This window comes from Pantherophis guttatus, chromosome 4 (genome assembly GCF_059756535.1).
Source record: "Pantherophis guttatus breed Tessera chromosome 4, ASM5975653v1, whole genome shotgun sequence".
NCBI classification, from domain to species: domain Eukaryota; kingdom Metazoa; phylum Chordata; class Lepidosauria; order Squamata; family Colubridae; genus Pantherophis; species Pantherophis guttatus.
Window position 1 is genome coordinate 31,052,638 of NC_142066.1, and position 114,973 is coordinate 31,167,610.

The 114,973-nt window shown below is 41.5% G+C and overlaps 3 protein-coding genes, 1 long non-coding RNA gene and 3 other non-coding genes across 7 annotated transcripts; 2 read left to right on the top strand and 5 right to left on the bottom strand.

Moving 5' to 3' along the window:
- Window positions 1–5,867: 5,867 nt before the first annotated feature.
- Window positions 5,868–21,195, top strand: DHDH (dihydrodiol dehydrogenase). Its single transcript, XM_034423257.3, has 7 exons — window positions 5,868–6,088; window positions 8,963–9,074; window positions 10,520–10,683; window positions 16,452–16,704; window positions 17,158–17,282; window positions 18,997–19,147; window positions 21,044–21,195. Exons 1-7 carry the CDS (start codon window positions 6,002–6,004, stop codon window positions 21,154–21,156), a joined length of 1,005 nt encoding a protein of 334 aa, XP_034279148.1. The 5' UTR covers window positions 5,868–6,001; the 3' UTR covers window positions 21,157–21,195.
- A 2,045-nt stretch (window positions 21,196–23,240) lies between these two features.
- RPL13A (ribosomal protein L13a) lies at window positions 23,241–30,127 on the bottom strand. The gene is made up of 8 exons (XM_034423270.2): window positions 29,998–30,127; window positions 28,730–28,802; window positions 27,804–27,869; window positions 25,947–26,048; window positions 25,384–25,469; window positions 25,123–25,182; window positions 24,049–24,171; window positions 23,241–23,373 (listed from the first exon to the last, which is right to left on the bottom strand). The coding sequence occupies exons 1-8, from the start codon at window positions 30,010–30,012 to the stop codon at window positions 23,287–23,289; spliced, it is 612 nt and encodes a 203-aa protein (XP_034279161.1). The 5' UTR covers window positions 30,013–30,127; the 3' UTR covers window positions 23,241–23,286.
- On the bottom strand, window positions 24,421–24,503 carry LOC117669186 (small nucleolar RNA Z195/SNORD33/SNORD32 family). Its single transcript, XR_004592388.1, has one exon. It is a non-coding gene; the product is annotated as a small nucleolar RNA Z195/SNORD33/SNORD32 family (small nucleolar RNA).
- LOC117669187 (small nucleolar RNA SNORD34) lies at window positions 25,255–25,334 on the bottom strand. The gene has a single exon (XR_004592389.1). It is a non-coding gene; the product is annotated as a small nucleolar RNA SNORD34 (small nucleolar RNA).
- LOC117669185 (small nucleolar RNA Z195/SNORD33/SNORD32 family) lies at window positions 26,892–26,975 on the bottom strand. The gene has a single exon (XR_004592387.1). It is a non-coding gene; the product is annotated as a small nucleolar RNA Z195/SNORD33/SNORD32 family (small nucleolar RNA).
- Window positions 30,122–38,102, top strand: LOC117669113 (uncharacterized). The gene is made up of 3 exons (XR_009622838.2): window positions 30,122–30,521; window positions 33,389–33,498; window positions 34,498–38,102. It is a non-coding gene; the product is annotated as an uncharacterized LOC117669113 (long non-coding RNA).
- Window positions 38,103–40,840: 2,738 nt separating this feature from the next.
- Window positions 40,841–100,914, bottom strand: SLC17A7 (solute carrier family 17 member 7). Its single transcript, XM_034423262.3, has 12 exons — window positions 100,751–100,914; window positions 62,302–62,554; window positions 61,520–61,638; window positions 60,202–60,316; window positions 58,330–58,417; window positions 55,946–56,032; window positions 54,208–54,350; window positions 53,822–53,971; window positions 52,226–52,358; window positions 50,690–50,800; window positions 44,471–44,598; window positions 40,841–42,123 (listed from the first exon to the last, which is right to left on the bottom strand). The coding sequence occupies exons 1-12, from the start codon at window positions 100,810–100,812 to the stop codon at window positions 41,776–41,778; spliced, it is 1,737 nt and encodes a 578-aa protein (XP_034279153.1). The 5' UTR covers window positions 100,813–100,914; the 3' UTR covers window positions 40,841–41,775.
- Window positions 100,915–114,973: the final 14,059 nt, after the last annotated feature.

Below are 114,973 nucleotides of genomic sequence, written 5' to 3' on the forward strand. Positions count from 1 at the left end.
GGAGCTCACCCCATTACGCGGCACTAGGGATTCGAATAGCTGAACTGGCAACCTTTCGATCGACAAGCTCAGCATTTTAGCCACTGAGCCACTGCATCCCGATTTTAATTTAGCATGTATTAAACCAGACATTGCGGAGTTATTGTTTCATTTTATGACTTAGCAAATATAATTGTTTTTTATAGAAATTATTGTTAAAATTATACCTGAAAACAATTTTGTTAATTGTAACCTAAGTAAGCTTTACTAACTTAACTGTGTTGCCTTTGAAAATAGGAAATGTTACTGAATAAACTTGCTTATGTCCCTAGAAATACATGTACAATTCCAGACAGAAACATTTATAAAATATTTAACAAAATTGTTATATTTTTTTTCCTCAGGCTTGTTGTGTTTATAAAAAAACAAAACAGTGATACAGTGGTTTTAGAGCAAAAACTCTTGCCAGAAAAATAAATGGCATTCCACTTTTTTTAAAATGAGAACGTAGCGAAAGTAAGGAAGGGGAAAGCAATAATTATCACTGAACTAACTTGCCCTAGCATGTATTTATTTCATTTGGATGCACCCTTCTTCAATCGTATGATGGATGGGAAAGGACAAAGAAACATATGCCCACACACCAAAGACAAAATTACTGCTTTTCAGTAAGGCATTTATGTTCCCAGCCAGATTAATCCTTTAAAAGAGAGTAACAACAATTGCAATCATCCATCCTTCTAAATCATGGCTGTTTGCTGTAGTCATGGCTTTAATTAACAATCACTAATAAATCAGGTTTATAGCAATCAAATCATTCTGTAATTTAGAATCAGGTTCTAGAACATTTTGGGCTGGTAGGAACATTTAGAGCTGCCTGATCTAGGCTGCATAAACCAAATAACTAGATGACCACTAGATGGAAGCAAAGAGTTAGGAGTTCCTATATCTCTTTGCTACCATCTAGTGGTCATCTGGAATTTCTCAGCCCAGATATGGTAACATGACTTAGTTTTTTTTAATCAGGTGGGGTAGGGGTGAGGTGAGTTGCAAGAAAAGTGCACACAGATACATGGGTGCCAATGGCAAGAGGCCACAGGTTTTACCGGGTATATCAATTTGGTTATCAAGTGAAATCCTTGGTCCTATAGAAGAAGTGGGAAAGCCAAAAAAAAAAAAATCCAAAGAAGCACATTGCTTTTGGTCAAGTGATATGCTAGAATCAAGTTTTTACCCAGTTATATATTTTCTGCAATATTACTCACTAAAAGGAGAGAAAAGAATCCATCACATCTGGGAGACATTTAGTTGAAGAAAGGTAAAAGAAACCAGAACCTTGGAGGCGTAGTGGCTAAAGTGCCTGGAGGCTGTGCGGATCTGGATGGGGAGAAACCGGCTCAAATTCAACCCTTCCAAGACTGAGTGGCTGTGGTTCCCGGCATCCCGATATAGTCAGATGACTCCATCTCTGACTATTGGGGGCGAGTCTTTGGCCCCCTCGGAGAGGGCTCGGAACCTAGGAGTCCTTCTGGATACACAGCTATCCTTGGAGGAATATCTGACGGCTGTGGCCAGGGGGACTTTTTGTCAGGTTCGCCTGATACGCCAGTTGCGGCCCTTTCTTGATCGGGATTCCCTGTGCACAGTCACTCATGCCCTCGTCACCTCTCGCCTGGACTACTGCAACGCTCTCTACATGGGGCTCCCCTTGAAGGGCATCCGGAGGCTCCAACTGGTCCAGAATGCGGCCGCACGGGTAGTTACGGGAGCTGCATGGCACTCCCATACAACACCTCTCCTGCGTGAGCTGCACTGGCTCCCAGTGGTCTTCCGGGTGCGCTTCAAGGTGTTGGTTATCACCTTTAAAGCGCTCCATGGCATAGGACCTAGATATCTTCGAGACCGCCTGCTGCTACCGACGGCCTCCCATCGACCTGTGCGCTCCCACAGAGAGGGCCTCCTCGGGGTGCCATCAGCCAAACAATGTAGGCTGGTGACCCCCAGGGGGAGGGCTTTCTCTGTGGGGGCACCCACCCTCTGAACCAACTGCCCCCAGAGGTAAGGAGAATCCAAGACCTCGGTGCCTTCTGCCGTGCCCTTAAAACCTTCTTTTTTCAGCAAGCCGGGCTGGCCTAACACTTTTAAGTGTTTTTAATTGGTTTGTCATTGTTTTTTAATCATGGGGCCAAATTTATATATATATCTTTTTAATAGTATTTTAATGTTTGTAGTTTATATTTTTATCTGGCTGTACACCGCCCTGAGTCCTCAGGGAGAAGGGCGGTATATAAATTTGATATAAAATAAAAAATAAAGTGCAGCATTGTGAGCAAACTCTGACCACAGCCTGTGTCGACTCTAACAGTGCTCAAAGTTGACTCAATCTTCCATCCTTCTGAGGTCAGGAAAACTAGGACCAAGATGGTTGGAGGTAATATGCAAATAATGCTTCTACATTTTAAACAGCCAAGAATGCAATAAAGTACTATAGGTTTGGGTTTTTTTAAAATTTGATTTATATGCCGCCCTTCTCCGGAGATTCAGGGTGGCTTACAATGCGGTATGATATATAAGCATAAATGTTATTCTTGCTATTTGCACTTTTTAGCTTGGAAGGTGAAAATAATATCTAAAAAGAGGTTTATGATACATCCAATGTTATATAGGAGAAGTGGTTGGATAGTGTTTCTCTGCAGGACTTCTCAACCTTGGCAACTTCTACCACAGTGTTCTACCACAGTACTTCTTTACTTCTACTGCTGTGTTGCTCATAGTAGTGATTTCTACTGCAGTAATTCTACTGTAGTTTTTCTCAACTTCTCAGTCTCGGCAACTTTAAGATGTTTGGACTTTAACTGTGATGATGCAGTTTCAACTGCAGTGTCTCTCAAGAAGAGTGGACTTCTATTGCAGTGTTTGTCAATCTTGGCAACTTCAAGATGTGTGGACTTCAACTCTCAGAATGCATTCTGGCTGGGGAATTCTGGGAGTTGACATCCACATCTTCAAACACTGTTCTTCTGTATTGCTTACCAGAGCTCATGGGTTTCCAGCAAAACTGAGTGGCATTTAACTCATGAAAACATTTTTTAAAAGATTTCTTTCTGGATGTAATATATGGATACAATATACAGCGGGGTTTGCATCTATTAAATGCACAAATCCTACATGAAAGTACAAGTAGTGCTCGACTTATGTCCACCATTGAGCCCAAAATTTCTGTGGTTAAGTGAGACGTTTGTTAAGCGAATTTTGCCTAATTTGATGACCTAAGTGAATCATTGCAGTTGGTAAGTTAGTAACTTGATTGTTAATGAATCTGGCTTCCCCATTGACTTTGGTTGTCGGAAAGTCACAAAAGGGGGTCACATGATCCCAGGATACTGCAACTGTCATAAAAATGAGTCAATTGCCAATCTGTAATAAAAGCCTGAAGACCTGGCTCTGCCGGTTGGCCTGGGGACCCAGGGGTTAGGGGTTAATACCACACTGGAGATGGCTACTAGATTGACAGCAAACCCCAACTTCCCCCTCACTCTCTGCTTCCCCACCTACCTATATTTTATTTTCATATTGCTTTATTCTCTTTATTTTCTTTTTTGTTATTTATCCTATTTCGTTATTTATCCTATTGTTCCATTACTTTGTTACTTTGTTACTACTGTTATATTTCTACTTCTTTTCATTTATCCATTTTTATTGTTGTAAGCTGCCTAGAATAACCTCACTGTGAATAGGTGACAAATTTAACAAACAAACAAGTAGCAATAAAAACAACTGAGTGTAGGAGTTCTCATTCCATTCCACTTTAATTCTCCCTCCACCCTCTTCTCAGGCTTCTTAAATCAATCCTAGAATATTTTATGGATTACAGAAATCAGCACTGGCACCTGTGATGTAATCAGAAGAGTTTATGCCTCAGGGCATATTCAGAGTGCCAAAGCCTACCCACATCAGCAGACTAAAGCACTGTTAAGTAACACCAACTGCCTGCAATTACTGCAAGTTCAAATCTCACCAGGCTCAAGGTTGACTCAGCCTTCCATCCTTTCGAGGTAGGTAAAATGAAGACCCGGTTTGTGGGGGCAATAAGCTGACTTTGTATAAAAAAGAACACCGCTTGGGGGGGGGCGAAAGCCCTACTAAGCAGGTATATACAAAAGTATGAAGGCTATTGCTTAACGCATTGTAAGCTGCCCTGGGTCTCTGGAAAAGGGTGGCATATAAATTGAACCAATAAATAAATAAATAAATAAATACATACATACATACATACATACATACATACATACATACATACATACTCCAAATTGTCCTCCCCATCCTTGAATCTCAGAATACTAGCTTCCAGGAAGGAAGTGGTTTGTTAGACAAACCACTTGCTTTCTTTTAACATTTATATTAGCTTCATTGATTCTAGTTCCGCGCACAGGCTGCTTTAAAACATAATCCAGAAACATTTACATCTTTGCACTACTGCATAACATGATGAAACTTGATTCATGTAGTCCTCGATTTATGACCATAACTGAGCTCAAATTTCAGTTGCTAAGCAAGATAGTTGTTAAGTGAATTTTGACCCATTTTATTATCTTTCTTGCCACAGTTTTTGTGAATCGCTGCAGTTGTTAAATTGTTAAGTGAATCTGGCTTCCCCATTGACTTTGCTCCTCTGAAGGTCGCAAGAAGTGATCACATGACCCCAGGACACTGCAACAGTCATAAATACATGCCAGTTTCCAAGCACCTGGATTTTGATCATGTGACCATCGGGGTGCTGCAATAGTTGTGTGAAAAACAATCACAAGTCACTTTTTTCAGTGCCATTATAACTTCGAACGGTCACTAAATTAATGGTTGTAAGTCAAGGACTATTTGTACAGAGAAAGGAAAAGGTGGGTGGAACTTACTGCTGCTACTCTCTTTAATGAGGTTGAATGGAATGAAATCTGGTGGACTATTTTGGAAGAATCCTTCTTCTTACAAGAACGTCTTCAACTATATCAAGTCTTACCCTTGTACTATTTTCAGAAGAAAACTTTGCTCTCTGTGTCATAGCTTGCAGAATGCTGGTGGGTAGTGAACAGTGATCTTTTTAACCTCTCGTCTGTGATATTAGAGTTTTCAGAAGTTCAGATGACCAGTATGTGGCAGCAAAAAGATACTCCACACACACAAAATCTCTGCTGACATCTAGTGGTGGGTTTGATGTTTGCAGCCCAGATAGTCTTGTATGCCTGGTGATTTTTTTAAAAATTCCCAATCCAAATCAGAGAGAGAGAGAGGAGAAAAAGAAAAGAACAGATACATAATATATTGTATACAGGAAGTAATTTATCCTGATGTTTAAATTTTGGCCACATAACGTAATATTGACCAATGTTTCCATTACATCAACACCAAATGCTGCCCCCTATTTCCATCTTTACTTGATGCCCCTCCAAATATATTTCCGTCTCAGCATCTTCCCAACATACCTTGCAGTCTTTTAACGTAGGGAATACAAGAGCGCTAGGCTGAAATGGGAGCCCAGCCCTAAAACCAGGGCCCAATGTGGGGTCAAAGGACCACTTCATCACATTCTAATTGTGTTCATAACATTTAGCTGTGATGACAACCCAGCTGCCAAGAAGAGAGGATGCTTAGTTAAAAATAGACCCCAGGAGGATTAGAGGTAGCTCCAGAGGTCTCACCTTCCAGGACTCTGAAGGTCAGGGCAGGAGGCAGGCAGGTAGGCAGCTCTTAGCCAAATGGTCCATGAGTTTAATTCACACAAGTAGGGGTTCCTATCTTTGCCATGTACACATTCTCCATGCAAATTCAGGCTTGGTACTCCACCCCAAACACAGAGAGGAGCAGCCACGCAGGGCGTCTCCCAGCCCCAGAGCTACTCTGCCCCTTTTATAAGCCACAGGTTCCTAAATGTAGGCAGCTGCTGATCCAGATTCTTCATACAAGGGGGGGGAAAGGCAGAATAGAAACATCTCACTTTTCTCAGCCATCAAGACACCCAAAATCTTCCATGCCTCTCTGCTGGGGAATCTGCTCTGCTGGGAAGATTTCCCACGACTTCATTGTGGCCTTGAAAACTCTGCCAGCAGATCACAAGGTTGTATCACATGCTGAGAATGTGTGAGAGTGTGAGAGTGCGCTGGTATGGGGAGATAGTTGGTTTTCTTCTGAAAAAGCTGATGCATCTTAAAAAGATGTTCGAAATGTAACCAGAAAAGCTTTTTTTTTTTTTTTTTTGACATTATAACTTGGATCTGGAGGGGATTTTTTTAAAAAAAATATCTGTAGCTCTGCCAAGGAGAATCTGGTTGTTGTTGTTGTTTTTATAAACAAGGACTTGGGCTTAATTGCTGGTAACAAGAAATAAAGAAGACCTTTCTTGAAGAATAGAGAGACTCTTCCAGTTAAAGTAGACTGCTGCAAACTAGATGAATAGCTGAATTTAGTATAAAGACTTTGCTGAGTTGTACTTGTGTAGCAGGACATACTTTCCATTTAAAAAGTTCCAAATTCAGTCTCTGGGTTCTTAAAGCAAGCATGAGAAGAGCCTTGCCAGAAACCTGGGATTGCAGTGTCGAACCAGGGGTGATGGAGTAGCATAAATAAGATTGGTGTGCTGGTTTTATATAAGGCGGTCTCTCACATTTTCATTTTTCAATGCTGTATTCCTGCTTCCCAAACAGAATCAATAACCAAGAATCAACCACCATTGGACTCCCTCCTGACTGCTTTTAAGGGCTATCACTGGCCTCTTATTTTGTAAGATACTGTACACACATATGAGTCTCTTAAGGAGATGCAGAAAACTACCAATATATTTTGTATATTGGTAGTTTTCTGCATCTCCTTAAGAGACTCATATATGTGTGTACAGTATCATACACCTAGAATAGGCTGAAGTGTTGTCCTGATTGAATATGCCAAAAGAATAGTTGGGTTTCCCCAGCCCTGAAACTCAACTATTCAATGGTCCGGCTAGGAGTAAAGCTGCTACAGTTGACATCGCCCAAATAGCAATAGCACTTAGACTTATATACTGCTTCACGGTGCTTTACAGCCCGCTCTAAGCGGTTTACAGAGTCAGCATATTGCCCCTAAGAATTTGGGTTCTCATTTTACCAATCTCAGAAGGATGGAAAGCTGAGTCAAGCTTGAGCCGGTAAGACTCAGACTGCCAAACTGCTGTCAGCCGGCAAACAGCAGAATTAGCCTACATTACTGCATTCTAACCACCACGGCTCCATCCAGAAATCCTCTTGAGGTTTGCAGAAATCCAGAAATCATTGAGAAAACAAATTTTAAAAACTTGTATGGTTGGGGTGCCACTCCCTTCCTCCAAAACCAAACCTATCCAAGTCTAATATTCTTGGGGATTATAGACTGATGGGAAACAATTTACTTAAATGGGATGGAACAGTCAATGGCCTTCATATCTCTAGTACATGATGGCTAACCTTTTCCAAACCGAGTGTTCAAAGCGTGCGTGTGCGGGAACCCTCAAAATGCATGCCCCGTGCATGCGCCCTGCCCCCATGCATGTGCATGCGATCCCCACACATGCACCCCACCCCCCCATGCATGTGCGTGCACCCCATGCATGCAACCCATCCCCACATATGCGCAGCAGAGACCAGATGACCAGCTGGCCAGCAGGAGGCACGCGCACATGTGTGGTGGAGCTGAACTGGGGCGACGGTTCGTGTGCCCACAGAGAGGGCACTGCGTGCCACCTGTGGCACATATGGCATATGTTCACCACCACGGCTCTAGTACAACACCATGTTGCCTCCTGGCCTTTCATTACTTTGAATTAAAACAAATCAGTACATAATTGTGTCAAAACTCCCTTCAGCAATCAATTAAGACAATATTACAAGATTGCACTCTGGGCTATGCTAACATCAGCTAAAATTTCTCATCCTATTATAGTCATTCAGTCTTTCTGAGAAACTACTCCAATGCTTCTCTTTCCTCTAGAGAGCTAGCAAGAGATAATCTTATCATTTTCAAGATCAGTTAGGAATCTCATTAAAATAAAAATTTTAAAAAAGCTGAGACAGTGCTAATTATCAAGCTATTGTCCCACTCCTATCTCAGGTAGTCTACTAAGAAAAACAAAAACAAATCGATTCACCACTCAGATTCTTTTCCTTGCACTTCAGAGTAAAAAATGAGTTAACTAATTCGGTTGCAGTAAAACCATCTGTTGTACACCACTTCTGATTAATTCCAGCGGGAAGAGCAAATTGGTGGTATACTTAGAATTGCTTAAACAAACTGTTTAAGGGGAGGACTACCTGTACTTGAATACGTTCGAAGTTTACTACAGCACTGAAAAAAGTGATGACCATTTTTCACATTTATGATTGTTGTAGCAACCTCACAGTCACATGATCAAAATTCAGATGCTTGGCAACTGACCTGACTCATATTTATGAGTCATATGACATTCATAGTGTCCCAGAGTCATGTGGCCATTTTTTTTTTGACCTCACAACAAGCAAAATCAATGGGGAAGCCAGATTCACTTAACCATGTTACTAACTGAAGTGATTCACTTAACAACTGTGGCAAGAAAAGTCATAAAATGGGGCAAAACTCACTTAACAAATGTCTCACTTTGCACCAGAATTTTGGGCTCAGTTGTGATTGTTACTCAAGGATTACCTGTACTGCAATCAAAGACGAATAGTGAAATGAAAAATAAAATAAAATGAGCTATATCTATCATTTGATACACTTCTATGCTTCCAAACTTTTGTGCTTCTCAATGGCTCTCCCCTACCTTTCTACCAATATGCAACTACACAATTCCTATGATGCATATTCCCTTTTGATCATGTGCAAGGATGAATTGAAAATTCAACATCCGTAGTCCCTTCCTCTGAGTACCAGGAGGGCTAACTTTGTTAAAAAAATAAATAAATACAATGTCCAACTTCATTTAATTTGGCTGCTTCTTTTTTTCCAGATAGTTGCTATTGCTTCTAGCAAACTTGAGCGTGCCCAGGAATATGCCAGACAGCATGACATTTGCAGAGCCTATGGCTCTTATGAGGAACTTGCACAGGATCCTGAAGTGGGTGAGCTGAAATGGACCTTGGGGACAGAAAATCAGTTCCAAAACAGGCACGGCAGGGTTGTGGAAGAAAGCAACTCTCTCCTGAGGGAAATTTAGACTTGAAGTTAGGAGGAATCAGTTTAGGAAGACATATGCCAGATGTTTAAACAGCATGGTAGCCTAATGGTGAAGACAATCACCTTCCATTCAGAAGGTTGAGAGTTCAATGCTAGGTAGCAGCAGATGTCTCACTCTTAGGGTGCAAAGAAAAAAAAATCTGCTGTGGAACTCCCACATGGTGTTAGGGAGGGCATCTGACCAGTAAATACTCAGCTCCATCCAGTCACCCAACTCTATTCTGAATTAAGGGAATACAGAGTTATGTCAGATGTCTAACTCAATGTTTGTCAACCATGGCAACTTGAAGATATGTGGACTTCAACTTCCAGCATGCTGGCTGGGGAATTCTGGAAGTTAAAGTCCATACATCTTCAAGTTGCTATGATTGAAAAACTTTGATCTAATCTCCCAGTTATACAAGGGATAAAATATGAATGAAAGCATGAAGGATTATTGCTTCAAGCTCCTCAGAGAAAGCCTGAATTAGCTCTGATTTTGATCACTTCCTAGAGGGGCCTAGCCAGTTTTCTTGATGGAAAAGCTGAAGAGGTTTGCTGCTGATTTCTGTTTTGATTTCCTGGTCTAACTTTAAGCTGTAGGAAGTCCTGATAGTCTTCCACTGAAATGACCCAGACATGGTCAGCTAGGTTCTGCTAAATAATGAGGCATATTCGGAGATAAGATTTAACACAAATGTATACAAGGAAGGAAAGAAGGAAGGGAGAGAGGGAGGGAGGGAGAGAAGAGGGCTCCTGGAAATTCGAGCTGGAGGCTTAAATTCCATGGCCACCATCTTTGACTACATGTATTCCTCAATTTACAACTGTTCATGTAATAACTGTTCAAAGTTACAACATCTCTGAAAAAAATGACTTATGACCGTTTCTCACAATTACAACCTTTGTAGCATCCGCACGATCATGTGATCAAAATTCAGATGGTTAGCAACTGACTCATACTTATGACCGTTGCTGTGTCTCAAGGTCATGTGAACATCTTTTGCAACCTTCTGACAAGCAAAGTCAATGGGGAAGCCAGATTCACTTAACAACCAGGTTACTAAATTATCAACTGCAGTGAATCAGTTAACTATGGCAAGAAAGGTTGTAAAATGGGGCAAAACTCAGTTACCAAATGTCTCATAAATTTTGGGCTCAATTGTGGCCATATGTCGAGAACTACCTGGATTTGGACTCTCTCTGTGGAGGCTGAAGGGAGGGAGAGGGGGAGGGAAAGAAAGGAAGGCACATAAGAAGACTTCCAAGCTCCAATGAAATCCTGGTCTCCCCCTCTACTTCTCTTCCACTTTCTGCTATTTGCTGAGATGTCTTCTGCTCCCCCCTCCAGATGTGATCTACGTGGGTTCTCTCAACACTCAGCATCTTGGTCAAACCACCCTTTTCCTCCGGGCTAAGAAGAACGTTCTCTGTGAAAAGCCCATGGGCATGAATGCCCGTGAAGTACGGGAGATGATACGAACAGCTCGGGAGAATGACGTCTTCCTCATGGAGGTAGGGAATGTAACCTTTTAGGAATCAAGCTCTGGTTGGGTTCACACCGGAGGTGAAATGCTCCCGGTTCGAACCGGTTCGCCCGATCCGGTAGTGATGGCGGGTGGTGGTTCGGAGAACTGATAGCAAAAATCCCTGCTTCCACCATGCCCAGCTGAGCCACACAACTGTCAGAGGCTTTTTTTTTAATTTTTAAAAGCACTTTTTCTACAACCTCTTCGGCTGAAAAAATGCTTTTAAAAGTAAAAAAAAAAAAAAGCCTCTGATGATCACGTGCCTCAGCTGGGATCGTCAGAGGCTTTTAAAAGCACTTTTTTTACAACCTCTTCAGCCGAAGAGATTGTAGAAAAAATGGTTTTAAAAGTAAAAAAAAAAAGTTTGCCATGCCCACCTAATCACATTACCCCACCACCACCAAGCCACGCCCACAGAACCGGTAATAACAAATTTTGCATTTCACCACTGGTTCACACATTGTGCTACACTCATATCGGGTTTCTTTGAATTTCATTTTTAGCATGTGGTAGAAGCCATCAGAGGTGGACCAAAAGTCTAGACTTTTTTGAGGAATGTACTCAAGTACTTTTTTGCCACTTTATTATTGAAGAGAAACTAAACTTTAAAAAAACAACAACACTGGTTATAAATTGGAAATCATACTCTATTATATTTAGATAGAGAGCAATTGGGGAGGGATTTATTATTCTTTATTCTTTATTATTATCAATCACCCAACTTCCTGCCCTGCCCCAATTTTGAAAGGCTTGTTTTGTTGCTGCACAAATAACTAAAAACAGTTGTGAGAACAGGAGAAATTTTACTGTATGTCTTTGGGTTCACACCAAGAAATTATTCAGCTTATTTTATAAACCTATACATGTATTATATTAAATTTTGAAAGCGCATATGTAAAATACAGGTAGTCCTTGACTTACAATTCATTTAGTGACTGAAGTTTCAATAGCACTGAAAAAAGTTACTTACTTTGCTTGTCATCAAGTTGCAAATGCACATGATCCCAGGACACTGCAATCATCATAAATATGTCAGTTTCCAACTGTCTGAATTTTGATCACATGACCATGGGGATGCTGCAACTGTCGTAAGTGTGAAAAATGGTCGTAAGTCATTTTTCAGCCATGTAACTTTGAACGGTCACTAAATGAACTGTTGTAAGTCAAGGACTACCTTTGCCATCATAGGTAGTTATTTTGTTTGTTTTCTTTTGTTAATAAGCTTAGCGCTCCAGGAAAGTTTCCTTCAACACGTTTTAATTTAAGGATGGGCTATCATGTATACAACCCGTGGGCCACATCAAATTAAAAAAGTAGAGAAAGATAATTAATTCAGTGATGAAAATAGAAGATTAAAATGTGGATGCATCTCAAGATAGTCAGAAAGGGAGGACAGAATCAGAAGAAATTTGCCTGCATCTCCCTGCTCCTGCTCCTAAATCTTAAGCACTATCCCACACAATCCGGTTTTCTCCAATTAAGGGGAGTTTACAAAGGAAGCTTTCTTAATTGACATAAAAACTGCATCGGCATCTCACTTCTTCTTCTACTTTGGTCCCATGATCAGCAATAAGGGCGTCTTAGATCTTTTTCTCTCTTTCTGACTCAGGAGAAAATCTTTAATACTTTGATCATTCCCAGCGTTGTACACAGACCCAAAAATCCTAACCAAGCTGACAGGAAATTGGCAAACTTCTGAGAGAAACAAGTCAATGCTTGAGGTTTTCCAAGAATGGCATGTACGATGTGCAATCCAACAGGTTTTATAAACGACTTTCAGGGCAGCAATCATGCAACTTGTCTGGGCTGCAATTCTCCAATCTCATGCGGCTAAACCCCCCTCTTTTTGTAGGGTTGGTGGAGGCGTCTTATCTTAAGATGATCCAGTCTTTGCATTCCCTAATCAGTTTCTGTTCTTATTCCCTCTCTCATTCCTCCTCCCCACACAAATGCCACTTGAATTCCAGCCTTAGATTCCCACTTCCTGAGATTAAAAACCCACATTCCTACTTTTAAATGACTGAAAATCTAAAGCAATTCTTCCTCAACCCTAGCAATTTTAAGATGTGTAGACTTCAACTCCCATGTTGGCAGGGCTGAGGGCTGGGAGAGGAAATCCCCACCTCTTCAAGTTGCCAAGGTTGAGAAACAATGATCTAAATCTCCTGCAAGCTGATTAAATAATGCAAATGAACATAAATCACACTTGTAATGCGGTTGATTCATTTGGTTTGAATTAGGTGGTGGTTTCCCCCTTCTCCCCCTCTATGTTCCCTGGAGATCATGAAGGGAGACTGAGGGAATTTAGCCTTCCAAAAAGACACATGAGGAACAAATATTAACAGCACTTAAATTCTGACGAAGATGGAGATCTTCTCTATCAGCCAGAGAATGGGATACAAAATAATAGTCTTAAATTACAGAAGGGGTGTCAAACTCGATTTCATTGAGAGCTGCATCAGGGTTGTGTTGACCTTGGGGGGGTGGGGGGTGGCCAGATGGGCATGGCCAGGGTGGGGGTGGCCAGCTCAACATCACTCGTGTCGGGGGGGGGCATCTGTGGTGGCCCAGGAGGGGCTGTGGGGGAGGGGATCCAATTTTGCTAGTAGTTTGTTTTGCTAGCACTCTGTCAGTGAAAACAGACCTGGGGGGGGGGCTGCGAGCAGACCCCTGGGTTCCATTTTCGACTGTGATGGACTCCTGCAGCCCTCTGCCAGTGAAATAGAGCTTGGGGGGGGGCACATGCAACCCTCCCAAGCTCCGTTATTGCTGGTAGAAGCACTGCAGGCTGGTCCTTCACTGTTTCTAGGGCGGCCCCATGGGACAGATCTAAGCATCCTGCATGACACCCCTGAGTTACAGGAAGGCAGGTTCTATCTGTACGTTAGGAAACCTTCTTGATATTATATAGACTAGAGCATCTAAGAGTATGTTTCCACTGGAAGCGGTGTAGGAAATTCTACGACAAACCCGCATCTTCTTTTATCCTTTTAACAACCCTGCAGGGTAATTAGGCTGAGAAATGTATAAAGATCAAGTACAGGTAGTCCTCAACTCACAACAATTCATTTAGTGATCGTTCAAAGTTACAACAGCCACTGGAGAAAGTGACTTATGACCATTTTTCACACTAATGACCTTTGCAGCAGCCTCACGGTTACATAATCAAAATTCAGCCACTTGGCAACTGACTCATATTTATGACGGTTGCTACGTCCCGGGGTCATGTGATCATCTTTTGTGACCTTCTGACAAGCAAAGTCAATGGGGAAGCCAGATTCACTTATTTATTTTATTTATTTATTTTATTTTATGTGATTTGTATGCCGCCCTACCTCCGTAGACTCAGGGCGGCTCACAACAATAAAAAGAAACCCAATGAAACATAACATACATACAAAATACATAAATGTATAAATATAAATTTAAAACATATATTAAAACCCATTAAAATAATCAACCCCCCTCAGTCCAGGTTGGGCAATGTAAACAACCATGTTTTTAATTCGCGGCGGAAGGTGCAAAGGTCAGGAGCTAACTGAAACCCCAGGGGGAGTTGATTCCAAAGAGTGGGTGCACCCATAGAGAAAGCTCTGCCCCTGGGAGTCGCCAGCCGACATTGTCTAGCCAACAGCACCCGGAGAAGGCCCTCCCTGTGAGAATGCACCGGGCGATGGGATGTTGTTGCTGGCGGCAGATGGTCCGACAAATATCCTGGGCCTAAGCCATATAGGGCTTTATAGGTCATCACCAGCACCTTGAATCTCACCCGGAGGGCAATTGATAACCAATGCAAGTCGTGCAGGAGGGGTGTAACATGGGAGTATCGGGACCCTCCCATCACAACCCGTGCGGCCGCATTCTGCACCAGCTGAAGCCTCCGAGTGGTCCTCAAGGGTAGCCCCAGGTAGAGAGCATTACAGTAGTCAAGACGGGAGATGACTAGCGCATGAGTAACTGTGCGTAGAGCATCTCAGTCCAAATAGGGATGCAACTGATGCACCAGACGAATCTGGGCATACGCCCCCCTGGTCACAGCTGTTATGTGATCATCTAAATTCAACCGTGAATCCAGGAGGACACCCAAGTTGCGTGCTCTTTCTACGGGGGGTAAAACTTCGCCCCCTACAGCCAGCGATATAACCTCTCCATCGGATCGAGATGCCGGTACCCACAGCCACTCAGTCTTGGCAGGGTTGAGCCAAAGCCTGCTCCTCCCCATCCAGACCTGTACCGCTTCCAGGCACTGGGACATCACATCGAAGGCATCACTGGGCTGGATCGGGGTGGATATAAAAAGCTGGGTATCATCAGCGTACTGATACCTCACCCTGAAGCCACGGATGATCTTCCCCAGTGGTTTCATATAAATGTTGAACAGAAGGGGCGAGAGAACCGACCCCTGCGGCACCCCACAAGTGATGGGCCTCATGGTCGATCTCTGCCCTCCTGCTTGCGTCCAACCTGAGAGGTAAGAGAACCACCGTAAAACGGTGCCTCCCACTCCCAACCCCTCGAGGCGCCGCAGCAAGATACTATGGTCGATGGTATCAAAAGCCGCCGAAAGATCTAATAGGACCAGAACAGAGGAATAACCTCTGTCCCGAGCCCTCCAGAGATCATCCACCAGCGCGACCAATGCCGTCTCCGTGCTGTATCCGGGCCTGAAACCCGATTGGTATGGATCGAGGTACTCCGTTTCATCCAGGGCCATCGGGAGCTGACATGCCACCATGTTCTCAACAACCTTCGCAAGAAAGCGAAGGTTGGAGACTGGATGGTAATTACTCAAAACAGCCGGATCCAAGGCAGGTTTCTTGAGGAGGGGTCACATCACCGCTTCCTTCAAGGCTGCAGAAAAAGGTTCCCTCCTCCAAGGAGGCAGTTATCACCGCCTGGATCCAGCCTTGTGTCCCCTCCTGCGCTGAGTAAATCAGCCAGGAGGGACACGGGTCCAATACACATGTGGCCACTTAACAACCAGGTTACTAACTTAACAACTGCAATGATTCACTTAACAACTATGTCAAAAGAGGTTGTAAAATGGGGACAAAACTCACTTATCATCTGTCTCATTTAACAAGAGAAATTTTGGCCTCAATTGCAATCATAAGTCAAGGACTACCAGTAACAAGAATCTTAGTCCTGTGGTAGCATACCCTGACTTTTTAATTTAGGGTTTCTTAGCTTGTAACCTACTGGTTGGTGTCTTTCGTTCACTTTTAAGAAATATTAAATAGAAGTCATTCCCCCTCTACAAAACAGAGAAGAGTTTTACATAGCGCACTCAAGTTACAACCACAATTGGGACCAGAATTTCTGTTGCTAAGTAAGGTAGTTCATAAATGAGTGGTACCCAATTTTATGACCTTTTTTGCCATTGTTAAGTGAATCACACAGTCACTAAGTGAATCCAGCTTTTCTGTGAAGGTTACAAATGGTAGTCACATGAGTCCAGGATGCTGCAACCATTGTTAATATAGGCTGGTTGCCAAGAGCCTAAATTTTGGTCATGTGAATGCTAGAGATGCTGAGATAGTTGTAAGTGTGAGGACTGGCCATAGTAACTTTTTTTAGCGCTGTTGTTACTTTGAATGGTCACTAAAGAAATGGTTGTAAGTCAAGGACCACCCAACAGATCACTAGAATTTTGCTTCTGATGGGATCAAAGTTTTGCTTGGCCTTAGCACTCCCCAAGGACTAGAAACTTAATACATCCTCACCCCCACACACTGGTGTGTGTATCTCTTTAAGGGCTTCTGGACCAGATTCTTCCCTGTATCTGAACAAATCCGTAGCACAGTGTGTCAGAAATCTCTTGGGAATTTAAAACTGCTCCGAGCTCAACTGGCTATTCGGATGGACAACATTCCAAGGCTGTTGGATAAGAAACTTGGCGGAGGTGTCATTCTGGATTTGGGCTGCTACTGCGTTGAGTTTGCCTCTATGGTTTTTGGGCCTGAAATGCCCCAATCGATTGTGGCCTCAGGATTGCTGTATAAAACAGGTAAACATTTGAGGTGCTCCTGCAGCAAAGAAGTTAAATTAAATGTGACTTGATGGGCTCTTAAGGTTATCAGAATAAGAGTTGGAAGGGACCTTAGTCTAGTGGTGGGTTGCTACTGGTTTTCCCCGGTTCGGGAGAGCCGGTAGTGGAAATCTTGATAGGAGAGTGAACCGGTTCGCTCTGAACATCAGTTGGGCCCTCCCCCTCGCCCCCGTGCTATACCTACCTTTATTTGTTTTTAGCTCAGCTGTAAGGTGCGGCAGAGCAGATTGCCATGCCTCAGCTGTTTTTTTATTCAATGTGCTTGAGCGAAGCGCACATTTGGTGGCAATCGCACACAAAGTGCGTGTGCGATGCAAACCGGTGGTAAAACTGGTTAGAACCCACCACTGCCTTAGTCCAATGGGCTTGAGGGAGCTGGCTTAGGCAGGTAACCTTTTCCATGCCTTTCAGGAGTGGACGAAACCGTTTGCATCATCCTCAACTATTCAGACAACCGTCAGGCTGTTCTTAACGTCACCATGATGGTCGATCTACCAGGAGAGGCAACTATTGGAGGAACTGAAGGCACCATCAAGGTATTTGTTAAGGGACGGACACTGTGAAAGTCAAAGACGTCCTTCACCAGAGTCAGATTCCAAGTGCTCCTGTGGAGATGGGACCAAGTACAACTGAGAACTGAGTGCAGGCAGATGAGTGACTTAAAAAGAGTGGGTAATTGGTGGTCTGTCGGTCTCTCTCTCTCTTTCGCACTCCCACTCCCTCTCTGTCAATCATATGGCACATTCACATCATATTTCAGTAGAAAGGAATATGGGTAAAATACAAACCATAGAATATAGAATCTGAAATCTTAACAGGAAGATTACAAACATATATCCAAGTTACAAGTATAATTTTTTACTTCATTTGTTCAGACAAGAAAACAGCAAAATCTCCATTATAGCTTCTATTTTGACACTGTCGTTGTGTGTTGGGAGGGTTTATTTTTTGGCCTCACAGTCACAATTTGGGGATAGTATTTTGCCTCACTTACAAAGAGCGTCTGCGCATCTACCACGACCCATACAAATTTGGGTTCAGTGTTGTCCATATCAGACAAGGCTGGTCAAATCCAGGTGGTTTTCCCAAGATGCAGGGAAAGCTTCGGCATTGATGTTACCTAATTTGGGTAATGAAACATCTGCAAGGAAACAACCAAGCTCAGACAGCACCAAGGACACCTCAATTTTTGAGAGAGCAGAAGAACCTGCAAGATGTTAGGTGTGAGCAATAAATAGGAACTTGGGCACTGAGTTTGATGTATAAGCCAGGAAATCTCGTTAGTCGTCTCACTTTGCAATGAACAAGGACATACATTCAATATCACAGCTACTAAAATTGTTGGCCATGCGGGTAACAAAGATAGCCAGGGAAACAATTGAAGCCTGGGTAATGGACCCCTTGTCAGTCAACAGGAGTGCTGATTTATCACCGCTTATAAGGTGCTTAGGAGCTCTTGGCAGCACAAGGAAAGAACACCATTAACACACTATCAACCAATAGGAAGGCACCACATAACTATGACGCATAGAATATCCCAAAGCACACACTCCAGTAGAGAACTTTCCTGAGGTTGGGCAGAAGACAGACTAAACCTTATATTTGCCTTCATTCATGAGAAAATCTTTAGCCCATGCAGAGCAATGTTATTGTGATGACCTTCACAATCTATCCATTTTCAACTAGCCAGGTTCACACATTTTATCATAATGTGCTTTTTGCTTAGCTTAATTTATTGAATTTGGGGAACATAACCAATTTTAGCTTGCCAGACAATTATGACTTTATATGGATCAACTGTTTTAATTCTATGGTGTAAATTAAAATACAGTAAAAGAAAAATTACTGCCTCAAGATTCAGATTCTTTTGAGTATCTAAAACATCAGTTACATCCTGAATCTCAGCAGCCCAGTAAAGAACAACCAGGGTATCTACTTCTCACGCTAACTGTCATGTTAACAAGTGGATAAATTGAGCACATCAATTCTTAGTAGGGCTGTATGATTTTTGTGTTATAGCTTAATAAATTAATTAAGACTATGTTGGATGTGCATGATTATGGATTTAATATTTTTTACTCTTTGTGTGTTTCAAATTGCAATACAAACACAATGGATATTAATTGAATAACCTCTGGTTGGTGCAGGCTGGATTGTAAATGTTACTGTCTATCATATGCAGATTTTCAGAGCAGAGATGATATGATTTCAATTCTGCCATTGGAAAGACCATTCTGATTTTCTTCCTAGATCCCGGACAACATGAACAGCCCTACAGTCATGTTTCTGAAAGGGAACCGCTGGGAATGGCCGTTGCCACCTTCTCTTGAGCACCTCTACTTTAAGCACAGTATTGGGTTTCGGTATCAGATTGAACACGTCCGAGAGTGTCTGGAAAATGGTAATTAGTGGTCCTGATTTCTCCTGGATGAGACTGAAGGTCTATTTAACCCTGAAGATCTCCTTTGATTGATCTACATCCATTCCTCTTTTTTAAAAACACTGTATCTCTAGCATCTGGCTTATTTCACTCTCAGCTCTGCTGTCACTTATAACAACTGTGACATCTCTGGTGAAATTGTAGGTGTCAACAAATACCTCAGTAAAGACAGTATATACATATAGAAGTATATAAAATATATCTTCTTACAAATTGGGTGCATACTATGTATGTACAGTTGCTTATGGGCTCCAAGTAAATTCTTTAGTCTCTCTCAGTCAATATTTTGCAACATCTCCTTTGGCACAAGTACCATATTTTTCGGAGTATAAGATGCTCCGGACTATAAAACGCACGTACTTTTGAGGAGGAAAACAAGAAAAAAAATCTGTCTCTGCCTCCCAGCAATTTGCCTCCTTGCAGCAAACAGCCTGCTTTAGTTTCATTTTCATCACTGTATGATTAGCACAAGAAAAAAAAAAATCTGCCTCCCAGCAGCAAACAGCGGAGGCCCGCAAGGCAATAGGCAATGGCAATCCCTGCAGCCTGAAACAGCTGACGGTCAGGAGGCCGATCCAACTGACAATCAGCTGCTTGTGCTAATCAGGATGTTCTAAAACTGAAACGGGCTGTTTGCTGCAGAGAGATAAATTGCTGGGAGGCAGAGGCCAAAGGGTGGGGGCCGGCAGGTGGGCAGAGCTACATTTGGTGTATAAGACGCACCCAAATTTTCACCCTCTTTTGGGTGGGTGGAAGTGCATCTTATACTCTGAAAAATATGGTAACTGCTTCAAAGAATTTCTGATAACCAGCTAATCTATTTTTGTTAATTTTTCCTACTCTTATTTTGCATAATTTTAACTTGAAACGTTCCTTGCATTCTAGAAATTTACAATATTAAAAGTCTGGAGACTATGAAGAACAATTCAACACCTTTAGTGTTCTTTAAGTACAGGCAGTCCTTGACTTATGACAATTGAGCCCAACATTTCTGTTAAGTGAGACATTTGTTAAGTGGGTTTTGCCCCACTTTATGACCTTTCTTGCCACAGTTGTTAAGTGAATTGCTGCAGTTGTTAAGTTAGTAACACGGTTGTTAAGTGAATCTGACTTCCCCATTGACTTTGCTTGTCAGGTTGCAAAGAGCAATCACATGACCCCACGACATTGCAACCGTCATGAGTCACTTGCCAAATGTCTGAATTTGATCATGCAACCATGGGGATTCCTCAACCGTTGTTAAATGTGAAAAACAGTCACAAGTCAGTGCCGTTCTTTTGAAGTCATTAAGCAAGCTATTGTAATTGAGGACTACCTGTAATTGCTACCTAGAGTAGCCCCCCAGTGAGATCGGTAGCAAATAAACTCAACAAACTTCATGACTGACAGCTGACTTGGCAAAATATTTATCCCCTTTTCTGCTTCAATTTTGCCAAATATATACCACGAGGAGGTTTATCTGCATTTAAAACCTAAATCTAAAATCTAAAACCTACAACCTGAGCAGGGGCATCTCAACTTTTCTTTCTTTCTTTCTCTATTTGGAGTACGGTATTTTCTTTTCTGTCTTGACTATATCTTTGCGTTGAATTATTAGGTCTTATTTCTCAGTTTAACATCGAGATCTAACGATCATGTGGCTAATAAGTAAGCTATTACGATGTTCCCATTTGAAGCAAAGGATAAAGCTTTTATTCTTCACAAGAAGATTGAACTCTAGGAAAGGGACAGAGAACATATAGCTTCCATTCAAAACTGAGGCTGAGGAGTTAGAAATCCAGCAATACAGCCGTAGATTTCTCCTTTGTGCAGGGTACAATTTATTTATTGCTGATTCAGCTTGTATCTTGCATGCAGGTTTGAAGGAAAGCCCTATCATGCCATTAGACGAGAGTGAAACAATTGCCTGTATCATGGAGGAAGCACGAAAACAGGTGGGAGTAATCTATGAACAGGACCGTGATGTGTAATGTTGAAACCGCCTAATAAAATGTTCAATTCTACCAAAAGTTGTGTCTATGCAATGGTTGTGTTAATTAATTTAAAACTGTCTGGTTCAGAATAGACAACATTGGTTTTGGCCTTGAAAAGCATAAACTCCATGAAAATGTTGGCAGAATGTGTACTTCCAGCTTAGACCTTTAAATGACCTGCTTTTAAAGAGAGCCATCATGGTATAATGGTAAAGAAGCAGACTGGTAGGAGGGAAACCAGGTTCTAGGTCTTCCTTAGACATGGAAGCAAGCTGAACAAGTAATGCAAGCCCTACACAGGGAAATAAAAAATATACAATATCTACCAACTTGCATTGGGCCTGTATAGTAATGATGGGTTCACAATTGTTATACAAGAAGGCCTTCATCTTGCAATGGCTTGATTTGGGGATGCTTAAATCTTGTATCATCAAGATAAGCAAAGTTGGCAATATTTTTACATTAACTCTTGAAAGATTTATGTTAAGAATGTAAACTTATTGCTTCATATAAGATTTCAGCACTCTTCCATAATGAAAGACCTTGCAAGATGAGATTACTGACACCCTGATAGTTTCTGGCTATTTTTTCACATAAATATTTTGAGATGCTGGGGATTGGAAAAGTCAAGCTTAAAGATGCAGGAGTACAATCTTTGATTCAAAGCATATATACTTTAAAATTGCTCCACTTGCTAATCACCGCATCAGCAAAATGTGAATAGGTTAGGTAGATAGCATAAGATGGTATAATACAGGGGTATCAAACTCAAGGCCCACAGGATCTAGCCTATAGGGTGCTTAGATCTGGCTCATGGGGCTGGTCTGGAAATAGCAATGGCCCGGAGTGCTGCAGGAGGCCTTCCAGGCCCAAAACGGGGCCTCCAGAGTGCTCCAGGAGGCCGTCCTTGACTCAGGTTATAAAAGGGAGGAAAAGTAAAATATTTTACCTTTCAGGCTTGCAGGATTCTGCTACTATAGCCTATGTCAATAATTTATAGTTCTACCTTCCTATGGAGTCAGTTTCTTGATCTGATCTCTCTCATAAGATGATCAAATATTAAAAAAACAAAATCACAGAAATGTATGCCTTCCTATTTTTATAAATTTATAAAACCATGTCAGTGGAGGTGCGGTCCTGTGTCACGCCCATGGCCATGGCCACTCCCCACAAGGTCCTCCGAGGTCAAACCCAATCCTGATGTGGCCCTAAATGAAATTGAGTTTGACACCCCTGGTATAGTACCTCCATGCATTTGGTGAAAAGGAAAACCAGGTGGAAGCTTTTATCGAGCTACTTAAATCGATAACTAAGAAATAATACATAATACTGCTGGCGGCAGCAGTTTGAATGATAGCTAACTTCATGGGGTTATTCATCTATAAAAATTTATTTGGAGCCTGGCTTCTGTGGTTCGGATATGCAGCTCCTATACCCACAAAATGAAAGCATTATCAGCATTTAATGTACTTTGCAAAAGAATTTTAATTTTACTCTTGAGTTGCTGAGGACCCACACTTTGAAAATCACTAGTTTAGAGAATAGACACCCATACCATCTGCTTCCTTGAAAATAAATCTAAAAAATCTAGCTCTCAGAAAATCAAATACAGGTAGTCCTCGGCTTACAAGACCATTCAAAGTTATAACAGCACTAAAAAAAAGTCCCTTATGACCATTTCCCACACTTATGATCATTGCAGTATCCCCATGGTCATGTGATCAAAATTCAGACACTTGGCAATTGACTCTTAGACAGTTGCAGCGTCCCATGGTCATGTAATCCCCTTTTGAGACCTTCTGACAAGCGAAGTCTATGGGGAAGCCAGATTTACTTAACACCTGTGTTACTAATTTAACACCTGCAATGATTCACGTAACAACTATGGCAAGAAAAGTCGTAAAATGGAGCAAAACTCATTTAGAAAATGTTTCACTTAGCCACTGAAACTTTGGGCTCCATTGTGGTCAGAGGTCAAGACTACCTATATTCATTCCCATCAACTGAAGCCATTGCTAAGAGAAAAAGTACTTGAAATACTCCTTTGAAGAATAATAAAACTTAAAACATAACACCACAAGTCTGTAAATTGTATTATTTATTGTGAACTGAACCATAGACCCTCATTTAAATCAAGATACCATAATGTTTCAGGACATCTGTGTATTTAGAAATCTTGTTCTCCACATTTTTCTCTGCTTGCTTTCGGAGTTTCTAAAAAGGAGAAAGAAAAAGAGGGATTCAGTATAGCAACGAGATATTAGCAGGCAGGCAAGCGCTAAATGGTAGAAATCCAATGTCAATTACACAACTTACTTAGGCAAACTGTCAGGGAAATCAGTCACAGAATAGTTCAGATTCCCTTTATCATTTCCTTCTTTACCACCCACTGGATAATTAATAGTTTCCCTTGGTAAAAAATCTAAAGCTCTTCCCCTTCATTTTTAATTTACATGTCCTGGGACTTCCAAGCATGAGCATTTCTCCCCTCAGCCTTTGATATACAAGATTTGGAGCGGGGAAAAGAGAAAGCCATCTCTCTGCTAAGGCTACTCTAGATCAGCAGCCCACAACCTTTGGGGCACCAGGGACCGGTTCTGTCAAGAGATTTTGCTGTAATCAGGAGGGGCGTGGTTTCGTGTGCTGCCTACATCCTGCAAATGTGGCTTCACTTGTTTGTGTGGCCTGGTTTCTGGCATGCCGTGGATCAGGGTTGGTCTAGAACAGGGATGTCAAACTTGCATCATTACAGCGGTGTCACGTGACGTATCGGGACCTTTTCCCCCCTTCACTAAACCGGGTGGGAGTGAAGCCAGCATGTGACACATCTGGCCTGCAGGCCGCGAGTTTGATACCCCTGACTACAATTATAAGCTAAGGTTAACTCACCATAAGCTGTTTCTTCTTGGTATAATGAACCTTGGCCTTCTCTTTGCGCTTCTCTTCCAGAGTGGCTGTGATGGCTTGGTACTTCCACCCAACCTCATGGGCAAGGCGGCCCAAATAAGCAAACTGCGTGGAAGAAAAAAGCAGCATTTTATAACCAGTCCCAGTATCAAATTTTACACCTTCTATTTTGGCTAAATTTCATTTTCCCAGATATTCCCATTAATGCTAATGGGATAATGCTAATCTCAATTGATTGGACCTCCAACTAGCATGGCTACCTCAGCAGAATCAGAATTCTTGTTCTCCATAAGGCAGACTTGCTAACCCAGAAAGCCAACGCCCTCAAAATCTCATAGAATGTATTACTAAAGGCAGGTCTCAGATGGTAGTGCATGAAACGTTGTCTCATGGTCTTGAAACTCGAACTATGGTGGAATGTCATCATCACAGACCTACTTAAATCAGTATCCTTAACAAATGTAGTAGATTATCCCTCAGCTAGCTAGTAAGGCCAAGATTCCCAATCGGCACCAATCTAACAGTGATGCTGTGGGAGAAAATACCATAAGAGCCCCTACTATTATAAGAGCCGTGGTGGTGCAGTGATCAGAATGAACTATTGCAGGCTGACTCTGCCCACAGCCAGGAGTTCGATCCTGACCGGCTCAAGTTTGATTTAGCCTTCCCTCCTTCCCAGGTCGGTAAAATGAGGACCCAGGTTGTTGGGGGCAATATGCTGACTCTGTAAACTGCTTAGAGAGGGCTGTAAAGCACTGTGAAGTGGTATGTAAGTGCTATTGCTACGTTTTCTGGCCGAAAACTGATCTGAATGGACATCCAAGTAATGTCAACTTTCTTGCCTGATACCATCAATGGGTTTCCAATCCCTCAGATCACCTTTTCTTATCTCAATTCTTTTAGCCAGAGAAAAGGAGCTTCTGAAAACATATTTGCAAACTTAACATAGGAAGCTAGAGGTCTTCCTTAATTTAGAATTTAATGGCAATGGATTGTTAATCAAAGAAATAATGTCCTAAATCCCTATTGTTAATTCTTAAAAATAACAAACATTACCTTGCGTGTGGGTTTGAGGCGGACCACTTTCAGAGCAGCTGGGACAACCATTCTCTTGCGCTGCAAGAGAAAATATGCCATTAACAATACTTGCACAACGAAAGCAGCTCTGAGCAACACTGGGGTGCTCTGATCTGCCTCAGTCCTAGGGTTCTTTTCTCACATCTCAAGTCAAACAATGTAGGTAAAAAAGAATAACATCACTGACAGAATAGGAAGCCAAGGAGTAAAGATAATTTATCTTCCACATCAGGAAGTTACCTTATCATAAGGTGGAGGGATGCCATCAAAAACCTTCAGCCTCTCTAAGGCAGCCTGACCACGTTTGGTTTTGTGAGGGAGCATTCCTAGTGGAGCAAGGGGGAAAAATTGGAAAAGTGTACAGGGTTAGCAGAGACCCTCTAATCTCTTACAATATATAAGCAAATGTAAACAGCTCCCTCTTAATTAATCAAATAATATCTGCAATGCTGAGCAGAATGAAGCAGGACTAAATGCGATTACTGAGCAAACATAAGCGAAAGTAACCTGGATTAGAACTACTTTACCCCACCCCAAATTTAACAGTCTTTGCTAGTCTGGACCCTTCAAGTGCTTTGAATTACAACTGTTGTAACTGCCAGACCACAGGGGCATTGATCATAATCTGGAAAGAACGGGCTAAGGAATGCTAACCTTGTTCAAAACACACTCACAAAAATGCATATGTGGACTCCCACTAAGTACCGAATCACATATTCCTCAAACATATGCAAGTATTTTGAAAAACTAATTTAATCTTTTTAGGGGATCACTTCTGTTTTCGAGGTGAAAATAACACTCACCTCGAACTGTTCTCCAGAAGATTCGACTGGGAGCACGGAAGTGATATGGGCCACGGGATGGGTTGGTGTTCATACGCTTGCGGAGGAAAGCAAGGTATTTCACTGGAAGAATAGAAAAACAGAGACAGGGCTTACACCAGATCAGAAAGATTAGTGTGAGCTGAACCTCATAGATGACACAGCTCATTGACGTACTTAGTTCCTAAATGGAGAAATCAAATTTCCATACTGACAAACAAAATCATCTACTACAGTTATGAAGAGTTACCTTCAGAATACAGGAACTTCCCAATTTCCCAAGAAAACTGTCAGGTTCGTGTGTAAATGTCAGATGTATGGATTTGGAATCCCCGCTTTATTCTTAAGACTCTTTATTATTAAACATATTAATATGGCAATGGGTGCATCGATAACTCCTTTACAAGCTGCACTGATTGCTAATTGGTCTCCAGGTAGAATTCATTGGTCAGCGATGAAAAAGCCTTCCCTGGCACAGTTATCTGTGGGACAGTCCTCTCTCCAGTTATATCTGTTCATCTTCTTAGCTCTGGTACAATGGGAATGCTCCCAGTCCCCTTGTTAAAATTACATCATTTTGTGGGGCCTCAGAAATATATTAGTCCTGTTGCTGCACCTGGACTGTAGTGTTCAAACCCCTTTTCCCCTAAAATCTACATGGATCAAGCCTGTTGCCATCTAGGAAAGACTTTTTAAAACATGACTCTTTCACTAGGCCCTGGCCGAGATTGTCTATATGGAATAAAGGAATTGTTTATGAATACATTTTCCCTACACCGTACTCCTCATCCCAAGCAACTGGGTGCCACAATGCCTTAAATTCAACATGGAAAAAAGGAAGTGGTGCTGGCAGTTCTCCTACTCCTTCAGGGTCTATGCATATTGTATGGATGGTTACAGAGCAAAGAAGGCTGTAAGAACAGGCTGGTGGTCTCAGATGGTAGTGCATGTAGAGTTGTCTCATGGCCATGACACTCGAATTAAAGGTGGTAAGGCATCATCACAGACCACTTCTCATAGACACCATTCTTGATATTTATTGCATCGCATTCTTACTTTGTGCCATCCGTTCTTATCTTCTTTTGTGCACAATGGGGAAATTATTATTTCAAAGCATCCAAATCTTGATGCAATGTATCTATACCAAACTGACATGTCAGTCAAAGCTCCCAAAGAGAGTTTGGAAGGGCAGCCTCCAGTATTAAGATTGTTTTCCTACCTACCCCTACATTTTCCTCAAGCTTCTCTGCAGTGAAAAGACATTAATAAAGCACCAATCTATACAGCTTATACAGTTCAACAATGCAAAATGATTAGAATTCTGCCACGAAGATTTTAAGATGAGTTACTGGCACTTCTACATGTTGCTCCCTAGCTGTGTTGCCAAGTATTAATTAAAATGCAAGGAAGGAAGGAAAGGAGGGAGGCAGTTTCCATATGCAAAGCTTGCCAATATGATTATACTGCATTTTCTGGAAGAACAAATGACCAATAACAATCTGTCCTTTCCCAGAAGCTTATTCATTCTTTTTGCTGATGCTTTTTTTCCCTTGGAGCCTCAGGGACTTTAAATATTTACTCCAAAGCCTTTGAAACTGCTACTGCTAGGTCTCAAGATTGTAGAGTCTTGCCACTTTTATGTCAAAGCAAAACTAACTTTAAGGAAAACATGATTATTCTAGATCCTGGGTCACTGATTTAAAGAAACACATGCTTTAACATTACAACTGGCCCTAATTGCCAAAGCTAAGTAATTTGCTTTCCTAGCTTTTGGGTAACTTGGAAAAATTGTCTTCCCCAAATTATTTTGATAGGTTTGGAAGCCTCAGTTTTACTTACATTTGTTGCGGTAGAAGTTGCCCGATATGTTAATCCCTTCACATCGCACAACCACAACTTTACGCCCTGAAGGAAAAGGAAAGTAAACTTAGAGTATGTCCTCTGACATGGAATATAGATTGGACATAAACGTTTCAAAGTGATGTCTAGTATGTTACAAATTGTAAGCTAGTATCATCAGAAGTCTACCATATCACGTTTTTGTTGCTCTTTTCAATCTACAGATGAATAAATTATGGTAGTTCATGTAAGAATGGTTGGTAAAACCTAGCTAAACTTGAGCGAATTTAAACACAGAATTGGGTTGAACAGGCTAGTACTTTGCATAACAGACACCACCATAAAATCCCAATTCTGAAGGGCAAATTGGAAAACTGAAAGGGCACCCTGGAAGAAAATAAGGACAAATTTCTTCCATATAGCTTCAAGAAAATGTATGGACAACTCCACAGTTTCCAGGAACTGACCTTGACTTTAAGGATACTTTTTAACTTCCAGTAAAACTACCTGGTAGTATAGAAAACTGCACACATAATGATTAGCCAGGGACATATCAGACTAAAAATCTAAATCAATACAAAAATTATAATATGCTTCAAAATGCACCCTATTTTAAGGCCAAGGACTTTAAGGAAGTAGAATCCTATATACCTGGAGTAGGCAAAAGAGTATGAACTTTTCTAGATGGAGACTTCTATCAAAATACCAAAATTATGTTTAAAAAATATTTTCCTTTAGTTATTCTCAGAAAAAAATACAAATAATCTCTGAATTTGCTTCAATATTTGCAAGATGCAAATATCAAGAAGCATCTCCATATATTGTTAGTAAAGTCGTTGCCTTGCCTCATCCTCGTCAAGATATAATATGCCCTCCATACATTGGGATGAGCGACACAATTTTCCCCTACACAAATCAAACCTTACCCAGCAACACTTGCTTAGCCACAATGGCTGCAAGGCGACCCAGCAAATGGCCACGTCCATCAATCACCAATACCTGGAAAAGAGAAGCTTTTAAATGATGCTTATTGACATATATAAAGGAATATTTCTAGGATCTAAACAAATGCTCTAATCAAACCACAGTGATTTCACAGCATGGGAATTTGGCTCCATTTTTCCAAAAGTATACAGCATCTTTCACAGCCTTAACACTTTCCTACAAAACTAAGCCTCTTTTTTTCGGCAGTTTTCTCTCTATTCTGCATTCACTTTTCTTTCTCATTCTACCTTTCTACCTAGCTATCACAACTGAGCAATTCTGTAATAGAGTCAGGTATGTACAATCATCAACTTAGTAGAAAATAAAGCTTATAGCTATGCATAAAAAACCCAGTTTACTGGTATTCAGCAAGTGGGGCACATTCAGCGGGCATACAACTTTAAGCCTCAATTGAAACTGAAAAAAACAGGGAGGGGAGGAATAATAGTGTTGGGAGTTAAAAAAGCCTGATCTCTCCCCCCCCCTTTTTTAGCAGCCTTCTGATCTGCCGATCAGCATACAATGAGGTCAGAGCCTTTTGTTCTGGAGAATAAAATCTCCTTCTCACAGCACGTCTGGATTTCATCGATTTGTTCTTGCTTCACACCCCAGCTCGTGGAAACCACAAATTATTCTACTGATACTAGAAAAGAAGCTTTCCCGTTTCTAATCTTTCCCGATGCACTCAATTAAAAAGCATCATATTCTCTCCCCCCCCCCCACCCCCCAGCTTCGGCTATGCTGCTGGATGGCGACGCCAGCAACTTAAGTCTAAGGTGTGGAGAAATCTTGGCCGCCTGGCTGATGCCTCTAAGTGCACCATTAACCCAAGTTTCTCTTGTCGCCTTCAGGAGGAAACGACACGTGCCTATGCCGGTCAAGCGGGTAACATTTAGCCTTCTTTAAATACCAAATCAGGCCAAACCGTGGAGGGGATTTACAGTTTGCCATGAAGGAAAGAAACGTAAAAGTAAATGCTGCAGGGCGGGAGTCTAATTCATCCCCAGCCACGTTCTCTCCCATCCGTTCCCTCGCCCCCTCCCCCTCCAGGCCCAGATCACCTCCACGTGATCCCTCTCCCTTCTATCCCGACAATCGCCGGGAAACCCGGCAGGGGATTAAAACGGACGCCGTTCAAGCCTTGCCGCCCGCCCATCTGCCCCGCTCCAACCGGGAATAAAACAAAAAAAGGAGCTCAACAGCCCCGCACCTTCGGCTCCGTCATGGCGATTCCTCAGCGGCCGCAGGGGAAAAGACTCCACCCCCTCACATCCACGGGGTTGCCTTTTCCGGCCGGTTTAAGAAATGTTAAGAACCACAGGGGCGGATATGACGTGGACGCCTAAAATGGAAAGACCACAGAGGTGCGAAGCCGGTACTACCAGTAAAGACAGCAGTCTACTTCCGTCAAGGGTCTGGAAATGGCGCCGCTCTATAATTTTTTTCTTCTCTATGGTGAACGTCGTCTTTCCTAGGCAGTTGAAAGTTCCGTTGGAAGACTAAAAATTCAAAACTTGACAGGAAATAGTACAAGAATAAGTTAGGCTCTTTGGGCGGTAAAGGACTCACCGGAAGAGAGCTTGAACTCAGGGCAGAAATAGTACGTGGAGCTGCCACGTTGAGAAAGGTCTTTCAATTATTTGTTATATTTATATTCCGCTTCTCCTTTGGAAGTTCAACCCGACCTACGTAGTTTCGGACCTAACACAAATGTTTCACAAACACAACACAAAGGTGAGCAGCAGTTAAAGCGTGTGGGAATCAGGTGGCCATAATACATGTATAGACCAGTTTAATTGGTTGGACACGTGTATGGAATTTAGCACCGAAATAATCTGACTATGAAAAGCGGGTTCAGCTACATGACCATTGGAGGGGCCCTATTTAGATTGGAGGCTGTGTTTGCCTGCATAGCAGAGATATCTCCTTGTAGAACATTCCTGACAACTGAGGTAGATCTCTGGTAACAGGGCCTCTCGGCCTAGCAGAGGAATATGCTGGGAACAAAGCCAAATATGATAACATAGCTAGAGTTAAGTTTTGTTTTACCTTAAGTATCGCTTTCCTAGAATTCACGTGATTTACTGTAATTGGTAGAATGTGAAACCTATATGGAGAATATATGGATGCTTTTCTTCTTCATGCATGTAATATGAGATGTGTAGCCATAATAACGCCTTCTGATGACACTGTATTTTGATAACTAATAAAAGAGATGGCAGGCTTTTGTTCGCTGCTCTCTCATCACGAGAAACACCTGTCCTTGTGCTTTCTCTAATCTGGACTACTCATGAGAAGCCCACCAGGATGAATGCAACAAAGCGTTGGATCCACGATTAGATCATAGTCTCAAAAGATGCTTTTTCAGGAGGCAACTGGACTTTCTTGGTTTTTCTTTGAAGACATTTTGCTTCTCATCCAAGGAGCTTCAGCTCTGACTGGATGGTGGGGAATGGAAGGATTTATATTCCTTGCAGACAGCTGGTCATTTGCATCCTTTTAGAGGGTCATTGAGGCCACTTGGAGGTTTATCTGTGACCTCACGGTCACCTGAGGTTGAGAAAGCAAAACCAAGAAAGTCCAGTTGCCTCTTGAAAAAACACCATTGAGACTATGATCCCATCATGGATCCAACACTTTAACTGCTGCTCACCTTTTCCATAATTTTTTTGTTTTGCTCACTTGTATTATTTTTGTCTGTCCGTGTAACTTCTTGTAACTCATATCACTGGAAGCCCTTTTTTTCCTTAGAAGGAAGTCAATTAAGAGACTAAGGTAACTTTCTTGGGTGAATCCTTATTGGAGGAAGAAGAAAATGGGCTATGTGAGGATCCCTTGCTCCCTATTTAAGTCTCTCTTGGTTGGGAGTTTGAGCAGAAGCCATCAGCTGAGACCTTGTCCTTTCAGAACTTTTTTGATTCCCTAGTAAGTGACACAATAAAATACAGAATGCTAGAAGTTATAGGTAATCAAGAATCACTTGTGAGTAAATAATGTTCTGCGAAATTAGATTCCTGGATCTCCATTTCTCTTTGACTTACTTGTCATGCCTGATTCCTTGCCTCCCTGGACCAGCCAATTTAGTCCTTGGTTCTGACAACTCTTGGTCCCTTCTTTCCACTGCTTAAGGTAAAGGTAAAGGTTCCCCTCACACATAGTCGTTACCAACTCTAGGGGGCGGTGCTCATCTCCGTTTCAAAGCTGAAGAGCCAGTGCTATCCGAAGATATCTCCGTGATTATGTGGCCAGCATGATTAAATGCCAAAGGCGCATGGAACGCTGTTACCTTCCCACCAAAAGTAGCCCCTATTTTTCTACTTGCATTTTTATGTGTTTTTGAACTGCTAGGTTGGCAGAAGCTGGAACAAGTAACGGGAGCTCACCCCGTTACGCAGCACTAGGGCTTTGAACCGCTGAATTGCCGACCTTTCAATCGATAAGCTCAGTGTCTTAGCCACTGAGCTACCATTTCCCTTTCCACTGCTTAGTGTCCCCTTTAAATCTGATTTCCCTTTTGCACTTGATCTTGGCTTACAAAGGCTAAGGTAAACTCTCTGTTGATACCGCTTGAAGAGGATAGAATTGAATACAATAGATTCTTTATTGGCCAAGTGTGATTGGACACACAAGGAATTTGTCTTGGTGCATACGTTCTCGATATACATAAAAGAAAAGATGCATTCGTCAAGAATACAATAGAATTCTTTATTGGCCAAGTGCGATTGGACACACAAGGAATTTGTCTTGGTGCATATGTTCTCGATATACATAAAAGAAAAGATGCATTCGTCAAGAATCATAAGATACAACACTTACAACACTTAATGATAGTCATAGGGAACAAATAAGCAATCAAATCACATTAGGAAACAATCAATATAAATCGCAAGGATATCAGCAATAAGGTTACAGTCATACAGTCATAAGTGGGAGGAGATGGGTGATAGGAACGATGAGAAGATTAATAGCAATGCAGACTTAGTAACTACTTTGATAGTGTTGAGGGAATTATTTGTTTAGCAGAGTGATAGCGTTCAGGAAAAAACTGTTCTTGTGTCTAGTTGTTCTGGTGTGCAGTGCTCTATAGCATCGTTTTGAGGGTAGGAGTTGAAACAGTTTATATCCAGGATGCGAGGGGTCTGTAAATATTTTCACAGCCCTCTTTTTGACTCGTGCAGTATACAGGTCCTCAATGGAAGGCAGGTTGTAGTAATTGTTTTTTCTGTAGTTCTAATTATCCTCTGAAATCTGTGTCTGTCTTGTTGGATTGAAGAACCAAACTAGACAGTTATAGAGGTGCAGATGACAGACTCAATAATTCCTCTGTAGAGACCTAGAGCCAGGGCCGGATTTTCCTATAGGCTAACTAGGCTTCAGCCTAGGGCCTCAAGATCAAGAGGGGCCTACATTCAAATTGTTAGCAAAATTAAAATTACACTTTCACTATAGGTGAAAGGGCCTCATAAGTGGAATAGCCTAGGGCCTCTTTTCATCTAAATCCGGCCCTGCCTAGAGCCTAATTTATAATATAATGAGAATGTTCTGAGATTTTCAATTTTATTCCAGGTATCATTATGCTGTCCTTGGTTTTTCTTTTTCAGACTGATGTCTCCAGCATTAATTGCTATTTTGTGTACTGCCAGTCATGACGGATAAAGTGTGTAGCTGCTCCCATCTTATTTGGGGAGGTGTTATTGGAATCGGTAGGCAGGTAAGATTTTGAAGCTACTAGCCAGTGGTGGGATTCAAATAATTTAACAACTGGTTCTTTGCCCTAATGACCAGCTGGGTAGGCATGGCTCAGTGGTCATGTGACTGTGTGGGCATGGCCAACTCAATGTCACTCATGTTGATGGGAACTTCACCTTAGCTGTTACAATGTAATAAGAGTTAACCAGAGAGGCAGTTTCTGTAAGCAGGGCAATAAAGATTAGGCTAGAAACACCACCAGAATGTTTCCTTCCTGCCTTCCTTACAGGATTAGCCCCATAAAGTGGAAAAAACAAAATAAGATTTCTTCCAACAACCGGTTCTCCCGAATAGGTGTGAATTGGCTGAATACCACCACTGCTACCAGCCACAAAGCATGGGGGAACCTAGGGATTGTTAGGCTAGGAGTTCTTAATGTGGAATCAGCAACATATAGATCCTGCTAGGCTCCTGGGATATGATGGGATCCATTCTGGGATGTGAAATCTCCTTTGCAGATTACAACCATTCTCTTTAGTTTGCTGTTTCCTGAGGTTCCTTGCAGCATACAGGTTACAGTCTTGCTGGCGCAAATACAGATAGTCTTCAATTTAAGACCATTAATTTAGTAATTGAAATTACAACTGAAAAAAGTGACTTACAACCAGTTCTGGCACTTATGACCATCACAGTGTCCACGCAGTCATGTGATCATGATTCAGGTGCTTGGTGCATGTTTATACGATGGTTGAAATGTCCCAGGGTCTCATGATCACCATTTGTGACCTTCCCAGGAGGTTCCAACAAGCAAAGTCAATAAGCAAATCCAGATTCGCTTAACACCCACAGCAAAAAGGGTCATGAAATCAGATGTTGTCATATGATGACTCACTTAACCACATTACATAGCGATGGAAATTCTAGTCCCAACTGTGGCTGTAGGTTGAGGATTATTTGTACCAGCCTAAGTACAAGCACACATGTACATTCTCTCATTCTTTCTCTCTTCTGTCTTTTTAAGAGGAGCTGAAAATGAAGATGTTTACTGGGCCATGGTCCATTGGGAACCGGGGCACACAGTCAACAGGCAAACCTCTGAGCATGCAAAGCTGCATTTGTGCAAATGGCACACATATGCGTGAAACCATCCCTTCTCCACCCGCTGCCACCAGACTGCAGAGCCGGAAAGGTTGAGGACTGCTGCTATAGACTACAGGTAGTTCTCAATTTACAACCAATCATTTAGGGACTGCTTGAATTTACAACAGCACTGAAAAAAGGGACTTATGATTTTTACACAACCATTGCAATATCCCTATGGTCACACGAATTTGGACACTTGGCAACTGACTCATATTTATGACAGTTGCAGTGTCTCAAAGTCATGTAATCACTTTTTGAGACCTCTCACAAGCAAAGTCAATGGCGAAGCCGAATTCACTTAACAATCATTGTAACGCAATACATTAACGCATTGTAAGCCGCCCTGAGTCTCTGGAGAAGGGCGGCATATAAATCAAATTAAAAAAAAAAAAAATCATGTTACTAGCTTAACAACTGATCGACTTAACAACTGTGGCAAGAAAAGTTGTAAAACGGGGCAAAACTCATTTAACAACTGTCTTGCTTAACAACATAAATTGTGGGCTCAATTATGGTCGTAAATCAAGGACTATCTGTAGTTTATTTTCAACATTTCCTTTCTCTTCTGTAATGCTGTCCTGAGTCTTACCTTCTGTTCCCCACCCATCCCTTCTAATCCTTCGGCCAACTGTCTATTCCTGGATTAATCGTACTGCAGCTGGCCACCCACGTGTAAACTCTGTGCCCTTTCCTATGTCACACCAGCCTGCATATGTTGCCAACACTAGAGATGGGGGAGCAGTAGAGGAAACAACCTGGCTTATATCTTTCCCTTTAAAATAATATTTGACCACAAGGAATCAGCAAGTTTTGAGTAGGAGCATCTGGAAATGAACTTGTCTGTCCCTCACCCACCTGTCTTAAAGCAAGCTGCTCCTCTAGGAGTGATTGATTCGAAATTCAGTCCTCTTACATGTAGGTACCTCAGCAGAAACCCCTTTGATTCATTTTAAGTTTTGAATCTTACTACCGGTAGTGTTAGAAGTGACATCAGGGCAAGATTTGGTGGCAGAGATTCAGGCTTCTTGTTAGCAAAGAAGAGTTCCCTAATCCAGCCAGACTGGCTGGCCATATTTAAGGGAAATGCATTAATACAAAAATAATTATGACTAGGCAAGTGAGTATAAGACTCTACTGATGGGAAACAACAAAACCTAGAAGAGGTCATCGATTCTGGCAGTGATATAAAAATATTGTGAATAAATAAATACAACTACCACTTGTTGAGTTCCCATTGCAATCATGTTGCATTCATCTTCCACCAGAAGTCCTTTTCTGTTTGCATTGCAACTATTTTTGGAATCTAGGAAGGTGGAATAGATACATCTTAATAAGAGAAGATATATTAGAGGAAGTTTGGATTGGTGAATTAAGTCAGGCTGGCTATGTGGGAATTCCCACAATGTAGGAAACAACTCTATGGTTGAAAAGAGAGAATAAAAGACATATTCCAGCACCCAAGTCAACACATTCTTTTCCAAACCATTTTCAGTTTCATAAATAATATTTATATATTTACACAAGAACAAGATATTTCTTTCCAACTTGAGGGAGGGGGATTATCCAATGAGGGAAGCTACATGTATAGAGCAAACACCAGATAGACCAACCAACCAACCCACAGAGAAACTACTGGAGAGCAGCAGGAGGGAGAATTGAGAGTTTAAAAGAGAGGAGAGGAGGAGGGCTTGATGAACACCGTCCATCTTTTTGTTATAGTTGGAATAGCTTTTGTGAAATTGCAAAAAAACAGTATGTGTGGTATGAAGTTGCCTGAAAACTTTCCAAACAAACGTAATGCTTTATTGTAAAACGATTTCTGATGAAAAGCTGGTATGTTTATGTGTAGGATTACATCTGGGCTGCAAAATTACTCAGAGTCACTAGGTGGCAGCAAAGGAGAAAACCCCAAATGGTTTTCTAGCCATTACCAAAGTTTTTCACCTAGTGGTTATGATCACCTAGTGGTTTTCAAAATTTTTGCAACCTAGTTCTGGTAATCTAATTTATGTATATTTTGCATTATGTGTATGTGTGTTATGGGATGGAGTACTATCTCCTCTTCTGTCCTCAATGTGATAATCATAGTAATCCTTTGCATAAGAGTGCAGAGTGCTTTACAATCCTTTTTCATTCACAAGAACCTTGTGAGGTAGGCCACAATAAAATTATTCTTATTTTTAAATCAATCCTGAAGACTATTATATACAGAAGCATTCTCAAAATAATCCAGGTTTTTCATACCCCAAAGCAACATTTAGGATAATTCTGATTAATTGTGCTACAAAAATTAAATATATATATATTTGTATATTTCCCTAATGGGATAGGAAAGCAATGTGACAATTCCTTGTGCTTTACTAGAGGCCATGATGGCAGAAGGAAAGTGGTATAACCTCCCAAATTCATTTGATCACCATCCTCTGTTGCACCTCCAAAGAGTTAGTTAAGAGTTTGCAATGTCAATTAATATAAGCTCTTACTGCATCAGTGCTACATCTGCAGACTGACCAAAGATTTCAAATAGGGATCATGTTTTTTAAGAACTGGTATAGTGTGATGTACAATGTGTTTAACTGAGTTTGGCTAATTAGACCTCATTCAAATCCCCAGTTACACCCCACTTTTCCTCAGGAAACTGAAAGTAACGTACAATGGCCAAGGGTACTCCTGTTTTTATCCCTGCCACAATTGTTTGAGGGAGGTTCAGCTGGAAACGGCTGATCCAGATTCACCCAGTGAGTTTCCATACTTGAATGGAGACTTGAAGCTAGTTCTCCATGATTGTATTTCTCACTCTAAATTCATCATATAAGATTGTTGTAAGGAGAGGTTTTTACATGCATGGAGAAGGAAACAGCTCAAGTATAATAGGTTTGTTTAAGAGAAGCCCATAGGATTGAAAGCAACAGTCTAATCTAAATGATATAACATGATTGGGAATATTTAATACCTATTCACAAGTGAATTGGAAGCTTTTTAATATTTGCTGTTAAAGTATAGTGTAAATATGTGGCTGGTTAAAATAAGAATCTGGGAGAAACAATATGCTCAAATTATCTGAAGGGACTATGCTAGTTTCATGAAAGAGAACAAGTAGTTATAAAAACTATAATCTATCTGATGGAATGACAGTGATAAATAAACGCTTAAGGGATAACACTGGGTTAGCCTTTAAAGTGCCTATTTTTTGAAAGCACCAGAAAGCATAAACAATGGATGAAAACTAATCAAGGAGAGAAGCAATCTAGAACTACAGAGAAATTTTCTAATGAAAACAATTAAGCAGTGGAATGGCTTGCCTTCAGAAGTTGTGGATGCTCCATCACTGGGGGGTTTAAGAAGAGACTTGTCTGAAATAATATTAGGGTCTCCTGCTTGAGCAGTAGGTGGGACTAGAAAACCTCCAAAATCCCTTCCAACTCTATTATTCTGTTCTGTTCTGCTCTGAAATGCTTTAGGGTTTTAGAATATAATGTTGCCTTCTGGGGAAGAAATGGCAAAAGAATTGACAACTACAGTACAATGAAGAGCCAGTGAGTAAACCAGCTCTTTGTAATTTTTCTCTGGACGAAGAAATGACAGCCTATAAATGCTCCAGTCCAGGCAATTGCTTTCTTGTGAGGAGACTGCAATATAGAGGGCTCCAGTGGGTTTAGAGACAAGGGAATACCTTCCTTGTTCAACCCATTTGTCAATGCCTTTAAGGAAACAGGGTTTGAGTACTTCCTTTTCTAATTACTTTTGGAAATTGCTTGTTAACTAGTTTCCATCTATTAGGAACCTGGATTAACAGGTTTTACAATAACTGATGAGTTTCCTTCAATTCATAGTGAAAGAAGTTTTAAATACAAGTTCTATAACAAACTTGTAATACAAAACAAGGACTATTTTTCTAAAATAAATAGCAAAATTATGATTAAAATTTTGATTTTTAGAAAATTACAAATGGACTAGGGATCCAGATGGATTCGAAATAAGATTTTGGACTTAATTATAAGAATCCTTCATGTAGGAAAATACTTTTGGTTTTGAATTATAAAAAAAAAAGACTGAAGTTTACACTAGAGGGCAACAGAAGGAACTAAATGTTACAATTAAATAAGATCATTTAAATTTCATTTACATAATGAAGCAAAATTTTTAATATTTTACTTATTGAAGGATATTTTTGAACAATGGATCCCGAAGTTAATATTAAGAGTTTCTGCCTCTGTAGGCAGATAGTTTAAAATATGTTATGGTAGAGGAACTAGTTTTATCAGACTGAGACTGATCTGAAAGTGAATTTAAAAGCTTCAAAAATTATATAGAAAATGACGCTATGCTGAACATACAAAAGAAGCCGATAATAATTAGAGGGGATATATAAATAACAAAGCAAGAGAGTGACTGGGATAATCTTCCCATATTAGATTTATAAAAGAATCTTCTTAAAGCTTTGAGGACTTTTTTGAGAAGAGATGGAAGAAAAAGAAAAAAATTTGGAGGGACAACATTATTTGAAGGGATAAAAGATTAAGATTATTTAGAATTCAAGGAAGGAATATAAAGTTGGCTTATTTGATCAAGGCTAAAAAAATAAATATGTTGTTAACTCTGGTTATTCTTAATGGATTTTTTTCTGATTGAGACTGAAATAATGAGATTCTAAAAATATTGTTTATACATAAGAGATGGGATATGGGAAGAAGAGATCATTTGTTGTATTTTAAGAGAAGGTGCTAAGTTTTTCTTTATATATTTCTTTTCTTTTTCTTTACTATATTCTTTCTTTTCCTATTTTTCCTATTTTTCTTTTTTAGTTGGTATTTGTTTTTATTGATGAAGTTGCAATTTTTAATACAATTATTCTTTAAAATAGACTATAATATTGCCATCTGAAGTTTTGGGTGTTGAAGAAAGCTTAGATTTTTATCGTTTGAATGTAAAGTGCATTAAATAAGTCTGAAATGCTATACATTATTAAAAAAAAACTGCAACAAAACAATATGAGGAAATTCCAAGAGGTGGATTGGGCAGGGAGAGAATATAGCCAACAAGTACTGGATATTTTTAAAGCTACCAAGAATTGGGTGGGGGGGACGGGGACAGGGAGAAAGAGAGAGAGAGAGAGAGAGAGAGAGAGAGAGAGAGAGAGAGAGAGAGAGAGAGAGAGAGAGAGAGAGAGATACCGTATTTTTCGGAGTATAAGACACACTTTTTTTCCTCCTAAAAGAGGCTGAAAATTTGGGTGTGTCTTATACTCTGAATGTAACCCCCGCACGGTGCCCAAAATGGCTACCCAGAACAACTGCTGCCTTCTCTTACCCCTTCCGTGCTTTGCCTGCTTTAGTCACTGGAGCTCCTTCTGAGGATTAGCTGTGCTTTTGAAGCTGTTTTACAGCCCCAACAAGAGGGAAGTGATCTGCAATGCTTTGCCTGCTTTTCTAATTGTTGCTCCCTCCGATGATCAGCTGTGCTTTAGAAGCTGTTTTTTAGCCCCAACTAGCCCCAACCTCAAAATCAGCAAGCGAACTAATGTGCTGAAGCTGACGCCCCAACCTCAAAACCAGCGAGAAAACTAATGTGCTGAAGTTGACCAGGCTAAGGACTAGCCAGATGAATACCTGGTAGGCAGAATTTTTTTCCCCTATTTTCCTCCCCAAAAACTAAGTTGTGTCTTATGCTCCGAAAAATACGGTAGTTTGATATTGTTACACAGAAAGTGATTTACAGTACACAGTAAGAAAATATCAACCCATTAAGCATAAAAATCATTTACAGCTCAGGAAAAAAAAAATGCTGAAATGCATAATACAATATTTGGGAATGCCTGGGTGCATTTTGAAGGCCTATAGCTGTGATGGCGAACTTTTTCGGCACTGAGTGCCCAAACCGGAAGGTGGGTGCATGTGCGCACGGGGCAGAGTGCCAGCTGGTCTTTGGATTTCCAGTGTGCATGCACGCTGGCCAGCTGGTCTTTATGCACACCAGAGCACTGGAAACCCAAAGACCAGCTGGCTGGTGCACTCATGTCTGTTTTTTGGCCGTTTTTGGGGCTGTTTTCAGGCCATTTTTCAGTTTTTTTCAGGCTCTTTTTTGGGCATTTTCAGGCTGTTTTTTGGGCCAAAAACAGCCTGAAAACGGGCCATTTTTTGAGCTATTTTCTGGCCATTTTCTGGCACTCCAGCGCCTGCGAAGACCAGCTAGCCGGTCTGCGAGAACCAGCTGGTGTACCAGAAAGCAGATGAGCAGCTGGCGATGGCACACGTGCCCACAAAGAGGGCTCTCCATGCCACCTCTGGCCCAAGTGCCATATGTTTGCCATCATGGGCCTATAGATTACAGCAGAAAAATGGGCTATTTTTTAAAATATGGGAGCAAGCATTTATCCTAAGGGCCACTGTAATGGCTTCCCCCATCTTCAGTTCAGGATGATGGTTGGTGCATAGGTACTAAAGGCATAAGATGTTGAGGGAAACAGGTCTAATTTATTTCTAAGAATCAGAAGGGTCTAAGGCAAAAGATTAGATGCAGAACAAGGCTACCCAAGTAAGAGACTAAAAAGCTGGAGTTGGTGCCAAGCCACTTCCTAATTATGAGAAGTCCTGAAGGGAAACCAAAATATCAACTTTTTTCCTATGGTCCACTTGGCTTCGGGATTGAACCTGGGATCTTATGAATATGAAGGGTGTGATCTATTCATAAGCTATGTTTTCATTTCATACTCGATAGAGGATGTTGCAGTGTTTTTGCTGTGATCCCAAAGCTTTTCAGTCAAGGACTGTTGGGTAGAATCAGGAGCAATGGGTGTGTGGAATTTAACTCAACCCCTTGGTTCAAGGAGCATCAGCCTTCAATAGGAATGTACAGTGTGAAGATACAGTGGCCTGTAGACAAGGAAGGGTAAAATAAAGCACTTGAAAGTAAGTGCCTGTGGATCATTACTGAGGTGTAGCAGATCGCTGGGAAGGGCAATTTTTAATAGGTCAACCAGACACTGGTTTTCAACCAGACACTGATTGCCAACACACCAGAAATGGGATGGAGGTTGTAGGACAGGATGGTAAAGTAATGGAAGATAGAGAAGAAGGCTGAACAAGAAGCCTTCTCCTCACTCCAATGGATTGTAACTAAGGTCCCATCATCACATGAGGGTGGAGGATGGGATTCTCTATGACAAGTCTCGTTGTTCTGGCACGCCATACATATAGGAATCTTTCCCAGGCTCCTGTATATATTCCTCCTTTTTGTCCCAGTCAGCTGTCCAACCTCCATTGGCAAAACTGGTACTTTTGGTGGCCCCATAGCCACCACTGCCTGCCCCTGCTCCCATGCGGGCTGCTTCATCTTCCTCGTCAGCTAATTCATCCTCGTTGATGAAGCCACATTTCTCTTCAGTCAATTCTTCTGGCTCAGCCCAGGGCTGCTTCTCCCCAGAAGCAAAAATCCCGTAGAAGATGACACCACCATAATGTACTAGAGAGGCAATGAGGAAAACATATTGCCATTCTTCTCGTGTCTGTGGAAAATGTAAAAGATCCATCATTCAGAACTTATTTGAGGGATATCCCACACCCATATTCTTCAACCTATGGCAGAACACTGGAAATTCTCCGCACAAAAGAAATATTCAATTTCTTGAAAATCCTCCTTTCTTACTAATAATTATTAATAGAATAGAACAGGTCATTGTTGCATATGCCACTGCCTTGAAAATGAAAAGGATGAGGTTACTTATAATCAAGTAGAACTGGTAATTTCTATAACGATATATGTATATATTTAGATATAAATAGTCAGAAAGTAAAAGAAAGTTAAAAACTCAGGATTTCAAAAACAAGGTACAGTGGCACCCCTTAAATGTTTCTAGAAGTACTCGAGTGAGTGTGGTCTAAATTTTTGCCTGGTTTGCAGTTTGCAGAATTGAATATTGCAGAAGTTGCTAAACCAGCTGGGGCCTTCAGGTTCATGGAAATTGTGTAGAGAGTAAGCAATGTTGTTGGTCAGATTGCTAAATCAAGCCCATATCCTGGTTTTCTTGAACATAATGCAGAATTAGCTCATCTTTGCTTTGAGGCAGAGTTTTATTTTGATTTACTTTCCAATTTTGCCTACACTCCTGGGATTTCTTGTAGTTTCACATTCACGTTCTAACCAAGTCTTACCCTACTGAAGTTTCTTTGAGTTCAGCCATGGTCAGGCTCCACTAGAACAATACAAGACAGCATGTAAACATTCAAATGCTCCAGAACTCTTCACAGGTTTTGGTACTTCCAAAACCCAGGGGTGTCAACACAGGTTGACATTAGAACAAATCCAATAATGTTGCAAGATTGAAACTGTAGACTTGATTCATTGTAAGTTATTTAACCATGGGCAATTGAATAAAACATAGTTAGCTAAATTTACATACTCAGTTGTTCCAACCTGTATTTCAGTCATTGACCAATATTTTGTACAGCTTCATATCAAAAGTTATAACATGCAAAAAATTAAAAGGAGTAGTAAAAGTTATTTTTACAAGTACTTAAAAATATAAATAAAACAGAAATAAAGTGAGCTAAAGAAGAATGCATGCAATCAATAGAAATGTAAAAAGATCTACAAAGTAAAATACTCTATTAATAATAAACTGCTAAGAAATATAGTTACTTAGAGGCTAGAAAATTGAATTGATATATTAAACTGTTACATTATTCAACAAACCAATGCTCTCCTGATGATTTTTATGACAAACTACCAGGATTTCATAAAATCAGGAAAAGTCGAATAAAAAGGACAGCTATATCTTGTTAAATCCGATTTAGTAATTTACAAAGAACAATAACTGACTATACCTAATTTGTTAAGCCAAAAGCAAACAAGCGACAATATGGCTGAATATCTGCCAGGTTCTGTGAATACCAGATTTATATTCTGATAAGTATTCTGGTAAGCAAGTAAGTATTCTTTGACAAAGAAAGGATGTCTAATCCCTGTTGAATTTAGTTAAGCATCATTGTGGATAACAATATGAGAGGAAAAAACTGAATATAGTACTGAGGTTTTCAATCACCTTCTGCCTAGACAAAACTTCTTGAAATTAACCACTATAGCAAAAGATTTAGTTTTTTAGAAATAAATAAAACAATAACTAAATAAAATAAATTTAATAAACAATAAAATAATAAATAAATAAATTAGTTCTACATAACAAAGCCATGTAAACTACCTTATGACAACATTAATGTATGAACTACATCATAACCTCTCTACGTATCTATTTAAAGGTCTTAAGGTCTACTGTTGAATTAAAGTCCATTCTTGAGGCAGCAGAGAATTAAACAATAGAGAATATATGTAGCTCAGGGTTGAACTGTGGGGTCCTTGATATTCTCTGAGCTTGGTGGTTTTCTTACAGATGTTTCATTACCAAACTAGGTAATATCACTAGCACTGATGGGGTTATCTAGTTTGGTAATGAAACATCTGCAAGAAAACCACCAAGCTCAGAGAGCACCAAGCACCCTGCAGAATTAAACAAGCATGAAATTTATTATTCTAGTGCCGGTCCTTATCCAGCAACTATTACCTCTGCTTGCAGATACTGCAAGTCACCTGATGTCCATCCAAAATAACAGGTGATGATATCTGATGTATTGGACATGCTTAGTACAACTAAGAATAACTTAAGCCTGTCTAACTCATGAGATGAGGATGAGACAAAAGCAAATATTCAAACATGTTATCTGTTCATTTTGAGTCATACTAAAGCGGAAATGGGGAAGCACTTTACATACGATAAGCCTTATTTGCACAAAAATAAGAATTGTAAGGACACACATAGATGCATAAAAACATTCCACTCTTTAGAAACCATTTCTTACCTTATGTTTAGTCATTGCTCCAACAATGAGTGGGCACACCATACCTGACAGGGTCCCCACACCATTGGAGATGCCCATCAAGATACTGGCGTATCGAGGGGCAATATCTAAATGATTGACATTGAATCCTGGAAGTGGAGTAGATAAAAATTAAATGAGTAAGACACACTGCCTGAAAACCTATAATTAGGTTGCATTTGGCTACACATTTGCAGTTTAATAAGAGAATGGTTAATGTTACTGTGGTCTTCTTTAATCTAATAATACAACTCTTCTAGAGGAGTTGTTCTTCAGTTTCCATAATGAAATTGGAGAAGACATCCATAACACCCTCTAGCTTCATCTGATTGGACTGGGATGGGTGAAGGGCCAGGGAACATGATACTCAAAGATTTAAAGGAAAAAAAATATTTTAAGGTGCCTGATCAAATCTGCAAAATTCATTGCATTTCTATTACTCTGCTGGGGCAAAGATTCTGAGAGCCATTAAATAATGAATTCCTTTTAACACAAGCAGGACATTCTTCAGTTTGATGGTGATTGTGAAACAATGCAAGAGAACAATTCTACAGATAGTCTTCGACTTATAACTGCAGTGGAACCCAAATTTTTTGTTACTAAGCAAGACATTGTTAAATAAATTTTGCCCCATTTTACGACTTTTCTTGCCACAGTTGTTAAGTGAATCACTGCAGTTGTTAAGTTAGTAACTCGGTTATTAAGTGAACCTGGCTTCCCCATTGACTTTGTTTGTCAGAACATCGCAAAAGATGATCACATGACTTCAGGACATTGCAATTGTCATAAATATGAGTCACTTGCCAAACATCCAAATTTTGATCACGTGACCACTGGAGATGCTGCAATGTTCAGAAGTGTGAAAAATGGTCCTAAATCACTATTTTCAGTGGCATTGTAACTCCAAATGGATGAACTGTTATAAGTTGAGGACTATCTTTTCTCATTTTACAGTATGTGACTGAGAGTGGACAGTGGACGAAGCGGTAGCCAAAGTGTTTCATTTCCAGCTCTATAATTCTTAAGCCTAAAATGTCCTGAGTATAGATCACTTTGGGTGGGTTTATGTAGGAAATGCCTCTTGAGACTTGGCAGAGGGTAGTTGATAGCTATGATTACATCACACTGGTCCAAGACTCAACTCTCAACTAGTTGAAAAAGCTTTGTGGGGGTAAGCAAGAAAATCCTCTGTGTTGGAACAGAAAACAAAATGAAACCAGAAATCTCTCTCTATTTTCTTCAAAAAAATAAATGTAACATTTAAAGATATAGTAAATTTTCCAGAAATCTTATACAGGACAGACATGGTTACCATCTTAATACTGCAAATTCCCATGTTGTGCTCAGTATGGTACCTCTTTCTATAAATACACTTAGAAGCACACTGAAACCTGTGTTACTTTTGATAGGTATAAAACCTCAACCTAGATAGTAAGTTGCACATATATAATAAAAAGTGGCAGCTGATTCTCTTCGGACTATAGTATAGTAAATCTGTTCTTTTAATACATCACACACTTTCGCTACACTTGAGTAGAGCTAACCTTCAGAAATGTATTATGATATACAACTAAGATGATTAAAAGCCTGGAGATAAAACATATAGAGGACGGTTGCAGGAATTGGGTATGACCAGTCTAGAGAAAAGAAGGACTAGGGGTGACATGATAGCAGTATTCCAGTACTTGAGGGGCTGCCACAAAGAGCAGGGGGTGAATTTATTTTCCAAAGCACCAGAAGGCAAGACAAGAAACAATGGATGGAAACTAATCAGGGAGAGAAGCTAACTGGAATTAAGGAGAAACTTCCTAGCAGTGAGGGCAATTAACCAGTAGGTACTTCATCACTGGAGGGTTTTAAGAAGAGACTGGACAGCCACCTATCTGAAATGGTATAAGGTCTCCTGCTTGAGCAGGGAATTGGATTAGAACAGATGTCAGCAATGTGCGGCTCCTGAGCCGCATGCGGCTCTTTCATCCCCCTGCTGAGGCTCCCTGCCAGCTGGCTGGTCCTGCCCCTCGCCCTCCCCTCACCCTCTCCTCCCAGTCACTCCTCACGTGGCCTGAGAAAGTAAGGGCAACGGCGTGGATGGAGACTCGCTCCATATTCCAGAGCGGGAGGGAAGCGTCCCTGTACTTGCCTCTCATCTCGCGGGCACTTCTTCCAGTGCTTCTTGGTGCTGTGTGCACCTCGGTCACTTGGGGAGACCCGCGACTTTCTCTCCGCTCCGAGACACTGGCCCGGCCCAGCTGCGGCCGATGCTCCGCGTCGTAATGGGCTCCAGGAGGAGGAGCGGACACCGTCGCCCCCATTGTGAAGCGCACTAAATTTAAGTCTGCTGTGCAAGGCGCTGTGAAAGCAGCGAGCAGGCCATGGAGGCAGTGAGAGCAGCGGCGTCTGACTCTTGATTTAAATCATATGGTAAAAAGCACCTAAAGAAGAACATCAGCAAAAAAACCCAAAAAACCCAACCCCAACCCTTGCCTGTTTTTGGAAATGGTCCAAGAGGGAACACACACACACACACACACACACACACACACACACACACACCAGAGAGAGGGAGAGAGAGAGAGAGAAAGAGGGGGGAAAGAGAGAGAGAGATGAGAGAGAGAGAAAGGGAAAAAGAGAGAAATGAGAAAATGATGGAGGGAGAGTGAGAGAGAGGAAAAAGAAATGAGAGAGAGACGGGGAGAGGGAGAGGGACACAGAAATGAGAGACCTAGAGAGAGAGAATGAGAGGGAAATGAGGGAAATAAGAGAGAGAAGGGGAGAGAAAAAGGAAAAAGAAAAGAAAGGGAGCAAGCGAGGGAGATGAAAAAGAGAAAAATGAGAGAGGGAGGGAAAGAAAGAGAGACCCGTTTCCCACAGAAAACACCCAGAGCCACAAAACCCAGGTAGGCGTGGGTGTGTGTGTGTCATGTGACTGGGCGGGAGTGATGTTGAGTTGGCCATGCCCACCCAGGTTTTGTGGCTCCCGGTGTTTTCTTTTCTGTGGGAAACGGGTCCAAATCAGGGGTGAAATGCTCCCGGTTTGGACCGGATCACCCGATCCACTAGTGATGGAGGCAGGTGGTTGGGAGAACCGGTAGCAAAAATCCTTGCCCGCCCCCCCCACATGCCTAGCTGAGCCGCACAATCATCAGAGGCTTTTTTTTTTACTTTTAAAAGCATTTTTTCTACAACCTCTTCGGCCAAAAAATGCTTTTAAAAGTAAAAAAAAAAGCCTCTGATGATCGCACGGCTCAGCTGGGATTGTCAAAGGGTTTTTTTCTTTTAAATGCCTCCGACAATCCAAGCTGAGTTGCCTGATCGACAGAGGCTTTTTAAAAAACCTCTGCCAATCAGGCAACTCAGCTTGGATCGTCAGAGGCACTTAAAAGAAAAAAAGGGTTTTTTTCTTTTAAATGCTTCTGATGATCCAAGCTGAGTTGCCTGATCGGCAGAGGCTTTTTAAAAAAGCCTCTTCTGATCAGGCAACTCAGTTGGGATCGCCAGAGCCTTTTAAAAGCATTTTTTACAACCTCTTCGCCGAAGAGGTTGTAGAAAAAATGCTTTTAAAAGTAAAAAAAATAAAGTTGGCCATGCCCAACCATTACCCCCCCCCACCAAGCCACACCCACAGAACCGGTAATAACAATTTTTAGATTTCACCACTGGTTCAAATGGCTCTTTGAGTGTTTAAGGTTGCAGACCCCTGAACTAGAAGATCTCCAAGGTCTCTTCCAGCTCTATTCTGATTGATATGCATTTTTCAACTGTGTTCTTGTATTCATTTTTATTTGTTTCTGTCCTTTAAATAATTTTATTTCTTTTTTGGGGGGCTAATGGCTAAGCCACAGTTTTTCAATCTTGGCAACTTTAAGATATATGGGGTTCAATTCCCAGAATTCCCCAGAAAACATGCTGGCTGAGGAATTCTGGCAGTTGAAGTCCACATATCTTAAAGTTGCCAAAGTTGAAAAACATTGGGCTAAGCCAATGAATAATGGGTTTTTTTTACAGAATGAGGGAACACAAAATATTTCCCAGGAAGTAGGCCCATGAGAAACGACTTATGGGTCTTAGGGATACAGCAGAATGAACTCCATTTCTTCCCTTGCATTATTTTGATAACACAGCAGAATAAGAGAGATTTGGAAATTTGCAAGGGGAGAGCAAAATTTTATTTTATTTTTTATTTTTTATTTATTTTATTAGGCTTATATGCCGCCCTATCTCCAACGGACTCAGGGCGGCTCACAACAATAAAATCACAATAATTCATCATGCAAAGTTAAAATGCCTAATTAGATCAAATACTATTAAAAACCCGTAAAAAACCCCATCAGTCCAGGCCGGGAGACTCGAATAACCAAGTTTTTAATTCGTGGCAAAAGGTGCGAAGGTCAGGGGCCAACCAAAGCCCCAAGGAGAGTTGATTCCAGAGGGTGGGCGTGCCCACAGAGAAGGCTCTGCCCCTGGGGGCCGCCAGTCGACACTGTCTTGCCGATGGAACCCTGAGTAGACCCTCCCTATGGGCGCGAACCGGGCGATGGGATGTTGTTGCTGGCTGCAGGTGGTCCACCAAATATCCTGGGCCTAAGCCATGTAGGGCTTTATAGGTCATCACCAGCACCTTGAATCTCACCTGGAGGGCAACCGGCAACCAATGCAGGTCACGCAGGAGGGGTGTTACATCCTCAAGGGCAGCCCCATGTAGAGAGTGCTACAGTAGTCAATACAGGAGGTGACTAGTGCATGAGTAACTGTGCGTAGGGCATCCTGGTCCAAGTAGGGGCACAACTGGCATACCAGACGAATCTGGGCATATGCCCCCCTGGTCACGGTCGTTATATGATCTTCTAAACTCAACCGTGAATCCAGGAGGACACCCAAGTTGCGTGCCCTGTCTACAGGGGGTAAAACTTCACCCCCTATAAACAGCGATGGAACCTCTCCTATGGACCGAGATGCCGGTACCCACAGCCACTCGGTCTTAGCTGGGTTGAGTCGAAGTCTGTTCTTTCCCATCCAGACCCATACTGCTTCCAGGCACCAGGACATCACGTCGAAGGCATCACTGGGCTGGTTCGGGGTGGATATAAAGAGCTGAGTGTCATCAGTGTATTGATGGTACCTCACCCCGAAACCACAGATGATCTCTCCCAGCGGTTTCATATAGATGTTGAACAGAAGGGGCGAGAGAACCAACTCCTGGGGCACCCCACAAGTGAGGGGCCTCCAGGTCGATCTCTGCCCCCCTGCCAACACTGCTTGCGTTCGACCCGAGAGGTAGGAGGAGAACCATCATAAAACGGTGCCTCCCACTCCCAACCCCTCGAGATGACGCAGCAAGATACTGTGGTCGACGGTATCAACAGCCGCCGAAAGATCTAATAGGACCAGAACGGAGGAATAACTTCTGTCCCGAGCCCTCCAGAGATCATCCACTAGCGTGATCAATGCCGTCTCCGTGCTGTACCCGGGCCTGAAACCCGATTGGTACGAGTCGAGGTAATGAAATGAGGACAGGATGGTGACAAAGCTTGCTAATGATGATACAGGAATTAAGGAAGGAGGGAGCTATTGTAGTATGCTGCTATTCATCCCAAAATATATGTGGTGGTATGGCAACATTTATACTGGACACTATACAGATAGTCCTTAATTTACAATCATAAACGGGACCAGATTTTCTGTTGTTAAGCAAAGCAATTGTTAAGTGAGTCATGCCTGGTTTTATGGCCCTTTTGCTATGGTTGTTAAGCGAATCTCTGCAATTATTAAGTGAATCACACAGTCGTTAAGCGAATGCAACGTTCTCCATCGACTTTGCTGGTCAAAAGCTATCTGGGAAGATTGCACAAGGCAGTCATATGAGTCCAGGATGCTGCAACCGTTGTTAATATAGGCCAGTATAGGCCAGTATGGAGATGTTGCGATAGTTATAAACGTGAGGACTGGTTATAAGTTACTTTTTTCAGTGCTATTGTAACTTTGAATAGTTGCTAAACAAATGGTTGTAGGTCAAGGACTACTTGTAGTGCTTTGGCATCTTTTCCATCCCTGAAATAGTCCTAAGTCAGGTTTAAGAAATTTGGGCAAAACTTTTGGTCCACTCATATTGGACTCCTATCCAGGTAAACTTGGGAATGGAGAGGAGATTTACTGCAGAACATAACCATATCTAAAAGTCAGCTCAGCTGTTCAAGAGCTTACCTGAAATAGCAAAGCCACTAAAGCCCACAGCCAGGACGAGAAAAGAAATCGCCATTCCTTTGCTGTGGGAATAACCAACTACTAAGAGCAGTGTGGCTTCCATGCCAAACCCTGGTGAGAAATGAAAACCACACATGTAACTATGGGTTGCAAAAAATATTAGCTGCATTCAAACATTGTATGAAACTAAAACTAAAAAACAAATCATGATATGGCTTAGTATGCAATATAAGAACCCACTCAAAAGATCCCAGTTTAAAACCAATGATCACCATTGGTGTAAGACCAGGTGAGACAGGTGAGGGACAGATCATCATGGAGAACATCTATCTGTGTAATCACTAAGACCTGATATTGATCTGATGGCACATAATCAATCAATAAACATAGTTATAAATTCTGCATTATGCCAGTCGTTTTGATACTTTGAGGTTCTGAGATCATTTCAGACTATTCTGGAAGGATGTTTCCTGAAGCTTCCCTATAACAGTGCTCTTCAGATGAGATGGACTACAGTTCCCAGTATTCTCATCAGCAGGGCCATAAGTGTTTTGGCTGAGGATTTGAGGAGTCGTATTCCAATGCATCTGGAGGACGTACCAAGTTTTGAGGTGCTTTTTTTTTTTTTAATGAAAGCTATTCTTTCATACATGAAAGAAGTTTGGAAGTTTCTGGAAAGTTGTGGTAGAAAATCCCTCTCAAGAAAGAACAGACAAGACGTACAAGGCCCTTCAATCTGGTTAGGCTCAGGCTATTGGAAACTCAGCCTGAACTTTGTTAAAGCCAGATGCAAAAATTTAACAGAGATTTTATTTTATGAGTACTTGAAACCATATCTTTCTTCATTATTAAAGATGAAAACAGGATTTCTGTGAATTGTCTGCAAAGCTTTTGGATTTGGAGGTCCTGTGGCCCTTCAAACGTTGAATTAAAATGCTGACCATGATTGATATCAGCAAGGGATGATGGGGATAGGTATGTAGTAGGTCGCCCGCTCCTATTTTAAGAAATACAAGGTGATTCTAGGAACTGCAGTGGTGCAGTGGTTAGAATGCAGTATTGCAAGCTGTCTCTTCCAACTGACTCAACATTGACTCAGCCTTCCATCCTTTCAAGGTCGGTAAAATCAACACCTACATTGTTGGGGGTAATATGTTGACTCTGTAAACTGCTTAGAGAGGGCTGTAAAGCACCATGAAGCGATATATAAGTCTACAGTAAGTGCTATTGCTGTTGCTATAGCATTCCTTCCTTTAAAGAGGGGCTCTCCAAACTTGGCAACTTTAAGACTTGAGGACTTCAACTCCCAGAACTGAGGAATTCTGAAGTCTTAAAGTTGCCAAGTTTGAAGACCCCTCTTTAAAGAATTCAAGCACCTTTTGTTCTTGCCAAACAACCCTCAGTACTCATCTTTTCAATCTGGGTATCTATCTCATTTTTCTTAAAAAAAAAAAAACATCTCTCTAGAGGTAGCTGCTTAGTCTTAACCCTTGTCTCCACAGCTTGTGGTGTGACAATGATGCCTCTTTCACTCACCCCCACAGTTCATCATCTTGCGGACATTGGTGGTAGACATAAGTCTTCGCGAGCGCAAGAAGTCGGCAATTTGGCCTCCAATGGGTACAATGATGGTCATAACCAAGTGGGGCAAAGCAGAAAGCATCCCCACCTGTGTGTGAAAAGTGAAGAGAAATAGTCAGCATCCCAGAGACCAGAAGGTGTTAAAAGATAGCTACAACGGTCTTCCCCAACTTTTGAGGCTTGTTGGCCTAGCTCTGGGTGTTGTAATGACCACACACACAAAGGTTGAGAATATATGTGAGGGTAATTTATTGTCTTACATAGTGACATTATATAGTTTGTTACTACAAGTTACAGCAGTACTTGGCAGCATCTCATTGGCTCACAAAAGTCTTCCAGCAACTAAAATCTTTGGTTAATCATTATACTGTTTGCCTAAGCACTTATAATGTTTATCTATAATTAAAGTCTGACACATCCCATTTCCTCTTCCCTTGCTCCTTTTTATTTACAGATTTAGGGTCTTATTTTCTAATACCATTTCCTGGCGCTTACGTGCACGTAACCTTTCCTTATCTGAGGTTTGCCATCCAAGATAGGAAAATTTTCCTGCACATATGCAAACTCCTACACTCTGGGGAGGGGAGGGGAACTGGCTGTGTGCACGCACATAGCTCCACTCACACAAGAGAGGCCTTTGGGGTGAGGTTTCACAGTCCTTCAAGCTTCTCTGTGCCAAAAGCTTTTGCAAAGGGACGGAAGGCCTGAAACAGTGCAAGATTGCTCCCCTGAAGGCTTTCGGCCATTTGCAAAAGCTTTTAGCGTGGAGAAGAGAAGCCTTTAGGGGCATGATCTCGTGCTCCTTCAGACTCACCGAGGCTGCTAGACGCTCCAAAAGCAGATCGGGTGTCCTGCGCAGGCAGCTTCGGTCAGTCAGCAAAGCTGAGCAGGGCACATTCATCCCACTCAGCCTCTTCTCTTACCGCTCCACTTTTGGAGCATCAGAGCATCAGCTTTGCCACCCAGGTTGGGTGGGGTGTGATGGGCAGAAGGGAACTGGGCCACTCACATGAGTGGAACTGCACATGGCACTAGCCTGCCTCTCGCATGGCCTGGTTCTAAATAGGCCACGCTTGGTTGTGGGGACTCTTGCCTTAGAAGAAGAGGAGACTCGAGGGAGACAGTATCTTCCATTCTTTTTCAAAAAATATATTTATCATATTAGGCAATTAATTTAAAAAAATAACGCCAATCCCATTTTCCAGCAGCAAAAAAATAAATAAAAATAAAATAAAATTAGGAAGTAATGATAATTTGGCACTTTCCCAAATCTTGTCTAAATTTCCCAGTAATGGATATTGATTTATATTCTTTATATAAGCCTAAAGTCACTATCTACAGTCTTTAATCAAAGTGTAAAACAAAATGGGCCAATCTAAAATTTAGATAGGCTCCCAATTTCTAAGGCCAATGAGGATAAGCATCTCTCTTGCAGAATATACTCAATTTGCCCATATGCATTTTTGCCGGTTAATGACCTCAATAAAACTATTTGTATATCCATGTGAACACACATACATACAAACAAGAAAAAAAAAACATCTTTCTTACCTTACTGATTTCAAAGCCAAAGACTTCTTCAAAATAGGCTGGCTGGCTGATTAAAAGTAAATAAAATGTCCAGCTTCGGCAAAAATTGGCTACAATTATGGCATAAACTGGCATGGATGTGAAGAACTTACGCCATGGAGTTTTGAATTTCTGCAGAGATGGAGCAAAGAATTTTTGTTATCAGACACTTTCCAGATGGGCTGTTTTATAACTTCCATATGTTCCAGATGGGATTTCAACAGATATGTCCACCCAGGTTGGAAAGCCCAGGGCTGAAGGACACTATACTAAATAAATAATTTAATAAATGAAGGTAAAATTGCTGTGAGCCTTTTGAAGCACCACAGAGGAGCTGACTAACTTACCAATATATTACAAATACTGACCATAAGGGGATTCATAAGGCTGGCACTCTCTCCGATGCTTTCCTCTATATACTTCTTCTCTTCCTCCGTGATGGTGGGGTGCTGTGCAGGACTCTCATAGGAAACCATCAGCCAGAATATATACCAGAAAATACCAAAGCTCCCTGCAAAGACAGAAGTACAGAATAATCAATGAGATCTATGGGCCTCCCTTTTCCCCATTCTTGGATGAACGTGCTCGCCACCCCTTTTAAATCAGGGGATAACAAGGTATTTCAGCAGGAAATCTGTGGCTCCGGTTGCTGATCCTTATCTGGCTTCAATTGCTTGTTTCCCATCATTCTGGTCAACTGACTTTTTGCCAAGGTGATGGGTGACAAAATATAGCAGACCTGGAGGTTTTCTGCAGATGGTGGTGGAATAAGTTAGTATATTTACAACAGAAAGTACTTGACTTACGACCATAATTAAGCCCAGTTGTTAAGCAGGTCATTTATATGACCATGCCCGATTTTACGAGTTCTTTGGTGGCAGCTGTTAAGCAAGTGCCATACTCAGTGGTGGGATTCAAATAATTTAATAACCTGTTCTCTGCTCTAATGACCAGCTGGGTAGGTGTGGCTGGATGATCATTGACTGGGTGGTTGTGGCCAATTCAATGTCGCTCACATTGAGGGGCGCCTTGCCTCACCCGGCCTCTCATCACCACTCCTGGCCTGGCCTTGGCTCGCACCTCCCTTCCCAGCCACTCCTTTTCACACCTGGCAGCTTGCCTCGCCGCCCAGCTGCTCACCTCGCAGCCCGGCTGGGTGAACAGCTGGGCAATGAGGTGAGGAGTGGCTGGGAGGGGAGGGGCGAGGCGTGGCCGGGCATGGCAAGGCACGCTATTCAGCTGGTTCGCTGAACTGCGCAAAAAGTTAGCTACCAGTTCTACTGAACTGGTGGGAACTGCCTGAATCCCATCACTGGCCATACTCACTAAGCCAGGGGTTTCAAATTTGATTTCATTAAGGGACGAATCAGGGTTGAGTTAGACCTTGGGGGGCCAGATTGGGCATGGCCAGCTCGATGTCACTCGTGCCCAAGCATGCTGCCAGTGAAAACAGGCTCCTGAGCTCCATTTTCTGTTGCAACAGCTTCCTGCAACCCTGTGCCAGCAAAAGTGAACCTCTTCCTGAGCTCCATTTTCACTGGCAGCAGCACCACAGGCCGGTTCTTTGCTGTTTCCAGGGTAGCCCCATGGTCCAGATCTAAGCACCCTGTGGGCCAGATCCAACCCCTGGGCCTTGAGTTTGACACCCCTGCACTAAGGTAACCCATTGTTTACTATGGGATGTTTTTTGCCAGAAAGTGGAAATTAAAGCCATTTTCTGGAAAAATGTTTTAAATCGTGGTCACATGCCTTAGGTCTCTGCAAACGGCCATAAATGCAGGCTGGTTGCTGATTGGCTAAAATATGGTCTCGTCAACATGGGGGGGGGGAGATGGAGGCCGGTCATCAGAACTTCAAACCCAGGTTGTAAGTTCCTTTTTCAGGGTCTGTCATAACTTTGAAAGGCTGCAAAGTGACCAGTCGTAAGTAGAAGACTGCCTGTATTTTAACATCTATATGGCTGCGGATGGCTTAAGATTGTCTCATTGAGCTGGCAATGGCACAGGGACATGGAGGATAAAAAGTGTGCTAAAGTATGTTAGGACTGTGATTCTCAGTGAAGAAAGGCCCATATGGCAGCCATCATTTTTGTGCCAGTTTACTTACCATAGACGTAGAATACAGAGCTCCATCCTGAATATTGAACAAGAATCCCAGCAAGAGGCATGGCCACCACTGCCCCAGCATAAGAACCTGGAAAGTTATATAGGAAATATTAGCTAAATATGCAAGCCAGGAATCCTCACTCCTATCTACCTGTAAACCTGAAACCACAATTGCCCTTTGATCTGAAATGCCATTCTTAGTTGTTGTTCTAATATTTACACATGAGAGAAAAGGAGATGATAAAACCTTACCCACAAGAGGAACAGGAGCTAATAAATCATAGTGAAATTAAGATGTAATTCCTTAAATTTTTACCAGTAGTGCTAATTGAATTGAAAAGGAAACAAGCAGGGTAGAAGCTACAAAATAAAATTAGTAATAGCATTTACAGCTTTAGGAGACCATTTTGTTTCCAAGTAAACATTACAGAATATGAATATGAATATGAATATGTCTATGAATAAGAATATTTATAAATACTGTGATGCTGTATTAAATGCTTTGGGTAACCACTATTTTAATTATATTACTAGATTATTATGAAAAAACAATACCTCACCAACAATAAAGCAAAAATGTGAAAGCAACTTAATAGCCATTTTTAGTAAGTTCATAAACCAATCCTGTGATGGTTCAACTTGCGGGATAAGAGGGAAAAACTCCAGTGAAGTGTTTTGATCTAGAGTTTTGCACAAAGTCTAAATCAGTGTTTTTCAAACTTGGCAACTGTAAGATGGGGAGGAACAGGCTCAGGCTCAACCCATCCAAGACCGAGTGGCTGTGGTTTCCGACGTCCCGATATAGTCAGTTGACGCCATCGCTGACTATTGGGGGCGAATCGCTGGCCCCCACCGAGAGGGCTCGCAACTTGGGTGTCCTCCTGGATTCATGGCTGTCTTTAGAAGAGCACTTGACGGCCGTGACCAGGAGGATTTTTCATCAGGTTTGCCTGATTCGCCAGTTGCATCCCTTTCTGGATCGGACTCCCTACACACAGTCACTCATGCCCTCGTCACTTCCCGCCTGGACTACTGTAACATGGGGCTTCCCTTGAGGAGCACCCGGAGGCTCCAACTGGCGCAGAGTGCGGCCGCGCGGGTGGTTATGGGAACAACATAGCGCTCCTGTGTGACACCTCTCCTGCGCGAACTGCACTGGCTCCCGGTGGTCTTCCGGGTGCGCTTCAAGGTTTTGGTTACCACCTTTAGAGCGCTCCATGGCTTAGGACCTGGTTATTTATGGGACCGCCTACTACCACAAGCAGCCTCCCACCGGCCAGTACGCTCTCATAGAGGGGGGTTCCTCTGGGTGCCGTCAGCTAAACAATGTCGACTGGCGGCCCCCAGGGGGAGGGCCTTCTCTGTGGGGGCAGCCACTATTTGGAACGAGCTCCCCCCAGAGATACGTAGGATCCCAGATCTGCGCACTTTCCGCCGTGCTCTTAAGACTCTCCTATTCCAGCAAGCCGGCCTGGCCTAATTTTCTCCCTTGTCTTAAAATTCTTTTAAATCGAAATTTTAATCTGTTTTAAATTATTGGGATTTTTAATTGTCTCGGGCTAAATTATTTAATCTGGTTTTAATTATGTTCTTAACTTTTGTATCTATGTATTTTATTTTGTGCCTGTTCACCGCCCTGAGTCCTTCAGGAGTAGGGCGGTATATAAATCTAATAAAACAAACAAACAAACAAACAAACAAATAAACAAACAAACAAACAAGATGTGTGGACTTCAACTCCCATGCTGGCTGAGGAATCCTGGGAGTTGAAGTCCATAGATATCTTAAAGTTGCTAAGTTTGAAAAATATTGGTCTAGAGCCGGGGTGTCAAACTTGATTTCGTTGAGGACTGCATCAGGGTTATGTTTGACTTCAGAGGGCTGGGGAGCAGGCATGGTCATGGTGGGCGTGGCCAGGGGTGGGTGTGACAAGGGACTCATGTTGGGGGCACATGTGGTGGCCAAGTGCTAATACAGGACTTCCCTGAGACCCTCCCTCACTCTCATTATAATCTTCCTCCCTCCCTCCCTCCCTCCCTTCCTTCCTTCCTTCCTTCCTTCCTTCCTTCCTTCCTTCCTTCCTTCCTTCCTTCTTTTTCACCCCGAGCCCCATTTTCACTGGTAGAGGGATGCAGGAGGCCGTCGTGCCCAAAAATGGGGTGCTGTCTGTGCCCCATTTTTGCTGGCAGAGGGCTGCAGGAGGCCCCGCTCCAAGCTCTGTTTTTGCTGGCAGAGGCCCCGCAGGCCAATCCTTTGCTGTTTCCAGTCCGGCCCCAGAAGCGGCCCATAGGCCTTGAATTTGATACCCCTAGTCTAGAGATAGATCAAAGATTCAACTCTCCAGAAGTCAACAACTATCAGCTTTAAGAAACAAGGTTATCTTACCACAGAAAGCTGTTGTGGCCAAGCGGCTACGTTCCAAAGGAGGTGCCCATTTGCTCCAGATACCATGGCATGCTGGGTATGTGACTCCCTGGAGGTGAAGGGCAGAGAATTATATAAAGAGGAAGACCAAAAATTTAGTTTCATTAGTTTCTTAGCTCTTTCCCATTCAGACTCTTCTGTAAGAAAGTGATAGAAACATGGAGATAGACGAAATTTCATAGAAGAATTAAGCGTGTTGGTCCTGAGAAAGTAGGTAGGATCTTCAGAGCTGTCAGTGTGATTACCAATGCATTTGATTCATATCCTTTAGTTGAACAATGTCTCCCCAGGAAATTATGAGTTGGTGGGTCCAAGCAGTTGTAAACTCATCCTTGATAGAGGAGGTGGCTACTTCCCCATAAGACATTGTTGCACTGTACAGTATTGGATAATTTCTGACTTGTCTCCCCACTTCCCTTGGGAAAGATTGTTGAGAAGGTGGTCATTTTGAGGCTTCAGAAGGCTCTGAAAGTAGTTGATATATCAATCTGCTTCTGGATTAAGGCAGCATACCAGACTGGCACTGATCTTCCATGATAATCTAGTAAAGGACTGGAATGGATCAATTCTGGATCTCCCTGATCTCTGAGTGGCGTATGATAGCATCAATAATTGTATCCTTCTGAACTGCCTTAAGGTTATTGGGAGGCTTAGGGTTACTCCCCTAAGTCTGGAATTGTTTGGACACCTGCCTTATTTTTGAAAGGTTCTAAAGACTTGGCTTTTCTCTCAGGAGCCTTGTGGGGTCATCTTAATTATTCTGGTTGTGGGACTGTGAGAAGTTGCCTCATGTGTGATATTTCTTATTTTTTATTTATCTTAAGTTACCATGAGTTGATTGGACAGCCAAAGAAAAATAAATAAAGTAAAATAAGTAATAAAATAAATAAAGTATAATAAAATAATAAAATAGACTGAATAGAGCAAGCCTGCTAAGATGAAGAACAATGGAATCTTCCTCCCATTCCATGTATGGATCTATCTGAAGTGAATCTCATTTCAACTCTAATATGAGTTGAGAACATATTAAATATGAGAATAGAATCTAAAGTACGCCTACAAGCAGCCAACCAATCCAGGGGCTTCCAATAGGCAATTTAGTATTCAGAGCTGTATCTTCCAACCTCACTCTTTCCTCCCTGCTATCTGTAGGGAGATATAGACAATGATGATGATTTGGCTGACCCCATAGCTGAGATATAAATCTGCCTTCTCCAGTTTGTTGCCTCTTGGTTGACTTTATCTTCACTTTCCATAGTGCTTGGCATGGACTTTTGTCATGGTGGCAGGCTAAAAACCTAACACATCAGGCTGAGAAAAGCTGGTGCAAATAACACAAGAAGCAAACCCTTTGTTTGGAGCTGCTGTAAGGGAATATTACTGCCAGGCAGATCAAGAACCTCTTTGTAGAGCAAAATAGATTCATCCTATTGAGGGCAATAGCATGGCATGATTTGATGTTCTTCTTACACCTGCATGATACTGTTTAGTTCTTCTTACAGCTCTATAATATTTTTAGCCATTTGAATAGCTCTCAATGTTTATTACTGTTAGCAATAAAAGTGTTCATGACCAATGTTTATTTTTTATTGGATTCTTGCAATACCCTGGAGATTCAGCCAGGCTTTATATGGTGTAAAGTGGAAGAAGCTCACAGAATCATAGAATTGTTGAGTTGGAAGAAAATACAAGGATCATCTTCTAATCCAACCCTGGTGGGAGATGGAAGAGGAACGCTTAAGGATATTGGGAAAACCATCTTCTGCAACTCCTATCCATTCCTGTGTTAACTTTGTGGCCACAAAAGCAAACACGTGAAGCGACCAGCCTTACCTCAACAAGTCCTTGTAAGATCCTCACAAAGATTACACAGCCAAAATGGACCCGAGCAGCTGAGGGAATGAGCATGTTCAAAGTAGAGGTTGCCACAATGGCAAAGCCAAAAACTCTGCAACCAATAGAAGAGGGTGTTAGTAGTAGCAGCAAAGATCGCTACATACTTTGTACACAGAGTTTCTATTGCATCGTTCTCCTAAGAAAGTGTTCTAGTTCAGAGTGTCCCTTTTCACTCTTCCAGGCAATCAATCATACCCTTGTTCCAGAATACTCCATTCCACACACTCAGAGCTTGTAAACCAATGTTTTTCAAACTTGGCAACTTTAAGATGTGTGGACTTCAACCCCCAGAATTCATCAGGAAGCTGGCTGAGGAATTCTGTGATGTTCACACATCTTAAAATTGCCAAGAAAAACACTTGTGGGCTGTTTTGGTGTTCTTTCTGTGTTTCTGTATACTCCTGTAAAATAGTGTGTGTTGGTCTTTCTTCATTTTGCTTCAGCTGGCTTCATAAGAATCGAGACTTTCCTCTAAGATGTAGATTTGGAGGGAATAATACTTATGTATACAAATTTCATGATTGCTGACCACCCCCACCCCAATACCATGTCATGAAGTGCAGAGCAACAATTATCTTCTTTAAGCACCACTCCATATTTCATTATTTTGGATTAAGGGAATATTGCCATTTTGTTTGGGGTCAAAATTGACCCTTGAAGACTTGAAGTGAGAGTGTCTTTTGAGGCAGGATCCTCACTAATGGCTTTAGGCATCTTCTGAAGTCATCGAATTGTTGCTGAATTACTTGGGTTTGTCAGTTGGAACCTTGACAATGTGTTGATGATAGTTGCAATATACTGGACTCATAGAACCATCATTTGCAATCTTCCCAGCTGGCTTCCAACAAGCAAAATCAACAGGGAAGCTGGGTTTATTTAATGACCACATGATTTGCTCAACAGCTGTGGCCAAAAAAAATGTAAAATCAGGTATGTGTCACTTAACAATGACCTAGCATAACAACTGAAATTCTTGTTCCAATTGTGGTCATAAGGTGAGGCTTACCTGTATGATTAAAATTGAGCCACATCTTTAGAAGAGAATATACAACTGGAATCGTAACTTTTCAGTTGTAGTCTTGGACAGCTGAGATCTGATTTAATGAAATTCTCAAGAGTTGCTGTCTCTTAATTTTCATTAGCCCAGCTAGGGTGGCCAGTAGTGATGGACACCAGAAGATCAAGACACCAACGAAGATTCCCTTGCTGATCTACACCCAAACATATATTCCACTTTTCCCCTGAAAACAGTTACCTGTTAGCTGCAAATTTCTGTGATATGAACCCCCCTGGGATCTGGGTGACGATGTAACCCCAGAAGAATGACCCGTGGATCATGCCTACTGTCTCTGGATCCCAGTTGAACTCAGCTTTCTAAGCAAGAAAGGAGAAGAAACAAGTGACAGGGGACATATGAGCTTGCAATTCCTGGTTAGAGCCACTTATAGTGCCTCCTAGATAGAAGTTGGAGCGATTTGGAGAAATGCAACTGAGCCAGTTTACTGCATTCTGCATTTTCCGGGAAAAAAAGATTTGCAGAAAATCATTTTGGGTAAATGAAATTGTGTGTGGACCATTAAGTCCAGAAGTTAAACTTATTTATAGTATGTACACAACTGAGAGCACACATTAACTTGAATGGAGGCTGAAGAGTGTGTTTTTGAGACCGTGAGAGTGAAGAGTGCATTCCTTTGATACCTGACATCAGAATACACAGGATTAGGGAAACACATAAGTGGTTGTCAGGACTGTTCTCTCTTCCTGATGTTTCTTTTTAGAAATTAAGCATCTATGTAGAATTCTCAACCTTTTATTCCCCATGTGAGTGGTGACTTGTATTTTATAAACCCAGACTTCTCAGATGTGAAATTTCTCAAATGCTACTGCTTCACCTGTTGACCTGATGCATCTTTCAGAATTTTAAGGAGGTGCAGAATGTCTTTTTATATGAATGATCCCCTCAAAACAACAACAACAAAACAACAACCCCTGAACCAAAACAGTTACTTTCCATTAACAGAGGATGAACAGCCTCACCTTCACAATGACTTTATCCCCTTCATAGACGGTATTATTATTAACCATGCTGACAATGGCCACGCCCAGGTTGCATCGGATGCCAAAGCTGATGCAGAAACCCAGACCGCAGAGGATGGCGATGATGTAACGGCGAGGGAGGCCAAAGCAGGTGCAGTCTATGATGGGCTGGGCTTTCTCAGACACTTCAACAGGCCGCCCCTCTTCTGTCAGCTCGATGGTCTCCCCACCGGGCTGCTTCCTTTCTAAAATTCTGGGGTGGAGACAGCAGGGAACAAAAAACGAGTGTATGTGTTAAAATTAGCACTTTGATGTAGTGGTGAAGGTGATGGACTGAAAACCAGGAGATCAGGATTTCTAGTCTTCACTTAGGCATGAAAGCTGGTGACTGCCTTTGGGCCAGAGGCTGTTGTAAAATCAGGTATGACTCACTTAACAACTACCTTGCCTTAGCAACAGAAAATTTAGTCCCAATTTTAGTCCTAAATTGAGGACTACCTGTATTAAGTTCAATGAAAAATCTAGACAGCTGTTGAGTATGACAGAACTCTTCTTCAGATTCAGCGTTAAAGAAGAATTTCTTGACAGAGATGAAGACAGAGTTAAAAATATAGGTGTTATAGCAGAAGGCTCTTATTTAACGCATAACAAGATTGCCCAGGCATTCTTCATTAAGCCCTCCATCTCTGGCCTGCAGAGACCCATATGACTGTTAGATGGCAGCAAAGGAGTATTGTATTTTTGTAGCCTTAGTCTTTTTGTGTCTTCATTTAAAAATCATTAACTGATTCTAAGGCATAGAGCTAGATGGAACTGCACAATCAAAGTCCTGTGTTGTTGTTTTGTTTTTCTAACACACTGTGCATTGCAACACACATAAAAAGACGCAGGGCTTCCATGATGCAGTTGTGGCCCCCATTTTCTTCTTGTTGTTTGTTTTATCTCCCTCCCTCAACATAGCTGTATCTTTTACAAGCTTCCGTTTTTCTACTGAGTAAGGAATTATAGTTTGACCTTCTTCTGTTGGAAATACAAGGGAAGGCCAGGGTTTCAATTTGCTCATCAGAATTCACTGACTCTTGTGAGTTGGTGAGCAAAAAATAGAGAAAATTGCTTTTATATATGCAAAATAAGAGATTTATCTTGGAGAATACTAGGCATAAAATCAATAAAAGCAAAATCAATAATGCAGGGAAGAGTACTGCTTGGTGACTGGCAGATGCACTTAGCATTTGTGGAGGTCATATGCAGGAGGCAGGCCAACAATTCCAGGTGGGTTGGATATTCCCATAACTATGGGAATGGGATACACATGGGCAGGTCAGTTAATTTCCTTTGCTAGGGAAAATTTGATATGGTTAATTTATTTTTTAAAAAAAACAATCCAAAATCTATTTTTGGTCTGATATGGCAGTTTTCATGTACGTCTTATCTCAGATTGGCAAGAAAGCCTCTCATCAAGGAACTAATCAAGAAGAGAAGCAACTTAAAACTGAGGAGAAATTTCCTGATAGTGAGAACAATTATTCAGTGGAATGACTTGCTTCTAGAAGTTGTGGGTGCTCCAACACAGGAGGTTTTTAAGAAGAGATAGGACAACCATTTCTCTGAAATGGCATAGGGTTTCCTGCCTGAACAGAGGGTTGGATTAGAAGACCTCCAAAGTACAACTCTGTTATTCTGTTATCAATTTTTGGCAATACTAGGGATAGTACCAAGGGGTCTATTGGTGGCCCTGGGACTGCTTACAGGCCCATTCTAATAAACGGTCTAATAAATGGAAAGGGGAGTTTTGCCTACTTCCCAATTTGTACTGAAGAGTTAATAGCCTCTGTTTCACTGAAAGCAGAGTGACCTGTAACTAGGCGGCTGTGAGAAATAATTGCAAAAGTTCTCCCCTGCCAAGGATTGTAAAGAAGCTTGGAGCCCTCCCAAGTCCTTGTCCGTCACCAGCCTCTTCCTGCTCTTCCATACCGTCTTGTCAGTCTGGTGGAGAGGCGGGTGCAACCCACGCAGAAGCTGTTCTGAGCAGAGCCGATGCAGATGGGCTGTGAGCTCTGTCTCGGCTCCAGGCCCAAGAATTCTTCTCTTGCTTAGCAACCAAGGAACATGGTCCTTCTTCCCAATCCTGCTTTGCCTGACCCTCTCTTCCCTCATTCCAAAATTCTCCCTGCCCTTCTTCTAAATCTCCTTACCTCTCCTGCCTTCCTCTGCCTTGCAGGACTGGTTGCAAGTCTGAGTGAGGAGCTCTTGGTAATGTTTTGGTCCTGGCATGAAGGAAATTTTGTGTATCCTTTTGAAACTCCCAAGTGCTTAGGACACCAGATGGACAGGATGGCCCATGTTCATTTTCTCAACCTTAAATTCATTGCATCCCATTTCTGCCCAAATCATACACATTTTTATGTGCATTTCTCTCATTATTGTATTTTTTGCACACCTCCTACCCATTTTTTTGGTATTGTCATAGACTATTTGATTGAATACAAATGCATTTTAATGCCATGTTTGCAAATATATGCATCGTTTCCCTAATACGCACATTCTGTATGTCTTAAAAAAGCAAGAACACCATTGCAGAACTCAGAGAAGTGTGAATATCAAAGAACAACTGTATTTTTGTCTCACTCAGGAAGTGCTAATTTGGTAAGTTTAGTAAAATTCCACCTCCGTTTTTACTTCTGGCCTCTATTTCTACCATTCTCTGTTCCTTTCATTACTTACTGAATTACTGATTAAACCGGTGAAACTAGTTCTGATGTGTCTAATAGTAAGGAAAAAGAAATGGGACATGGGATTTGTGGGTTTATAAGACACCCCACCTTTGTCTTCTAGCTTTTTAACTCTGAACCTTTTCCCTGTCAGTGTATTTTTAGTGGAAATTTCCAGGTACAAGCAACAGGCATAAGTACACTTGCCATCAATACAAGTAGCCCTTGATTTACGACCACAATTGAGCCCAAAATTTATGTTGCTAAACGAGGCAGTTGTTAAGTGAATTTTGTCCTATTTTACAATCTTTTTTGCCACACTTTTTAAGTGAATCACAACAGTTGTTAAATTAATAATACGGTTCTTAAGTGAACCTGGCTTCCCCGTTGACTTTGGTTGTCAGATCCCACAAAAGGGGATCACATGATCTCAGAATACTGCAACTGTGATAAATATGAATCAATTGCCAAGAAACTGAAATTTGATCATATGATCACTGGGATGCTGTAATGGTCGTAAGTGTAAAAACGGTCATAAGTCACTTTTTTAGTACTAAATGAACTGTTGTAAATTGAGGACTAGCTGTATAAAAAATGGGGACTAGAGGTTGAACTGCAAATCCCAGAATTTCAGGTTGTGATGGCCAATGGAGATGCTTCTTGTTTCTAAGGTCTGACATCACTCTTCTACTCCCACCCCCTAGAAGAGAATTTATTCACAGATTGGCTGAATTAACTACACTGGGAGAAATACCAGTGGCACTTTAATTTTCATCCACAGATAATACAACCACCCATTTTATGAATTTATCTCCCATATCTTTTAACAAAAGTCAAACACACAAAGCCTAACCCATGAATTTCTGTCAGTACATTAAAATGCTACCTCTTTACTTTTCTAAATATTAGGGAAGCTTATCTGAACAATTTACCCCATAGGTCTACAAAAATACCACTTGAATATTTTGCTATGGGGTTTCCAAAAAATTATGATTGTCACTGTTTATTGTCCTGCAATAGAGAGCATTTGTCCTGCAATAGAGAGCTTTTGTAAGGAATTTTGAAGAATGTGGGTAGGCTTTGCTACCCTTAATTTCTAGCTATAGTCAAAAAGGTTATTTAACATGGATACAAAATACTGGATATTATTTTATTCAACACTTCTTTTTGAAAGTATTGATTTTGTTGGCACATGAGTTTATAATAATATTTATTATATATTGATTAATGTTATAGAGATATGCTGGATTTTATAATAATAAAATTTATATTCCTATTTTAATGTTTTATCTATTTACTATGAACTTGGGCAGGGGGATTTTAGAGATCTGTTGAAGAATTGATATGTCATAAAATTACTGCCATTGTTTTCCTATGATATCTGAAGTTTTTCATTTTTTGTGATTGTTGCTATCTTCTCCTGCCCTCCCAGGACATGTTGCCAGCAAATTGTCACTGTTACTTCCCCTTTAATCAATCTGTTTTAGGTTGAAAGGACCCAACCTTGAACAAATTATAACAAAGGCAAATTTTCCATTAAAATTCTTAGGAAGGAACCCTGTTCAAAAAGTCTATCTCTTGCTGAAATAACAAGGAAAATACTACTTTAATGTTGACACAGCTAACAAAAACTTAAGGCTGTCTCAATCATGAACTAGAAGTGAGAGAAAGAAAAAGGCATGAGGAAGAAAAAAATATGTACCACAATTAGATGCACTGTAATTGGGGAAAAACAGGAACATATTATTTTCTCCCTTATTCTGATGCCAACCAAGAGCTCTGTACAGTATAAGTAGTCCTCAAATTACAACCATTTAACAACCATTCAAAAATATGGTGACACTGAAAAAAAATGGCTTATGACCAGTCCTTGCACATGAAGTCTGTTACAAGGCCCCCAGGGTCCAATATCTAAGGAGCTGCTACAAAGAAGAGGGGGTCAAATTATTCTCCAAAGCACCATAGGGCAGGACAAGAAACAATGGTTCGAAACTAAGCAAAGAAAAAAGCAACCTGGAATTAAGGAGAAACTTCCTGAGGACAATTAACCAGTGGAACAGCTTGCCTTCAGAAATCATGAGCGCTCCATGAATGGAAGTTTTTAAGAAGAGACTAGACAATCACTTATCTGAAATGGTATAAGTTCTACTGCTTGAGCAGGGGGCTGGACTAGAAGACCTCCAAGATCCCTTCCAACTGTATTCTGCTCTGTTCTATTCCTATTCTTATTCCTAATCCTAATCCTATCCCAAGGTCATTTGATCACCATTTACAATCTTCCCAGAGTCCCTCTAAGAAGCAAAGTTAATGTGGGAAGCCAGATCTGGGCTTGTCTGCTCTGAACTGCTGAACTGAAACTAAGAATTTACTTACAATCTCTCCTCTCTACCATGTTGGAAGAATCTGCTGTTGGTATTGTAAATTTACTTCATATGTTATTATGTATATAAAGAGGTTAATGAATCCTGCTGAATCAGTTTACCTGTGTGTGCTTTCTGGATTTGATTTTTGCAACAAACTCTGATTAAAAAGGTCATAAAATCAGGTGCCACTCCCTGCATCACTTAGTAATGGAGGTTTCAGTTCCAATTTGTAATTGTAAGTCAAGGCCTACCTATAAAATCTATTTGGTTTTTGACAACCATTACCTTGAGGGAATCTGAGTTACTGCAGAACCTCTATAGAGGCCATCAGGAATGTCCGTAGGTCTGGTCAAGAAGGTCAAGATGATGACTGTGCCAGAGCAATGAAAGTTGTGCCTGTTTTTTTATGAGCATTCTACAAACAACATGCAAAAAAAAGGGATGAGCCTCAACTGCAGTTGTAGCCATCATCTTGACTTTTTTTTTACCACAGCCTACACACAGCTATGGAGGCAACAGAGACAGGAGGAGGCAAGAGCTTTCAATTGAATGAGTGTTTCACCCATTCAAGGATGAGTGGAAAGTACTTCAATTCAGTTGTGTAGAAATGCCGTAAGAACTGTTTAAAAAAAAAAACACCTTTTATTTAGCCAGCATTTCAACAGATCAGGGTATATAGGAGGAAGAGCCCATAAAAATGGTGGGTAGAGCCTTATAGACAGACTCACCCCATTTGTTTTGCAGTGCCAGGATTATTAGCTGTCACCCACTGGTGACATGCAGAAGAGGGAGGGCAGCCAAACTGAAAGACTCAACCAGTTACTTCACTTCACGCTGCCGAAGAAAAATCAGGATAGCACCAATTGGGAGTGAGTCAGAACATAGTTATGAAAGGTAGGATAGAGGCTGGCAATAGACAGAGACAGTCTCATGCTGGTATCTTCTCTGTCATTTCAGAGATGGGAATAAAGCATTTTAGCCAAGAAGTGGGGAGAAGACCTTCTCTCCCCCACCTTGTCATGTCTGCATTTATGGATAGGAATGGGGAACTGGGACCAGGAAAGATCCAGGTTGGTTGTGGTGGATCCTGGCAGATCCTTAAGAGGCTGATCCCTGGCACTGTGCCTAAGTGAACTTTTAAACTGGCCATATTTCAATATTCCAATATTTTCATCTAAGCGAACAATTCTCTCTTCCTGTCCTGAGGAACATTTTCATCTGCTGGCTGGGCTCTATTCCCTACCCTTTGCAAGGGAGCATGCTGCCTACCTCTGGATTTTGCACAACTCTGGATGTGATCCCTTGTGCTGACGTCAGCTCTAGGTGGTGGAGCCGGCTGGCAGCTTAGGAAGAATGGTTTTAAATATCCCTGGCTCTGCCAGCAGCTTTGCTGTGACCTTGAATAGTACCATAAGCTTCTCAGACTCCAGAATCTTGCTTCTCTTCCGCCTTATAATATCCGTTCTAGGTACTAGATACTAACCACGAGGAAGAGGAGAAACAATTATAGAGGCTGAGTATTTCCATAATCATGCAAAAGATCCAGTACAGGACTGGCAAAACTTAATTTTCAGGATAAAATCTTATTATTTCTGATGGATTGTCCTCCAGAGTAAGAGTTCATACAGCTTCAGCCAAAATAACTTTGATCCTGCCCCAGCCTGGGGAAAATACATCCCTGTCTGTCCATATAACTTTATGGGCAACTTTATGTCTTTAACATAAATGGCACTTAGACTTATATACAGCTTAACAGTGCCTTACAGCCCTCTCTAAGTGGTTTACAGAGTCAGCATATTGTCCCCAGCAATTTGTGTCGTCATTTTACCCACCTTGGAGGGATGGAAGGCTGAATCAATCTTGAGCCTGGTGAGATTTGAACTGCCAAATTGCAGGCAGACAGCAGGCAGCAGAAGTAGCCTGCAGTACATACATACATACATACATACATACCAATCTGCAGGTCTTTTGATTGTTATATATATATATAACAATCAAATAACTGCAAAGAATTACAACTCAAAATGTTCATTGCAAACATTTTGCACTGGAAAGATGAGATATTAGTCTGTGGTTTTTGAACTTTAAGGCAATGTTATAAGATGGTATGATATTGAATGTTCTCCAAAATGTTAATTTGCTTCTAGTAGATCTAGAGAGGGCTTGGATTTAAGTATTTAATGCATTTCTTCTGCATATAGAAAGCTGTAGCTTCTAAAATAAAAGGAATAAATAGTAAATGACGTGAATTAACAAAGGGCAAGAATGGAAAAAAGCAACATTGTGTGTTTGAAAGAAAGAGAAAGGAGGAGGATCTAACAGAGCTAAATCAAAACGTTTTGACCTTGTAGAATGGAACTGATTAATAAATGCAGAGAAGTGAAGATGTAGGTTTAATTATGAATGAAAGTACTTAAACATATGTCAGAAGTTATAAATTGATATCACCTAGGTTATTATGGATGCATATGAAAGTAGGAATCTGTAGATTTGGGACAGTTGCATGTTAAAGGTATTCCTCAACTTTTGACTACAGTTAAGCCCAAAATTTCTATTGCTAAGTGAAACTGTTGTTAAGTGAATTTTGCCCCATTTTACAACCATTCTTGCCACAGTTGTTAAGCAACTGTGGTTGTTAAGTTAGTTGTTAGGTTGTTAAGTGAATCTGGCTTCCCCATTGCTTTTGCTTATCAGAAAGTTGCAGAAGGTGATCATATGACCCCGGGACACTTCCGTCATAACCGTCATAGATATGAACCAGTTACAAAGCACCTGGATTTTGATCATGTGACCATGGGCCTGCTGCAACAGTCATAAGTGTGAAAAATGATCATAAGTCACTTTTTTCAGTAACTTCGAACAATCACTAAATTAACTGCTGTAAGTGAAAGACTATCTGTATTCTCCAATGAATGGCAATAATGGGGAAAAGAGATGAATTTTGATACAAATTGTGGAATATTTTGAAAATGTAATTCTGGGGAATAATAATTCTGCTAGGTGACATAAATGATGGGTGAGAATGAGATGAGAGTACATAGAAAAAACTGCTCTCAGACATTTGTAGACTCAGGAATAAATGAGAATGATGACTGGCGAGCATCTGTTTAGCAAAAGATTTGTGGGTTTTTAATATGCACTTAATAGTAGGTCTATTAATTTGTACCACATGGCAGAGAACATCAGAAAGGATAACTGATGCAATTGCTGATGATGAAAGACTGAGAGAATTTGTGAAGAATTTACAAGGATAAGGAATGTGGGAAAGCCAATATTTGGGAGTGTCAAGGGTTACCCTTGGGAGGGAAATGGACTGAAGAAATTGGATTGAAACTGGGCTATAGGAGAGAAATCTGTTATTGTTATGGGCCTCCAAGTCAAATTTAGTTTCTAAAGACTTCTTATACAAATCCATGAAGCTTTCTTGCCAATATTTTTGGAAAAGGTTTAGATTAGAGGTACCTATGTCAGGGATGTTTTCTTACTTCTCAATCTACTGTAAGACAGTGCTTCTCAATCTAAGCAACTCAAAGATTTATGGACCAACTCCCAGAATTCCCAGTCCATGTTCTGGGACTGATACAAATTACAGTATTAACATCATTTTTCATGATGATGTTATACTTAGCATTAGCTTAAAACTTTTATCAATTCTTATGCTTCGACCTGGAAAACATGTTTTATCCTACATTAAAGTTTCAGTAAAAATTTTTTTAGAGTAATTCAGAGAGAATATTTGTCAAAAAAATAGGTGTGGCTACATCAAAACCTATATTGGATTTTGTTTCATTTCCTTTTAATTTAATTTAATTAAATAGCTCTGAAATGATTGCTCTCCAGTGATGCATTTAATAATTCTCCCTATCTATCGTATGAAAATTAGTTTGGTAATAACTGGAGATCTGTCTATATAGTCAACTAGGAATCACCAACTTGATGGCACACAATCAATAACTTTTGGGGCTTTCTGAGCCTACATACCACCCTTTTGGGGATCAGCTTTCATGTTCTTTGATATTTGTTCTTACAAATGTATGTCTCTGGATACCTAAACATTATCCAGAATATAAAGAAAGTATCTTACTTTTGGCTGGATTTGTTTGACTTCCTAACTAATAGGCACTACACTTCCTAAGTTTGTCATTTTGTTTCTAAATATGCAACTATGCATATATGTTAACTTGAGTTGGAAATTTTAACTATCTGTCACCAATACATAACCAAAGCAGTTCATATTTCTCCAATTGTTCTTTAAATTCCGTAACTGATCAGAATTTTTTTTCCACCAGCATTTAAACTTTCTAAAACACCATTAGGGGACTGAAGGTTAAAACTGAAGGGGTCTGAGAGCTAAAATGTTTATGGGACTGAAGGCTAAAACATATGAAGAATGCTTACAGCAAATGGATATGTCTAGTTTATTGAAAAGAAGGACTAGGGGGGTGACATGGTAGCACTGTTCCAATATCTCAGGGGCTGCCACAAAGAAGAGAAGGTCAACCTATTCTCCAAAGGCAGGACAAGAAGCAATGGATGAAAAATAATCAAGGAGAGAAGCAACCTAGAACTAAGGAAAAATTTCCAGTTAGAATAGTTAAATCAGTGGAATGACTTGACTAAAGAAATTGTGTGTACTCCAACATTGGAGGTTTTTAAGAAGAGACTGGACAATCATTTGTCTGAAATGGTGTAGGGTTTCTTGCTTGTGCACTGAGTTGGACTAGGAGACCTCCAAGGTTCTTCCAACTCTGTTATTCTGTTATACCATTTCCATGCTACTTCCTTCCATTTCTGTTTATCAGTTGTTAATTTCACCAGTCCCCATGTTTTCAAGCCTCTCTGATCTGGCAGAACTAGTCAGGCATACAAATATCTCTGTATTTTATTTTGGGGAAAAAACCTTGAATATTAAGTCACACCATGGCATTTGGTGTAAGCTTCAGATTTCCAAGTCTCAACTGCTCCTCACTCTGATTACCTATATAGACTGATAGGCTAGCATAGAGGCTGTGGGACCAGAATTCTGGGAATCATTCTCTACCTTTGCCTGCTTCTTCCATATTATTGTTGTTATTTATTATATTTCTGATGTCAACTTCATATAGAACCTGGAAGCAGCAATCTTTCTGATCCTCAGTTGTCACACAGAGGGGGAGGAGGGGAAGGACGTTGAAATGCCTTACTAGACACAACAGACAGCTTTCTCATGAGAACCAATTGGCAATGGGTAAGGTTGGGGACGGAGTACCTGGAGAGCCCACTAATTAACACAATTGGGCAACATGAACTGTGACACTTGGGTTGGGGTTGTTTCCTATTTTAATTATACTGAAACTGCAGGAAAGATTTAGAGTTGGTTTTCCTTTGAAGCTGTGCCGATATGATATACTCAATAGAGAAGACCTTTGGGAAGGACCTTGGTCTCAGAATTCTGATTTGCTTGGGTTCATTAGTCCGAACCTTGACATCTGATTTTTTGGAAGATTAAATAAACATTTTAGGGGTAGATTAATTAAAGTTTTTTTTTTCTTTTGCAAACTGGCCAAGGGTAACAATTTGGGGTATGTGGCTGTTTTATCAATGTTATTTTCATCCTCCCTCCTTTTCTTTCGCAGAGCTAATGGAACAGGTGTCAAAAATGGCACTTTGTCAGAATTCACACCTAAAACTTCTAAAATAGAACAGAGAGATAAAGAGGGATTCAAATTAAATAAGGCAAATCTTTCTTCCATTTTTTTTCTTTCTTACAGCTGAGTACCTTCTGCTATATCCTCTTTTTTGCAAGATGGTGCCCTCAAAGATTAAAGTGTGAGGCAATTCTGATCCTAGCAGACTATAAATGTGAGTGTGTGTGTACAAGATTGCGGGTGGGAACATATGGATGTAGTGTTAAACCTCAGCATGTCACCATTGTGGCTAAAGCCTTCATCACTCCCATTGCCACCCTGTCCTCGTACATCTTGTCTATCGAATATGCAACAAAAAAATGAGAATAGCGCAGGATGTATAACACATGCATGCAATCATGTTTAGCTCCCCTCCTTTCCAGAAGTACTTTAAACTAGAAATAGAATAGAATACAGCTGGAAGGGACCTTGGAGGACTTCTAGTCCAACCCCCTGCTCAGTCAGGAGACCCTATACTATTTCAGACAAATGTCTGTCCAGTCTTTTCTTAAAAACCTCCAGTGATGAAGCATCCACAACTTCTGAAGGCAAGCCTGGTTTATTAGTTAATTGTTCTCACTGTTAAGAAGTTTCTCCTTAGTTCTCTCCTTGATTAGTTTCCATCTATTTTTTCTTTTCCTCCCTACAAATGCTTTGGTAAATAGGTTGACCCCTTCTTCTTTATAGCAGCCCCTCAAATATTGGAATCATGTCCCCCCTAGTTCTTCTTTTCTCTAGACTAGCCAAACCCAAATCCTGCCACCGTTCTTCATATGTTTTGGTCTCCAAACCTTTGATCATCTTAGTTACTCTTCTCTGAACTTTTTCCAAAGTCTCTCAACTTTTTCCAATGTCTCAACATCCTTTTTGTAATGTGATGATCAAAATTGGTTGCAGTATTCCAGGTGTGGTCTTACTAAGATTTTATAAAGTGGTACTAATACTTCACATGATTTTGATTTTGATTTGATTTATACAACCCAGGATTGTATTAGCTTTTTTGGCTGCTGCCACACACTGCTGGCTCATATTCAAGTGATCATCCATTAGGACTCCAAGATCCCTCTCCCTCTCAGTTATTGTTTTTGAGCCAGGTCTCACATAATCTGTACTTATACCTTTGGTTTTTCCTGCCTAAATGTAAAACTTTGCTTTTCTCCACATTTTCTAAGAAACTGTCACTGGCAGACATTCTACATGTGCTTGCGTTCATGTGCACAACTTGAGACAGTGGGTAAACTTTCTCATCTGCATTTTGTTAAGTGTGACACAAAAAGTGAAGATGACAAGTGAGCATGAAGAATCAAAAAGTTTAGGTGCACCCAAAAAACACCAAACAGCTTTGATGAGGAAGCCTTTCAAAAATAGAGGAATGCAATCATTCCAGAATCCTGGAAGTGATTCACAAGACTCCTTTCTTCTCTCCTATTAAAGTTGCTCTTTCATGTTGTTTCTTTTTTGAGTTCTTAAGAGTGAAAAAACTGAGCGATCTTGCCTTTGGCCCTTCATAGTTTACTGTTGTGGTCTGCCGGTGGCCAGCGGAGCTGGCAGCAGAGTCGGACAGTGAGGAGGTTGGGGAGGAACATGGGCCAGTCCTGGAGTCTGGGGAAGGCTCGGACGAGGGCTCTGCGTTGGAGGCAGAGAAGGGGCCAGGGCCATCTAGGAGTTATATGCTGCCTCTGGAGCCTCCAGAGTCAGACATCAGCGAGGCAGAGGAACAGGGAGAGCCTGTTCCCAGTGCGCACATGCGCAGAGCTGCCAGAAGGCAAGAACAGTTAAGGCAAAAGGGACAACTCGGGAGTAGGGCTTGGAGATGATTGGCCCCTCCTATAAGACATAAAGGAGGAGCAAAGGCATGTGAGCCTTTGCAGGAAGCAATTTTGTTTGTTCTGGTCAGTTTAAATTCTGAAGCCCCGTTTTGACTCTGTGCTCCATGTGGCCTTGCAAAGCTAATTGCCAATTAGGTCTTTGGCAGCCTTATCAAGGGAGATAAAGGTGGGTGCTTATCAGCCTTATCCCGAAGGACTGTGGCAGACTTCTGTCGAACTCTTTACAAACTATTTGTGACTAATTACGGGCTGTGAATGAATGTAATTCACAGCTGTTGAAATAAAAAGAGGGTTTTTGGGACTAATTGTGTGCTTTTTACTGTCTCAGGAAGCCTAGGTCAGAACAATTACAAGGGTTCAGCGCATACTGAATTTTCTTAGAGATCTTTCAGATCTAAGCATAGCGTTGACACCAGAAATTCACCATGCAACCGAAAATGTTTAATTTTATTTCAACTTTCTGGAATTTTTGTTTGCCATGTAAAATAGTGAAAAATACATATTCTATCATGTATGAAATATACCATGCTAATGTCTATGGAGATTCTCAGTCATCCAGGTCATGGTTGTCCCAAGGTGCTTGTTCAAAGGGCAATTGGACTTTCTTTGTTTTTCCTTGAAGATGTTTCGCTTCTCATCCAAGAAGCTTCTTCAGTTCTGATGACAGAACTGAAGAAGCTTCTCATATGAGAAGTGAAATGTGTTCAAGAAAAAAACAAAGAAAGTCCACTTGCCTTTTGAAAAAGCACCTTTGAAATATGATTCTAATTATCTTAAGGTTTTTGTTCAATTGTCTTCCATTGGACCTGTATAACTCAAAACTTCCTGCGTCTGCTCCTTAATTTCCTGCCATGGACATATTTGATCTGTTAATTATCAAATGTGGTGGAGAAAAGATTCTAAGCAGCAGCATGATTAAAGCTCCCCCCCCCACCATACCGAAACTCTTATAATTGTTTTAGGTGAAAAGGTAAAGTCTCCCTCAAGTCAAGTTCAATTCCTGGTGACTAATGAATGAATCCTTGCATTCATTATCTTGAAAACCTGGAAGTGCCTTGCTATCATCTTCTACTGAGAAGTTTTTTTTACTTCCCTATTGTAGGATTTCCTAGTGATTTCCCATTCAGATTTTAACGTCTTTAGTTTTTTGATGATACAAGTTGCTGAGAATACAGGTAGACCTCGACTTAGGACCACAATTGAGCCCAAAATTTCTATTGCTAAGTCAAACATTTGTTAAGTGGGTTTTGGCCCATTTTACAACCTTTCTTGCCACAGTTGTTAAGTGAATCACTGCAGTCGTTAAATTAGTAACACGGTTGTTAAGGGAATCTGCTTTCCCCATTGATTTTGCTTCTCAAGAAGGTCACAAAAGGTGATCACATGACCCTGGGACACTGCACCTGTCATAAATATGAGTCAGTTTTGCCAAGTGTGTGAATTTTGATTATGTGACCATGAGGATGCCGCAACAGTTGTTAAGTGTGAAAAAATGGTTACCAGTCACTTTTTTCAGTGCTGTTGTAACTTTGAATAGTCACTAAATAAACTGTTGTAAATTGAGGACTAGCTGTAGACATAGAGGTAGCCAAGGATGACAATACCTCACCAAGTTATCTTTCTGACCTATAGTTATTGACAAATAATTCTCTGGGATGTCTTCTGCCTCTTATGACTTGAACCCTTGTTCCTCTTGGCTTCTTTGTGTTGTTGTAAGGGAGGATTGTCACTGAGTCTGGGAGACCATACATGCCTTGTGGGAGTCAGTGTTGCTGCCTGGAGTAGGCCTAAATCAGGCAAGTATTTGTGCTTGGTCATTCTCACTTTTTGTCCTTGTCCACTCACTCTCTAAGTTTTATTTTTGCTGTTTCATATCCTGGATATCTTCCAAGGAGCCACCCAGGACTGGGCACTAGAGAGTGTGTGATTTTATCAAGGACTCAAGATTATTTCTGTTTGCCAGCATTAAACCAGGGCCTCCATTGTCTTGTCCATCAAGTTGTTGAAGAAAGCCTGAGGAATTCTGGGAGTTGAAGTCCATACAGCTTTAAGTTGCTGAGGATGGGAAATACTGCTCTGGAGAGACTTACTACATGTAGTCCTCCACTTATGAGCACAGTTGAGCCCAGAATTTATGTTGCTAAGTGGGAAATTTGTTAAGTGAGTTCACAACTTTTCTTGCTAGTTTTCTAAGTGAATCACTGCAGTTGTTAAATGAGTAACACAGTTGTTAAGTGAATCTGGCTTCCCCATTGACTGCTTGTCAGAAAGTCGGAAAATATGGTCACATGACCCCGGGACACTGCAACTGTAGTTTGTTTTGGCAAGTCAGTAGGTGGCATTGGAGCCAAAATACTGTGTGTTCATGACACACTGAACCACCAACTAGCCAAAGTACATACTATATTAGCATACCGTGCTGTGTGGAATCTGTATGATTATGCTATGATTCTGTGTTCATTTAAGCCTTGAAAATTGGGTTAATTGAAAGAAACCATGGTTTAGTTAGCCACTGCTAAACTGGTTGTGCAAAAGCAGCACATGAATTCTAGCCGGAATGTGCTGTCTCAGAGCCTGAGGCTCATCTGCCTTGTCCTGCAGGCTTCCCTATCATGCTGAGTAACAGAGGTAGCCAGGAACTGCAGGATGCCTTTTAAACTTGCTCCAGGCCTAGTTGAATAATTCATCTCATTCTGGCACTAAATGCTTCCTTCTTCATCAATATTTCATGGAATTAAACATTGAGCATTTCCCCACTTTTTCTTCTTCTTTTTTTAAAAAAAAATCATGATGTGCTTAATTCTCCTAAATTCTTTAGGCATGGGGACAAGTTTCTTGGAAGCTTTCAGTAAGTGAAATATGAAGAAATATAACTCCTCAAACCCTTTTTATAGATTACCAAGGGCACTTCTTTAGCTATTATTGGAGATCTTTTATATATTATTTGGAGATTTGTTCTGATCTGTCCTAGAAGAGGAGGAGGAGGAATAATATAAGAAGCTTACAATCTTGGACATGGTTTGCAATTTACACTGTCTTAGTTTATTCACAATAAATTGGATTTGCACTTCACACTAAATCATTGTTGAAAGATTACAATGATAGAGGTCACACAACATGCTGAAACCTACCATAGCAATCTTGTTACAGTTGTGGGAACCCAGTGATTGACTGACTGACCCAAGGATGTCCAACCTCGGCAACTTTAAGATCTATGGACTTCAAATCCCAGAATTCCCCAGCCAGCCATCCTTTAAATCCACAAGTTTTAAAGTTGCCGAAGTTAGATCCATTGGACTGACCAAATCAGTTGGATTGAATTGGCATTGCCCTGATGCTTGCTCGTCAGTGAAGCTCAGCTTGGTGACAGCAGCCTTCTCAGACTTAAAGATTTTCATAAGACATTTTTTGATTCCCTTTCTTTGGGAAGCCAGGATTTGGGGTTTCGGAGGCAGATCTTCTTGGTGATTGACTTATCTTGGTCAAATAGCTTTCCTCTCAAGCCTAGGACGCCCTCTCTCCTTTTGAAAAGAGATTAAAAACTGCAGACTCTTTAGACCTGAGAGGTAAGGGTTCTGTGACTTTTATGTTAATATGGTTGTTGCATTTTTATATATTACGGTTTTAGTTTTATATTTGACGTGTTTATTATTTTATAGTGTTATTTCTATGACAGTGAGCTGCAGAGAGTCTACAACTGGAGAGCAATATATATTGTATTTGTGAAATAAGTGCTGTCATTCCCAAAGAACAGATATTTGGCTTCTATCTGGTTTCTTTCTAGTGAGTTTTGACCTTTTTTTAATTTCCAAATGCTTTTAATTGAAACGTGACTTGGATTTTTAATGGTATTCCCCCACTTATGTTGAACTGAATTGAATCAGCCTGAAACAATTCATTGCACGATGAAGCCTCTCCAGTAATCAATCGCCTGTTATGCGTGTGTGTATGTGTGTGTTAGAGAGAGAGTGTGTAATATAACTATTTTTAAAGGAATATTAAGTAGGAGAAAAAATATTTTTAGAGGCAATATGAATTCTTGAAAAATATGATAAGATTAAAAGCTTCGTTAGCTTTAAAGAGAATTAAGTGAAATTTGGGAGTATAGGCCTACAAAGGGCTAAACTGGTGCAAAGGAATTTTCTTATTCATAACTTGCTTGGGCAATTCCCAGAACATCTGATTGTCCTTTGGGAAAACCAGTTGGATTCTGAACTCTTTTTCTTTATAAAATACAACCATAAAAAATGAATAATTGCTACTGTGTTTCCCCAAAAATAAGACTGGGTCTTATATTAATTTTTGCTCCAAAAGGCATTAGGGTTTATTTTCCAGTTAGGTCTTATTTTCGGGAAAGTACAGTACTAAATGTGTCCGTCTGGCTGACAATCTTAACTGGGGCTTATTGTGGGGGTAGGGTTTATATTACGAGCAGCCTGAAAAATCATGCTAGGGCTTATTTTCTGGTTGGATCTTATTTTGAGGAAACATGGTATTATCGAATAATTTACTATTTAGGTAAAAGAAAGTAGCAAATGATTACTTATTTACTACAGTCAGGGATGGATTCTACTTACCTTTACTACCAGTTCGCAGTAAGGCTGCGATGACGTCGCAGTCGGTGGGTGGAGCCTCCCGCCGGTTTTACTACCAGTTCTATAGAACCGGTGTGAACCGGGGGCAACCCACCACTGACTACAGTATTATTATCTCTTTAGAGAAGTTATAAGAGCCGTGGTGGCACAGTGGTTAGAATGCAGTACTGCAGGCTACTTCTGCTGACTGCAGCTGCCTGCAATTTGATGGTACGAATCTCACCAGACTCAAGATTGACTCAGCCTTCCATCCTTCCAAGGTTGGTAAAATGAGAACCCAGATTGTTGGAGGAAATATGCTGACTCTGTAAACCGCTTAGAGAAGGCTGTAAAGCACTGTGAAGCGGTATATAAGTTCTACTGCTATTGCTATACTGCTGTATTTTTCCTCCTCTGATACAAAAAAATATGATGTTCTTTGAACACAGCCTATCAGTCCCACTAGGTAGATCAAGTGAGGAAATCAATTTTGCAGAAAAACTACAACTACTTTTATTAAGATAAATAAAATAACACAATGTTGCAAGTATAATTATCTTCCACCTCCCCTGGCCCCATTATTATACCTCAATGACTTAAGGAGATATCTGCCTGAGCCATTTCCAAATGTTATCTTGTTTCTCCTGGCTAATATATATATATATATATTTCTGTCAAGGTCATCTTCCTTACTCTCTACACTAACAGGTTTTGATTGTAAAAATCTGGCTAACCATTAGATAGTAAACAAAAGTGTTTTCTGTCTTTTTGCTGTCTCATGTTACCCACTGCATATCTTGGCACCTGTGAACTCTTGGCATGTTTGACTCTGCCAGAGAATGTCTCTGAGATGTTAACATTAAATAAAAAATAGTTTGATAGAGCTAATTAGACCCTCGAAAAGAAAGAGGTGAGATTCTTTAAGGGCAAAAGGCAAGGTATGTGTTAGTTGTTGGCTGTGGTAGAAGCCATAAAGATAGTTGCAAGGATAGAAATATAGCAAATATCATTACATAAATTCTGTGTTGGTTTCTCATTTAACAATTTTTAATGCTGCTTGCTATTTCTTACTTGTTTTCTGTACTATGTAAAGTATTGATTATTCCAAAAAGTGAAATAGTTAGTTGGATGGATTTTATACATATCTGGACAGCTAACAACAATTTAAAGGTAATCATAAAATATTTTATTGGCAGCCATCATAAAAACTAACCAATAACAATTAACATATCATGGATTCTATCTGACCACCCAACTCCTATGACCTGGGCACAAAGCCATGTTTTCAAGGCCTTCCAAAAGGCTGGCAGGATCAGGGCCAATCTATATTCTGGGCGAATCATGTCCCAACTGGGAGAGGGTATGACAGTAAAGGCTGACTTCCTGGGTCCCAGAAAATGACAATGCTTAATTCATGGGAACACAAAATGACTTTTCTGCTAGATTTAATGGAACAGGAAGAAGTGATTGAGAGAGGCAGTCCCACAAATAACAGCCCCATACCACAAAGAGTTTTATGGGTGACCATTAGCATCTTTAATTGCATCTTTAATTGCACTTGGAAACATATAGGTAGTCCTTGACTTATGGCCAAAATTGGGAGCCCAATTTCCATTGCTAAACAAGATGGTTGTTAAGTGAGTTGTGCCTTATTTTATGACATTTTCTGCATGGTTGTTAAACAAATCCAGTTTCCCCCATTAACTTTGCTTGCTGGAAGACGTCTGGGAAGGTTGCAAGTGGCAATCCCATTACCTTGAGATGCTGCAACCATCTTAAATTCACACCAGTTGTCAAGTACCAGAATGTTGATCATGTCACTGTGGGGATGTTGTGATAGTTGTAAGTGCAAGGACCAGTCTTAAGATCACTTTCTGCAGTCCTGTAACTTTGGACAATTTCTAAAGAAATGGTTATAAGTTGAGGACTACCTGTACTGGTATGCCCAGTGCAAAGTTGTAATGTGAACATCCCAAGGAGCACTTTCAACTATATGTGTCACTGATTTTTTTTTTTTTAATTTATTTAATTTGTATACCGCCCTTCTCCAACAGGACTCAGGGCGGTGAACAGCCACGGTAAAAACACAACATATAAAATTTAAAAACAATTTAAAAAACATTAAATACTTTTGGCCATCAATTTAAAATAACCCAATTAAAACCAATTATAAATTTAAAACATTAGGATGGAGTCAAGCCAGCCCGGCTAGATGGAATAGATGTGTTTTCAGGGCCCGGCGAAAAGTCCGGAGGTCTGGTATCGTCCGTATCTCTGGGGGTAGGTTGTTCCAGAGGGCAGGTGCCGCCACAGAGAAGGCTCTCCCCCTGGGGGTCACCAGCCGACATTGTCTGGCCGACGGCACCCTGAGGAGGCCCTCTCTGTGTGAGCGAACTGGCCCGTGGGAGGCTATTGACGGCAGAAAGCGGTCTTGTAAATACCCCGGCCCTAAGCCATGGAGCGCTTTAAAGGTGGTCACCTTGAAGCGCACCCGGAAGGTGGAGCGCTTTAAAGGTGGCCACCTTGAAGCGCACCCGGAAGACCACAGGAAGCCAGTGCAGCTCGCGCTGGAGAGGTGTCACATGGGAGCGCCCCGTCGCTCCCATAATCCCCTGCGCGGCTGCATTCTGGACCAACTGGAGCCTTCAGGTGCACCCCAAGGGGAGCCCATGTAGAGAGCATTGCAGTAGTCCAGGCAGGAAGTGACGAGTGCCTGAGTGATTGTGCGTAGGGAGTCCCGATCTAGAAAGGAACGCAACTGGTGTATCAGGCGGACCTGATAAAAAGCCCCCCTGGCCACGGCTGTCATATGCTCTTCTAAAGATAGCCATGTATCCAGGAGGATGCCCAAGTTGCGAGCCCTTTCCGTGGGGGCCAATGATTCGCCCCCAATAACCAGCGATGGCGCCAGCTGGCTATATCGGGACGCGGGAAGCCACAGCCACTCGGTCTTGGAAGGGTTGAGTCGGAGCCTGTTTCTCCCCATCCAGGCCTGCACGGCCTCCAGGCACCGGGTCATCACTTCAAGGGCATCGTTGGGGTGGCCTGGGGTGGAGATGTACAGCTGAGTGTCGTCAGCGTACTGATGGAACTCCACCCCAAAGCCACAGATGATCTCACCCAGCGGCTTTACATAAATGTTGAACAGAAGGGGCGAGAGGACCGACCCTTGTAGCACCCCACAAACAAGGCGCCTCGGGGTCGACTGCTGCCCCCCTGCCAACACAGATTGTGACTGGTCAGAGAGGTAGGAGGAGAACCACCGCAAAACGGTGCCCCCCACCCCCAATCTCTCCAACTGGTGCAACATGATACCATGGTCGATGGTATCAAAAGCCGCTGAGAGATCTAACAGGACCAGGATAGAGGAGCATCCCCTATCCCAAGCCCTCCAGAGATCATCCACCAACGCGACCAATGCCGTTTCCGTGCTATACCCAGGCCTGAAGACAGACTGGAGCGGATCTAGATAGACAGCTTTTTTAATTGGCTGCTGCTGCTGGATGCTCTTCAAGGGCAGCTCCATGTAGGCTGCATAGCAATAGTCCACATGGGAGATGACTAATGCATAAGTGGCTATAAGCAGAGCCTCTCGGTCAGGAAAAATCACACTTGGCAAACAACACAAAATTAGTGGTGAATATCTGTAGCTCGGGTGTAGGATGAGGGTGAAGGTTCATTTTCCAGCATGCTGCTCCTCCAATCCATCGACTGGGTTGTTCTCCTTGTTGCTGGGAAACTAGTGTAGTTTTTTTTTTCTCTCCTCTGGCTGACCACGCCCACACTGTGACAAGTCCTCCAGTCTTTCTCACTCAGTTACTGAGGAAACTTGTCAAGTCTGATCTCTCTAGTTAAATCTCTGGCTGACTTTAATTTTTATTGTTTTATTTGGATTTTTAGTTATTTTCTTTAAGTTTTTACTTCATTCGATGTTTGTATAAGGAGCTGCTTCGTGGAAATTGTGTGGCTGCGTAAGGGCGGTAACGCGCCTGGGGCTCCAGGCTGTTCCGTTCCCTCTTTTACTGTAATTACTGCAACAATACGTACTCCCGACCCGGTTGGGTGGATCCGTTACACTTTAGCTGCTGGCGCCTCGTTGGGATACTGGTGAGCCGGTACAGCCACGAGCGCCCCAGCTCCGATCTTCAAGCGGCTCCGGAGTTCCTGCCAATGCTGAATGGCACACTCTGATGTCCAGGCTAGCCTTCTATCGCTCCAGGTATTTTCGGCAAATCTGTGAACTCTCGGCCGCCTCTCACACAGTTTGACAGTTGCGGCCGCCATCTTGTTGGAGTGTGAACTGGCGTTCGCCATTTTGGACTCACGCCTCAGTGTTTGTGACAGTTTTGGGGCGGTTGACAGTTGCGGCCACCATTTTGTTGGTCCCTGCACTAACGGTCGCCATTTTGAATCGGCATTCGAGGCTGGAGGTATCGTTCTGGCGGCGGGGCAGCTAATTGAGCAAGGGAGGCGGCGTTTCTGGCTCTCATCGTAGCCTTGCTTAAGAGCCTGGATTGACATCAGTTTTGGCGGTGCCAGAACGACGTGGGCAGCCGCCCGGCTTGCAGCGTGTTGATTAATTGTCAGGCCTTTCTGGACCTGCATTTGCGTGAACCCATTACTGTCTGAACTATCAAGGGCAGTGACCTCTGCTTGAGGCTTGTCCTTTGCTTGTGGCCTTTTCAATTCCTGCCACACAGGCACATACAGGTGTCAGAGCAATGGCTGATTCCGAATTCTCTTCGGATCTGGAACAGGACTGGGATCCTCCTATTAGCCATGAACAGCATAGAGCTGGGCACAAGCACTCCAAGTCTAAGGCCTCTGGCAAGACAGCCAAGAGTTCCCGTTCGCAGCTCTTGGCTACTACTAGATCTGAGCAGCGGTGCCACAAGGCGCTTGATAAACAATTTGACAAGGCCAAGAAAGCCAAAACCACCTTGGCCTGTGATGAGGAGGTCGTGGACCCTCCTTCATCTTCGTCAAGATCCTTGGACAAAGACAGTGCCTCTTGCCATCAGTCACAGGCCTCTGAGCACCGTGGACACCGAACTTCTGCTGTGTCAAATCTGCAAGCTACAAAAGGGTTTTCTGTGTCCCTCCCTAATGTCTCGTTGGCGCATCAAAGTGTCCAGTCTGAGCGACCCAAATGAGCCCCAGAAGCGACCTTTACTCCGACGGCAGCAGGCCTCTGGCCGGAGGAACCCACTGCCCAGCTGGATTTACAGTCCATGCTATTGGATGCCTTGGCAAAAATCCTAGCGGACGGACTTCAACAGGGCTCCAACAAGCCGCTAACTGCCTCTGCTGACCTTCAGGCTCAGGTTCGCGCCAGTCACACTTCCAAGGCGCCTGTTTTGACTCGTACAAACTATACATCATCAGAGGAGTCTGACCAGGCTATTGAAGACCCTGAGGACCTCGAATTCTCTGAAGACGAAGGCTTCCTGCCTGAAAAACCTCTCTTTTCTGGTCTATTTCGACCATCTGTTTTTAAATCTCTTTTACATAAAGCGAAAGTCACCACTCAATGTGGTCTGATAACTAATCCATCTGACACCACTACACAGGCGGATGCTCCACATGACGCCTTGTTTCAGAGTGCCAAGCCGAAGAAGGATGTTATACCTTGTCCGCCGCTATTTGCTGAAGTTGTACAGAGTGCATTTGGACAGCCTGGATCTTTAACAGCACCGAGTGGGTTGGACAAGCGCCTTTATTGTGCAGCTTCGGAATTGGAGGATATATTGGCAGTACTATCTGTGGATGCACCGGTTGCCAGCCTGTCATCTCCATCGCTTGTCTCTGCTGATGCACTAGATGGCTTGAAGTCCGATGAGCGTAAAGTCGAATTGGGTTTTAGAAAGATGCGTCAGGCCGCCGCTTGGGCGATCAAAGCGGCTATAGTGACGTCTTTCTTTAATAGAGCCACGTTGATATGGCTCCATCAGCTGCAAGAACGTCTCCCTACCAACGAGACACACGTGCATCAAGATATCAACAAAATTGTTGCAGCTACTGAGTATTCTGCGGATGCGTTGCTCAACGCCGCTAAGTTTGCTTCTTGTGCTCTGGCGTCTTCTGTGACCAACAGATGTCTGTTCTGGCTCCAAAACTGGAAGGTGGATTCGAAAGCGAAGTGGAGGTTGGCTTCCTCAGCTTTCAAGGCTCCGTCCTTATTTGGAGCATCCCTGGAGCCTCTATTGGTGGAGGATAAAGAGAAACGGAAGATCCTTCCTTCTTCATACCGTAGACCTGACCGCAGATATGTGCCTTACAGCCAGCGACAGCCCTTTCGAGCCATCTCTGGACCCAGTGGGTCCTTCACTCAACGACCCTTTGCCCAGGGTACAGACCGTGGCTCCAATAGGCAGACCTTTCAAGACCGTTCGCGCAATCAGTCATTCTCCAAACGACCTTTCAGGGGAGGCAGTTTCCGTTCCGCCAAGAGAGGAAAATGACTCTCAACTATCAGATCCCATTGGTAGTCACCTCCAGCAGTTCCACCACCAATGGGCTCTCTCAACACCAGAGGAGTGGATTCGACGCACTGTGCGCCAGGGACTATGCCTAGAATTTCTCAGGGCTCCTCCCAGTTGTTTCCATCATTGTCCGATCCCCCGCCTCAGCCAACAACGTCAGTTGATGGAATCCGAAATATCTCATCTGCTGGCCATCAGGGCAATAGAACCAGTGCCCAAAGGTCAAGAAATGGCCGGATTCTACTCCACCCTATTCCTGGTGGCCAAGGCTTCGGGGGGGGGGGGCACAGAGGCATCTTGAACCTGAAAGGACTAAACAAATACATCTTATATTGAAGGTTCAAGATGCAGTCTCTGGGATCGATTTTGAAGTACGTCAGATGCAACGACCTTCTCCAATCAGTGGATCTTCGGGAGGCTTATCTGTACGTTCCCATCCACCCGGCGCATCACCAGTACCTGCGATTCGAGTACAACAACCATCATTTTCAGTACTGTGCAATGCCCTTCGGACTGTCCTCTGCCCCCAGAACGTTCACTAAACTGGTGGCAGTAATAGCAGCGTCGCTACAGTCCCTCCCTATACGCCTTCTTTGTTATTTAGATGACATCCTCCTCCTATCATCGTCTCTGACTCAGGCTGCAGCGGACATGGAAGCAGTGCTCCGGAGTTTCCAAAGTCATGGCTTCACTATCAACTACAAAAAAAGTCATCTCATCCCGACGACACATCTGTTACATTTGGGGGCGGTGATCGATATGTCCAAAGGACAGGTATTCCTTTCTCCAGAAAGGATACGGAGTACCAAGACCTCGGTGCAGCAGATGGCCCAGCGGCAGGTACCTCTTCTTCAACTGTCCCAGCTGTTGGGGAAGATGGTATCCTGTATTGCTATCGTTCTCTGGGCACGCAGACACATGAGACCTCTGCAGTGGCTGTTACTGCCATTCCAGAAGATGGGGTGCAGCACATCTCATTCAAGGATTGTCTTATCACCCCAAGTGAAGCTATCCCTGACGTGGTGGACGTCCCCAGCGATCCAGGAAGGGAGTGTGTTTCTAGAGGTCAATCGCCTCATCCTTACATCAGACGCAAGCCTCGTAGGTTGGGGTGCCCACCTGTCGGATCAAGTCGTCCAAGGTCATTGGTCACTATCGGAGAGGACGAACAGCATCAACTGGCTGGAGTTGAGGGCTGTTTGCCTCGCCCTGCGGCACTTCCAGCCCATCTTGGAGGGACAGCACGTGTTGGTCCGGATGGACGACATGACAACCAAAGCCCATATAAATCGCGAAGGGAGCACGCGTTCCAAGAGCCTGATGATCGAGGCAGAATGTCTTCTAGCCTGGGCAGAGCGACACACAGCGTCCTTAAAAGCGGATCGCATATCCAGAGAGTCAAATACACAAGCGGATTAGCTCAGCAGGGAACGCATCGACCAAGGCAAGTGGAGATTACACCCGGGCATCTTTGTGGAGATAGTTCATCATTTCGGTTGTCCTCTCATAGACCTATTCGCCACACCTCAAAATGCACAGCTGCCTCGTTTCTTTACATGCTACCAGTGCACAGGGGCAGAAGGCTGCAATGCCCTAAGATGTCCATGGCCCCCGGGCTGCTTTATGCCTTCCCTCCCCTCCCGCTGATTTCACGAGTGATCAACAAGTTGTTGGAGGAACAAGCGGAGATTCTGTTGGTGGCGCCTCTCTGGCCACGCAGACCTTGGTATGCGGACTTGGTGAGTCTGTTGGTGTCTCCACCATGGACAATTCCTCAGCATGTGATCTCTCTCAGCCAGTGGGTCATCGACCATCCGGAGCCTCAGTGGCTTCGATTGACCGTCTGGCACTTGAGAGGGTCCTGCTGAGGAAGGACAGGCTTTCCACCAAAGTAATTGAGGTCATCCAGTCGTCCAGACGTCCATCCACGACACATATCTATCAAGCATCGTGGAGAGCTTTTGCAACTTGGTGTTCAGCTAACCATGTTGATCTCACATCTGCTGACATTCCGGATGTGTTGGACTTTTTGATGGACAGGTTGTCCAAGGGCCTGGCACCGGCTACCTTATGGAGGCAGGTCACGGTGCTAGCAACGGTGCTTACTTGTGAGCTGCACCGTACGCTATCACAGAACCCCCGTATCAAGGGGTTTTTACATGGAGCGGCCAACATATCTCCTCCAGTAGTCCATAGATACTCATCTTGGGACTTGCCACTGGTGCTTCAGGCGCTTATCTCTGCCCCCTTCGAACCGCTGTGCTCCATTCCGCTTAAATTTCTTACCTTCAAACTTACTTTCTTAGCTCGCCATCACATCTGCGAAGAGAATTTCCGAGTTAACGGCATTGTCGATCCAGAAAGACCTGTGCATATTTTATTCGGACAGGGTGGTGATGAGATTAGACCCATCCTTCACACCTAAAATTAACTCCTGGTTTCATAGGGCCCAGGAGATCATTCTCCCGAACTATTACCCGGATCCTCATAATCCTCGGGAAAAGAGTTGGCACACATTAGACGTGAGGAGGGCCTTGCGTCAATACATTCGACGGACGGCTTCTTTTAGACTTTCGGAGGCTTTACTAGTGTCGTTTCATCCTTTGTCGATGGGAAAGAAGGTATTATCGGCTACAGTAGGCCGCTGGATCAAAGCCTGCATTTCAACCGCATATGACATTAAGGCCAAGCCAACCCCAGGCAGGATTTATGCACATTCGACCCGTAGTGTTGCGTCAATGGCTGCCTGGGCTACTCAAGCCTCCATACTTGACATCTGCCGAGCAGCCACGTGGGTGTCGGCTTCTTCCTTTATACGACATTATAAAATTGATTCTTTTGCTTCGGCGGAGACTTCATTTGGCCATAGAGTTTTACAGCAAGTGGCCACCTACCATGACTCAGGAAGCAGTCAGCCTCCCGCCCAGGACATTGAGCTTGGGTAGGTCCCAGTCGATGGATTGGAGGAGCAGCGTGCTGGAAAACGGATGATGACGTACCTGAATGTCCCTTTTCAGACCGCTGCGACTCCAATCCATGCCCACCCTGTTTGGGCTTTCTGTTCCTGAAGTCCTGTGTGTGTTTTTGTTACAGTTCATAGACGTTGGTTTCAGGTGCCTTCGTGAGGAAAGACTGGAGGACTTGTCACAGTGTGGGCATGGTCAACCAGAGGAGAGAGAAAAAAGAAACTACACTCAGTTTCCCAGCAATAAGGAGAACAACCCAGTCGATGGATTGGAGTCGCAGCAGTCAGAAAAGGGACGTTCAGGTACGTCAACATCCATTCTCCAAGCTTGTGGGTTGGTTTCTGAATGTTTCATTACCAAGCTAGGTAACATCTTCAGCAGAGTTCAGGGGATGTCAGTTTATAAAGGCTTTGAGGGGTCAGTATGTCTTGTGATGGGTCAAGTGTGGGTGTGTCAAGTGAGGGTCTTGTAATGGGTCTTTTGATGGGTCAGGTGTGAGTCATCAATGGGAGTCTTGTGATGGGGAGATTGAGTTCATCAAAGCCTGGCACTCCACAAACAATTCCATCAAGAGACACAAACCCTCAGAATTCGAATCAATCACACAGCTAACCAGAAACAGCACTGACCCTCAATCAACCCACACAAGCCCCCCCAACCAGCACTTCATCTCCCAATGACCTTCACCTGATGTAACCTCTCCATCACAACACCCTCACTAGACATACCCATACCTGACCCATCACAAGACCTACTGACCACATGAAGCCCTTATAGATAGAAGAACACTGATACTGACATCTCCTAAACTCCACTGAAGATGTTACCTAGCCTGGTAGCAAAATGTTCGAAAACCAACCCACAAGCTTAGAGAATGAACTTTCACCCTCAACACAAAATTGGGTAAAAATCTTCCTGGCTGTCCTTGAAGGAGAGATCCCACATTGTGCACTAGTTTTGTTTTGGATACTGTAGCCCCAACCAGAATAAGAACTGGACAGTCCTCAGAATCAGGGCCCCTAAAACTGAAACCCACTAGGTCTTGCCTTAGTTGGGTTGAAGCCTGTTCTTCCCTAGCCAAATCCTCACAGTTTCCAGACACAGAGCTTCCATGACATCACTTGGTCAGCCCAAAGTGGAGTTGTGAAAATGAAAATGCATCTCATTTATTTTGGCCATGTCATGCATGGAAATTCTCTGGAGAAACAGTTATGTTTGGAAGAGTTAGCAATAAAAGGAAACCAGGCCATCAATAACCATAGCGGCTGGACACTATCAAAGCTGACACCAGACATAGTGTTGAAAAACTCTAAGAAGTAGTGCAAGATTGGAAGATGTGACCTGGGCCATAGAATCATTAAGAGTTAGGCTCAACTTAATCGATAACATCATCATTGGCTTGATGTAGATGTTAAACAGGTGTGAGGAATTTAGCAAGCCTTGTGAAGCACCCCACAAAGCAGTGACTGTGGTCTAGGCTTCCCATCCTGTAAATCAACATCAAACTGGAGCCAGACCAGAGGAAGGAAAAAATCAGGCCAACACAATGCCACCCACTCCCAAGTCCTGGAGCCAGACCAGAAGGATACCATGATAAAGGTATCAAAAGCCACCGAGAGACCAAAAACAGCCAGCAGAATGCACCACCCACATCTCACTGAAATTAAATAGTTTCCTTGTTTCTTGATGCTTCAACAATCCTTCTACTTATAGTTTTTCCAGTAAATTTATCATGTAATCTGAATCCAGTCATAGAACAAGCTAGTTGAAATCAGTTGTACCAAATTAAGGAAGGCACTCTTAAGCCCCAATCAGTGATATGTTGAGGTTGGGTTGAATCCAGCTTAATTATAGCTGAAGGAGATGTGCAGAAAGTCATTAACTCTCATAGATTTCAATGAATTGGAGAACTAAGTGAGAACCGAAAACTAATTGTGGTTCAACTCATGGCGCTTTTCTTTTTTGAGATTTCTAAAATGACATACTACTTGATTAAGATTTGCAAAAGCCAAGTTTCATAGCAGACCAATACTCTTTGCCAAAACTCTTCTGCAAGATTACCACAATAAGAGAATGAAGCTCACAGTTCCCATAGCCGATCTTTGCAAAAGGTTGGTCAACAAACTAGCCTTGAAAGCTCAGCTATTCAGCGACTGTTGATTAGACAGTCTGCAACAAGAATCCACTGACAATTCTTTCAAGGGTTTCTCTGCATGTGAAATGAAGCAAGAGAAGATTGGCCTGGAGCCAATGACATGTCACTTCAAATAAAAGCTCATGAACAGAAACAAACAAAGCCTTCGTTTGTGGGTGGCATCAACAGATGGGCAATATGGTGTGCTAATGATTTTGCTTTTTGTGTGTGTGCGTGCACCTTTAGGAATGGGACCTGCTAATATTAAAACACTGTATTTGACTATGATTGAATGAAATTGAAAGATACAGAGAACAAGCATGCAGAGAAAGACAAGGAAATAAAATGTGTAGCTATGTATGTTTGTTAACCACAATGTCTTGTCTCACAGGATTTCCTAAACTGAAACCCAATAAACCAGATTATGGCTTAGCCTATTTGTGTAAATCCAGTCATTATGTATAGTTCCTTTCCTTTTTTTCCTTTTGTACTTTTAAATGAAGTAAAACCATCCTCAGGACTTCATTTTAAGATAACATAATAAATAAATAAACACCAAGAAAAGAAAAATAATCAAGATTAGTAAAAGATATCAGTTTCAACAGATAGATAGATTAATAGATAGATGATAGATAGATAGATAGATAGATAGATAGATAGATAGATAGATGATATAGACAGAATAAGATACTGAAAATAGAGTAAACTGCACATTTATATAATGAAACAATACAATTCTGTAGAAAAGAAATTGTATTTCCATTTAGCTAAAACATTTGCTTTTAAGAAACAGACCGCTTTTACAAATTAATTTATGATTAATTATTATTAAACAATCTTGGTAATGTGACATTTGTTCTCAATAATTATTTCCAATCATTCATCACACTAATTCTGCTTATTAGGAGGATGTGTTTGTTTATTTATTATTTCTAAATTTTGCTATAGTTTGGGAGTAAAAGAATGGTACTAATTTTTTTCCCTAATTAATGGCATTGCTATCTTATTTATAACAATGGATAGGATTGTCAAGGGATTAAAGAACAACCAATGCCTTGGAAGTTTTTTATTCTGTGCAAGTAAAAATAAGGTAATACAACTCTTAAAGCAGCCATATTTTTCACTAATATGAAAGAGGAACTGATGAAATAAATAGTAGAACTACTGTGCATGTGTGAAATTTGGAACACTTTTTCTTAAGAAATATGGACACAGCCCTAGTGTTTACTCCTTAATACCTGATTCACCACATCTTGAAAGTTTAATTCAAACTGATTTCTGGATTTGCATGATACACTGAATCATAAACTACCCAAATGGGCTGGATTCATGCAACAAACTGAGTCACTACAAATCAAAAGAAAAGCTAAGACTCTGCCAGTGCAGCTGATCATTTATTTGACTTATATCCCACCTTCTCTCTGAAGGTCAGGATGTGTAGAAGTATGTGGAAATTGCCTTGGGGAACAGTAAGAAGAGCTGCAGATGGGACAACTGGCAGGTACAGAAGCAGGGAGGTCACAGGGAGAAATACTTTCAGCCTTGCAAGACTCTGTTAATGTAACCCTATTAATAAAGCAAATACCACTGGTTGTACTTCTTGTCTGAGTATCTCTGGAGATTCTCAGTCATCCAGGTCATGATTGTCCCAAAGGTACTTTTTCAAGAGGCAACTGAACTTTCTTGTTTTTCTTTGAAAACATTTCGCTTGTCATCCAAGAAGCTTCCGCAGCTTCTTCAGCTCAGAAGAATAAGCTTCTTGGATGAGAAGCAAAATGTCTTCCAAGAAAAACAAGAAAGTTCAGTTGCCTCTTGAAAAGACACCTTTCGGATTCTTGTCTGAATGATCCCACATGGATAACAAGGTTACTCTAACCTTCTTTTTTCCACAGAATAGAAGCCCAGCATGGTTGTCCTTCACCTTAACCACTGTGCTACCAAGACCAATAGGAGGAAGAAAGAGTGTTATGTATGTTTGTCACATTGAGTTACTTATAAAGTACTTATTATTACTTATAAAGTAATAGAAAACAAACAAACATACAAATACAACAAAATGCAATACATTAGGCCCGTTTTGTGAATCTTAGCATGGCAACCTCATCTTGTCACACAGGCAAATGCCTTGATCCCTCATTAAACCTCAATAAGCCACAGAGGAAAAATCATTTTCAGCTTTCTGCAAAGTGATTATCACAATCAAATGCTGTGAGAAAGAAAAAAAGGGTGACTACCACTTCTAAGGCCAACTTCGCTTAATGTTATACTGTAAGTCCCATTAATTCTTAACTGTGTGGCCCTACATGACTGAAAACACACAACTTCTCCACATAATATTTCTTTTGTATTAGAAGCAAACAGGATGAATTTCCATTTATTTTCTACTTCTGAGGACTTGCTTTTCAAATACATTTCCTGCCTCCATGTCCAGATTCAATACTGTCAAATTTTAGCATAGTTCTAAACATACCATCAGTCAGTCTCACATACAGACATCCAAAATGTACACATCCAGGAACATATTATATAAGGGTTAGGCTATTGGGGGCAGGAAAGCCGAACATCTACGAAAAGATTTTATGCCGGATGCTAGACAGGGGATTAGCACTGGGGCCAGCTGTCTTATTCTCTGCTTGTGTGTAGAAAATGCTACAAGCACCAGCCTGAAATCATATCTGGCAGAGGAGAGCTATACCACCAAACCTTTTGTTCCAACTGCTGAAGGCTCAGAAATATATTTACTAATGATTGAAATCACTTTGAAGGTCTGTGTGTCTGAGCCAGGGCTGCAGTTTTCATTAATGGAAGGCAAGAAGGACAGAGAATCACAGGGAACAAATGATAGCAAAGTTTTTTTTCTGATCCCTAACTAACCTCTGTTTCCCAGGATCCTTTAGGAGAGTGATGGATACCTGGAAGCTTCACATAATATGTGGGGTTAGTATAATACACAAATGTAGGGCCAGAATATTTTCCTTTTCTCTTAAACATGGTTAAATCTATTTTAGGTGCTACATTACAGTTTTGTGTGTTTACTACTTCAGGGAGCGATGATTTTAAAATGCTAAAATGTGGTTCACAGCTTGTTATTTATTGCTAGTGTGTGTGTATGTGTATGTATACGCACACACTTTCAAATCAGTGTTGACTCCTGGTGAATGCATGGATTAGGCCCTGCAGTTTTCCTGGGAAGATTTCAGAAATAGCTTTTCATTGCTTTCTTCCTAGAACTGGGAGGGACTGTCCCAAGATCATCCAGCTGACTATGTGTCTAAAGTGAGACTAGAATTCACCATTTCCTGGTTTCTAGCTCATGCTTTAACCATTATACCAGATCGGTTCTCACATTTACTCTTAATAGCATTAGTACTTTTATTTGGTATGTCTTATATCTAAGTGCATAGTGCACAGTACCTAGGCCTATTTCCCCCCATAACAACCACTTTGTGAGTTAGATTCAGCTGAATGAAAATAACTGGCTCCCAATCATCCACTGGATCTAGTGCCTTAGTTTCTACATCACACCAACTCTAATATAAATGATTGCAGAATATAGAATATGCAATTGTGATGCTTTGAGGGAGAATTACAAAAGATTTTGATGAAAGAAGTGGCACTTTGTTATAAAATTGTTTTGTTTGTGCTTAAATTTTTATCACAGTCCATGAGAATGATGTGAAAGGAGTTGCTGCATTGGATATATAAATGAAACTAGTTCATATTTTATCAAACAAAATGAGTGATTTGGATAATTTTCTTATATTGGATCTACAAAAGAATCTGTTAAGTTGTAAAGAATTTTGTGAGAAGAAGAAAATAAAGAAAAAGTCATAATAAATCAAGTTCCATGACTTTATTTTAGAGGATTAAGGATTAAGATTGTTAAAAGTAAAGGGAAAGAATATGAGATTGGTTTATTTGATCAAGCCCAAAAGAGATGTGTTGTTATCTCCAGTAGCCCTTAATGGACTTTTACTGATTAGAACTGAACATTGAGGCGTTACAGATTTGTTTAGATAAATATATTCTTTCACTCTATCTTTTCTGAACTTTCTATTTTTTCTTTTTATTCTTTTATTCTTTTTTAGTTTGTATTAGTTTTCTTATCCTTTAAATTATAATTCTCATTAAAATTAGGATTTAAAAAGAGGGGTTTTTTGCCTTGTTAAGGTGAGGGTATGCCTGTAGAAACAATTCTAAGCTTTTAAGAATCAAACTGGGATTCATGAAATTCTTTGGGGAATCTTGAACTCTTAAAGATCAGGCATAACAAGGATGTTTGTATGTAGTACATAGATTGTCAGGTGTAAATAACCAAACATTCACTGAGTTCAAAGAACTGAAGAGTTTATTATTGCTATCTGTACACAAGAATCCAATCAACTAATAGTCTCAGCTAACTAGGCACTAGATAATGGTCAACAGAATATACTGGTAGGTCTCTTGTGTGAGCACAAAGATTCCAAACTGATGACATATTTATCTCCACCTCCCAGTTCAGACTGCTTACCTCCTTCATAGATTATTCTACTGAAATAACAGAACTAGGAAGAACCTGAGACTTATTGCCTGACAAACAATAGCAAGAATGTTCCTTTGATTCTCTGGATATTCTGAAGAAGGCATCAACCTACTGAGTTGGCCATCCTTTCTATTACTCAGAGCACTGTGTGCTCTAGACCAAGTTGGCATCTCCCAGGTGATTTGGACTGTAGCTCTCATCACCCTTTGAAAACCATGTTGGTGAAAAATTGTGGGAAACAATCCAGAACATACAGAAGGCACAAAGTCAGAGAAGGCACAAAGTCAGATAATAATTGAAAGGGGCTGGAACAATTTGGCTATCTTGGCTGTCCAAACCTGGCATAAATCAGAATACTTTATTTATTTCACCCAAGTCCTCAGGACAACTAGAGAGTGACACAATTCTGTAAAAAACAAAATGGAAATGTTTGATCGAAGGAGAGGTGATATTATGAAACAAAAGCCTTCTATACAAAGATATTTTGCATTTATTACCTAAATCAGGTACGTCCAACCTGCAGCCCATGGTCACATATGGCCCTGTACAGTGAGTAATGTGGCCCCACAAGATAATAGAACATGAAAAAATAAAGGAAGTTTGTTATTTATATGCATTAACTATATTGTATATTTTATATATGGCCCAAAACAATTACTCTTCACTCGGTGTGGCCCAGACAAGCCTAGACAACTATGATCTAAATACAAAATATAGAGCAGAAAATGGTAGCCACACTGCAGATAAAGATTTCTTTTCTAGTTACCCAAATTCTGGTGACTGGTTTTCAAAGACAACCCCACTAAGCAATAGTTGCCTTATTATCTAACTCCAGTGTTACGATGTTGGAATAGATTCCTTCAAATGTATCTTCCCTTGTCTTTCTGAATGTCTACCTCCTCTTCACTGTGTCACTGTTGCCCATTTACTGTCCATCCACTCTTTTCTTCCATTGCACTCCACCCATGTACGTTCCTGATTTCACACTTGTAGAAGGTGGTGAACAAGGGGAAGAGTAAGAAGATGAAGCAAAACTGGGATTTCCCCTGTTAGCCTGGAGACCTCAATGTCAATCACTGGTGAAAGAAACAGTGTCCTTCAAGACTCATCAAGCATGGGCCGCATGGGTCTAGATCAGGAGTATCAAACTCAATTTCATTGAGGGACGCATCAGGCTGTGTTTGACCTTGGGGACTAGGGTGGCCATGGTCAGGATGAGCATGGCTAGCTTGACATCACTTGTGTTGGGGCACCTGTGGTGGCCCTAGCGCTCTGCCAGCAAAAATGGGCTCCCAAGCTCCATTTTTGGCTGCAGTGGCTCCCTGCAATCCTCTGCCAACAAAAACAGAGCTCCATTTTTGTTGGCAGAGGCACTGCAGGCCAGTTCTTTGCTGTTTTCAGGGTGGCCCTGTGGGCCAGATCTAAGTACCCCATGGACCAGATCTGGTCCCCAGGCCTTGAGTTTGACACCCCTGGTCTAGATAATATAAAGTCCTTGACTGGTAAGGAGTGCTGAGGATTGAAGGTTCTTTCTCGGTCTTAACTTGCTTTCTCTTCAATCTGGCTCTCTGAGGAACATATTTAAGAAATAGCTAAGAGACAGCAATAAAATAAAACTTACCTGCAGGATACAGAGGATGAAGTCATGCAATAAACCTTAAATCCAGTTAACAAAAATGCAGTTGTTCTGTTTGTATGACATGCTAGGCCCAGAGAGCTAAACTGTATGGCTTAGCATGTCTAGTTCACACAAAATGCTAACACATAACTGTGTGACCCACAATATTTCAAATGACAATCTATCCATCCCCATTTTAATTGAGTGCCGTATCAACTAGCCACAGACTGACTTGCTGTTTTGCTCCATTACATGTAAAACCGAGGAACAGTTTATTTTGCCATTTTTATTATAAGTGTGGTTGAGCCACCTCTGGTCAAATATATTTTATGACACAGTCTTCCACAGCCCTTTATGCTCCTGTCTTCTACAGCCCTTCCCAGTAGAAATTTGTAGCTATGATTCTCATATCTCCCCATCCCAATCCCAGTCTTCTGCTGATATCTTTTGCTGATATCTAACTTTAGTGTCTTCCAAGGAGCAAATGTTATTTCCCAGGATCTCCAATGAAGGTTGTGCTAGTTGAGGAATTCTGGGAACTGAAGTCCACACATCTGGAAATTTCCAATATAGAAAACATTGGCCCATAACTAACTACATAGCCTCACTCTGACAAGTTTTAATTATATAGTGACTGCTAGTAAGGGAAGATCATATTTTTTTTCTTTAAGAAAGTTCAGCTGCTATGTTATCTAGTGTCTTCTGGACATCTTAGTGGAGCTGACTTTCAAAATTCCTTCCCAGTTTCTAGGGCTGAAGCTGTGAGGTGAGAACCACGGATTCTCAAATACACAGGTAAAAATGGATGATTTCTGCACATAGGTGTCGTCTATCTTGTTTTTGGTAGAACAATTTATCTAGCTCTATCATATCTGTTACTTTCTGCTGTTAAGTAAGTATCTGAATGCAGGTTTTAGTGTTCAAATTTATGGCCATGCTTGGCATGAAAGCTGGCATACTCTTGAATATGGATGAGGAATTTACTATCATCCCTCCATCTCCCCCCCCCAGTTTTAAGCAAAGGTGCAAAAAATTTCTTAGGATTGGCTGCCCATCATTCGTTTTGGAGGCTCCATACTGTCTTTGTTGCTATGGATCTCAAAGCTATGGATTAATGGCTGTTGCTGAGTCAGAGTACACACGGAAGCTCATAAGCTGTGGCTCCACCCTATGCCCTGGTTTCCTTAAGAAGTAGATCATTGATCAGTCCTGAAGTTCAAAAGCTGTTTATAAAGAGATGATATCCATGTATGTGTGTATTCAGGACTTGGTACCATCCTGGGACAATCCAAATTCAGCCTGAAGAAAAACAGATTCTGCACCTGAATAAATTATGCAAAGGAAGCACATTTGCATACTTCTTCTATAATTTCTGCTACTAGGAATGGTGCTATACTGGCCTTATTCAATCTTTTCCTGGCATTCTAAAGTTCTATTTCTTGTTTTCAAATTTAGCTTAGAAACTTGGCTTCGATTTCTTTCTTTTTTTTTTAACAGCAAAGGATATTCTAGATGCTGAGGGTGAGCCTGATTAATTTCATTGAACTGGGTACTCCAAATTCTTATGCATTCATAGAGATGTCTTACAAATCTTTATGTTGTCCCCAGGGAACCATATTTGCAGAAGGGATATTTTGTTGTCTGCATAACTATCCATTTTAGTCACACACAACAAGAGTTATGGGAAGAAGTATACGTCCTTGTGAGTTTAAATATACTTCTAGAAATGGGGCGGGGGGGAGAGAGAGAGAGAGAACTCTCCAGCCACTTATAACTCTGGTGAATATTTTATGTTCTACCATGACGGTGCATATTTCAAACTGGAATCCATGCCAATTACGTAAAGCAATTTTGCTGTGGCAGTCAGACTCCTCCCAATGTATCTCTATGGTGGGTTGGAATTTTTATTTTAGTTTTTCTTTGCTTGGCTTTGTTTATTTTTAAATAGCAATGATCTTCTCAGCTGCATCGACCGGAGCCTTGTTTGACCTCATAGAACTTTAGAAGGCCTTGCTTGAAAAGAAGTGGAGTGGGTGTGGGGATGTTTCAATGATAGCTGATGAGCCATTCCTAGAGGAATATACTATCCTACATTGGGTTTGCCTTCATGGGAATTGAGCTGTTTTGATTGTGGCTATCCAAAACCTCTTGTTTTTTTCTTAAGATTTAGATTGTTGAGAATTTGATCTCAATGGGCTTAGTATTCAAACATTCCTTTCACAGTATGATGAAGAAACTAATATGAATTTGACTAGCTTACTATGTTAAAACCCATCATCTGCTAGCAAAATTATTCTTTGGGTTGATAAAAGGCTTAGCAAATTTAATAAAATAAGTGAAAATATAATATTCATCCCCAAAAAAGATTTAGATATATTGGGAAGTCTGTGGATGTATCATAGTGATGGCAGCAGAAATAGTAAGGCAGAGTGGTAGAAACCACTCAGACTTATGGGGTGAGGTGGAGAAATGGATAGATGAAGGTTAAAAATAGAAATATTTCGCTTCTCTTGTTCTTCTCATGGTTACTTCTTTCATCATCACATTCTGGTGACCAAACATATAATGTTTGGTAAATGCTAAAATACTAAAGATAGGAGCAAGGGAAGATATGAAATAGTTTAAATGTGATTTGTAGAACTAGAAAAATGATTTCCCTGTGTATCTGAAGCATACAAACACAGTGATACAAAATAAACTGAAGCATTCAGGTTTGTAGCCAAGAGATTCCATCTGGTGATATATATATATCTTAAATATAAAGTGGATTCTCTAAGCAGGGACACACATGAAAAAAATAAAGTAAAAATGGAAAGAGAAAGAAAAGTAGTTTATGGTCTTGAGTGCATGTATGTAAAATTTATAGAAAATATATATTGTGCTGTGTGAGAATGCTAGTTAATCATGGTTAACCTCCAGTAGCTGAGCACTCAGATAAGTATGCAATTATATGTGGCTTGTATATTTTAATTCCACCTAATTAAATCAGAAAATGATATGTAATTCCCACAATCCCCATTTGACTTGCACACAACACTCCAGTGAGGTAGAGAATTGACCCGAATTTAACCTCCATTCTCCACGGACTATGTAGTTGGGAATGAGTACAATAACAGGAGACTATTTTTCAGACCTGAAGTGTTAGGATGAGACAAGCTTGGTGATTCTTGTGAGAATATACAAGAAATACAGCAACAACATTGAAATGGATGTCATTACTTTAAAGACCTTGCCAGTTGCATGTGTATCTGTTTAAGTGCAGCCTGCGAGCTAGAAAATGTGCATAAACTATAAGGGAGTAACTGAGGATACAAGTATGTGTAAAGTGTGGGCATTGCCTATGATAGTTATAACCTCTTGCAATCGCCCCCCCACACACACACCATTCTCAATTCCAGTTTACTCTACAATTCAATGAAAACGTAGAGCATTTACATGTACTGTTTTGAATAGTTACAGTTTAGGATTTAGACCCCTTTATTTTTCTCTTGGCAGTAAACTTTGTTATACCCCCTCCCCTCCCCCCATTTGTTTGCGGTTTCAAAGAGAGAAAAGATACCAGGCAGGCAATGACGAATTCTTACCTGTTTATCTGCCCCAAGGTCCTTCCAGCCAACTTCTTAAACTCTTCTTTTCGAAACTCCATGGCGTTTTGCTTCCTTGATTAAAAGAAAGAAGCGCGGGGATCTCCCTGCCCCGCTCCTTTCCCACTCTTTGGAGACACGAGCAGTTAAAGCCACAACATCAGGAAGGCTTCTTGGGGAGAGACTGGGTTGCACAGCGATCTCAACCCGTTCCTCTCCCCCGATGCCTTTCTTTTGCTCGTTTCGTGAGCTTCTTTCCCTCTTCCCTCGATTTTCGTTCTTTTCTTGCCTACTCTTTCCTTTCTAGCTCTTTTCTTCTTCCCCTTCTCTCTACCGGTCTCTCAGTTTTCTCTAGGACCCTCGAGATCTGTCAACTTGAGGAGCGGTACGTGGGGATGCGACCATCAACGGCGCTGCCGCCTGGCGCCCTGCCCGATCCACCAACACGGCCTGAAGCGTCATGGGGGCAGCTCTGCCGCCGCGCACTAGTGCCCGCGCCCTACGTGGGACGCTGCAGAGGGTCCCACTCTCTCCCCGCGCTTCCGCAGGCACCTAACCACTAGGGGGGTCAGCCTCCGGCAAGGGATTTGCGAAAACGGCGACTGATGGTGCCAGGGCTGACTCGGAGCTGCAGCGCGAACTTTCCCTGTCCCGAAAACCGGGACGCCGCCCAAGGTTGGGGTTTCAGCACCACGGAGAGCGACGTGAGAGCGCGCTACAGCGCCCAATGTGAGATTAAGGGAATCGCGACCTGTGTGAGCTGAGAGTCGAGTGGGGAGGGGAGAGATGGTGGCGGGCGGATAGAAGAGATTAGGGGGGGGGGATCATGGATGGAAAAATGAAAGGCAGCGAGTGGGGAAGGAGGGTTGTAAGTATAAAAACTGAGGTTCTAAAAGTGGGGCAAGAGATTCTGGGTACGAAAAGAATACCAAAAGAAGAGAAAAAAACAGAACGGGAAAGCAAAAAGTGAAAGGTGTTGGAAAGAAGAAAAACTAATATAACGAATAGAAGTGACAACTTTATTTAGATTGAGATCTGGATTGAGGTCTTCTGAAAAGATGAAGATGAAAAGAGAAGGGGAGGGGAGAAGAGAAGAGAAGAGAAAAGAGAAGAGAAGCTGGGGCAGGATGCAAGACTTCCTTGCAAGTCGCGGCCACGTCCCAAGAGAAGGCCCAGTAAGAAGCTCAGAATCATTAATCTTTCAAAAGAACTGAACTAAACTGAGACAGGAAGAAGCTGGGATTGGGGTGGAACACAGTCACGGCAGTCAGGGGCAAGACAGGAGTAAAGGAAGGAGAAAAGGAGGTAAAAATTGTGGGGGGGGGCAAAAATTTCCCTCTAGCAGCCTCTGGAGATTGGGAGCAGATAAATGAATGAAGGTTCTCTCTCCCAGATCCAAATATAAGCAAAACCCTCAAGAAAGCAGTGAATTGGGGCCCCATTCCCATGAGGCATCAGCACCTCATGGGAATGGGGTGCTGTGATCATTCGTGATCAGGGCCGGAGCATGAAATAATGTACAGGAAGCCTCACTCATTTGGGATGATGCTCTTCTTGTCCTTTTGATAGGCTGTTACATCACATTAGCCATGAGAAACAAAATGGTCCAAAGCAATCTAGAGCAGTGGTTTTCAAGTTTGACAACTTTAAAAAGTCTAGACTTTAACCAACAGAATTCCCCAGCATGCTTCAACTCTGTTGGCTGGGGAATTCTGGGAGTTGAAGTTCAGACATCTTAAAGTTGCCATGGTTGGGAAATACGGATGTAGAGTCAAGTAGATGCAGATAATCCATCCTGATACCAAAATCCTATGCCTTGAATTCAGAAGGAAGATCCATTTTCCCCCCAATTCTGCATTCTTACATTCTATGAAAACATGCTTTTGACTGGTGCACACTTTTCTGTATGGCTGTCTATATTTCCCAAAGGCAGCCACCCCAACATAGTGTCCTCCAATTGTGTTGAACATCCATCATTCAGATATACTGTAGCTTCAGAGTGGTGAGAGTTACAGTACAAAACATCTGGAGAATTTGGAAAAGGCTGCTGTGGTTCATCTTCTACAAGATGTTCTGTTAGTTTTGTTGTTGTGGCATCTGTAGAATTATCTCATTTTATACCGATATTCAGTTAGTTTAAATATATTTATTCCACATAAATATATTTTATATTTGGGGGAGGGAGAAGAATTGCAATTATAAGCATTTTAATTTGTTAGTCGGTATCGACTTATATTTAGTAAATGGTCAAACAATTCCAGAAATGGGAAATCAGTCACTGCTACAATTTTGCTTGATGAATTGATTCAGTTCCACAAAAATCTTGTTAATAAAATAAAAATATCAAATGAAAAATGGTTGTTTTTGAACGTAGTGGCATTCTTCCCAAAATATATAATATTATTAAAGAGCATTGATTTGGCTTTCTGCATTATACAGAGAACAAAATAAAAGCAACTTTTTTTTTAATCCGCCTGGCTGGATATATACAATTTATGTAAATGAATGCAGACATGCAAACTTTTACCAGAAAGATAAACAGCAATAGTCACATGGATAAATTTTCTGCTTTTATGTCTCCTAGTTACAACCTTTCAGAATTAATGTGGGTTATTTTTCCTACATATTTTATTTGTTAAAGGCAAACAGTCTGTAAATTGCTCTGAGACCCTTCCAAGATGAAAAATAGGGGAATAAGATGAATGGGTGATAATATTTTATTAATTATTTACATAATTAATAATGCTTTGATGACCATTTTAGAGCATGTCCTCTTTTCATTGACTCTCTCATCCTTAACGGTCAGCTGAGGAACCTTAAAGTCATCAGTAGTTTGTAAGATCCCAATCAGAACTTCCACTTTCCTTAACTTTCTTCATATCCTGGAAGGAATACTGGCTCCATTACAAAGGTGGCATGGAATGTTCAAAATGAATAGAACTGTCTTCTGAAAATTTATTCAGTTCCACTTAAAGCCATCCAAATCAGGATATATCACTAGGGCAAGTAAGGGATGAATTCCACAGGCTAATTATACGTTATATAAATACTATGCTTTCTTTTGTCTCCTTTTAATCCTCCAATCAACCCTAGCCCTAGTATTTTAAAGCAGTCTTTCTCAACCTTAGCAATATTAAAATGTGTGGAGTTGAACTCCCAGAATTCTCCAGCTAGTATGGGTTGAGGTCTACACATCTTGATATTGCTAAGGTTGGGAAACACTGTAAGGATGGACAAGCTATTCTTTCTATCCACTTTTTCCATAATGTTATACACCTTGATCATGTCCTTCCTCACTTTTTGTTTTGGCTAAACCGGAAGATCCAAACTGTAAATGTTTTAGTTTTTTTCTCCAAGGGAAAGAAACTAATATGCTTGGGAGACCACAGATTATCTGTTAGTAATTGGATTGCATGGATTTTAGCATAAGTAAATGAGATCCAATAGATTGGGAAGTCACATAAACATCTTGGAAATAAAATAGCAACCTACCTCACTATTGCTGCCAAGAAAATTTTATGGAAAAATTATCAAAAGTTGAAGTCAACTTTAATTTATCTTTATCTTTTAATATAGACTCATCCATGTAGGTCATAATATTATTTGCTTGCTTGATTTGATATTTGGTATAAACTCAGAAATATTAGTTTTAAATCACAGTTTATGGTAGTGTGTTTTTTGTTGCTGTTGTTAGTTGCAAAGTCATGTCCGACCCATTGCGACCCTATGGAAAACATTCCTCCAGGCCTTCCTGTCCTCTACCATCCTCTGGAGTCCATTTAAACTCACACCGATTGCTTCAGTGATTCGTTCCAGCCACTTCATTCTCTGTCATCCCATTCTTCTTTTGCCCTCAATCTTTGCCAGCATTAGGCTCTTCTCCAGTGAGTCCTTCCTTCTCATTAAGTGGCCAAAGTATTTGAGTTTCATCTTCAGAATCTGGCCTTCTATAGCACAGTTAGGGTTGATCTCCTCTAGGACTGACCGGTTTGATCGCCTTGCAGTCCAAGGGACTCGCAGGAGTCTTCTCCAGCACCATAGTTCAAAGGTCTCAATTCTTTGGCGCTCAGACTTTCTTATGGTCCAACTTTCACAGCCATCCATTGCAACTGGGAAAACCATAGCCTTGACTATACACACTTTTGTTGGCAGGGTGATGTCTCTGCTTTTTAGTGTGCTGTCTAGATTTGCCATAGCTTTCCTCCCTAGGAGCAAGCGTCTTTTAATTTCTTGGCTGCAATCCCCATCTGCAGTGATCTTAGAGCCCAGGAAAATAAAGTCTGTCACTACCTCCATTTCTTCCCCATCTATTTGCTAGGAATTGAGAGGGCCGGATGCCATAATCTTAGTTTTCTTAATGTTCAGTTTCAAGCCAACTTTTGCACGCTTCTTCTTCACCAGCATCAAGAGGTGAAGCATCTTTGCTTTCTGCCATTAGAGTGGTATCATCTGCATATCTGGCATTATTGATATTTCTCCCGGCAATCTTAATTCCAATTTTTGACTCATCTAGCCCCGCCTTTCTCATGATGTGTTCGGCATATAAGTTAAATAGTCAGGGTAACAGTATACAGCCTTGCCAGACTCCTTTCCCAATTTTGAACCAATCAGTGGTTCTGTGTCCAGTTCTCACTGTTGCTTCTTGACCCGCATATAGGTTTCTCAAGAGACAAATAAGATGGTCTGGTACTCCCATCTCTTTAAGAACTTGCCAGAATTTGTTGTGATCCATAGAATCAAAGGCTTTAGCATAGTCAATGAAGCAGAAGTAGATGTTTTTCTGGAATTCCCTATCTTTCTCCATGATCCAGCGTATGTTGGCAATTTCATCTCTAGTTCCTCTGCCTCTTCGAAATCCTGCCTGTACTTCTGGTAGTTCTCGATCCACATATTGCTGGAGCCTAGCTTGTAGGATTTTAAGCATAACTTTACTAGCAAGTGAAATGAGTGCAATGGTGTGATAATTTGAACATTCTTTGGCATTGCCTTTCTTTGGAATTGGAATATAAACTGAACTTTTCCAATCCTGTGGCCACTGTTGAGTTTTCCAAATTTGCTGGCAAATTGAGTGTAGCACTTTTACTGCATTGTCTTTTAAGATTTTGAATAGCTCAGCTGGAATACTGTCTCCTCGACTAAGTTTGTTGTTGCTCAGGCCCATTTGACTTCACATTCCAGGATGTCTGGTTACAGGTAAGTGATCACCCCATTGTGGTTATCAGGGATGTTAAGCTCATTCTTGTATAGTTCTTCTGTGTAATTTTGCCACCTCTTCTTAATCTCTTCTGCCTGCCATTTTGGTCCTTTATCATGCCCATCTTTGCATGAAACGTTCCTTTCATATCTCCAATTTTCTTGAAGAGATCTCTGGTCCTCCCTATCCTATTGTTTTCTTCTATTTCTTTGCACTGTTCATTTAAGAAGGTATTCTTATCTCTTCTAGCTATTCTCTGGAATTCTGCATTCAATTGGGTATCTCTTTCTACTTTGCCTTTCGCTTCCCTTCTTTCCTCAGCTATTTGCAAAGCTTCCTCAGACAGCCATTTTGCTTTCTTGCATTTCTTTCTCTTTGGGATGGTTTTAGTTGCTACCTCTTGTACAATGTTGCAAAACTCCATCCATAATTTTTTAGGCACTCTATCAGATCTAATTCCTTGGATCTATTTGTCACCTCTACTGTATATTCATCAGGGATATGATTTAGTTCATACCTGAGTGGCCTAGTGCTTTTCCCTACTTTCTTCAATTTAAGCCTAAATTTTGCAATGAGAAGCTCATGATCTGAGCCACAATCAGCTCCTGGTCTTGTTTTTACTGACTGTATAGAGCTTCTCCATCTTTGGCTGCAGAGCACATAGTCAATCTGATTTCTGTGTTGACCGTCTGGTGATGTCCATATGTAGAGTCATCTCTTGGGTTGTTGGAAAAGAGTGTTTGCTATGATCATCGTATTCTCTTGACAAAATTTTACCAGCCTGTGCCTTGCTTCATTTTGTACTCCAAGGCCAAACTTGCCTGTTATTCTGGTTATCTTTTGGCTTCCTACTTTAACATTCCAATCCCCCATGATGATAAGGACATAATTTTTTGGTGTTAATTCTATAAGGTGCTGTAGGGCTTCATAGAACCAGTCAATTTCATCCTCTTCAGCATCCGTGGTTGGGGCATAGACTTGGATAACTGCGATATTGAATGGTTTGCCTTGGATTCGAACTGAGATCATTCTGTCATTTTGGGGATTGCATCCCAGTATTGCTTTTCCTACTCTTTTATTGATTATAAGGCTACTCCATTTCTTCTGAGGGATTCTTGCCTGCAGCAGTATACCTGATGGTCATCTGAATTAAATTCACCCATTCCTGTCCATTTTAGTTCACTGATTCCTAAGATGTCAATGTTCAGTCTTGTCATCTCTTGTTTGACCATGTCCAGCTTGCCTTGATTCATGGATCTTATGTTCCAGGTTCCTATGGAGAATAGATCTTTACAGCATCAGATTTTCCTTTCATCAACAGATACATCCACAGCTGAGCATCCTTTCGGCTTTGGGCCAGTCACTTCACTCTTTCTGGCACTACTCGTACTAGCCCTCTGCTCTTCCCCAATAGCATATTGGACACCTTTCGATCTGAGGGGCTCAACTTCCAGCGTCATATCTTTTTGCCTTTTTGTACTGTCCATGGAGTTTTCATGGCAAAGATACTGGAGTGGGTTGCCATTTCCTTCTCCAATGGGTCATGTTTGTCAGAACTCTCTGCTATGACCTGTCCGTCTTGGGTGGCCCTGCATGGCATAGCTCATAGCTTCATTGAATTACGCAAGCCCCTTCGTCATGACAAGGCAGTAATCCATGGGGGAGAGGGGTAGCCAGAGCTTTAATAAATTGTGATTTATTAAATAAAACTGTGTTAAACAAAGGGTTTTTTAAAAGAGTTGAGTGGCCTTAACAAATCTAATTAATAGATAATGCCTTAACTGGCAACCTGAATTTGTAAGCCTAAAATAGTTGTCTTCAGGGATTGATGGAGTATAGTCCAGATTCCCAGGAGGGGGGGAATCCCATTTTTCAGAGGATCAAGAGACAACAATGTTTAGATAGTTTGTTTGGGAGGGTCAAGACAGCTCCTCCCTCCGAATTTTCAGAGTGCATCATTGGTGATACAAGTAGTTTGCTTTAGTTTGGCAAGATTTCTGTCCTATAGGTGAGGAACAAATAAAGGAAACTGATTAGCAGTAATTCAGTATGCTTTCTTGGTTTTTGAAGCCTGACAAAGGCAATGTGTATAAATGTCTGTGTGTGCATACATTTCAATCAATCAATCAATCAATCATCTATTGGCATCTGTAGGATCCAGTCCTTTCATCCAAATCAAAATGGATGGATGGATGGATGGATGGATGGAGGATGGATGGGTATCTGCCACAGGAATGGGTGTAGAGTACTTGATAAAAGCAGCATTGCACCAATACAATACAAGCTCTGTCCATTTTGTAGATCCAAATCAAAAGGAGGTATTGTTCTAGGGCCTCAAAGCTCCTCTCCTTTCTTATAAGTATGGAGTGTCATGACCCATGTGCAAAATGGGAGGGGCTTGTATTGCATTGGTACAATGTTGCTTTTATTAATTGCCCCATAGCCATTCCTGTGGCAGATGTCCATCCGTCCATCCATCCGTCCACCCATCCATCCTTTCCTTACCCAATAGATGCAGCAAACATCCCTATATGCCAGAGACTGTTTTAAAAATCAGCTGATAGCTTCACTTCTGAGTCTAGCAAAATCTGATCCCGTGGAACCTGAGACTCCAACAAAGCACTAAGCATAATTCAGCTCCATGCGCTGGAGCTGAAAGCCTCATTTTAGTAGTGAAACAGGAGGCAAAGAGGCAGGCCAAGGCAGCAGGAATATGTCAGAGTTTGTGCTAGGTTGGCTCATTTCTTTCTCTTTCCAGACTCAGGGGACAGACCAGCTGTCAGCTGAGTCACAGGCGGTCAGGGAGTTGGCAGTGGTGAAGGTGAAATGTGACTTTGGAAGGGAAGAGAGACCCAACAGGATGCAGATGGTGCTAAGTAGGAGCAAAGCAAAGGCCGAGGGACAAAGCAGCCTTGGGAACAAATGAAGAGGGAAAAATTTTTTGCTTAACCCAGGTGAGTTCTGTTTATTCTGTTACTCGGAGACGATTCCCTTCATCTTGGGTCTTCTAGTTGTGTTAGACTACATTTTCCATTATCCCCAGAAGGGTAATTCTCCAATCATGGTCTATTTCTTTTTAAACTCCAATTTTGTGGGGCATATGAAATGGAAAAAAGAATTACTTTTTAAATCATACCTTTGCTCCTTGTTACGCTGTGTAGAACCTGCACTTTGATATCACAATTTTTGATAATTTGTGATAGGCAGATAGTCCTTGACTTACAAAAGTTCATTTAATGACCTTTCAAAGTTACAACAGCACTGAAAAAAGTGACATGACCATTTTTCACACGGCTATTGCAGCAGCCCCATGGTCACATGATCAAAATTCAGACACTTGGGAACTGGCTCATATTTATGACAGTTGCAATGTCCCAGGGTCATGTGATCTCCTTTAGTGACCTTCTGACAAGCAAAGTCAAGGGAAAGCCAGATTCACTTAACCGTATTACTAACTTAACAAATTCATTTAACAACTGTGGCAAGAAAGGTCATAAAAGGAGGCAAAATTAATTAACAAATGTTTCACTTAGAAACAGAAATTTTGGGTTGAATTGTGGTCATAAGTCCAGGACTACCTTTTATAGAGTATAATTTAATTATTAAAAGTAAGCGGAATATTTATTTCTTGCCTGAGCCTCAAAAGAAAAGACTAATTTTATTCATATTGGAGGTGACTTTTGCATGAATTCATTTTTAAATACAAGGGGTCACGATACCCCAACATTTGAGAACCCATACACTGAATCATAGAGAGTGCAGAGGCACTAAGCCAAAATGAAATGAACCATGCTGCTAACTGTGAAATGTGAATGAACCCTGGGAAACTGTCAAATGTGAATTGGTGGAGATGCCAAATCCCCAGCATATTTATTCCTCAAGCTCTGCATGACTGGCTCTACCCAAACATGTTGCCTATTGGCTACTACTTGAGCCTTTTCAGTGGTTGTCTCCGAGACTGTTGACATGCAGGGCTTCCATTCTACCATATTGTGACCCCTTAATAGGAGCTGGATTGGAGACTTTGGTTTCTGGGCTTCTCCAAAAAGCAATGGTGCTTGAATGGACTCCAATTGCAATCTTGTATCCTAGAAGGCTGCTTTTCAATTTCAGTAATTTTATGGACTTCAACTCCCAGAATTCCTCAGTCAACATGCCTGGTTGAGGAATTCTGGGTGTTAAAGTCCACACAACTTAAAGTTGCTAAAGTAAAGAAACATTACAGATGGGCCTTCACTCACAACCACAGCTGGGATCAGAATTTCCATTGCTAAGCAAGGCAGTTATTAAGTGAGTTGTGTCTGATTTTATTGCCTTTTTTTGCCATAATTGTTAAGTGAATCGTTGCAGTTTTTAAGTGAACCACACAACTGTTAAGTGAATCTGGCTTTCTCCATTGACTTTGCTTGTTGGAAGCCAGTTGGGAAGGTTACAAATGGCAGTCACATGACCCTGGGATGCTGCAATTGTCATAACAGCAAGACTAGTCGTAAGTTACTTTTTTCACTGCCTTGTAACTTTGAATAGTTGCTAAACAAATGGTTTTAAATGAAGATTACTGTATCCTAGAAATTAATTACAGGTAGTCCTCGACTTGCATCCATTTGTTTAGTGACCATTTGAAATACAATGATACTGAAAAAAAAGGGACTTATGACCATTTTTCACACTAGCATTGAAAAAAGATCACATGATCACATTGTGGTCACATGATCAAAATTTGAACAGTTGGCAACTGGCTTACAACAGTTCATTTAGTGACTGTTCAAAATTACAAAGGCACTGGAAAAAATGACTTACACAACCATTTTTCACAGTTACAACCTTTGAAGTATCCCCATGCTCATGTGATCAAACTTCAGATGTTGGTTCATACTTATGATTGTTGCTAGGTATGTGATCACCTTTTGCAACCTTCTGACAAGCAAAGTCAATGGGGAAGCTAGATTCACTTAACAACCAGGTTACTAACTTATCAAGTGCAGTGATTCACTTAACAACTGAGGCAAGAAAGGTTGTAAAATGGGGCAGAAGTCACTTAACAAATGTCTCACTTAACAATATAAATTTTGGTCTCAATTGTGATCATAAATTGAGGATTACCTGTATAGCTTACTTGATTCTCCTCGAGTCAACTAAGAATCCCCCCTATTTCATGTTGCCCCTACCTGTGCTTAAGTATCTAAGGAGACTGAGTAGCTTTGTGGGCTGATAAATGTTTAAAGAGACACCAAACTGAGTCCCACAGCTAGCATCATCCTCATTGCACCCTCCCTCCTGCTCCCTCCTGTTTCAGAAATCAGCAGAAAGGATAGAATGAGTGTGGAAGTGGTGCAAACGATGAGACGGTTTCTTAGTGAGGAAATGCCACTAGTTGCACAAAGCAACAACGTACTTGAACTAATTTGACAACACCCTGCAGTCTGGGGTCATCAGGGTGATGCAGTGATATCTGTGAGCTGAGAATATTTACAGACTTTCTTACCTGCCCCTCAACAGAATTGCTGCAAACACAAATCATCTTCCCAGATATGATTCCCTATGAGGCTTGCTACAATTTCATGGACATTCTCAGTCATCCAGGTCATGGTTGTCCCAAAGGTGCTTTTTCAAAAGACAACTCGACTTTGTTCTTTCTGCACCTTTGGGACCAGCTATGTGTCATGTTTCAAATGTGCATATCTGTGCAAGGGTGTTTCTCTATGTGTTTAAATCTTGAAGTATACTTTGTTTGGAGAGGAGATTCTGCCCCCCTTTTTAGGGCATAATATAGGGCACAGGTGTCAAACTTGCCGCATGTTGCCGTCACATGATGGAAACACATTTCATGATGTTTTTCCCATTCATGGAACTGGGGTGGGCATGGCCTGCGCATGATGCATTTGGCCTGTGGCCCGTCAGCTTGACACCCCGATATAGGGCTATATTCTTTCAGCTGATAGCAATAAGTAGAACAGATAACAATACAGGCAATCCAATCCTTGACATATGACCTTAACTAAGCTTGGAATTAAGGTCATAATGTGGCAGTTGTTCACGGGATTACCATGTGACCCCATCCATTTTTTGTGGTTGTCATTAAGTGAACATCATGATCATTAAACAAGTACCACAGTTGTTAAACCCAATTTGCACCCAATTTGCTGGAAATCAGAAATAAATGCAGAAAACCAGCAAAAAACACTAAAAATTGTGGTCATGTCACTGAGGGATGCTGCATAAACACAAGCCAGTTGCCAAGCATCCAAAATGCAATCTCTTGACAACGGGAATGAGGATGGGGTAAGGGTTGTATAGCCTTTGGAACTTCAAAATCGGGTAATAAGTACAGAATTTTGGTTGCTAGGGGACCAGCCATTAAGCAAGGACTACCTGTAGAGAATTGAAATTATTAGAAATTTATAGAATAAGAGTGGCATTGGCTCCTCTCTCAATTAAAGCCCACAATGGTAAGGACCAGAGCGTGAGCAGTTGCATTCTTGTATAATGGCAGAGACTGAGGGTGGAATCAAAAGAGGAATCAGCCAAGAGTCATTATGTAGCCACCAATGGACTAAGTCCAACCCCTCTTGCATTCCAATAACCCTGATCTACTGCTAATAGACTGCTAACCATTAGTTGACTAGCTTTTTGTGCATAGGCATGAGGCAATAAATCAATTTAATTAGGGCTTGAGGGCTTGGTGCTCTCTGAGCTTGGTTGTCTTCTTGCAGACATTTTATTACCCAAACTAGGTAACATCATCAGTGCTAATTGGAACCTAACACGTGGCCTTGGTCTTTCACACCTGACAAGTTTCCTTTCTCACTATTACACTTAGGCGGCCTTTCCAACCTTGCATCTTTCAGCAAATGGTGCTGTGAGCTGGCATGAAGGAAAGATCATCAGAGCCAAAAGAAAACCATTCTATCTGTGAACTGTAGTAGTGGAAGCTCAGCTCAATCTGGAGACCCAGGTTGGGGAATGCTGTGCACAGGAGTCAAGAAACAGATGCTCTTTCACTTCTTAAGAGAGAAAAATGATCTGAACCGACCATCCCCATTTTCTGAACCAGAGAACCTCTAAGCCAGCCATTTGCTTCTTCTCAAGATCCCAGACACCTCTCCAAGTAATTAGCAAGTAACTCAGCAGGGTAAAGAAAATGTCCCACAACGTGAGATGCAGCATATACATTAATAAGATGTAAATGTATTCAGAGTGAAAATAGTGTTGGCAGAGGATAGCAAGGGGGAGAAGGCAGATCCCTTGTCATTTTTGCAATGCTAGATCAACATCATTCCTCCTCTCCCTCCTTCCACCTTGTTTGCTTTGATGAAAGAATCAGGGTGGTGAGAACAAAGCTATGACAGACATCTATCCATATTTGCAGCTTGCCCAGGATCATTGTTAGGATGTATTCTTCATACAATGTACTGACCCTCCGCTGGTTCAACTGGGTAAGTATACTTAACATGATAAACCTTCTCCAACTTGAGTGTCTTCCAGATAGTAGGAATACTCAGAATTCTTGGCCTTACAACCATATAACATCTGGGGAAAGCTACAGTAAACTATAAACCATTATTTACTAGATACACGGGTTACTCTCACCCAATTTCCTGATGTTTTGCAATGATTAGTTAATGTTTCGAACTGCTTAGACCTGTGTTTCTCAACCTTGGCAACTTTAAGATAAAGCCTTAGTAAGACCACACCTAGAGTACTGCATCCAGTTTTGGTCACCACACTATAAAAAAGATGTTAAGACTAGTATAAGTACAGAGAAGAGCAACCAAGATGATTCAGGAACTGGAGCCTAAAACATGATGAACAATTGCAGGAACTGGGCATGGCTAATCTAGTGAAGAGAAGGACCAGGGGAGACATGATATCAGTGTTCCAATATCTGAGGAGCTGCCACAGAGAGGAGGAGGTCAAGCTATTTTCCAAATCTATTTTCCAAGGAATAATGGATGGAAACTGAACAACGAGAGATTCAACCTGGAAATAAAAAAAATTCTGACAGTGAGAACAATCAACCAATGGAACAGTTTATCTTCAGAAGTTGTGGGCACTCTATCACTGGAAGCTTTCAAGAAGACACTGGACTGCCATCTGTCAGAAATGGTGTAGGGTCTGCTTGGGCAGGGGGTTGGTCTAGATGACCTACAAGGTCCCCTCCAACTCTGTTAATCTGTCTGTTTTAAAAAAAATGTGTGGACTTCAACTCCCAGAATTTCCTAGCCAGCATGGGAATTGAAGTCCACACATCTTAACATTGTGAAGTTGAGAAACTCTGTTTTAGACAATGATTAAACAGAACTGAGTTTACTGGAACATTGGAAGATTCTTCTATTAGTTCCAATTATTTATCAGTTTAGTCCAGTATTGCTTTGACAAGCTCAGATTTGTATCCAGTTTAGTTTTAGCAAAACCTTTCGAAGCAGAAATATTTTCTAACCTCTCTTTCCCAATCTCTGTCCATGCCAATGATTAAACATGGGCCTTTTTTCTAGGAAGATCTATTGTACAAGACATCTATGCTCTCGGGTCTAATCTGTAGATGTATATTCACTTGATTCCACTGTATTTATTACACTGGTGTTAGGAGAAAATATAGACATTGTCTTACTACAGGGACTGTCACATTCGTGTCTCAGTAATCAAATGACAAATTATCATCCGGGAAAGAATTGTCTCCTGCCTAAACACATTTATATCTTGGAATTCCTTGTGAAGGCCAGAGGAAAGGGGCACTTATGATCTATCTATCTATCATCCTAATCCAGGCTGGGACAGGCAGTTGGAAAATTTCTGAATATTTTGGACTTTATCTTCCATCAGCTCTATCAATGATAATAGTTTATAGGAGATATTGTCCAAAATATCTGAAAGGTAATGCTAGATTGCTTTTCTATCCCATTCTGTGAATAAGAATTAGGATTAGCCTTAATTCTCCAGTCCTCTGCATTCCTAATACCTCTTTTATATCCATTCAACTGGAGCCAAGTCTGTTTGAAATGCTCCTGAACCATATTAGTATTTTGAAA

Coding starts and splice junctions, on each gene's coding strand:
- SLC17A7 (XM_034423262.3), bottom strand. CDS start 100,812: ATGGAGTTTCGAAAAGAAGAGTTTAAGAAGTTGGCTGGAAGGACCTTG. Junction 62,555..100,750: donor ACCTTGGGGCAGATAAACAG/GTAAGAATTCGT, acceptor TCTCCACCCCAG/AATTTTAGAAAGGAAGCAGC. Junction 60,317..61,519: donor CAGAAATTTGCAGCTAACAG/GTAACTGTTTTC, acceptor TATTGGTTGCAG/AGTTTTTGGCTTTGCCATTG.
- RPL13A (XM_034423270.2), bottom strand. Junction 26,049..27,803: donor CAACTTCTACCGCAACAAAT/GTAAGTAAAACT, acceptor CTATTCTTCCAG/TGAAATACCTTGCTTTCCTC. Junction 23,374..24,048: donor CCAAGAAGAAACAGCTTATG/GTGAGTTAACCT, acceptor TCTCCTTTTTAG/AAACTCCGAAAGCAAGCAGA.
- DHDH (XM_034423257.3), top strand. CDS start 6,002: ATGCCTCTCTGCTGGGGAATCTGCTCTGCTGGGAAGATTTCCCACGAC. Junction 10,684..16,451: donor ATGACGTCTTCCTCATGGAG/GTAGGGAATGTA, acceptor TATCTCTTTAAG/GGCTTCTGGACCAGATTCTT. Junction 16,705..17,157: donor AGGATTGCTGTATAAAACAG/GTAAACATTTGA, acceptor CATGCCTTTCAG/GAGTGGACGAAACCGTTTGC.